At 42.1% G+C, this 115,355-nt stretch overlaps 3 protein-coding genes and 2 long non-coding RNA genes across 5 annotated transcripts in view; 4 read left to right on the top strand and 1 right to left on the bottom strand.

The window, feature by feature from the left end:
• The first annotated feature begins 2,373 nt into the window (after positions 1-2,373).
• On the top strand, positions 2,374-4,373 carry LOC137837468 (peroxidase 12-like). The gene is made up of 3 exons (XM_068646454.1): positions 2,374-2,656; positions 3,245-3,436; positions 3,660-4,373. Exons 1-3 carry the CDS (start codon positions 2,399-2,401, stop codon positions 4,284-4,286), a joined length of 1,077 nt encoding a protein of 358 aa, XP_068502555.1. The 5' UTR covers positions 2,374-2,398; the 3' UTR covers positions 4,287-4,373.
• A 24,132-nt stretch (positions 4,374-28,505) lies between these two features.
• On the top strand, positions 28,506-28,868 carry LOC137838514 (uncharacterized). The gene has a single exon (XM_068647759.1). It carries the CDS (start codon positions 28,506-28,508, stop codon positions 28,866-28,868), a length of 363 nt encoding a protein of 120 aa, XP_068503860.1.
• A 7,416-nt stretch (positions 28,869-36,284) lies between these two features.
• LOC137837469 (uncharacterized) lies at positions 36,285-59,359 on the bottom strand. Its single transcript, XR_011085464.1, has 10 exons — positions 59,257-59,359; positions 58,870-59,076; positions 58,682-58,752; positions 47,571-56,209; positions 47,234-47,318; positions 46,578-46,830; positions 46,365-46,456; positions 44,205-44,360; positions 40,738-40,850; positions 36,285-36,690 (listed from the first exon to the last, which is right to left on the bottom strand). It is a non-coding gene; the product is annotated as an uncharacterized lncRNA (long non-coding RNA).
• Positions 45,514-46,087, top strand: LOC137837470 (uncharacterized). Its single transcript, XR_011085465.1, has 2 exons — positions 45,514-45,642; positions 45,725-46,087. It is a non-coding gene; the product is annotated as an uncharacterized lncRNA (long non-coding RNA).
• A 46,539-nt stretch (positions 59,360-105,898) lies between the features above and the next one.
• LOC137838515 (uncharacterized) overlaps positions 105,899-115,355 on the top strand; it is a 31,335-nt gene continuing 21,878 nt past the window's right edge. The window contains exons 1-3 of the mRNA XM_068647760.1: positions 105,899-106,007; positions 106,124-106,728; positions 106,846-107,218. Coding sequence (XP_068503861.1) covers positions 105,899-106,007; positions 106,124-106,728; positions 106,846-107,218 — 1,087 coding nt within the window. The remainder of the gene's footprint in view (positions 106,008-106,123; positions 106,729-106,845; positions 107,219-115,355) is intronic.

The raw sequence follows: 115,355 nt of genomic DNA on the forward strand, positions 1-115,355 counted from the left end.
ATTACCTATGGATATACCCACGGACTAGAGTTGGTGGGTAACTGTTGTTTTCGTTACCTACGGACACACTGTTTGAAGGAAAATTAACTACGCCCAAATTACAAACGGATTTTGTTCCGTGGGTAATTCGTAGGTAATGCTGACTTACATATAGATTTTGGATGTTACCTACGAAAATATACCGCAGATAAATTAAGTTTTTCTTGTAGTGATAAAACTTTAATCACATAATCATATATAGGTTTCTCTCTTTCTACCAAATAATAAAACTTTCCAAAATCACATAAGGTCAAATAATTATCCTACCATGAACAGGTTTATATGAATTAAACTCTTCTTAATAACATTGACCAACGTCTCCCACCTTCCCTCTCACAGTCACACCTCAACCAACAAGCATGCTACGTATATATTAATTAAAAGAAGATTTAAATAATAATTGAGAATTTAAAAATAAAGTATGATAAATTGAGTTTTACTTGTAGTGATAAGACTTTAATGACATAATCACATATCGGCTTCTGTCTTTCTGCAGAATAATAAAACTTTCCAAAATCACATAAGGCCAAATAATTATCCCACCATGAACAAGTTTATATGAATTAAACTTTTATTAATAACATTGACTAACGTCTCCCACCTTCCCTCTCATGGTCACACCCCAACCAACAAGCATGCTACGCATATATTAATTAAAAGAAGATTTAAATAATAATTGAGAATTTAAAAATAAAGTATGTTAAATTACCTATGGATTTACCCAAACACATTAACTAGTTGGGTAATCGTCGTTTTTTATGGTTTTTCCGCTTCTCACAGCTGCTCTTTCCACACAAAATTTTAAAAATAAAGAATGTTGAAATACTAATGGATTTACCTACGGGCACATTACTTACGAATTGGAGTTGGTGGATAACTGATGTTTTCGTTATCCATGGAGACACTTTCTATAGGTAAATTACCTTCAGCCAGATTACATACGGATTTTGTTGTTTGGATAATCCGTAGGTAATACTGATTTACCGACGAATTTTTACTGTTATCTACAAAATTCTTCCGTAGATAAATTGAGTTTTAATTGTAGTGATAAGACTTTAATGGTATAATCACATATAGGCTTCTGTCTTTATGCAGAATAATAAAACTTTCCAAAATCACATAAGCCCAAATAATTATCCCATCATGGACAGATTTATATGAATTAAACTTTTACTAATAATATTGACCAACGTTTCCCACCTTCACTCTCACGGTCACACCACAACCAACAAGCATGCTAGGCATACATTAATTAAAAAATATATTTAAATAATAATTGAAATTTTAAAATTAAAGTATGTTGAATTACTTATGCATGAGGTACTGTAAATAAAGAAATGTTTCTATAGTGATTTTGAGTTTATAGATAAATATTCTTCATCATTGTATCACATGGCTAACGATTTCTAAAGATATTGTTACTTAAGTATTTAATATTAGATCAGATGAACGAAGATTAAATCCAAAATCGTTGTAAATGAAGTAGAGTTTTAATGTACATACTACAAAATAATTTATTCGAAGGGAATTCACAGCTTTACATATTTTTTTTATTATAAGAAATCAAAACTATAAATTTAAGCCGTATATAAATTATTAAAATTATAAATTAGTTTGTGGTCGTCAATTAAGAACTTAAATTAATTATATGTATATTTATCTTTTAATTTAAATTATTATATCATATAATTAACTTTTTTATATATAGTTCGTTTCTCACAACAACATAAGTTTTAATTTGATATATACTTCTTGTATATATATAGAATTATTGATTATTACTGTAAGAAGCAATATTATAATAACTTATTTGGTATAATTATATATGTCAGTGTCTCTTTGATTATTGGGTTTGCAAGCGTGTTACAAACACAAATTATCACGTTTGATCATATTAGCATTGCTGTTTTTTTAAAGATTGCAAAGTTGCACTTTTATGTTTTAATTTTCTTTTATATATACGGACCATCATATTAATACGTATTTAGTATATAGCTTGAGTCATGATACTTTAACACTCTTTCTCTTCTCTATATTTAAATTACAACTTCATAAATTATTATATTTTATTTTTATTTTTATTATTGTAATATAATATTTTATTATACATAGTTATTTGTGAAGTGGATGTAGATAAAAAAAGATGGCGTGAAAGATTTTTTTTTTCTTATTATTATTCTCGCGCTGTCTTTTTTTGAAATTTTGACATGGTTTCAAATCTCAAAAAAGAAAAAGTTGCACCACGTTTTAAATACTACTAGTGGGTGGGAAACAAGTCGAAGTAAGTTACTTTGATCACTCTATAAATAACTCCAGCATTGCCTATCTCAACTCACCATAGTTATCAAATCAAACAAACATGGCTAGGGTTAGTTCTTTGTTTCACTCATTGTTCTTAATTTCTTCCCTTCTATTGGCTTCTCAAACCCTTGTCTCATCTAGGACATTAGAAAAAAGACCTCCCCTTGTCCCTGGACTATCATGGAATTACTATTTTCCTTTAGAATGTCCCAATCTTGAATGGATTATAAGGACTAATTTGCAGAAAGCCTTCAAGAAGAATACAGGATTAGCTCCTGGCATACTTCGACTCTTCTTCCATGACTGTTTTGCTAATGTAAGACTTCAGACAATCTCTCTATTTCTTCTTTTCATAAAGTTTCATCAAATTTTATAAAGAAAAGTTTCATCACAAATCACAATCTCTTCACCTTCTAGAAAACATTATTACATGCTTTATTTCCAATCTACTTATATAGTTTCAATCAATCTTTAGTTTTTTAGTTTAAGATATATCAGTCTAGATCATAAAAACACTCTCATGATTGCCCAACTGTCTTCGAACTTTTGACTCTAAAAGTCACATTTTTTAATACATTAAAAATTGCTTGATGTATTGGAATTCCTGAACCAAACTATTTGTTTTCTTTGATCAATAAGTAAAAAAAATAAACTGTCAGAGTTGTTGAGACTTAATTAAGTCACAACTTTATTATTTTCCTTTTTCATTTTCAACATATAAGGGACCCATAGAATGGTTTATAGAAAAAAGCTCGCTAGTATAATCTAACCAGAAATCGATATATATATATATATATATATATATATATATAATAAATTTATTACAATAACTATATAAAAGTTATACACTGTGTTGACGAAGAAACTTGTTATTCAAATTGATGGTTGATTTGGAGTGAACCAGGGTTGTGACGCGTCTATACTGTTGAATGCACCAGATGGAAAGGATGAAAAGAGTCATCCTGCTAACATTGGTATAAGGCCAGAGGCCCTTCAAGCCATTGAAGAACTTCGAAGTCTCATTTACAAGCTGTGTCTGCCAGTTGTTTCTTGTTCAGACATCCTTGTTGTTGCAGCACGTGAAGCTGTTCGCCAAGTAATTTTTTCATTCACTAATTTTTCACCTTTTTTCCATTTACTTTTATTTTATCACAATTTACATTTTCAATTATAAAAAAAAATATTTTTCTTCCTAATTTTAATAGTTATTTCCGCAGATGTGTTTTCATTTTCTTTCTGTTCTTTCCCAATGAAGAAGAACATCCATAGAAGATCTTCTTCTCTTTTCTTCATTTTGGCTTACTTTTGATGTCCTACAGTTGGGAGGCCCAGATTTCGATGTGCCCCTGGGAAGGAAAGACAGCCTCACGTTCGACCTAAACGGACCCAACAACCTCCCGCCGCCATTCTTCCGAACCGACCAGCTCCTGGAAGTCTTCGGCAAGCGAAACTTCGACGCCACCGACGTGGTCGCCCTCTCCGGCGCCCACACCTACGGAAGGGCTCACTGCTCCTCTCTGGCGAACAGAACCATCGAATCTGACCCACCCATCGACCCGGACTTCAAGAACAAGCTAGTGGCAACGTGTCCCACGCCCGCTTCATCGAACACCGTGGACCTGGACGCGCGCACCCCGACCAAGTTCGACAACATGTACTACATCAACCTGCTGAACCGGCAGGGTGTGTTCACCTCGGACCAGGACCTGGCAAGCCACCCCCAGACGAAGGAGATCGTGAACCAGTTTGCCTCAAACCAGATGGAGTTCTTCGATAGATTCGAGGACGCGTTTGTGAAGGTGAGCCAGATCGACGTCATCACGAGTCGTCAGGGGAAGGGGGAGATTCGCGACAGGTGCTTCGTCCCCAATGAGAAGGTTTCGGTGGAGGCTGTGGTGGTGGAGAAAGTGGTGGAGTTCGCAGAGGCAGGTTCTTTTGTGTTTTGAGTTGTCCAAAGGTTATATATATTTGTGCTTACCCGATGAAGTTGGATTGTGTAATAAAATGTTGATGATGCTTTGATTTTCTTGCTATCTAATTCGAAAAATTCGTAGACAACCAGTTTTCTCCTAAGTCAAATTACAATCAATGATGTGCGGAAAGACAATTACGTGACAGGAACGGAACAGTTTTCACGTTTAAAAAAAAAAATCATTTCAATAATTAATTTTTAATAATATAATAGAATATTTAACCAAAATGGTGCACTTTATTTTCATATTTACCTAAATCGACAAAAGTAAAAAATATTACAAAAATAACAATTTTTGATCAAAATTGGCATGCAGACAACATCAATTAAATTTATTAATCTTTCACTTTTTAGTTTTTAATTAATGTTTTCAATTGGATTGACAATTTCAGTTTAAATACAATTGAACAAATTAATTGACAATTTATCTTAATTAAAATTTTCAATTCGATTTGCAAGTTCAGTTGATTTTTTTTAAAAAAATAATTAATATTTTCTAAATTAAAAAATTTATATAATAATAATTTTAAATTAAAACTAAAGAAATTAAAACTAAATTTTTGTTTCACAGAAAAACAAAGTTACCCAAAATTAAGTTAGATTAAAAGTAGTTTGTGTAATAAATGTAAAATATTTAGTATTTTTAAATAATGTCAAAATTAAAAATACTTTTGTTGTTTTTAAAAAATTAAAATTATGTTCAGAAGCTCGTTCCTTACCGATTTTCACTTTGGTTAAGGCAACTTTCGAAAAAATAAAAACATGGTTTGTTGAGCGAACCTTCAAAATAGACACCATGTTACGTGTAGGTCATTATTATCCAGAAGATATCACAACCTTATTTAGAAAAAAATCAACAAGATTCGACTATGTGTTTTGTGGAAAGGATTAATGTAGAAAATTCTGAATTTAATGTCCAAGAATTAGCCACCCCCAAACATGGTCGACCACCTCAATCATACACAGTTAGATTAAATTATTGGTGGTGTGATTGTGGCCACTTCCAAGCTCTTCGACTTTCCTATCGTCACGTTATTGTCGTTTGTTCCTCTTGTTATTTACAAATGATGACATTCATTGATCCGGTTTACAACCTCCACACGATTAGAAAGACATATCAAGTTGAATTTCATCCCGTTCGAAACGATGATTATTGGTCTACTTATACCAGGCCAAATTTCATACCTGACCCCCACATGCAACGTAAAAACTTGGGATGACCAATTACAACTAGTTTGCATAATGAAATGAATCAACCAATTCAAAACAAGCCAAACAAAATGTTCTTACTGTCGCAATGAAGGTCATAACAGAGAAAATTGTTCATTTAGACGGTAGAATCATCCTTTGTAATGTTGTTCTTGTTCCGTCCGGTTGACTGGGACGTCTTCGTGCGCGACCTCAATCGTCAGCTAGGGACTCCTTCCCACTGGTTACCTGTGGATTCCTGCAAAAAGAGGACAAAAGGGCGCCCTAACGGCCGTTTGCACTCCGACGCTCAAGTCAGCCAGCAAGAAACACCAAAGTTGTGCACCTCCGTCTCTGAGCACCGCGTATGGCACTCTGAAAGTCTTAAAAATGGACTGTGTATTGTGTGTATATTCTCGTTCTGGCAAACAATCTTTCCCTAGTCCCTTGTGCGTAACCTCAAGGCTCGAGCAAGCAACTAGAACGTCTCTGGAAAATTTGCCAAAAGTTCGAACCCCGTTCCCAACATTCTCAGCGCTATTTAAACTACCCAAGCATTTAAAGCGCCTTAAAGCGCTTTTAATCACAAATGTAACGCACTCAATCAGCGTGTCTAATTAGAAAACGTAGCGCATTTAAGACGTTGAAACGCTTGGGAGCCTTTATAGTACTTTAAACGCTCGAAACAGAAACTGTACTAAATGACTTTAATTACCTGGTACCTGACTAAAGGGTGTTTCTATTCTGACCTGGCTGTTGTACACGTGGAGGGCCTCACGACGCCATGATCCCATCTGGGGGCGTTTCTGCCCATCTGGGGACGTTTCTACGTGTGAGTCCTCCCGCCTGGGAGTGCTACTGCGCAAGGGGTGACTTTTTGGGTGCCAACTCACGCCCCCAGTCATCTAGTCACTTACTTTGAGAGCGTATCTGCCTTCCACTCGTACCCTGCACCCGGTTACCTTGGGCGTGACCTTCCTCTTGAGTCGTATCTGTCCCAAAGGCGTCTCTGGGGCGGCAGGGGTACTTCACGAGTCAGGCTGCCCTACACTGGTGTTGTTACTATGGCCTTGAAGCCACCTTTCTCTTCTCTTTACCACTCTCCCGGATCATCGGGACCTGAGGCCTTCCCACGGCGTCGATCCCTCCATGGTCTTTCCTACCCATGGGTATCGGGGAACCACACTGTGATTGCCTTGCTTTAGTAATGTTTGGTCTGGCGACGCCCTGGTTGGGCGGTGCCTACACCTAGGCGACGCTTCCTCTTGACGACGCTGGCACTTGGCGTCTCTTCATCTAGGCAACGCCTTGTGTTGACTTTGACTCCTGGCGTTGACTTTGACCTTGACTTAGTCAACGCCCGGATGAGGGACGGTACATAAGCCCCCAGTCTTAAGCCGAAGACTTGTCTTCAGCGCAAAGACTAAGGCCTCGCCCACGCCGTCCACGTGCCACCCTGATGACGTGTTACTCCCTGCTGACTCAACAATTCTCGAATTATTGACGTGACACCCTCTGAACCATAGGAGCGCTCTTAATGACTGATTGGACATCCTCTGAAATGGGGAAAATAACACCTTTTGGGGCTACCCTTGATCGCGCGCCACGTGGCCCATCGCATGGCCAGCCTCTTGAGACCCTTGCATTTCCCCTGGGCGATTGATCCTTTGACACGTGGCACGATCCACGGCTCCTAGTTAGCACCTCTTGGGTTGCAAAGGTAACGTTCAAGTCACCCCAAACCCCGCGCTCACCCCACTGTTACATTCATTCCCTCTGCGTCCCTGCACTGTTCATCGCCTTCAACCCCCTTTCTCTGCACTTTCTGCTCACCCTCTGCCGTGCTCTCCTTCCTCCTTCACTTCGACAGCAAAGGTATGATTTTCGCGTATCCACGACTCTTCCCTTTCGTCACATTGCATGATTTATTGAAATGCCTGGGACTGTTGACATTTATGCGTTACTGCGTTCTTCCGCTTCTCCTTCCTTCTCTGTTCCCTTCTCCTTCTTTCTGGGTTTTCTCGCGTGGGTGGTGTTTCCTGGGGTTCACTCCCCTTCCTGTCATGGCTACACTTGTTAAAACCTTTTTCCTCTCTTCTTTCTTCAGCTATTTATTCACACCATGACGCGCACGAACGTGGAGTCTGATTCCTCCCCCAAGACCCCCAAGTCCAACTACAAAGCCTACTACCCATGGGCCCCCGACGAGCTCTTGAACGAGTGTACCAGCCTGACCACCTTCCAGGACCTGGAAGCTCATCGTGGGGATCCCCACTTGTATAACTTTAACGCTTTCTGTCGTACTCACGACGCTCACATATCCGTCCACCCCGGCAGGCCTGGGGAACCTGTCTGCGTGGACGACAGACCTAGAAAGGGGAACCCTTTTTTCTTTATGTACCAGACGGTGTTTAAACGCGTAGGGGTGCGTCTCCCATTCACCCCCTTTGAAAGGGAACTCCTCACCGAAATCAATACCGCCCCCGCCCAGCTCCACCCCAACAGCTGGGCATTCGTAAGGGGTTTTCAAATTCTCTGCGGGCACCTGGGCATCATTCTCTCCATAGACGTTTTCCTGCATTTCTTCGAAGTGAAGAAGCAGGGGAAAAGCTTTTGGGTAAGCTTTTCCGGGATCGCGGGTAGGATCCTCCTCTCCCTCTTCCAAAACTCTTACAAAAACTGGAAAGGGAAATTCTTTAGAGTGTGCAGCGCCAAGCACGACCCCACAGCCTTGGACGGCTTCCCCCTCTATTGGACGGAGCGCCCTAAGCTGCTTAGGGCTAGAGCCCTGGAAGAGCTATCTCCTGCTGACAGGGAGGTAAGCAAGGCCTTGGCTGGGCTGGGGATCGTTTTTGATACCTTGAAGCTTGTTGCTAGCGAATACAATGCTCACGCCCTAACAACATACTTTGGTAAGGAGACTCTCCCCTTCTCCCCTTTGCTGTGAACACCCTGCTACCGGATGTTTGCTCCCACGGCTTCCTCCCCCTGTTTTCCATGGTGCCATGTTACTTGCATCTCACGCATCTATGCGCTTTGTAATTTTGTGTGGTTGCTTTGGCCTTGATTTCTGCTGCTTGGTCTATTTTGATGTAGGATCGGTGATGGACGCCTCCAAAAGGATGATGCTGGCGAAAGCGATGAAGGAGGCTCGTGCCGCCAAGGCGGGCACCTCCTCCGCCCCTGCTGCTAATCCGATCCCCCCACCAACTCTGTCACCGCCACCACCGATCACCACCGAAGCCCCCCTAGGCTCATCTCCGTCGTCTCCACATAGCCCCGAGGCGCTTCAGACTCCCGGCTCTCCTCTGCCCATCGCCGCCGTTCCCCTAGCCGCGACCTCGTCGCCGGCTCCAACCCCCCTTGACAAAGGGAAACGGGTCTTGGAGATTTTATCGGATGATGAGGACTCGGAAGGTGTGGCACCCTTCAAGAGGAGGAAATCTGCGCGGGTTCCTCTTCTGCTAGAGGCGTCGCCCCAGGGAGGGAATTCCTTCATGGACGACCCTTCAAGCGCGACCTCACTTCCCCCCAACAGTCCAAGAGGAAGGGGGCGAAGGCGCCGAGTCTGCCCCGCCCCCGCCACCGGTAGAAGTCTCTGCTTCCCCTGCTCCCGTCGTTGCCGCCCCCGATCTCATCGCCATCCCTCCTCCGATCATGCATTTGATGAGGGGCTTCAGTGGCGGAACTATGCCAGAGGGCACCGATAGGAAGGAGGGCATGCCTTTCTACTTGGGGGCCTTCTTGGCGGTGGCCCTTGAATGGCGCGCCCAGGCCAGAAATGCTGTCCTACAAGCTCAAATCCTCCAGGCCTTGGAAACAAGGGTAACTGCCCTGGAGGAGGAAAAGAAAACTCTGGGACGCCAGAACGAAGCTTACCAGACCTCCCTGAAGCAGGTGCAAGAGTCCAAAGCAGAGGCTGAGGGACAACTGGCAGAGGCGTTGGAGCTCCAGACCGACTTCTATGCTCGAGAAGTCGCCCTCAAAGATCAGGTGACGAGCCTTCAAAACATAGTCGAAGCTTACGAAAAAGTTCAAAAGGACTTGAAGGCTCGCTGCTGTGAACAAACTGGCACAATGGAGCGGATGGAAGGGGAAATGGCGTCCCAGACCCAAGCTATGGGCCTTCTCCGGGCAGATTACGACAAACTGCAAGTCGAGGTCAACCGACTCCGCGTGGAGAAGGAGGCTTTGGAGAAGCAGGTGGCCTCCGGGGACGCCGTCATTGTAGAGAAGGACAAAAAGACCCTCATCCAGGAGATGGCGGGCACTTTCGAGGAGGGATTCCAGGAAGCTCTGGCTCAAGCAGTTTGCATGAACCCGGGGATCGACATTTCCAGCTGCGATTCCACTCACCACATTGTTGATGGAAAGGTCGTGCCTCTGGAGATAGACGATTGAGCCACCACCCTCGACCATCAACCCATTCCTTTATACCTGTTTTAACCTTCTTTGATAAACTTGTAATTCTTTGAATCGTCTGCACTCTTGCTACAACTCTGGGCTTTTGTATGATTACTTTCGTGTCCTCGCGACATAGAATTCTGCCTGTGTGATTTTATTCTCATTCTTTGCCTTCGCGTGCTTTGGTTCGATTGTTTTGCTTGTAATATACCCGATTCTTTCACTTCGTTGGGCGGCCTTGTATGCCCGGGAAAGGTCACGCGCCAATGCCCACGCCCATGGAGAGGCTCACCTAGTGGAGCCGTATCGTCCACGGGGTGTCTCTAACACCCAAATAGTCCTTTCCTTGATCCTTAATGCCCGACGCCCACGCCTAAGGAGAGGCCTGCTACAGCAGCGCCGTATCGTCCTCGGGTGTCTAAAACGCCGAGTGCTTCGGGGGGGGGGGGGGGGGGGGGGTCGTTCCCTCCATGGTCTTTCCTTCCCATAGGTATCGGGGAACGCCCTGTCAATGATTCGCTGGCGTTTTGGCGGTCTCGTCTCCCTCCACAGTCTTTCCTACCTGTGGGTATCGGGGAGGCGACGCCAGTAACTAACTTTGCCCTCTTCGACTTTGTCTCCCTCCACAGTCTTTCCTACCTGTGGGTATCGGGGAGGCAACGCCAGTAACTAACTTTGCCCTCTTCGACTTCGTCTCCCTCCACAGTCTTTCCTACATGTGGGTATCGGGGAGGCAACCCCGCTGATATTTTGGTTGGCGACGCCCGCGACGTCTCTCGCTGGCGTCGCCCTTTGCGTCCTTCCAGGCGACGCCTCGGGCGTCTAATGCTGGCGTCGTCTTTACCTTGACATTGACTTTGACCTTGGCCTTGGTCGACGCCTGGGGACAGCGAAGAGCTCAAGGTTCTGCCCGTGCCATCCACGCGACGCTTCTTGTATGGCTGATGGGACGTTTAGTCATTCGACTTGATCCACGTGGCGCTCCTTGTATGGCTGATGGGACGTTCAGTCATTCGACTTGATCCTGACTCCTACTGTGCCCCTGACCCACTTTTGACGACGCATCGTACCACCGGGCATTCTGTCGATACGACGTGTTCTGAGTTTAACCAGGGATGCCAAGGCCACCCTTCCATCTTCTGCCACGTGGCTCGATCGTGCAGTGCATCCATTCGCGTCGTTCAATGCTCTAACTGCAATACTTCTACTTGCATCGTTTGGTGCTCTAACCGCTTTATTTAACTCTTCAAACTCTGAAACTGTTCTCATCATTTCTGCACTCTTCATAACCTACTTGCACTCTCTCTTCTTGCACCCTTTCTCCTCTCGCGAAGGGCTCTTCCAGCGTTCGCTCCCACCATCGCTCGACTCTTGCGTTATCGGCGGGCCATACGCCTTCGACAATCCCTAATCTTGTTAAAGAATGTTCTCTCATGCTACCTCCCCCAAGGTCAATCCCAAGGACCTGTACCCTTGGGCTTCGAGTGAGCTTCTTCACGAATGCTCATGCTTACTCGCCACCAGGGCCATAAGGGAACACAAAGGAGATTCATGCTCATATGATCACCGCGCCTTCGCGAGGAGGCATGATGACGACATTGCTGTGCTCCCTTGCACTCTAGGGGAGCCAGTATGTGGAGACGATCGGGCCAACGAAGGGGTCCCCTTCTTCTACTTTTACCAGGTGGTTTTCAAGACCATCGGCGTGCGCCTGCCCTTCTCCCGGTTCGAGAAGGAACTGCTGACGGAGATCAATGCCGCTCCGGCCCAGTTATACCCCAACAGCTGGGCCTTTGTCAAAGCCTTTGACATCCTCTTCGGGTTTCTGGGTTGTGCGCCCTCGGTTGACCTCTTTCTTCACTTCTTTGAGGTGAAGAGGCAAAGGCACAACCTCTGGGTAACTCTCAGCAACGTTCCTGGGAGAGTTCTCCTAACACCCTTCCAAAACTCATTCACCGGGTGGAAAGGCCGGTTTTTCAAGATCTGCTGCACTGACCTCGTTCCCAACGCCCTGGATGGTTTTCCACTGTATTGGGTGAGGGAGGCGAGGGTTCTCAAAACCAAACCCTTCAAGAAGCTGGCTCCGAATGACCAGGTGGCTTGCCGGATTCTTGCTGAGGCGGGAAGTTTTGACTCCGCCACCTTGATCAGCTTGGAGTTCAACGCTGGAACTCTCGAAAAGTACATATGTATGAGTCACTGCCCTAGAAACTTCGGCCTTTATTACTTTCTATTTGTGCATGTCTTGCTTCATGGTGTCTCTGACACATTTATCTCCCTTGGTGCAGGTTCGAAAATAAACCAAGAGAGGAGGACACGACTTACCCGAGCTCTGCGGGCTGGGATCAGGGCTTCGTCTTCCTCCAGTGCTGACTCCGATGGCCACTGAGAAGTGGCTCGTTTGTGTTTTGCATGAGTTGTAATATTTGCCCTAACCACATTACGCCCATTTCTATCGAGCATTGCTTGTAACATCAACTTTTCTATACCATACTTGATTTTTTGCAACGCCGCTTTACTTTGCATACGTTTCGTATATTGTGCGCTTTTCCTTCTTGATGTTCCTCAACGGCGCCTGTACTCAGGCGACACCTGTCTTCTTGGCGACGCCTTCTCTCTTGGCGGCACCTTCTCTCTTGGCGACGCCTTCTCTCTTGGCGACGCCTTCTCTCTTGGCGACGCCTTCTCTCTTGGCGACGCCTTCACCTAGGCGACGCCTTGACTTGGCGACGCCTCACACTACTTCAAACGGAGAAAAGTAAAGGCTGAAAACCAAGGCACGACTTTTTCTCAAACTTGTTTTTTCTTTTATTCGGGTGACCTCATTAAAAAACCCCCGAGAGGGAAAAAAAGTATCCCCTTCAACTAAATTGTTACATGGCTGCTTACATAAGTCAACTAAAATAAAATTTTAATTTGGCTGCATTCCAGCTGCGCGGGATAGGACCTCCATCCAAGGTCTCTAGGCTGTACGAACCGTTGCCCTTAGCCTCAGTAACTCTAAAGGGTCCGGTCCACTTGGGAGACAGCTTATTCTCCAGCTCGTATGGGTGGGCTTTCCTCATCACTAGGTCGCCGATCTGAAACTGTCGCGGCTTTACCTTAGAGCTATATTGCCGCTCTACTCTTCTCTTCATCGCTTCAGCTTTTATTCTGGCTTCTTCCCTGGCCTCGTCTAGTAGATCCAGGTTTACCCGCCTTTCTTCATTGGATTCCTCCACCACAAAGTTTTGAAAACGTGGTGAGCTTTCATGTATTTCTACCGGAATCATCGCGTCCGACCCGTACACCAAACTGAAAGGCGTCTCCATGGTAGAGGATTGGGGCGTGGTGTGGTATGCCCATACGATCCTTGGTACCTCTTCCGCCCACGCCCCTTTGGCTTTCTCTAACCTTCTCTTTAACCCCCTCAGCAGAACTCTGTTTGCTGACTCCACTTGCCCATTGGTCTGGGGGTGTTCAACCGATGCGAACACTTGTTTGATTCCTACCTCAGCGCACAGATTTCTCAACTGCTGACTGGAAAACTGGGTCCCATTATCGGATATCAAGCGCCTAGGTACGCCAAAGCGGCACACAATGTTCTTCCACACAAAATGTTGTACCTTGTGCGCGGTGATCTGTGCTACGGGCTCTGCCTCTATCCATTTGGTGAAGTATTCGATGGCGACGATCAAATACTTCATCTGCCTGATTGCCAGTGGGAACGGGCCCAGGATGTCGATTCCCCATGTATGGAAAGGCCACGGGCTGTATATGGATCGCAATTCTTCTGGCGGCGCCTTGTGCCAGTCGGCGTGCTTTTGGCATTGCCTGCAACGCTGGGCGTGTCACGCGCAGTCCTCTTTTACTGTTGGCCAGAAGAAACCTGCGCGTATTACCTTGGAGGCTAGGGACCTTCCCCCTACGTGGCTCCCGCAGATGCCTTCGTGTAGCTTCGCCATTATCCTGGTGCACTCGTCGCCACTTACGCACGTTAGGATAGGGTGAGTGAAACCGTGCCTGAACAACACCCCATCCACCAGAGTATATCTTGCGGCATTTCTTTTGACCTTCTTACCCTCTTCATGCTCCACTGGGAGAGCCCCATCCGCCAGGTATCGCTTGTAGGGCGTCATCCAGGTGTCTCCCTCGGTTAAAACACATACCTGCATTTGCTCTCCCTTGGGCACATCCGCGTACGTGCTGATGCGGGGCACCCTCTGCGTATCTTGGGTCAAAGAGCAATGACTCCTCGGCCTTCCCCTTGTTGTATAAATCTGGAGGACATCCACCCTGTTGTCCTCCACGAATCTACGCGGAGCTTTGAGAGTCTCTTGGATCACTGTCCTCTGTCTACCCCCTTGCCTGAGCTAGCCAGCTTTGCAAGCAGGTCAGCTCTGGCATTCTGCTCCCTTGGGACGTGTATCAACTCAAGAGCGTTGAATGCTCCCTTCAACAACTGGACGTATTTCAGATATGCCGCCATCTGTGGGTCCTTCGCCTGGAACTCACCCGACACCTGCCCCGTAATCAGCTGGGAGTCGCTTTTCACCAGGAGGTTCTGCGCGCCCATTTCCTTGGCCAGGAGCATTCCTGCTATCAGGGCTTCATACTCCGCCTGATTGTTACTTGCCTTAAAGGCGAAACGCAGAGCTTGCTCTATCAGTATGTCGTTGGGTCCCTCTAAGACTATTCCCGCACCGCTCCCTTGTTGGTTGGAAGAGCCATCAACCGAGAGCAGCCACTGCGAGCCCACTTCCACCTCTTGCTCATCTCCGGGCGAAAGTTCCGCTATAAAATCTGCGTACACCTGCCCTTTGATGGATCCTCTAGGCTCATACTGGATGTCGAACTCTGACAGTTCCACCGCCCAGCGCACCATTCTTCCCGCCACGTCAGGCTTCTGCAGCACCTTCTGTATAGGGAGGTTTGTCATCACCACCACCGTGAAGCTGTGGAAGTAATGACGGAGCCTCCTAGCAGAAAACACCACCGCTAGCGCTGCCTTCTCCAGCGCTTGGTATCTCGTCTCAGCTCCTTGTAATGCCTTGCTTACAAAATAGATGGGCTTTTGACTCTGGTCCTGCTCCTGGACTAACACAGAGCTGATAGCCCGCTCCGTTACAGTAAAATATAACCGGAGGGGCACGCCTGTTACCGGTTTGCAGAGGACCGGTGGCGTCGCCAGGTACTCCTTTAACTTAATGTAAGCCGCTTCGCATTCGTCAATCCATGCAAAGCGACTGTTTCTCTTGAGGCACTGGAAATATGGATGCCCCTTCTCTCCCCCGGCGGAAACAAACCTTGAGAGCGCCGCCATCCGCCCTGTCAGCTGTTGCACTTCCTTTACCGACGTCGGGCTTCGCATGGCGATAATCGCTGCGCATTTGTCGGGGTTCGCCTCTATCCCCCTCTCTGTGAGCATAAAACCCAAGAACTTACCGACCTCTACCCCGAAAACACACTTCTCAGGGTTTAACTTGAGGCGGTACTTGGATATTGTGACGAACAACTCCTCCAGATCCGCCATGTGTTGCGCCCTATCCTGCGACGCCACCACCATGTCGTCTACATAGGCGTACACATTCCTCCCGAGCATTGGCGCCAGGACCTTGTCCATTAACCTTTGGTACGTGGCGCCCACGTTTTTCAGCCCAAAAGGCATCACCTTATAGCAGTAACTGCAGGTCTCAGTCATGAATGCAGTTTTGTTCTCATCTCTCGGGTGCATCTTGATCTGGTTGTATCCTGAGAAGGCGTCCAGGAAACTCAGCACCTTGCTGCCGGACGCATTGTCCACCAAGGCGTCGATGCTGGGCAGCGGGTACGAGTCCTTTGGGCACGCCTTATTCAAGTCTGTGAAGTCCACGCACATCCTCCACTTTCCATTCGCCTTTTTCACCAAGACGACATAGGCAAGCCACTCAGGGTATTGAATCTCCCTGATGTGGCCAGCCCTCAACAGCTTCTGTGTTTCGTCCTTCACCACCTGTTGTCGCTCCTCATTGAACTTTCTCCTTCTCTGGCGCACGGGGCGGACCGTGGCGTCCATGCTGAGGTGGTGACACAGGAAATCAGGGTCGATACCGGGCATATCCGAGGCGGACCATGCGAAGGCATCTAGGTGGCGCAAAATCACTTCTGCCACCCCTTCCTGTTCTTCTGGGCTCAGCAAACTTCCTAACTTAAACGTCTTGCTGCCAATCTCCCTTTCTACGGAGTTAGCCGTTGGCTGTTCCCTGCTATCACCCTCGACGGGCGCCGCCTCTTCCACGGGCGCCACGTCGTCAGGGCCTTCCTCCATGGGTGCATCTGCTTCGGGCGTCGCCCTCGCGGGTACGACCTCGTTAGGCGTCGACCCAGCGGGCGTCGGCTCAATCATCGTCGTGTCCGCGCTCGGCGGACGCTCATATACCATGAACACGCCTCTCTTCGTTTTCAGGCTATTCTCATAGCATTTCCTTGCCTCCTCCTGGTCTGACCTGATGACTATCACCTTGCCACTGAGGTCCGGCAGCTTCATCTTCATGTGGCGTGTGGAGGACACCGCGTTCAAACGGTTCAACGCCGGCCTGCCCAGCAAAATATTGTAGGCGGAGTTGGCGTTCACGACCAGGTACCGGATGCTTTCTGTACGCGAGGCCTCTCCATCCGTGAACGTAGTCCTCAACTCCAGGTAACCTCGGACTTCCACCTGGTTATCCGCAAACCCATACAGACACCCCGTGTAGGGCCTCAACAGGTCGGGGGACAACCGTAACTTATTAAATGTCGACAAGAACATGACGTCTGCCGAACTTCCCTGGTCGACAAGAACTCTGTGCACCTTTCTTCCGGCTGTGACTACCGAAATGAAGACGGGGTCATTGTCGTGCGGCACCACGTCTCGGAGGTCCCCTCTTGTGAATACGAGGTCCGACTCCCACGGCTCACCCGAAATCCTTTCTTCAATCGAGTTGACCCCCCTCGCGTATTTCTTTCGCTGGGAGGCGGTGGGTCCCCCGCCGGAAAAACCTCCAGCTATGGTATGAACCTCGCCGAGAAACGGCGTCTCGTGTGCTGGTTCTTCCGCCGGCGGCAAGGTGGCGGTCGTTGTGGGCTCCGCGACATAATCCTTCAAAAACCCAGTTCTCACCAGCTCATCCAGCTGGTAACCCAACGACAGGCAGTTATCAATGTGGTTCCCGAAAGCCTCATGGAACTCGCACCAAGAGTCTTTGCGAGGGCCTAACACCTTGTCAGTTTTCGCCGGTCGCCTCAGCCTCTCAGCTATATTAGGCACGACGATCAGGTCCTTCAGCTCCACCACAAAGTTGTACCTTGCCGGTCTCGCTCTTTCTCTGGCCGGGCGATCGCCTCCCGCTGGACCCCGGGGCTGAGGCTTTCTGGCCTCGTAGGGGCGTCTCCCATATGGTTTCTTTCTTCCTGTCGTGGTCTCATTGACCCTGGCGGGTTGAGCTTGTGCCGGTCCCCTCGGGCGTGAGGGTACGACGCTGGTGCGCTTCACGCACACCTCCCCTTCAGAAGCAATATGTTCTACCGCCCGACGCCGTAGCTCAGCGAAATTCCTAGGGCGGTTGCAAATGATGGATTCTCCAAAAGGACCGGGGCATACGCCTTTCACGAACGCGTACACGATCATAGGCTCCTCTGTCGTACCAACCTTCACGACCTGGGCCCCGAAGCGATTGATGTATTCCTTCAGGGTCTCCCCTTGATACTGCTTCACATCAAACAAATCATAGGAGACCGGCGGCGGGGCCTTGTTTGCTAAGTATTGTTCCCTGAACAATCGTGACAATTGGCGGAAAGATGTGATATGACCGTCCGGGAGGCTGATGAACCAGTCCATAGCCATCCCAGTCAGGGTGCTCATAAAGAGCTTGCACTTGGCAGCGTCAGAACCGCCTACCAGGACCATCTGTGTGTGAAATGCAGCAAGGTGCGTCTCAGGGTCCTCCATCCCGGTGAAGATCACCTTGGGCCCCGCGAACGTGTTCGGGATCACTGCATCTAGAATCTCCTGCGAGAAGGGAGTGGAAAACTCCCTTGGTGGGGAATGGTTCTCCATCTCGTCATGTCCACGTTGCCCCCGATCATTTCTCAGGCCCCGGCGCAACTCCTCATTTACGCGGCGGAGCTCTTCATTCCTCTCATGCGAGGCTTCGAGATCTGCCTGCATGCGCTCCTGTTCCAGCTTCGACTCCGCCATATCCTGCTGCAGCCCCCTCATTATCTCCAGGACCTGTTGCATGGATAGTTCTGCTGGGGCTACGCATGCTGTACCTCGTCTGGTGGGGGCCATTGTCACTCCAACCTCCTCCAACATTACTGTAACTTGGTAGATCTTCTCGAACTTGTGATGGGACTGATGTTTTATATCGGCCCCACGGTGGGCGCCAAATGTTCCGTCCGGTTGACTGGGACGTCTTCGTGCGCGACCTCAATCGTCAGCTAGGGACTCCTTCCCACTGGTTACCTGTGGATTCCTACAAAAAGAGGACAAAAGGGCGCCCTAACGGCTGTTTGCACTCCGACGCTCAAGTCAGCCAGCAAGAAACACCAAAACTGTGCACCTCCGTCTCTGAGCACCGCGTATGGCACTCTGAAAGTCTTAAAAATGGACTGTGTATTGTGTGTATATTCTCGTTCTGGCAAACAATCTTTCCCTAGTCCCTTGTGCGTAACCTCAAGGCTCGAGCAAGCAACTAGAGCGTCTCTGGAAAATTTGCCAAAAGTTCGAACCCCGTTCCCAACATTCTCAACGCTATTTAAACTACCCAAGCATTTAAAGCGCCTTAAAGCGCTTTTAATCACAAATGTAACGCACTCAATCAGCGTGTCTAATTAGAAAACGTAGCGCATTTAAGACGTTGAAACGCTTGGGAGCCTTTATAGTACTTTAAACGCTCGAAACAGAAACTGTACTAAATGACTTTAGTTACCTGGTACCTGACTAAAGGGTGTTTCTATTCTGACCTGGCTGTTGTACACGTGGAGGGCCTCACGACGCCATGATCCCATCTGGGGGCGTTTCTGCCCATCTGGGACGTTTCTACGTGTGAGTCCTCCCGCCTGGGAGTGCTACTGCGCAAGGGGTGACTTTTTGGGTGCCAACTCACGCCCCCAGTCATCTAGTCACTTACTTTGAGAGCGTATCTGCCTTCCACTCGTACCCTGCACCCGGCTACCCTGGGCGTGACCTTCCTCTTGAGTCGTATCTGTCCCAAAGGCGTCTCTGGGGCGGCAGGGGTACTTCACGAGTCAGGCTGCCCTACACTGGTGTTGTTACTATGGCCTTGAAGCCACCTTTCTCTTCTCTTTACCACTCTCCCGGATCATCGGGACCTGAGGCCTTCCCACGGCGTCGCTCCCTCCATGGTTTTTCCTACCCATGGGTATCAGGGAACCACACTGTGATTGCCTTGCTTTAGTAATGTTTGGTCTGGCGACGCCCTGGTTGGGCGGCGCCTACACCTAGGCGACGCTTCCTCTTGACGATGCTGACACTTGGCGTCTCTTCATCTAGGCAACGCCTTGTGTTGACTTTGACTCCTGGCGTTGACTTTGACCTTGACTTAGTCAACGCCCGGATGAGGGACGGTACAGTTCTCATCAAATATTTAATATCATCTTCTTTTAATGACTTTTATTCAATATTTTCATTTAATTTTTAATACATTTATTTTAGATAAATACATGTATATTATTATTTTTTACATATTATATAATTTATACTTTCATATATTATATAATCTAAAAATTTATACATAAATCATATCACATACTTATAAGTATATTTTTTAACTTTAACAATATTTAGAAAATAGTAAAATTTTTAATTTATCAAACAACTCATTTTTAACCCAATTTATTTAAAATTATTATAAAAAAAAGTAATTTTAATTCTTCAACTTTACATATCATTTTCTTAAATAAAAAAATTAAATTTTAATGTTATAATTAAAATAAAAATATTAACTATATATTTTTATTTTCAAAAATATTAATTGTCATATCTTTTGAAAGAAAAAAAAAATCAACTGAACTTGTCAGCCGAATTGGAAACTTTAATTGAGAAAAATTGCTAATCCCATGTCCAATTTTATTTAAAGTGAAGTTGTCAATCCAATTAGAAACTTTAATTAAAAAACAAAAAGTAGACTGATTAATAAATTTAATTGATGTTGCCTACACCATTGACAACTTTGACCAAGAATTGCCCATTCTTGTAATTTTTTTCTGCTTTTGCCCATTTAGGTAAATATGAAAAAAGTGCACCATTTTGGTGAAATATCCAATATAATAATATAATAAAATAATTTGTACCGGTCAGGTCGTTATGACTGAACATGAGACTTAGCACCCGGTTCAGGTCAACTGACACAACTAATGACGAAGTTAATCAATGACCAGTACAGATTAATCTGCTTTTATTAGGTCGAATAACAACATAGGGCCCACAATAGTTATATAAATAAGCATAGATCCCAAAGGATCAGGTACGCAATCATTTAATACTAAATACTGAGTGTCGAGTGTGGAAGTTTGACCCTCGGTTTGCCTTTTGCAGGTACCATCCGAGGCCGAAGTTTACGGAGACGAGGAAGGAGAGAGCGAGAGTTGTTGGAGTTCATTAGAGAGGGAGTAAGGTGCAGACCGACCGACCCATGAGCGGTTCAATAGTTTTATTGGTTCCAATCTCGTTCAAGAAAAATTGACGCCCACCGTTGGGCCAAAAGAATCAATGCGAAGAAGGAATTAAATGGTGTCAACTAGAAGCATGGTGAACGAGAGAATGTTTGATGTTAAGCAGATGACGCTTTTGATGTCTCTACAGAGAGATATGACCGAGATGAAGAAAAAGAATGAGGAGATGAAGTAGAAGAATGAAGATAAGATTCTTGCTCTCCGAAAGGAGAATAAAGAGATGAAGAAGAAGTTGGTAGAGGGGGGTCCATCTAGCATCACAACCCGCATCGACCCTACAACTGTTGAGAAGCTGAAGGCAACCCACACTCAAGAGACGTGCGAAAAGTCACGTAAGATGTGCAAAAAGACACTTACGTGACAGGAACAGTTTTTTCAAGTGATAAAACAGAAAAAAAAAGTTAAAAATTGTAATGTGACAGAAAATTAATGTGGTAAAACATAAAATGGTAAATTTAAAATTTAATTCTTTCACGTTTTAAAAAAAATCATTTCAATAATTAATTTTTAATAATATAATAATATAATAAAATATATTTGTCCTGACCAGTCCTCGGTCATCGACTCCAGCGACTGACCTCAAACATCGCACACCGGTGCATGATGGTAAAGGTGGGCCACGTGAGGTGGGCCCTAGGTACGCCTATCAGGGTAATTCATGGAAGAGGCCCCAGCACCCAAAAGAGCGTCTAGGACCAACCTTGCATGAAAGGCAACCAAGAGAGCATCTAGGACCAACCTTGCATAGAGGGTACCCACAAGAAGCGTCTAGGCCACAAAAGAAGCGTCTAGGCCACACAAGGAGCGTCTAAGAGAGTTGACATCCAAGAAGGGTGACGTCCAAGAAGCCCTAACAAAGTGTAGCTTAGTCTTAATTGTGGTGTAAATAGCATAACCTTGTGAACCTTTGTTTAAATTCTACAAATTAGGATTAAGGAGGAGTTAACCTAGATTAGCTACGGTTTCTAGAAGCTCTCCACTAATCTAGGACGTCCATGTGCAAGTTAGGAGGCCATGTGCACCCATGTGCCATGTGCTCCATGTGCTACTCTTTTACATTTCATTTGGCTTGCATTTGCTCATCATTTAGGTCATCATTTCAGGTCCTCCTTAGCCTATAAAAGGAGGAGCCAACCTCATGTATTTCAAGATTGAATAGAGTATTGTAATGCTGCCAAACTTGAGCCATACATTACTCCTTGCCTAGAATCTAGGTTTTAGTCTTCAATCCTTACACCTTCAAAGGAGCTGACCGAACCTCACTAATCTCACACTCTTCATGCACCTTCAAGGCACGCACACCTCTTAGGAGGGCCTGGTTCCATCAACAAACCACAAAGCTTCCGCAAACCACCCAAAAACCACAAAAGAGAAGAGCTCAATGCCATCATTTGGTATCATGAGCTATGGTTCTTCAAAGATGAGTATCTCTTTGCAATTTTCTTTTTGAGTTCTTCTTTCTCCAAGTTGTTCATCTTTATTCCAAGTTGTCTTGCTGTTTTTGTGTTTTAATATGATTTGAATGCTTGTTTATTCATTTCAATCGGTGGGTTTTGTTCAAAATTGTGCTTGAACATCTATTTTCAATTTTGTGTAGGATTCTTGGTACATTGTGTTGCTGTTTTTTTATTTTTATTTTTTAGGTATTTGAGTCTTGCTTGAAATTTCATTTGGGTCATATGATGTTCTTGAGTCTTTTCATTTTATGAATCCATTTGTTTTGTGTAAGTCATGTGTTTCCATATTTGTCAACAAATCCTAGTAGTACTTTTCTTGGTTTATTTGTTTCTTGTTTTTGTTTGAATGCTTGATCTGAAATCTGTTTTGTTTTGATCCTTTGGTGCTTTTTAATTTTTAGTTTGAGTTCATATTTGTGTGCTAGATCCACACAAATTCCATTACATTAATTCCATTGTGTTTATGTTGGTATATCTTTCTGTTTTTTATTCCAGATTTTCAGAATCCTCTGTTTTCCACCATTCTGTTTTGGCTAATTTTTCTTATGAAAATTAAATACAACATAAGAAAATTCTGAGCCTCTGGATTTCACTAGATTGAGGTGTTAGCAAAAGAACAAAAAAAAATCAGTTGAAAAAAAGAAATAGAAAAAAAAGATAAATATTACAAAAAAAGTGTGCAATCTTAACGCTACATCTGGCGGTTCTGAGCACTGTTTTTTAAAAAATTATTAAAATTAATTGGTGCATGCATTTGGAGTGAAACCAATGCCAAAAATCTGTTAAGATTTTGATTTATTTGAGTATCAATTTTCAGAAGCAAATATTAAAAATCCAGCTCAGCATAAATCTGTGAAAGTCACGCTTTCTGGACCACAACATATTGTTTCAGTGGTGCTGTTTTTGGATTTTAAATCAAATCTAGTGCTATTCCATAGGTTCCTTTTTGTGTGCCATCCATTTCTTTGAGTGCCTTTTTATTTGCTTGTCTAATTTCATTTGAACTCTTTCTAAGTTGTGTCACATTTAATTCCATTTGTGTGGTACTGTTTTTTTTTTCAAATTAATTTGTTTCTTGCTTTCTTTCTTTGACCTCTAAGCTTTGTGGTGGATTAAATCTCAATTGGTACTTGTTGAGTGGAAATTGACTTGAGGGGAGTCTAGCTTTGCTTAATAGGTGCTGGATTGAAGAATTTAATTACCTAATCCCAAGAGGATCAAAGGCAAGGGGCAGCAACAAACACATACTAAATACACCACACACCTTGGAAGGCCCAACAAAGAAGAAACAACAAAGGGAGTGCAATTAGAAAAACAACAAAGGGAGTGCCATTTAATTTCTTTGCAATTTAACTCTTGTTAATTACTTGTTAATCACGCAATTAGACGGTGAGTGTGTCTTCAAGGGCTCCAAGTGTCCAAGAAGCCTCACCTAGGGCCGACTAGCTTAAACTTTCAAGCTTAGCTTGTTAATTGCTTTAATTACGCCAATTGCTTTTGTTTAACTTCGCTTAATTGCTTTTGTTTAGTTTTGTTTTAATCTTTGATGATTTTTCTTGGGTTGTTAGATAGCTTGCATTGTTTCTTGCATTAAAAATTTGAATTCTACATCCTCATTTTGTTTTAAGTGATTTACCAAGAGAAAGATTTGTGTGAAGATCTTGAGGGATAGTTTTTGGCTAAGGCAAAAACTTGGTATTTAAGTAGTCCATTGTGACTCACCTCTCTTACCTGGAAAACTACCTTCATTAACTTTCCTCATCTTTCTTAAAGTAAAACGTTTCTATACACAAAGCTTTAGTCATGTCTTCCCACTCCTCTAAATCTATTGCAAGTGATATGAAGTCCTTAAAATCTCTTTTAAAACAAATTTCCAAGGACGTTCAATTAATTTCAAATAGACAATTGGATAATGAGGCCAAAATTAACGAATTGACTAAAGCAAAGGAAGAGAAATCTAAAAAAAAAAAAAAATACATTCTCATGCATCTATCTCTAAAGATCATGATTCTTTTGGGGAGGGAAGCCTTAGAATAAATTATTATTATCAAGTACCACCTAGAAGACATAGAAGAGATAGAAGAGAACAAGAAAGCCTAAGAGAGGTTAGGGTAGACCTACCCCATTTCCATGGAAAAGAAAATGTAGAAGCTTGCTTAGATTGGGAAATGAGGGTAGAAAATTTGTTTGCTTCCCATAAAGTAAAGAAGGAAAGAAAGATACAAAAGAAAAGAGAGGAAGACAAAAGGGAAGCTAAAGAAAAAGAAAAAGAAAAGTCAAGTGAGGGGTGGTGTGAATCTAGAAAGAATAAGGAATATCTTATAACACCCCTTACAAGCATATTAAAAATAGAAAAGCAAGAGAAAACCCTTGGAAAGCAAAAGGCGTGGGAGAAGAGTGTTCCTTCCCACAAGGTCATTCAACAAGAAGGAAAAGTTGAAAATACCTTTGAAAATATGCTTCTTGTTGAACAACCTAGCCTTACCTTTTGTAAAGGAACACTTGCAAGCCTAGTGAAAAAGAAAGAATCCTTAAAAGAGGCTTGCATAGATAAAAATGTAGTGGATTATTTCTCATATGTGCTAAGATATCACCAAGTGAAGGTCAAGTTATCTATAGGCATCTACAAAGACAAATTTTTATGTGAGGTAGTACCTAAAGAAACTTGTCATGTCTTGTTGAGACAACCATTGCAAAGTGTACAAATTCTCATAAACAATGGTTGTAACAACGAGACTACCTTTACACATAAGAGAAAAATTCTTCATGAAGGAGGACTCATGGGCCAAATTAGAGTTGATAAAACTCTAGAGCTTTTAAAAGGAAAACTTTTGTCACCCATGAGAAAAGATGTTCAAAGACATTACCCTAGATACATCTCTTGTTTTAAAACTACACCTAAGGCAATGTCTCATGAACTCTATACTCCTTCACCTTTTGCAAATGATCCATGGGAAGACATAAGCCTAAATTTCACATTAGAGCTTCCTAGGACAATAAAAGGTTTTGATTCCATTTTCATGAATATGGATAAACTCTTCTCTAGAGAAGTGATACATCTTCATGGTTTATCCTTAAGCATAGTGTTGGATAGAGCTCCAAATTTCGCAACCCATGATTTGAGGATTCTCTTGGGAAAACTTGCAACTAAGTTGTACACTTTAAATTCTTATCATCCTCAAAAGAATGGTCAAAATACAATTGAAAACCTAGCTCTTTCTACTATGCCTAGAGTAATCATAAGAGACAACCACAACTCTTGGGATGAGTATCCTTTTTCTATTGAGCATGCATACAATAGAGTAGTCCACAAGACTACTAATATTTCTACATTTGAAGTTGTATGTGAACATAGTCCTCTTTCTCTTTTTAAGTTGTTATCACCTCCTAAAGGAACTATGCCTAAGGAAAAAGTAACTACTATTGGAAATTTTACAAAACATAAGAGGATTAGAGGACACATACAACCATAAAAAAGGGAAATATTGTGAAAAGTTGCCAAAAACAAAAGAAAAACAAAAATGGCAACTTCATACAAATACGTTTTCTCCAATTGCTCACACTAACTCCTTTGCTTTGTTTCAAGATTCCCATAGATGGACATTTGATCCGGGAGGACAAACATTGACGAAGCAAGAGGCTTCTATTCAAGATCAAGTCTGTAGATCTGAGGATAGATCTTCTCAAGAAGGAGGAGATGATGGACACCATCCAGCCACATTCATCCCCCTAGTGAAGAAAAAACATTGGATTTGAGGACAAATCCTTTTCAAGAGGGAGGGGATGATGGAAGAGGCCCCAACACCCAAAAGAGCGTCTAGGACCAACCTTGCATGAAAGGCAACCAAGAGAGCATCTAGGACCAACCTTGCATAGAGGGTACCCACAAGAAGCGTCTAGGCCACACAAAAAGCGTCTAGGCCACACAAGGAGCGTCTAAGAGAGTTGACATCCAAGAAGGGTGACGTCCAAGAAGGTCCAACAAAGTGTAGCTTAGTCTTAATTGTGGTGTAAATAGCATAACCTAGTGAACCTTTGTTTAAATTCTGCAAATTAGGATTAAGGAGGAGTTAACCTAGATTAGCTACGGTTTCTAGAAGCTCTCCACTAATCTAGGACGTCCATGTGCAAGTTAGGAGGTCATGTGCACCCATGTGCCATGTGCTCCATGTGCCTCCATGTGCTACTCTTTTACATTTCATTTGGTTTGCATTTGCTCATCATTTAGGTCATCATATCAGGTCCTCCTTAGCTTATAAAAGGAGGAGCCAACCTCATGTATTTCAAGATTGAATAGAGTATTGTTATGCTGCCAAACTTGAGCCATACATTACTCCTTGCCTAGAATCTAGGTTTTAGTCTTCAATCCTTACACCTTCAAAGGGGCTGACCGAACCTCACTAATCTCACACTCTTCATGCACCTTCAAGGCACCCACACCTCTTAGGAGGGCCTTGTTCCATCAACAAACCACAAAGCTTCCGCAAACCACCCAAAAACCACAAAAGAGAAGAGCTCAATGCCATCAGTAATGGTCAGTCTTCGGGTATCGGTACCACAAACCCCGATGTTGGAGATCGACATCGAACCTCGCCAACAGAGGGAGAGATCGGACATCGGCGGTCTGAACGTTGTGTTGGGCCACATAAGGTGGGCCCTAGAATTATACTAAGTTATCAGTTAAAAGCATCAGATATGAGGAAAGCCTAAGTCACGAGGGATTCATGCAAGTGGTATGTATAGCGCGTTAAGGCGCGACACGAGTGAATAGCTCCTGGAAGCACTAAGGCTCATTAGGGTTAGGGTTTCGAAAGGAAGTTGCATGCATGGCACGTGAATACTTAGCGAACCTGTGAAACAGATGGCCCCAGAGATTTGGTGCACATGTTGGTACCCAAACGACCATTTTGTTAGTCATTTCACTCCAGTTAAGGGAAGTTCCATGGGCCAGATTATGCTTAGATTATGTAATAGCGGCGCATGGACATTCTCTAAGGAACCCTAGACAAGGGCAATAGCCCAAAGGTAAACCCTAGTTTCAATCTATATAAAGGGTGTTAACAACCCTAGCAAGGTACACAGTTTCTAAGATTGAAATTACTTTATACACTTGGTGTTTCTTTGCCCTTATACTGACTTGAGCGTCTGAGTGCAAACGACCATCAAGGCGCCCTTTGTATTTGCAGGTGAGAGATTCTTTGATCAAGGAAGAACGATTCTCAGGCGTAGATAGGAGGGTCAAAGGCTATCGTTTGAGTCAACCAGCAAAGCGAGTCAAACGATAGGAACATTTGGGACCCACCGTGGGGCCCATTAAAATAATGTCCCACTCACAATCGTGAGAGTTTTTTTACCAACGTATGAGGAGTACGAGGCAAGGATCTGTTGTAGCCACAAAGGAAAGTAATTCAAGAGACCCTGAGGACACCTCGAACTACCGCAGACAATATGGTCGAAGTCCAGCAGATCAGCACATCGCAAGGGGTGAGGAGGAGTCATCGGTTGTTAACGCAGGAGACGTTGAAAATGCCCAAAATAAAGCGTGTACCCGGTTGCTGGGAAAATGTCATCGCAGGTTTACCAAATCGAAACAGGAGAAACTTGGATGACACCCTACCAACACTATTTGGCCAATGGAATACTCCCGCTAGAGCCCTCAGAGGGCAAAAAAATCAAGAAAAATTCGAGCAAGTACACCTTGATCGATGGAAATTTGTTCAGGCATGGGTTCACCCACCCTAACCTGGTGTGTGTAAGTGGTGAGCAATGCACGTGCATTATGGCAAAACTGCATGAGGGGATATGCGGTAGCCACGTCGGCGGCCGATCCCTCTCGTCAAAGGCTATTCGCGCAGGATATTATTGGCCAACCATGAGGGAAGATTGCACGAGGTATGCACAACGGTGCAAGCAATGCCAGCAACACGCCGACTTGCAGAAGGCACCCCCAGAAGAGTTGAGGTCGATCTACAACCCATGGCCATTTCATACTTGGGGGATCGACATTCTGGGGCCCTTTCCTTTGACACTGCGGCAGATGAAGTACCTCGTGGTTTCCATAGAATACTTCACAAAGTGGATAGAGGCCGAGCAAGTAGCGTAGATTACAACCCACAAAAATCCAACACTTTGTGTGAAAAAACATAGTATGCCGCTTTGGAATCCCAAAGAGATTGGTATCTGACAATGGTACCCAGTTTGCAAGCCAGCAATTGGGCAAGTTATGTACAGAGCTGGGAGTGAAACAGGTGTTCGCGTCAGTCAAACACCCCCAGACGAACGGGCAGGTCGAGTCTGCCAATCGAGTTCTGCTCAGAGGTCTGAAGAGAAGGCTAGACAAAGGCAAAGGAATCTGGGTAGAAGAAGTTCCTAGAATTGTGTGGGCTTACCACACTACTCCCCAGTCCACAACCAGAGAAAAACCATTTAGCTTGGTGTACGATTCAGACGCGATGATTCCAGTAGAAATTCAGGAGAACTCGCCACGTTTCCAGAACTTTATTTTCGAAGAGTCCAATGAAGAGAGGAAGGTGAACCTCGGCCTACTGGACGAGGTAAGGGAGGAAGCAAGGATCAAGGCTGAAGCCTTTAAGAGAAGGGTGGAGTACAAGTACAACTCCAAGATGAGACCTCGACAGTTCCAGGTCGCCGACCTGGTGATGCGAAAGGCCCACCCGTACCAGCTAGAGAACAAGTTGTCCCCCAAGTGGACTAGTCCTTTCAGAGTGACGGAGGCCCTTGGGAACGGAGCATACAGGCTCAAGAAATTAAAAGGTGGGGCGATTCCTCCTACTTGGAACGTGACCAACCTTTAGTTTTATTTCAGTTAAGTTGTTTGCATTGTACACATTATTAGGGGACACTCTTTTTCCCTTACAAGGGTTTTTTAACGAGGTCACCCAATAAAATTTCAGTTATTCAGTTAAGAAATTTGTTGTGCAGTGCAGTTAATGAACCTCTCCTTTGAAGTGATACACCAAAAGCGGAAGTAGTATGGTTCTTTAGTGAGCCTCCCTTTTGCGTGAGTTCACCAAGGCCAAGAATAGTATGGTTCGACGATTAATGAACCTCTCCCTTGAAGTGATACATCAAGATCAGAAGTAGTATGGTTCCTCAGTGAGCCTCTCTCTTGCGTGAGTTCACCAAGGCTGAGAATAGTATGGTTCAACAGTTAAGACCTATCCCTTGACTTTTTACAACAAGGTTGCGGTCACTTGTTCAGACCTGTCCCTTGACTTCGTTCAGCAAGGTTGCGGTAAGTAAAAACGTCCCTCACCCCATGGGCGAGGACGAGGCCAGTTAAGAACCGTTCACTTGGTTAGAAACACCAAGGTTGTGAATAGTATGGTTCCTTAGTGAGCCTCCCTCTTGCGTGGGAACACTGAGGTTGAACAACATGGTTCAACAGTTGCATCCTCCCTTGCCCCATGGGCGAGGACGAGGTCAGGTGCGAGCCGTTCTCTTTGGTTAGAAACGCCAAGGTTGGGAATAGTATGGTTCCTCTATGAGCCTCCCTCTTGCGTGGGAACGCCAAGGTCGAACAGTATGGTTCAACAGTCAGATTCTCTATTTCCCTCACGAAGCAAGGTCAAGGACAGTGTGGTTCGCCAACATTACTAACAAGACATGCCCGATGACCCAAAGAGGGTAGAGGAGAGATCAGCAAGGAGACCTTTCCCTTACCCTACACAAAAAAGATCAAAAACAGCAAAAGGAGTTTCCTTATCCTCGAACGACAAAGGCTAGGCTAGTTAAAAGGTTTGTGCACGTATCATCAGTGCTTTGAAGACAATAAAGGTCAAGAGTAAGGCAAATGTGATCAAACGCGCTACCTAAGAAGTAAACCTATGTCAAAGACGCTATTAGTCAAAGTTAATGCAAGTAAAAGAAGCTAAAAGGCAAAGAGGTTAAAGGAATAGCAAATGCTCATAAATATGTTCATAAGTGCAAAGCACGAAACCCAAGAAGACTGAATTACGAGATGGTTACTCTCTAAGCATGAGTTCCCCCATCAACGACACACTTAGACTCTGCGAAGGAGGTAAGATCCACCTCAGGATGCACGCAAGCAAACTGAGCCATGACATCTTGGAACCCCTCGCCATAAGCATCGACAACATCGTTGTTGAGTTCCTCCTCTGTCTTCTTGAAGAGCTCGATCTTCTCAGCGAGCCTCCCCTTCCACCTACCCCAACTGGACTCCCCGTTGGGTGGCCCTCTCCTCCAGTTTGGTCATTTGGGCCTGCATCCCCTCGACCTTCTCCTCCAGATCAACCACCTTGTTGCGGAGAGGCAAGATCTTCGCTTCCAATTGGACGACCTCCTAGGACTTCTCAAAGAGAAGTATTTTGACCTCCCTCTCGGATTGACAAAGACTCCCCAACTCCGCATACCTGGCGGTTTCGCAGTTAGAGAAGGCTTTGGTTTTGAGGGTGATCTTCCTTCAGCTTCGCATTCTCAGCCCACAAGTTTTGTGCATCTTGCGCCTGGCTCAGAGCAAGGCTGGACGCGACAAGGAAGTCTCCAAGGACCTGAGCCACGCGGTCTTGGAGGAGGTTGCCACCCAAGCTTTCCACCATCTCCTTATCCTGGAAGCGCTTGAGGGCCTGTTGGAGGATGGCAGGGAGCTCGACAGCAAAGGGTGGTTCCTGGGGGTCTTCGGGAGCGCTCTCCTCCTCGCCTTCAATCACGACAAGGTCGCGAGGGGAAGAGGTGCTTGGAGGATTGTCCATGAAGGTTGGAGTGAGGCCGCCAGACGCAAAATGCGAGGGTGCCACGACATCATCCGCCCTATGCCTTTTGAAGACAAGGTCAGATCCAGTCTCCTCACCCTCCGAGACAGTCTCCACCACCACCCCCTTTCGTTTGAAGTTCTCGCGCTAGCAGCAACGACCATTTGCTTGGTGAGCAGCTCGGTCAGCTTCTTTTTCTTATCTGCATTGATGGTCATGTCTGCACAAAAATAGCAACAAGGCATAAGGAGATGACTCCACACAACATGCAGTTAACAAACAATGAACAGATAAAAGACAAGGGTGAGACAAAAATGGTAAAGGTACCAATATAGCTCTTAAGAGCTTTGGCGCAAAATTCAAGCTTGATCAACTTGGCGGTGTCAAACACCACTCCCAAGCCTGAGAGTAGTTGACACATCTCACAATCTAGCGGAGTTAGGTCCTCCAGACTCCTTGGCTTTTTTAGTCCAGGCTTCTTCACCAATAAAAGGGAAACCCGTCTAGAAGGGTGGGGTCGTGGATACTACAACAAATCTTCAAGAACTTCTTCTTGAAGCCTTTGTATGACTACTGAAAAAGAGTCAAGAGGACCCTCCCCACCACCCCGTTGAAGCTCAGCCACAACTTCTTTCCTGGGTTCTTGGAATTGAAGAAGTAAAGGAAAACATCTACGGAGGGAGGGTGCCCAAGGTAGTTGTAGAGGATCGCGAAGGCTCTATTTAACCAATTCTTTAACCGGTTGAATTGGTTAGGCAGTTATTTAACCAATTCAAAAACAGTTTTAAAACCTTCAAACAAGCTAAGTGACAAACAACCGATTATATCGAGGTTTCAATCGGTTGTTTTTCTCTTTGCTTAGAAAAACACTTTTCTCTTTTAAAACAGATTGAGCAAGCTTGTGCAAGGGACTAAGAATGATCTTTACAAGGATTCTAAACAACCTAGACTAAGACCAAACCAAAAGCAGCACAACTTCAACCTTCATCATAGATTTGAAACATCAAAGCTCCCATGCTCTACACTATGGAGACAATAACAAAGGAAAGATCCTTGGAAAAGGCACCATAGGTAATGAAAACCACTTGAGCTACTACTTACGGATCTTTTTGGTTCTTCAAGAACTATGAGCCTTAGAGGGGATTATTATGCTCTTATTGTAGTAGATATTTTTCCAGGTTTACATGGACCATATTCTTAAATTCAAAAAGGGAGGCTTATTCTGAATTCAAGAAGCTAGCCAAGAGGCTACAAAACACCTGTTGCAACAACATTGGTGCAATTAGGAGTGACCATGGTGGAGAATTTCAGAATGAGAAATTCAACACCTTTTGTGACAAGCTAGGCATCTTCCACAACTTCTCTACACCAAGGACACCTCAGCAAAATGGAGTGCTGGAAAGGAAGAACAGATCACTTGAAGAACTAGCAAGAACAATTTTGAATGAATCATCCTTACCTAAGTGCTTTTGGGCTGATGCGATAAGTACAACATGCTATGTGATGAATCGTGTTCTTATCAGGCCAATTCTGAAAAAGACTCCATATGAACTGCTAAATGGAAGGAAGCTTCACATAGGACACCTAAAGTTATTTGGATGTAAATGCTACATCCTAAACAATGGTAAAGAAAATTTTGGTAAGTTTGATGCAAAAGTTGACAATGGTATTTTCCTTGGTTACTCTCTATCTAGTCATGCATATAAAGTTTACAATAAGAAACTTATGACTGTAGAAGAATTTGTGCTTATTTTTTTTATGAAACTACCAATTTTGAGCAAGGTCCAACAAAGATCAATACAAAAGAAGATGAGTGGAATAACCTTTTGATGAATCTGGAAAACTGTACAGAAAATCAACTGGTTGATTATGCGAAACAACCAATTGAAAATCTGCAACAATGTGATCTTCCAAAAGAGTGGAGGATCCCCAGAGATCTCTCTGTTGAAAACATCATTGGGAAGATCAATAAGGGTGTGTCTACAAGAAGGACTGTAGCAAACTTCTGCAATCATACAACGTGTGTCTCCAAGATTGAACCAAAGACAATCAATGATGCACTCAAAGATGAACATTAGACTGTTGCTATGCATGAGGAGCTCAACCAATTTGTAAGGAATAATGTATGGTTTTGGTTCCTATAACAACTTAAATGAATGTCATAGGAACAAAATGGGTTTTCAAAAGAAAAAAAATAAGATGATTTAGGGGTCATCACAGGGAACAAGGCAAGACTTGTTGCTAAGGGATAAAACCAAGAAGAAGGGATAGATTATGATGAGACTTTCGCACCAGTAGCAAGGTTAGAAGTTGTGAGACTCTTACTGGCCTTTTCATGCATGAATGGATTCAAGCTACTTCAAATGGACGGGAAGAGCGCTTTCCTAAATGGAATAGTGAATGAAGAAATCTTTGTATCACAACCACCCGGGTTTGAAGACCACCTATGATGGAAACCGTCCAGCCACACACACCCGGGCTTTTGTTTATTTTTTGTAGGCCCAATCAAGAGGATAACTCTAGGGTGAAGGAATGTACAAACATATCCAAGAAGCTCTCTACGTCATCAAAACATAAACTAGAGCTTTGGTCAGAAGAACACAAGAAGACTGAGTTTCTGCTAACTAGTCAACATTATTTGTGGGCCAAGTTTTAGCTTAAATAAATTGTCTAAAGTTGTTTAGGATTTCATGGGCCATGTATTGGGCCTAGTAGCATAAAATAATTGAACCACATATTTGGGCCAAGTAGCATAGGTTTTTGGGCTTTTATTTGGGCCAATAACAAAATATGACTAGTTAGGATTAAAAGTGACTATTTAGGATAACAATCATTACAAAAAAATTATTTTTAACGGGGGTTATTTTTTGCGTTTTTGACGGTTTTAACCCCCATTAAATACGTTACCCGCGATTTGCTTTTCCCTTAGTTACCGGCGGTTTTTATGAACCCCTGGAAAATAATTACTTACCGGCGGTTTTCAAACCCCTGTTATTATCCGACGATTTTCAAACCCCCGTTATTTCCAACGATTTGAAAACCTCTGTTATTTCCGACGGTTTTGAAAAACCCCGTTACTTTTAGAAGGTGCACATATAAAAAAGTAGGTGACAAATAATAAAAATATCAAACCAAAATAACCCAACGATTTTATCAAACTCCGTGTTCTTCTTCTACCACCTTACACTAATATACTACTGCCCTTCAACTTTTTTTTATTTACCTTCCGGGTTTTGTAATACAATATATCATTTTTTCATAATAAAAATATAAATATGTATAGTATGTGATTAAAATGATTTTGTATTAATATCAAATATTAAGATTCATTTAGTGACCGGTATTATAATAATAAACATAAGTTTAATTTGATTCTTATTATAAAAGATAAATTCATTATATATGTTCCTGCCGGTTAACTTGGGTCGTCTTTATGCGTGGCTTGTCTTAACGAGTTAGGGCACCTTCGCTTTGCTTCGTCTGTCAGTACCTGAAAAAAGAAGAACAAAGGGGCGCCCTCGCGGCCGTTTGCACTCCGACGATCAAGTCAGCTAGCGAGAAACACCGAATACTAGAAACTGTTTGATTATCTCAATGACTGAAACTATATGGCTAAAACTGTGCTACCCTAATTGTCTCGTGCTCTTAGCGAATGTGCCGTCAAGAACAATTAGGGTTTTTGCTCTGTATGTCTATCTGGGAAAACTAGGTTAAAACTCGTGTAACTGTGAACTGAAAAACGTACCTCTCTAGGGCTTATTTGCGCCCTATATATATAACTGAAAACTAGGGTTTACCTCTGCGTTGCCTGCTATTATCTAGGGTTCCTTGGAGAAGGTCCTTGCGCCGCTATCTTTAGGATCTTAGCGTATCTGGCCCATGGACTTCCCTTATCTTGTAGTGCAATGTATAACCTTCTGGGCCCTTGGGCTCTAACTTGAGCATTGTATTTATCACGCCATCATACTGTTCGAATCCCCTAATTGGACACACGTCATGCATGCAGCCTTCCCTGGGTACCTTCAATGAGCACGTGGGCATTACCATGTGCCCTTTTGACTTGATCATTTGTTCTGTGCATAGGGACCCGCAGTGCCGCCACCCAACTTAGGGTTATCCCATCGTGTGGGCCCCCTCTCTGTGAAATGCTTACGTCATGCGGGTTGACTCTTCGGGCGATGTCTTACTCAGGGATGTCTTACTTAGGCGACGTCTCTTCTCGGCGACGTCTTACTTCTGCGCGATGCTTCTCTTGGGGGATGGGCGATGATCCGTCTTGGTGGTGACACATCTCGGCGATAACCGATTATTCATACTGCAGACTGCCGCTTTTACATACGGCGACTACGTTGACTTCTTGACTTCCTACCTTTCTCTTGTACACGTCATCATACCCGATGACCTGGTCGGTACAATATATAAATGTATAAATGTGTAACAGTAGCCAACATTAAAAGTTAATTGTTTTGAAACAAAATCCTGAAAATATTTAACGTTACTTTCGTTTTCTTGGTGAGGGAAACGGTCCACTACCCCTAGATGGTTGTTATATATTCTTTACAACGTTTACAGATTTAATTTCCTCTATTGAACAAAAAAAAATGTCTAACGTAGTCTACATCTAACTAGCTATCTCTTCCTTATACATGATGCATACATCTGTGGCATAAGTAACTGAGATGCACAGTACAATTATATACCTTGACTCATCTGCTCGTGCTTCTTGCTCCTGTACATCTGTCATCAATACACTAGGATTTTCTAACTTTAAGACTAACAATTAATTACGAAGGAGTTCATTCTTTATCAGGATTTTTTTTATCTTTTAAAAATAGATAAATTAAATAAAGAAAGAGAAAACAGGAAGTAGATTACGCCTTTTCCCCCATCACATCATTTGTGGTTTGTGGAGAAAAGAGTAATCTGAAGGTGGCTTTTGACATGAGATATGGTAAGCCCCTTTACATTCATGAGTTGTAAAACCAACTTTGGTGTGGCCCTGTAAATCCAAATCAATACCACTCAAAATTCAAGCTTTTTTGAAGTTAGCTTATAGTTTTACGTGAAATGGTATAATACAGCATGTCAATGATATATATGATTATCATTCCAAGTGTTACTGATGACAACGTGGTTATTCTTATTTTTCTTTCTGAAACACTTTTGTACATATTTTTAAACTAACTTATTAGTCAATTATAAAAAGAGAAATGTTCTAAAAAGATCATTGGGAATAATATTTAAAAATTAATACCCATTTATGATTTCTTAATTTCACAGGTAATATTTAAAGGATAATGATACCTGCACAACTTCCAAAACTATTATTTTAATATTTTAATTACAAATTTATCCTTTATTATATATATTTATTTTTAAATTCATCGCATCAAGAAGTGTATACAATTTTAAGAGTTGTGAAACTATCATTTTTCATATTTAAATACAAACTTAGAAGAAATTAAATTCTAAATTAATATAAAACAATAATAGCATATGTTTGTAAAATAAAATAAAAAATTGATAGTAAGATGTTAAATAACAATAACCTATAAACAAATAGATTAAAGAAAAGCAAATAGTTCTAATCTAGAGTATGAAAGACCATCAAAATATAAGTTTGATATAGTGTAAGATGCAACTAAGCACATTGAATTCAAGATAATTTCAGGAGATTTATATGTTTAACAGGAACCTTTTCTTTCCCTTCAGCCATGATAACTTTGAATGGATACCAATCTGGGTTCTTTAGATGCTCTTCTCACAATGAGCACAGTTCTAGAGCTCTCTCTTCAACTTCCTCCTCCTTATATCTTCTCTGAATTGCTTTAAGGAACGGTCTAGTGTCAAGTTCTCTCATTCTCTTCAAACGGATGTTTCCTCGAGATGCTAGTTCTTTAATACCCTGCCAGTGAGAGAAAAAATTATTAAATCTTGAAAACCAATACCAAGAAAGCTTTTAAGAATTGCAAAATATTTTCAGAAAAAACACCCATGATAAAGGTAATGATGACATATAAGCAAAGAATGTCCACACAATGACAGTTATTGTTGATTTTGGCTTAATCCCAAGTCCCACATCGGTGGGTTCATTGTTTGGGAGGAGGTTTGAGGGTTATACATTAAACTCTCCTCCTTCACTGTTATATATCCCAATTTGTAATATCTTCTCTCATAGTAATAAAAGTGAGCTGTTTTTGCTGTGCTCGGAGATTAGGCTAAACAGGCCGAACTCCGTTAACAATTTTCGGGTGTGTTCTTTCCTCTTTATCTCTTTTATTATTCCGCTTTATTTATTCAATATTATTTGTCGGGTAGCTCTGTTAGGGTTTTGTTTTAGTGGAAAAATTGCCCGTTTTTCCCAACAAGTGGTATCAAGAGCCGAAGGTTCGCCTTGGGTTGTTTGAAATTATTTGTAATATTGAATATTATATTTTGAGTTTGTAATGGCAAATCAAGAAGAAGTGAAGAATGTATCCAGAGTGTTGGGCTCCTCGTCATCATGGTCGAGGTTCCCGGTGTCCACCTTGAAATTGGCGGTGGAAATATTTGATGGCACTGGACATTTTGGCATGTGGCAAGGAGAGGTCTTGGACTCTCTTTTTCAGCAGGGTCTTGATATTGCTATTGAAGGAGAGAAACCAAAAGAGGTAGAAGAGAAAGATTGGAGCATCATCAACCGGTTGGCATGCGGAACTATTCGATCCTGCCTGTCCAGAGAGCAGAAGTACGCTGTAAAAAACGAGACTTCTGCACACAAACTGTGGAAGGCATTGGAGGACAAGTTTCTGAAGAAGAGTGGTCAGAACAAGCTCCTGATGAAGAAAAGGTTGTTCCGATTTGACTACCAACAAGGTACTACTATGAATGCACACATCACTATGTTTAATCAATTAGTAGCAGACCTGTTGAATTTAGATGTGAAGTTTGAGGATGAGGATTTGGCTTTGATGTTGTTATCATCTCTTCCTGATGAATTTGAACATTTGGAGACTACGCTCCTTCACGGGAAGGAGAATGTGTCGTTAGATGTTGTTTGTTCTGCTTTATATAGTCATGAATTGAGAAAGCAGGATAAGATGAAAACCAAATCAACGACATCAGAAGAAGCATTGGTGGCAAGAGGTCGTCAGCAAAGCCAAACAAAGGAGAGAAGAGGGATGTCTAAGTCTAAAGGTCGAGCCGTTGCCAAAGATGAGTGTGCTTTCTGTCATGAGAAAGGACACTGGAAAAAAGACTGTCCAAAACTGCAGAAGAAAGAGAAGGTTCCGCAAGATGCAAATGTTGCAGAATGCAAAAGTGATGTGGAATCAGATATCTCTTTAATTGTCTCGCTTTCAGCATCATCGTATCCAGATGAGTGGATATTGGATTCAGGTTGTACCTATCATATGTGTCTCATTCGGGATTGGTTCTTTGAATTTCAAGAACTTGATGGCGGGGTTGTTTACATGGGTAATGATAATCCATGTAAGACAGCTGGGATAGGTTGAATCAAGCTGCGGAATCATGATGGATCCACCAGAATTTTGCGGGATGTACGGTACGTGCCAAAGTTGAAGAAGAATCTCATCTCATTGGGGGCTTTAGAATCTAAAGGCCTAGTTGTGACGATGCGAGATGGAATTCTTAAAGCAACTTCGGGAGCACTGGTGATGTTGAAAGGCGTGATGAAGAACAATTTGTATTACTATCAAGGTAGTACAGTGGTGGGGACAGTAGCGGCAGCAACTTCTAGCTCTAAGAAGGATGCTGAGGCAACGAAGTTGTGGCATATGAGGTTGGGACATGCTGGAGAGAAATCCTTGCAAATTCTTACCAAGCAGGGATTGTTGAAAGGTACGAAGGCTTGCAAACTTGAATTTTGTGAGCATTGTGTTCTGGGAAAGTAACGAAGAGTGAAGTTTGGCACTACAATTCACAATACCAAGGGTATTTTGGATTATGTGCATTCAGATGTGTGGGGACCTGCCAAGACTCCGTCAATCGGAGGTAGGCATTATTTTGTCACTTTTGTGGATGATTTTTCCAGGAGAGTTTGGGTGTTTACTATGAAGAACAAAAATGATGTGCTTGAAATTTTCCTTAAGTGGAAAGCTGAAGTTGAAAACCAGACAGGAAGGAAGATTAAGGTTCTCCGAACAGACAATGGAGGAGAATACAAGAGTGATCCGTTCCTGAAGGTATGTCAAGATTGTGGCATAGTTCGGCACTTCACTATTAGAAAAACACCACAGCTGAATGGGGTGTCGAAGCGTATGAACAAGATACTTGTGGAGAAAGTTCGTTGTATGTTGTCTAATGCTGAGTTAGGCAGAGAGTTTTGGGCTGAGGCTGTGACATACGCTCAACATCTCGTCAATCGTTTGCCATCATCTGCTATAGATGGCAAAACCCCGTTAGAGGTATGGTCTGGAAAACCTGCAACTGATTATGATTCTTTGCATGTTTTTGGTTCTATTGCATATTATCATGTGATTGAATCAAAGTTGGATCCACGGGCAAAGAAGGCTCTTTTCATGGGCTGTAGTCCTGGAGTGAAGGGATACCGTTTGTGGTGTCTAGAGGCAAAGAAGACGATTATCAGCAGGGATGTTACCTTTGATGAATCTGCCATGTTAAAGAAGGTAAATCCAGAAGGAGCTGATAGTACTCCGCAACAGGTGGAGTGTGCCCGGAAGCAGGTGGAGTTTGAGCCGACAGTGGTGATCCCAACACGAAATACCACAAGTGACTCTCCTATGGCAGAAGAAGAGTCAGATGAGGAAGAGGTTCCTACCCAAGAATCTCAACAACAATCAGCGCCAATTGCAGTTAGAAGACAGAGACGAGATATTCAGAAGCATGCTCGTTTCATGGATATGGTTGCCTATGCACTTCCAATTGTTGATGACATTCCATCCACTTACCTAGAAGCCATTCTGAGTTCAGAGAATGGTAATTGGGCGGGTGCGATGGAAGAGGAGATGCAGTCTTTAAAGAAGAACAAGACGTGGAAGTTGGCACAATTACCAAAAGGTAAGAAGGCAATTGGGTGCAAATGGGTATTTGCAAAGAAAGAAGAATTTTCTAATAAAGAAGATGTTCGCTACAAGGCAAGGTGGTTACAAGGGCCAAGTTTGAATATTGTTTAGACTTGGTTAATATTTTGCACATTTGAAGTTGGCGCCCGGAGGCGCAAATTTGAAGCACTGTAAAGTTTGTTTTTGTTATGTTGTGAGAAGATTTGTTTTAGGTGGGACTTGAAATTAAGCCAAGGTGGAGATTTGTTGATTTTGGCTTAATCCCAAGTCCCACATCGGTGGGTTCATTGTTTGGGAGGAGGTTTGAGGGTTATAAATTAAACTCTCCTCCTTCACTGTTATATATCCCAATTTGTAATATCTTCTCTCATAGTAATAAAAGTGAGTTGTTTTTGCTGTGCTCGGAGATTAGGCTAAACAGGCCGAACTCCGTTAACAATTTTCGGGTGTGTTCTTTCCTCTTTATCTCTTTTATTATTCCGCTTTATTTATTCAATATTATTTGTCGGGTAGCTCTGTTAGGGTTTTGTTTTAGTGGGAAAATTACCCGTTTTTCCCAACAGTTATGTCTCGTCTGCATAATTAAATGAAGTAATGAATGGTGAAAAGCATTTCGAGTATTATGAGTCTATTTGATGAATAAATTGATAAGATTTTAATATTACTCAAATCACTCAGCTACCTTGGTATGAATCATAAAAGTTAACAGCATGGTTAACCAGATAGAAAAAAGTGGAATGTATAAGAGCACATGTTTTCCAATTCAAACGACACTTTAGACAGACATCTAAAATCACCAATAAAAACACCCCCAGTCGTGAGCCAACTGATTAAATAATGATCCTGCAATGGACCACATTGAGATGCTATTGCAAATTAGTTTGAAGAATCGGTAGGATAGGAAGATATATTTGAAAAAACATACTTACATTAACCAGTGCTTGTCGAGCTTCCTGCAGCTCATCATTACTCACACGCTCTTTACTTTAATAACTAGTGTTCGGTTCAACTCATGTAAAGAATCTTCCTTGTCTCTTCAATCCTTTTGTAAAGAATCTACCTTCTTCAGAACTTCTGTACCATCATCATCATCATCTTCCATGTGCTTCAACTCATTTAATGAGCCCTTTAATCGCCGAATCTCCTACTCCAGCTCTTGTGTTCATATCAAGTTGTTTTTTAAGGCAAAAGATTTTAGCATGGAGCTGTTCTTTTTGTCTTTGTATAAATAGGTATTAAATAGCACTAATACTATCACATTCTGGTGTTGGCACACCACTAAAAAATTTTTGTTAATTATCATGGGTCAAAAACGGACTCTAACTATGAAAAATCTATGCAAAAAGGTAATCATAGACATAACGTTAATAGGAATTTCAAAGCTAATGTACTTGACGTAAAGATATTGGCAGGTACAGATGACACATGGCGGGTGTTTTTTGCGTAGGTCAAGCGTGGACTTAACCTACAAGGAGTTGACAAATTTATAAAAAAAATGTGAGTTTGACCGATGGCTAGCCCACACAAAATTATATTAGTGTGGGTTTGGCCTTCAAGATGTCCACACATTTATAAAGTAGCATGACTTTAGCCCACGGAAGTGTCACACAATCTTTAAATAAGCGTGGGTTAAGCCTTCTGTTGGCCACAAATAAGCGTAGACTAAACCTTCATGTTTGTTGACCATAAATTGGTGTGGGCTAAGTCTTCAAAATATATTTTATATTATTTATTTGAAGAAGTGTAGGCTTAGCCTACAAGTTTGGCACACAAAGAATTTCAAATAATGGTACAGTTTGTAGATCTGATTATAATTAAAAAGAAAAATATTTTTTTATTGAAATAAATCAATTCTAAAATTACATTAATTAATGTAAAATCAATTTTAAAATTACTCTATTTCTCTCTTTCTTATTGTATTTATCCTATTTTTTACTTGTCTCATTTTTTCAATATAATTATTAAAGATACAATTATTTTAGGGAGCAATCTCATGAAGAAATGTTTTTCTTACTAAAAAAGTTTTATTTATAACTTTTTCCTTATACTTTATACTTGTCTTGAAAATTCAATGTTGTTTTTTTATTTGCAAGAAAAAATATTTTTTTAATAAGAACAAGGAAAAGTATATATTAATTAAGATAAGTAAATTGTCCCAACCAATGGATAGTAATTTTCTAATACAAGGCCCACGATAATAAACATCTTTTATTTTCTAATTAACTTTGCCCAGGACATTTTGCTTTGTTTGCACTTTGAACTTAGTAGTTAAACCAATTGTACCAAAATACAAAGGTAAAAAGGTTATAACGGTGGTTTTTTATTGAAGATATTTTGATTGAAATTGAACTACTTTAATTAACTAAGGTTGAACTATAAATATTTTAAGAAAAATAAAGAACAATAAAATGGTGTTGATAGATACCAAGACCTTCACACTCTTCAAAATATCAAGAAAAACAGAAAACACGCTTCAAAAAGCAGAGCTATATAAGGTTCCAACTCAGAAACTTCTACTTTGTATTAAATACTACTTTGTATACTAAATAGTTCGAAAATTGTATCTTATGTATTACTATTGGTAGAAGTGTTTTGGTCATGCGTATCCACATTTTTCATTTTAATAACTAAAATAATATATTAACAAATAGTAAAAACTAGTAACTTTATAAAAATTGTTCAATATGCACTCTAGTATAAAAATAACTACTGCATGAATATTCACTCTCACTTTTATACTTAATAATCTGCTATTCTTTCCAATATTATTCTAATTAAACTGCACAAAAAAAGAAAATAATCATTTAAAATATTAGTCTTCCCTCTGGTTTTATTCCAAATTCAAAGTTTGAAACATCAATATTAGTTTTATTCCAAATTCAAAGTTTGAAACATCAATATTAGTTTTATTCCAAATTCAAAGTTTGAAACATCAATTTTTTTTTATCTCTCTGAGTTTCATGTTTTTATCTTTGGAGTTTCATGTTTCACATCAGCATTTCAAAGAGGTTTTGGGCAGTTTTGTGTAGTCTGCTGAAAGACTTATTTTTGCATGATATGAACACCTCAACAATTACACATACACATCCAGATTTTAAGTTAAGCATGTGGAAGATATGTTTTCTTCAATCATGATCACCATCACCTAACATATCTTCAATCATGATCACCATCACCTAATTTTGAATCAACAGTACAACACATGACACCCTAAACTAACTAATTTTATACTAATTTTATACTGTACAATAATAATTGAGGACTAGGCATTAAACTAACAAATCTAATATTTTACTTCATCTTATCTGAGTGTTCAAGACAGAGATGTTTAAGAAAGAAAATTGCGAGGAATTTATTATGTTACTTGCTCAACTCTTTTGTTGACAGGTCGATGTGGGACTCTTATGCTGAAAACTACATTCCCTGTAATATAATATTTTGTTCATCATTTCAGCTAGAATATAGGACAAAAAAATTTGAATCCAACACAAATATCAACCAATTCATATGTTATTGATTCTTGCATCACTTAGAGTAAAATGAATTTGAAGAATGTCATGTAGTAGCACAGTCTTCATAAATATTATTGTTTGTCTATTTAATATAATTTATGTAAAGTCTCTGACTGGAGATGATGTAAACTGATTCAAATATATTATTATATTAGTAATAGAATTCAATTTTGATTCGGTTTCACTTATTTCATATTTTAATAGTGTTGGATTAAGTTAAATAATTGACTCTTATTTTGACTTGAATAAGAACATAGCTATCAATTAAATGAGGTGGCCCAAGTGTTCAACTCACTTGATAAACCATAATGAAAAACTGTTTTTAGTCTAATTTAACAGACTCATGAGTTTCTATTTTAATAATTTATTTTTTAAGTGTGAGCTTAAAAAATATCTCATACACTGTTATTTGTTACTCATAAGGATAAGAAGATATATATCAAAGAGAGAGAGAGTCAAATCAAGTAGAGTTAATCATCTGCCTGCTAGTCATAGAAGTCGACAAACAGAAAAGATTTCATTACAATCACATATCTACTACAAATACAGAAAAATAAAGGTTCATGAGAAAGCATCAAATTTGCACATTATTATAATATCATCTGTCTGATAATCAAAATTACGAAGCGCAAAAGACATGTTCAATCTTGAACCAATAAAATTCTTATGTACATCCAATTGCAGATACATTACAAAAAAGAGTGAGGATTCATGGTGAAAAAATGAACAGGTTGAAAGTAAGCAGCAAAAATTTAGTAAAGGGATAACAATGGACCGATTTATGTTTTTAATTAGTCAATTATCCTCACAACAATAAGCTGTAAAACTAATAGTTCATTTAGAAAAAATAAAACAATTATAAAATGCAGTTTTGAAAGTAAAACCTTGATGGGAGATGAATAGCTGCCACAACCACTAACCGGTGACCTTGGATTCTCTGTCAAGTTAGCTGCATATACATGGGCTGTATTTGCAGAGGTTACTGGAGTTGGGACAACATAATGCTCAAGATCAAGTTCCAAACCCACAGAAGAACAATTCTGGACCAAAAAATAAAGTAAGCCTAAATCACTTGAAGCTTGACAATAAACATTGCACGTAGAATTTCCCTCAGATTAGAAAAATACCACAAACAAAGTTGCAATTGAAGATAATGCCTGATTACACATCACATATTGAACAACCAAAGGAAAAATTAACTTGAATATCAAACTGACCAATATTTTGGAACTATTTGAAACATATTGTTTTGTTTAGAAAAAGGTGAGGTTTTAAGTGCAAGACATCCCAAATGTGCATACTATCTCAAACCTCAGAACAAGATTAACATTATGTGAAACAGTGGATTACAAAGAAAAATGAAGGTGCCAAGAACGATTTTTTTTTTGTTTCATCCTACCTCACCACCTGTCTGAGGTGCTGAATTTATGCTGACATCAGGAATCCATCTCACAGATGATGGACGGAAATTATCCTGATAAGCCCTCCAATTAGCAGCAAGGTCAAATGGAGAAACCCTGTCTGCTTTGACAAACACTTGATATATTTATAATGTGGTTAATAGGCATTTTATAATTTTTATGATATATTTATCTACATTTATTTGTGTAAGTATCTTTATTTAAATTGAACAAAGATACTAATTAAATGTCTTAATGGACTTTAATTATGTCAAATATGGATCCGTAGTGTGCAAAGCCAAGCTTTATGCCCCACCTAAGGACTCTCCATTCAACATACCTACCAAGTTGAACGAGGGAACAGACTTGAAGGTCAAATCCAAAGACAAATATGAAGTTGTGTTGAAGGATAAGCCATTTGCTTATGCTTCAAAGAAGCATTCAAAGAATGTGAAAAGCCCAAGCCTTCACCAACTCCATACTACTACAAATCACCTCCTCCTCCATCTCCAGTTTACATATACAGGTCACCACCTCCTCCATCACCTACCTATGTTTACAAGTCACCATCACCACCAGTTAAGTCACCTCCCTATTACTATCAATCTCCACCTCCACCATCACCAAAACCTAAACCTCCTCCATACTATTACCAATCTCCACCTCCACCGTCACCAAAACCTCAGCCTCCTTATTATTATTACTCTCCACCTCCTCCGACACCAGTTGTTAAACCACCATACTACTACCAATCTCCACCTCCTCCATCACCAAAACCTAAGCCTCCATACTACTACCATACTACTACCAATCCACTTCCTCCATCACCAAAACCTCAGCCTCCTTACTATTACCAATCTCCACCTCCTCCATCACCAAAACCCAAGCCTCCATACTATTACCAAATTTGAATACTAACAAGGTACACACTCTCAACTCACCCCTCCTCTTTATTTCATACATATTCACACTCAACTCTAACTAAAACATTTTTCCAATTTAAGATAAAATCTGCAAGAAAGCAAGAATATAAAGAGCTTGCAGAATGGTATCTTAACAGTGAAAAAGCAAAGGGAGATTGCATGGAGAATTTTGATCCAACTTTACCACAGGATCATAAGAAATCACTTCTTGGTAGTATGTCTGAACCTGAGTGAGAGTTTCTCTAACTCTAACACCAGTATGATTAAATTGTTTAGATACACACGTAGCCCAATGCTACTACTTTGGATTCACTCATTAGTCTTTGTGGAGATTTAAGATGTTGAAATAATTTAAGTTCATAAAATGTTTTATGCTATCAAACCTTTTTCTTTTTGCTGCTCACAGAAAAGAGAAAAGGGGAAACTGTAATTAGGCCATTCAAATGAGAACCTTAATGTGTACCTGCTTCTGAACTTACTATTATTTCTCAATGCTAATTAACTTTTACGTTTGACTGGCCAAGAGAATGAACCCATAGAATGAACCCATTTTCCATATACAGTTATTATTCTTAATTTGAGTGAAAGGAGTTTAGAATATATTTTGCAGAGATGAATTAATGGGAGGTAGTGTACAGAACCATGGTCCGACTTAAATTCCCTTGTTAAGCATTTCATCAACTAGATTATCCATTACAGAAGCTAATTTATATTATTTTACCTGAGGATTGTGGGATGGTCCTTATATGAATTAGCTTTTTGAATATAATCGTCTCTTTGTGCCTGACAGAAGCAATAACCTTCAAAGAGTTCCTGAAATTAGTCACACATTATTAATATGATCCAAACACACAACCAATCAGGATTTTCCATCAAATTAATGAGTCCATGAAAATTTCACGAAACAACAGAAAAAAGCTGAGAAATGGTATACCACTGAGAACCGAGATGGGGCAAAACTTAGGTTCTTCAACTCGTGGAAGGAAATGCGAAACTCCCGTTCGCGTTCTCACGGTGGCACGACTACTTCATCACGGTGGCACGCACTACTGCTCAAGCGCTCGCACTCCATCGAAAATGCTCAATCGCACAACATCGAAAAAGCTAAGCTTGTAATCTGAAATGCTAAGCTTGTAATCTGAAATGCTAAGCTTGTAATTTCACTATGTCTCCAGTTGAAAGGGACTCTGAAAAGTGTTTAGTATTTTATAAAAATTTGACACCTTAATAATTAAAGATTTTTTAAATAAATAAAAAATAATTTTTGGTGGGCTTCACTTTCACAGTTTCATTATTTATTTAAATTTAGTTTTAAATTATGTAGCGTGGACTAAACTTTCAAAACTTAGAATTTTTATTTCTTTTAATAGGACCGTTTCATCAACGCAACCTTTTTCTTTAATTTTTTTTTTAAAGTTTGCGTAAGTATAACCCACACTTTTTCACATTTTATTTGAATTTTTTAATAGTGAGGATTTAGTAGGTTTAATTGACACTTTTTAGTGTCTCGTCAATTTTTTTTTTAACTAAATCTGATTTTTCTTGTAGTAGTGCACTTGGTTATTAACAAAGCTAACAAGTAACACATACCCTTTGATGTTCTGCCAATTTCATAACGTTTTCATCAGCTTTCTTGTGCTACAGAGTAGCCATATGAAGAGAGCCATTTTTCATTCTGCAAATCCAATAAATGTCGGCAGTGTTCAACAAAGTCTTCCACAAGCTTCTTGAGCGCAATATTATTTTAGATGATTTCAAAAGCACAGAAAAAACACAGGTTATGTAAAAAAAAATTATTTACACAGACGGTGGTGTTTTAGAACAAAGATAGTGCGATGGTGTTTCAGAACAAAGAAAAAGGGAGAAAATGGTTATGAAATTTGGAGCCTGAAGTCTTTGTTTGGCAAGAATGTAAATCAAAACTCACCGAAAGTTTCGGGATATAAACCATGTTGGCAAGACTATAATCTCAAACATTGCACATCTTATTAGCACTATAACTCAGAGTACTTCATCTTAAATCTTGAGACTATTCAGTGTTCCAATAATGGTAGTTGATCCGGATGACTTGAAAGATCAATAAGAAGCCAGCTAATCCCAAAAGAAAACAAAAAATGAGATTAAACCTAACCTAACCTAACCACTGCAATTATATCGATAGGTGGATTGTATCCTCCATTTTGCCACCATAATTACATATTGTACGCTGATAAAACCTAACCCAAATATTTGAAATGCAGTCAAAACGTGAACATTAATTGACTTCTCTGTGGACATTATTACACTTGCAAGGCTGACTCACCACATAAACTGTAGTTGTTTAAATTGAAGATACAATGTTGAGAAAAACGCATTGAATTCAAAGTTATAAAAGCAAATAAATGAAAATTGACTTCTTTTCTAGAGGTATTCAAGAATTATGCCAATCCAGTTACAACACCAAGGTTGAAGCAAAAGGGAAGTGGACACTGTATATACCTCATTGAACCTTTTCCTTCTCCTATCAGCTTGCATATAGCAATACCCAATATTTCATAAACTCTAAACCAAAAGAACATAAATATCCATAAAGAATCAACCAGGAAAGGCCAGATTTTCACACAAGACGCGACCCCAAAAAAATGACTTTTCCTTACCAACAACTACTGGAGTTAATTTTAAAGTTTACACTTGAATTATAGAAAACGCAGAAAAGAAACTTGAAGTGAATTTGGACAATGTAAATAAATTTAAACATATTCGCTTGGGTTACCAAAAAGTAACAAGGGAGATGATCCGGTCGGTCATCGGTAGTCGGTGACGTCAGCAACGGATAGCCACATGGATCGTTCTTAGTGGGACACGTGGGCCAGGGAAGCTTATGCGTCTTAGAGAGGGTCGCCCGGGAGGGTGATCGGTGATCAGGGTCGGTCGTGTTACGCGCAGTCAAGCCGTGAGCGAGAGGCGATTCCCGGCGGGAGCGTTGCATACGAGCCTTGTGTGACGAAGTGTCAGAGGAAGGAGAAGTTATGTGCCTTGTAATACCGCGCATGAGAGTGGCCTAAGAGAGTGGCCTTGTAATACATCACAGAGCGCACACGAGTCTCGCTGAGATTCCTAGTTCTTAGTTCTTGGTGGTCTTGCTTGACTGACTTGAGCGTCGGAGTGCAATCGGCCGCTAGAGGCGCCGTTTGTTGTGTTTCGTAGGTTCGCTTGGAGTTCTTTGAGAGGTGCTTGGAACGTATTTGCGGAAGACGGAGTTTGACGTGGCGAGTCCTTCGACGATCGAATCACTTGCAAGATCATTTGGCGCCCACCGTGGGGCCCGTGTGAATTTGTGATCCCATCCACTTTGCGGCTAATTTTCGTTTGTTCTTGAGATTCTTTGCTGAGAAAATGAGGAAGACAAGGCAAACTTCACCTGCGCCATCAGCTGAAGAAGAAGCTGTGACAATGGCGCAAGTATTGGAAATGATGCGAGCGTTGCAAGATGATGTGGCGGCATCAAGAATGAGGCAAGAAAGAATGCAAGAGGACTTGACTGCATCGCAGGGCAGGAACGAGGAGCTGAATCGAGTTAACGAAGAATTGCGCAAGACTTTGCAGGCGCAGAAGGAGCGAGTGGCAGAGGAAAGAGTGGCGCCGCCACCGTCTCCCCCCAGGACTTTCCCCATGCCATTCTCGTTTGAGATCATGGGTGCAGTGGTGCCACCAAACTTGGTGAGGGTGAAAGCCTCGTTTATGGGGGTGGAGGACCCAGAAACGCATCTGACAGCGTTTCACACCCAGATGATGCTTTCTGGGGGCTCAGATGCAGTGTATTGCAAACTGTTCATGAGCACCTTGGGCGGGATTGCTTTGGAGTGGTTCGTGAGCCTACCAGATGGCCACATCACTTCGTTTCAACAGTTCTCGAAGCTGTTCAGGGAGCAGTATATCGTGAACAGGGCACCCTCGGTAGTGTCGTACGACCTGTTTGACGTGCGCTAGAACCAAGGTGAGTCCCTCCGGGATTACCTTAGCCGTTTTGGGGCTCAGGTGGTGAGGCTGCCCAACAAAGATGAAGATATGCTGGTGCATGCGTTCAAGAAAGGGGTTCTGGCGGGCCCTTTCAGTGAATCTTTGATCAGGGATTCCCCCAGCACCTTCGCAGAGATTAGGCGTCGTGCTGTGGCACACATCGTGGCAGAAACAGCGGTTTCTGAGAAGAGGAAAAGCGCGATGCCGACCAAGTCGCACGCAGGTCCGAGTAGGTCTCAGCAGCCGATGAAGGTGCATGAGGCCAAAGAAGGAAAGAAGGCCCAGGGGAAGCCTCTCCCTTACGAGCCTAGGAGGGACCAGGGCAGGGGGCGCGCGAGGGAGAGCAACGCGCCCTCCAGATTCGACTTTGTGGTGGAATTGGCGGAGCTGATCGCCATTCCAGCCATAGCGGCACGTTTGCGAGCACCGGAGAAGACCGACAAGGTGCTGGGGCGGAAGAAGAACGGGTGGTGTGAGTTTCACCAGGCTTATGGCCACTCACTCCACACGTGTTTGGCGTTGGGACACCAACTCGCGGAGTTGGTGAAAAGTGGCTTTTTTAGCGATTACTTGCGGGAGACGCAAGGTGATCGGGCGTCGGGGCCACCAGCGGAAGACCCGCAGCACGAGGTGCCGGTGCTCGGGGAGGTGCACATGATCGCGGGAGGCTTCTCTGGAGGAGGATGTACGGCCTCTCAGAGGAAGAAGTACGCGCGCTCGGTGATGGCTGTCGACTCGGTGGAGGAAGATCATTCCCCCAACGTTGACATTACCTTCACCAAGGCAGATCTCCAGGACGTTGTGCCTCATGACAACGATCCTATAGTTATCTCCCTTGTCACGGCAGGGAGAAAGGTTCAAAGGTCCTTGTGGACCAGGGAAGCTCAGCGGACGTGATGTTCTGGCCAACGTTCAACAAGTTGCAGCTGCCCCTTGATCACTTGAGGCCCTACCCGGGGTGCTTATATGGCTTCGCAGGGGACCAGGTGGAGGTGCGAGGCTACATCGAGCTAAGAACCACGTTCACGGATGGGGTCGTGGCTCGCACCAAGAAGATCAAGTACCTGGTGGTCAACGCCCCATCCGCCTACAACAAACTGTTGGGAAGGCCGACGCTCAACAGGTTGGGTGTCGTACCATCGACGAGGCACATGAAGTTGAAGTTGCCATCGATGGAGGGGGTGGTGATCACCATCAAGTCGAACCAGAAGGAAGCTAAGCGCTGCTATGAGAACAACCTCAAGCAGCAGAGGAGCATGTGCCATGTCACCTCGACGCCACCGCGGGTGCGGGCGAGAGGCGATCAAAGGTGGAGGTAGTAAGAGGTACACAAGGTGATCTGGAGATGGAGGAAGAAGTGCTGAGGGGCTCGGGGATCGCGAGGGCGGTCATCGCCAGTGAGAGAAAGTCCCATCCTACTGAGGGGTGGGTGGAGATGGAGATTAAGGGAAAGAAGTTTAAGCTGGGGGGATCGCTTAGCGATGACACGCGACAACAGATCGTCGGGGTGGTTGAGAGGCATCTGGACGCGTTTGCGTGGTCAGCCTCAGACATGCCAGGCATTGACCTAGACTTCCTCTGCCATCGTCTCGCAATGGACCCCCAGGTCCGACCGGTGCGCCAGAGGAGGAGGAAGTTTAATGAGGAAAGGAGGTAGGTAATCCACGAAGAAACCCGCAAACTCTTGACCGCGGGGCACATCAGAGAAATCCAGTACCCAGAGTGGCTGGCCAATGTGGTACCGGTGAAGAAGTCAAATGGCAAGTGGAGGATGTGCGTGGATTTCACCGACCTCAACAAGGCATGCCCCAAGGACTCCTATCCCCTGCCCAGCATAGACGCCTTGGTGGACAGCGCGTCGAGATGCCAGCTTATGAGTTTCTTGGACGCATTCTCAGGTTATAACCAAATCAGGATGCATCCGATGGACGAGTGCAAGACTGCGTTCATGACCGAGTGGTCTTGTTACTGCTATAAGGTAATGCCATTCGGCTTGAAGAACGCGGGGGCCACCTATCAGAGGTTGATGGATAGAGTGCTCTCGCCGATGTTAGGAAGGAACGTGCAGGCTTATGTCGATGACATGGTGGTAACCTCACGAGAGAAGGAGCAACATGTCACTGATCTAGAGGAATTATTTGCAACAATCGCCAAATACAGGTTGAAGCTCAACCCGGAGAAATGTATTTTTGGCGTGGAAACGGGGAAGTTTTTAGGCTTCCTCTTAACAGAGCGGGGAATCGAGGCGAATCCCGAGAAGTGTGCGGCGATCACGGCATGAGGAACCCAGTGTCGGTGAAGGAGGTGCAGCAACTCACCGGTCGGTTGGCGGCATTGTCGCGATTCATGTCCGCCGGAGGAGAGAAGGGTCATCCTTACTTCCAATGTCTCAAGCGGAATAGTAGGTTCGTTTGGACTAAGGATGTGAGGAGGCTTTCGTTAAGCTAAAGAAGTATCTGGCAAGCCCACCAGTGTTGTGCAAGCCACAGGTGGGCACCCCTCTCCGTTTGTACTTTATTTCGTAAGTAAGGTGTTGCAGGGTCTTGAAGTAAGGTATCATGCCCTGGAGAAGGCAGCTCTGACAGTGGTGTTCTCGGCGAGGAGGCTCTGCCACTACTTTCACAGCTTCACGGTTGTGGTGATGACCGATCTTCCAATCCAGAAGGTGCTGAAAAAGCCAGATGTAGCCGGGAGAATGGTGAAGTGGGTTGTGGAGCTATCTGAGTTTGATATCAGATACGAGCCCCGAGGACCGATCAAGGGGCAAGTGTTTGCGGACTTCGTCGTCGAGTTGTCATCAGGCGCTGCACCTTCGGAGGGCTCGGATTTTCGCTGGGTCTTATCACTGGATGGTTCCTCCAATCAATAGGGGAGTGGCGCTAGAGTCATCCTGGAGGGCCCAAACGGAGTGCTGATCGAGCAGTCTCTGCGTTTCGCCTTCAAGGCCAGCAACAACCAGGCGGAATACGAGGCCTTGATCGCCCGTATGTTGCCGGCAAGAGAGATGGGAGCGAGGAGTTTGATGGCCAAAACCGACTCCCTGTTGGTCACTGGGCAGGTAACGGGAGAGTTCTAGGCCAAAGACCCACAGATGGCTGCATACCTCGAGTATGTGCATACCTTGAAGACGTCCTTTGCAGAATTCGAGTTGGTCCATGTGCCGAGAGAGCAGAATGCCAGAGCCGGCTTGCTCGCAAAGCTAGCCAGCTCAGGCAAGGGGGGCAGGCAGAGGACCGTCATCCAAGAGACCTTGAAGGTTCCTCGCACGTTCGCAACGGACAACCAAGTACTTCAAGTGTACAAGTCAAGGGAGCGTGTAGCGATCGGTCATCGGTCCAAGAGACATTGAGAGCACCCAAGGTGAGAGCGCGAACGGTGAGGACCGATGATGTGATGGAGTTTTGTGCCGTTTGAAGAACTGATACGTGGATAACGCCGTACTAGTGATATTTGGCAAATGGGGTGCTCCCGTTGGACCCGTCGGAGGCAAAAAGGGTAAAGAAAAGTTCAAGTAAGTTTACCCTTATCGACGAGGACCTCTTTAGGTTTGGATTCACCCATCCGGTGTTGGTGTGCGTGCACGGAGAGCAGTGTGTGGAAGCCACGTCGGTGGTCGCGCCTTGGCAAGTAGAGTTCTCCGTGCGGGGTACTACTGGCCAACGCTGAGAAAAGACTGTGTGGGGTATGCTCAACGTTGCAAGCAGTGTCAGCAACACGCAGATTGGCACAAGGCGCCCCCTGAAGAGCTGAGGTCGATTCACAGCCCATGGCCGTTCCACACCTGGGGGATCGACATCCTGGGACCTTTCCCCTTAGCAGTGCGGCAGATGAAGTTTCTGATCATCGCCATCGAGTATTTCACAAAGTGGGTGGAGGCAGAGCCGGTCGCGCAGATCACCGCTCACAAGGTTCAACAGTTCGTATGGAAGAACATTGTGTGCCGTTTCGGAGTGCCCAAGCGTTTGGTTTCCGACAATGGCACCCAGTTTACGAGTCACCAACTGAAGAACCTGTGTGAAGAAATAGGAATACAGCAGGTGTTTGCCTCGGTGGAGCACCCTCAAACGAATGAGCAGGTAGAGTCGGTCAACCGAGTACTGCTCAGAGGGCTGAAGGAGGCCAAGGGAACGTGGGCAGAGGAGGTTCCCAGGATCGTGTGGGCCTATCACACTACTCCACAATCTATCACCCATGAGACACCGTTCAGCCTGGTCTATGGGTCAGACGCTATGATCCCTGTGGAGATACAAGAAAGTTCACCAAGGTTTCTAAATTTCGTAGCCGAGGAGTCCAATGAGGAGAGGAAGGTGAACCTAGACCTTTTGGATGAGGTGCGAGAAGAGGCTAGGGTCAGTGCTGAAACTGTGAAAAGGAGGGTGGAACGTAGGCACAACACCAAGGTGAAACCGAGGCAGTTTCAGGAAGGGAACCTGGTGATGAGGAAAGCACATCAACACGAGATGGATAATAAGTTGTCCCCCAAGTGGACTGGCCCGTTCAGAGTGGCGGAGACGTTGAAGAATGGCGCTTATCGGCTGGAGACTTTGGACGGAGGGGCGATCCCCAGAACGTGGAACGCCACACATTTAAAATTCTACTTCAGTTGAAAATGTAAAGTAGTCGCGCTTTTGCGCTAGTATAAACAGCTTGAACAATTTAGGGGGCACTCTTTTTCCCAGAAGAGGGTTTTAATGAGGCCACCCAATAAAAAAGAAGTTATCAATATGAAAGGTTTGCAAGTTTTTAAGTAAAATCCTCCTCGCCCCAGGCGCAAGCGCAGGTAATCGGTTAAGCCTTCCTCGCCCCAGGCGCGAGCAGGGTGATTGGTTTAAAGTCCTCCTCACCCCAGGTGCGAGCGTAGGCAACTAGGGTTCGAAAAGCCAGGGCTGCTAGTGAGTCCAATAAGGGGAAGGAAGGATTTCGAGAAACACCTTTACCCAAGTGGCATAGCATCAATATTGGCGCAGTAGAACTCTTAGTAAAAAACCCTTCTCACCCCAGGAGTGAGAAGGCCGATGTACGATCCGACGAGATAGGGGCTGATGACCTTGGGGCAAGCAAGAGGGGTTATCGAGAAACACTAGTTTCCCCAAAACAAGGCATCATCCTTGACCGATCGGCGTCGAAGTCCTCTATGCACTAAGCGCTGGAGCGACAAGCAATATAGGGAGATATAAGGTGGAAGCAGAGGCGCGATGACTAATGGGTGAGTGGCTGTAGCATTATGATCGGTTATCGGGGGTGCGGCAAGAGATAAAAACTAAAGAAATGCACAAACAGAAGAAGCAGTAAGAGAAATGAGACATTGTATATATGCAGTAAGAGTTTTTCACATTCAGAGATTATGTACATAGAGATATGAACTGAATGAGAAACGATTAAGGGCGGACGATCTTGCCATCCACCACCTCGAAGTCCATTGCGAATTGGGAATAGTCAGCCTCCAGGAAGACACACTTCACCTGCTCAAGGGCCAAGTCAAACCCATCAGCGAAGGTATCAGCAACCTCTTCCCAGAGCTTGGCCTTCTCATTCTCGAGCTCAACTTTGTCGTTCTCAAGCACGACCTTCTCGGCGATCAGGGTGGCGTTGGCAGATTCGGCGTCCTTGAGCTTCTGATCTTTTGCTGAGAGAACCTCTGCCATATTCGCAAGCTGTTGGCGCAGAAAGGTGTTCTCAGTTTCAAGCTGGAGGGTCCTCCCCGTTGTCTCCAGCAGATCAGCATCAAGAGCGGCGATGGCATCCCCCATCAGCATCTCCGTCTTGATGGTCTCTTGAACTTGTAGGGCGCGCCCTTTCTTGGCCTCCTCCAGCATGTCCTTCAGCATGCCATTGGTAGCTGAAGAGCCTCATAGTCGCTCTGAAGCAACTCCTTCTGGTTGAGCAGCTCATTCATCTTACCTTCTAGCTTTTCGAGACGACGATGCTGCGTGGAGAACTCGAGGGAGAGCACCATCTGACAGGCCAGATGAAGGTCCACCTCGCTGGCCCTCCACTTGACTAGCTCGCGATTACGGATACGGAGCAGTTGCTTAGTCAATTGGAGGACCCTGGTGAGCCCTTCAGCGCTGGAGCCCGATACTTGCAGGGAGCTCCTGCCACCACCCTCGGTTGTGGTAGTAGAATCTTGAGGGCACGGCGAGGTTGGGGGGCGAGAGGTTCTCTCCGATCGAGCAGCCCCGCTCCCAGTTGTTTGGGTTTGTAGGAGTGGCCTGGCTGGGGGCGGGGAGGGAAGAGGGGCTGGGGAAGGAGAGCGTGCAGGGGAGGCCTGTGCTTGAGGGATCGGGGTAGCGTCTCCCTCAAGGCCCTCGGCTCCCCTCTTCCTTCGTTGAACCAAGGGGGACCCCGAGCTCTCCTCTTCAATGGACACAACGGTGGTGGGAGCCTTCACCAACCGTTTCCTCTTCTTGTCACCCGTGGTCTCGGGGCTTTCAGCTGGCACGACCGAGATGGGGGAGGCGGGAATAGGCTCGGCAGTCGCCTCCGTTCCGGAAGACGACCCGACGGCTCGTCGGCTTTTGGCTAGTTCAATGAGTTTCTGTCGTCGTTCCCTAGTGGAAGTCATATCTGCACCAGTTAAACATGGCAAGAGGTTAGTACGCAAAAAGCCAAGGAAACAAACAAACAAAGTGCAGAAAGGCAATTAACACATGCAAATACACGAGCATGGCAAACAAGCGCGAGGTTGCATGCCCAGGAAAATAGCAAGTTAAAGGGAAGAGAAGAAGGCGAACCAATGTATTTTTTGAGCATTTCTGCATCAAACTCATGCTTGATGAGAGTGGATGAGCCGAACTTGGCACCCAAGCTTGAGAGAAGGCCGCACAACTCGCGCTCGTATGGCGCCATGGCCTCCAAACCTCGGGGTTTCCTGAACTCCACCCTGGGGACCCAGTAGAGTGGGAATCCCTCAAGTAGAGTCGGGTTGTGCTCGTTGGAGGTGATCATGTAGAACCTACCTTTCCAATCCTTGAAGGACTGTTGGTATAGACCCAAGATCACCCTCCCTGAGACACCATTCAAGCTTACCCACGACCTATCACCCGGGTTCTTGGCCTCAAAGAAGTGGAGGAAGACATCGGTTGATGGAGGGTGCCCGAAAGCAACGTTCAGCTCAGTAAGGAGATCCTTCTCGAAGAAGGTCTGGGAAGTCGGAGGCGCAACCTTTTGAAAATGGCTGAGTAGATAAAGGTGAAGGGCACCCCATTGGTGACCCTATCATCCACACATATCGGCATGCCTCGGGGGGGGGGGGGGGATGCACACACCCAAGTGTCAGTCATCCTCCCTGTCAAGAGCGCATGAGGGCTCGTCCGCATCGCTTTTCAGCAGGGTAGCAAGATGGTCAGCGGGGAGTTGGCTGGACGTTTCGGCGAGCAGGTGGAGGGGAGCCCACTGGTACACCCGCGCGTAGTCTTGGGGAGGGAGAGTCGCCTCGGGGTGCGCACTCGCCGAAGGGGTCGCACTCGTCAAAGGCGATGACGGTGCACTAGCGGAAGGCTGTGCACCGGAAGATGAAACAAGACGCGCGATGGTTTTGGTGCGAGCCATTTGCTACAATGGAGAAAGAAAGAAGAAATGAAGGGTCAATAAAAAAAAAAAAAAACAACAAGAGGAAGACAAAGGGAACGAAAGTGCTACGGATTGAAGGGAGTGGAGAAACGAAAGCGACGAAGGAGAAGAAGAAGTGAAAACACAGAAAAAGCCAGGAGAAACACTGGTACAGTGCAGACAAAGAAGAAACAACCCACAGCGTATGCACAGTGCAGTTATTGGATGATGCAATCGGTAGAAAATATTCAAATATGCCATAGATAAAGAAAAGAGGTACCTTTTTGTTGATCAAAAACGGTTTCTGGAAGCCTGAGATTGGGGAAGACGAATCGCAAGGAGGGGGTTCGAGAGATTTCAGAGAAGGAGTGTTGGGGAAGGTGATGGAATAGTGGAGGCGCGTAAGTTTGAAATATGAGAAGCGCAAACAACGCTTCATGCTAGCTGTTGATGCGTACACGTGTCGCAAGATTAAAGGAGGAAAGCGTAACGTCACTTAAAGCGCAACACGTGATGTGGCGCGTGATGTGGCACGTGACGTGGCGTCACTGGCCACGTGGCCACAGAGGACGATCACTTAGTCTCTTTGCTGAAAACAAGTATACAGCTCGAGACTGGGGGGTTTGTGATCTGGTCGGTCATCGGTAGTTTGTGACGTCAGCACCGGATAGCCACGTGGACCGTTCTTAGTGGGACACGTGGGCCAGGGAAGCTGATGCGTCTTAGAGAGGGTCGCCCGGGAGGGTGATCGGTGATCAGGGTCGGTCGTGTTACGCGCAGTCAAGCCGTGAGCGAGAGGCGATTCCTGGCGGGAGCGTTGCATACGAGCCTTGTGTGACGAAGTGTCAGAGGAAGGAGATGTTATGTGCCTTGTAATACCGCGCATGAGAGTGGCCTAAGAGAGTTAGCATCCAGTCGGTGATTGGTGCTCTCTTAACCCATAACGTGCATGGTGCAAAGCAGAGGTGATCGTTCGCGTAGTAGGTGACGCCAGGTACTTGCGCTTAGCCAAGCCCACCTGGTACTCACGCCGAGGTTGCACAGGACACCTAGTAAAAGGAACACGCTAAGTTACCTCGTACACGAATAACTTAGGCGCGCCGTGGAGTATATAAAGGGATTCCACGCTCATGCAGAGGGGTAAGATTCATTCGTGCAAGTTACTAGCTTTCACACAGAGAGAAAGAGAGAATCACAGAGCGCACACGAGTCTCGCTGAGATTCCTAGTTCTTAGTTCTTGGTGGTCTTGCTTGACTGACTTGAGCGTTGGAGTGCAATCGGTCGCTAGAGGCGCCGTTTGTTGTGTTTCGCAGGTTCGCTTGGAGTTCTTTGAGAGGTGCTTGGAACGTATTTGCGGAAGACAGAGTTTGACGTGGCGAGTCCTTTGACGATCGAATCACTTGCAAGATCAGGAGAGATGGGACAATTCCTCATAATATTAATAATAATAAATTAATTAAAAAAGAAGATGAGTATGAGGAATAAACCTCTTCCTTTCACAAACGATCATTCTCTTCCTCGATAATTGTAATCAAAGACTCTAACTCAACTTATAAGCCTGGAAACAACATAATCATCATCACCACAGACTGTCACTCGTCGAACAAGTTTCAAATTAAAAAATAAAATAAAATTGAAAACAAAAAAGAAGTTACTAATTTTTCAGTTACTTTACCCAATCTTTGAGACTATTCAGTATTCCAAAACATCCTCTACAAAATACAGACTCTCAGGAACAAATCATAAAAAAATAAAGCAAAACATAAATATAAAGTTTCTCACAATGACAAAATAAAAAAAATAAAGGAACAAATCCAATAAGATCCGAGTCACCGAACCCGTAAAACGCATTGTAGTTCTTGGAACGAGAACGTACTGCAATCTAGAACGAAAATGCAGAGAATAATTTGTTCATAAAAACAAACAACACGTCACAAAAATATCTAGGTTGTGTGCAATGGGGGAAAATAAAAATCAATTTCGAAAAACAAATTAGGGCAGAAGATGAGAGAACATCGATTGATAAATGAAGAAATCAGAAGAGTTGGAGATTTTGATATACACTGAAAAGTCGCTCAGTCGCTCAGCTCCCACGATGATAGCCCTGCACGGTCTCCGACTCAGTAAGTGTGTTGTTTCGTAAAAAAAATACAGGTAGTAAAAGCTCTCTTCTACTTTGTAAATAAAAAACTTTGCATGCGGTTTATTAAAAAACCGCGAGGTGTTAAAAAAATCGCCAGTATGTAGTTTTACTAGAGGTTATTGTAAACCCTCCTGATAAATCCCTAGTAAAATTAAGAGTTTTGGTAGTGAATTGGTTTTTTTTACTCAATGTAATCCTAAACGTTTAGGGTATATTTTCAAAATTGTTTTTAATTTAAGATTAGGCTTCTTCTGTTTTATTGAATTTGTGCTGGCAGTTTTTGTTTACAGTATTTAATTTCGTTTATGAAAAATTGTGAAATTATGGATTTGAACAGATTGAAGTGTTACAAAAAAGTGAAGCAAAATTCAAAATAGAAAAAAAATGATAAATCAAATACAATCAGTGTGCAATTCTAGCACGGAGGTGAAAAAAAAGTGAAGCAAAATTCAAAATAGAAAAAATATGATAAATCAAATACAATCAGTGTGCAATTCTAGCACGAAAAAAATAGTGAAATGGCATCAGATTTGAAAAATTTATCAAAATTAATTGGTACATTATTTTGGTGTGGTTCCATCGCCAAAATTGAGTTAAGATCTTTAACTGTCTGTGGTTTAAATTTCAAATTCAAATTTGAATTGTCCAACTTAGCATAAATTGTTTAAGTCACGCATTTTGACACCTCAAAGTTCTAGTAGTACTGTTATGGTTTTATTAATCCAATACTAGTGTCATTCTTTAGGTTCAATTTGTGTGCCACCTTTTATTGAGTGCCTTATTTTGTTTGTTTGTCATATTCATTCAATTACTATTTCAATTTATGCCATATACCTACTCTCTTTGTTGTAGCCCAATTACAATTTGAATTTTTTGTTGCTTTAAATTTTGTTGACCTCTTTCTTGGTGGGAGAATTTTGAAGGTGCCTTGATAAGTTTGGACCTAACATCTTTGGTAAGAAACTTATCACTTAAATAGGTGAAAATTTGAATACTCCAAGTTGAATATCCTTAAGAGGTATAGCAAGAGGACAACAACAAATTTTGTATCAAGTCTACACAAAGAGGGAGTGCAAATAGAAAGAGTACCAAAAAGAAAGAAGTGCATAGAATAGGATTTACTCAAATTTGTTGATCCAATTTTTCATTGTCTTTTCTTTGAGTTGTAATTGTGTTAAATCTTGAACAATTAGTGGATTAATTGAGCATTAGACGGTTAGTGTCTCTTCAATGGTTCTATGTGCCTAGAAGCCTTACCTTAGGATACGTCTAGTTTAAAGCTTTCTAGATAACAATTTTTCAATTGTGTGTTTTCTTGCATAAAATTGTGTTATCATTCTTGATTGTGCTCTAAGTGAATTACTTAGATAAAGGTTTGTAAAAGTTTTTAGAGAATATGGCTAGGAAAGGCTTGGTACTTAAGTGATCCAAGTGATCCCACCTCCCTTTCCTAGGAATCTACCTACATTACTCCACCTATCTTTCTTATAGTAATTACTTTTAACACATAACTTTAACATGTATTCTCATTCTTCTAGTCCAAATGAAAGTGATCGAAAGTCTACCAAAACTCTTTTAAAACAATTTGCTAGAGACTTTCAAGCACTATCATATAGACAATTGCAACATGAGACCCTACTAAAAGAAAGGGATGCTCATTTTGCTAAAATAGAAGAAGAGTTACAACTTGTTAAAGAAAAAGGTGAATACACCACAAAATCAAAAAGATCTTCAAAAACATCTAGCTCTAGGTTGAGTGATTCATATGATGAAAAAAGTCTTAGAATGCATGAGTATTATTGTTCCGGCCGGTTGACCTGGGTCGTCTTTATGCGTGGCTTGTTCTAACGAGCTAGGGCACCTTCGTTCTGCCTCGTCTATGAGTACCTGAAAAAGAAGAACAAAGGGGCGCCCTCGCGGCCGCTCAAGTCAGCTAGCGAGAAACACCAAAGTAACAAGAAACTGTGCAATAATCTCAATGACTGAAACTGTGTGGCTAAAACTGTGTTGCCCTAATTGCCTTGTGTTCTCAGCGGATGCGCCGTCAAGAACAATTAGGGTTTGTGCTCTGTGCGTCTATTTGAGAACTAGGTGAAAACCCGTGTAACTGTGAAAGCGTACCTTACTAGGGTTCTTCATGCCCTTTATATAGGTGAAAACTAGGGTTTACCTTTGTGTTGCTGCTATTATCTAGGGTTCCTTGGAGAAGGTCCTTGCGCCGCTATCCTTAGGATTTTAGCGTATCTGGCTCATGGACTTCCCTTATCTGGAGTGCAATGAATAACCTTGCGGCCACTTGGGCTCTAACTTAGGCACTGTATTTCTCGTGCCATCATACTATTTAGGTGCCCTAATTAATCACGTGTCATGCATGCAACCTTCCTTGGAGATCTTTAATGAGCACGTGGGCATTGTCACGTGCCCCTTTGACTTGATCGTTTATTCTGTGCGGAGGGTCCCATAGCGCCGCCACCCAACTTAGGGTTATTCTATCGTGTGGGCCCTCTTCTCTGCGAAATGCTTCTGTCACGCGAGTTGACTCTTCGGGCGATGTCTTACTTGGGCGACGTCTCGCTTGGGCGACGTCTTGCTTAGGCGATGTCCTTCTCTTGGGCGATGACTCATCTTGGCGGTGACACATCTCGGTGATAACCGATTATGTATACTGCAGAACGCTGCTTCTACACACGGCGACTATGTTGACTTCTTGACCACCTACCTTTCTCTTGTCCACGTCATCACACCCGATGACCTGGTCAGTACAATTATCAACCTCAACCTGGGAGAGTTAGAAAGGAAAGAAAAGAAAGTCCAAGGGAGGTTAGGGTAGAGCTACCTCTTTTCTATGGAAAAGAAAATGTATAAACATATCTAGATTGGGAGATGAAGGTAGAACAACTTTTTGTCTGCCTCCATGAGAGTGAGGAAAGAAAAGTACCCTTAGCCACCCTCAGTTTTCAAGAATATGCTAGGTCTTGGTGGATACAAAGGGAAACTAATGTTAGAATTGGCAGAAAATCAGAAATACGTAATTGGGATGAATTGAAGATGAGTATGAGAAGAAAGTTTGTTCCGCTTTCATATGTGAAAAAGAATAAGCTTAGAGAAGAAATGAAAGAGCTTGTAGAAAAAGGAAGAAACTTTATATACGGAGAAAAAGAATATGCTAGAAGAGAAAAAGGGTTTAAAGAAACATTTCAAGCTCTTGTTAGAAAGAAAGAAGAGAAGGAGAAAATAGAAAGAGAGGAGAACGAAAGGAAAGATAGAGAAGAGAAAGAAAAGAGAGAAAAAGTGATGATAGAAAAGGAAAATACAAAAAACTCTTTTTCTGGAGTTGAATCAGATATCGATAACATTTTATCTTCTCTAGAAAACCCTTGTGAGGATGTGCTTGCAGAAAAGTCTATGTTTGGAGTTGAACCAAAAATAGATATTAATGTTTCCTCCACAAAAAATACAGAAGAATGTTTGATTGAAAAGGAAGAAGAGGAAACCAACAAAGAAGAAGAGTCTTTTATGACACCCCCTGCAAGCATAGCTGGGAAGGAATCCTTAACGAGGGATTGCAATACTTTGAACTCTTATTTTCAATTATATAATGCTTATTCTTCTTTACAAAAATATCAAAAACCAAACTTTGTGATGTTGTTGCCAAGCTTGGGCAATAAACAACACAAAGTGAACAAAAATATTTTTGAAAGGGGTCTTATGTTTTTCTTTAAAAAGAATTTTAAAGATAAATGGCCTTATTTTTGTTTAGTTTTATTTTGTTTTAATTTTCTTTTAAAAAAGAAATTTATATCATGTTTTTTTGATGTTTACTATAGATTGACATTTGATCTTGGAGGACGAGCATAGTTTTCGAAGCAGGAATAAGGCTACTGTTCAAGATCAACTGTAGATCTGAGGACAGATCCTCTCAAGAAGGAGGGGATGATGGAAACCGTCTAGCCACACACAACCCCATAATAAGGAGGATGAAGACCTAGAGGTTGCTTATTGATTTAATTGCAAATATGGGTCTAATTGGGCTTTTGTTTATTTTGGTAGGCCCAATCAAGAGGACAAATCTAGGGCGAAGGAATGTACAAACATATCCAAGAAGCCCTCCAAGTCATCAAAACATAAACTAGAGCTTTGGTAAGAAGAACACAAGAAGATTGAGTTTTTGCTGACTAGTCAACATTATTTGTGGGCCAAGCTTTAGCTTAAGTAAATTGTATAAAGTTGTTTAGGATTTCATGGGCCATGTATTGGGCCTAGTAGCATAAAATAATTGGGCCAATTAGCATAGGTTTTTGGGCTTGTATTTGGGCCAATAGTAAAATATGACTAGTTAGGTTAAAAGTGACTATTTAGGATAACAATTGGGCTTCTTTGAGCCCAATGTAACCCTAAAACATATTATGTATATTGGAGAACGAAAATACCTTGGCATGGAGCACATGGACGTCCACATGGCAACATAGAAGTGGAAAGGATTTAGCATGAAGGTGTTAGCTAAACATGGAAAGCATGACTCCACATGACACCTTCTTATTGGAGAGTTTTATTTTGAATTTTAAATTTTTGGCTCCAAAATGTTAAGCCCTCTCTCCTATAAATTGAGGTGCTTGGCTCTCATTTGGTAAGATTAATGAAGAGTGAATTGCTGCCAAAATTGTGCCGATTTCACTCCTTGTCTCCTACCTCCCTAGGATATACACTTAGTCTTCATTTTTCACCTATTCCAAGTGAGATGACCTCACCACTCACTCTCCACACCAAACATGCACCTCCAAGGAAACCAAAACTCTACGTGAGCTCCTTGTTTATCTTCCTTCATTGATGCTTCCACCACTCCTTCAAAGAAAACACAAATCAGATGAAGGCACACTTAACTTTGATACCACTTGATGGAGTTGTGCCTTCATTCGTTTGCAATTTCTTTGGTGGAGTGGCGGAAGCATCAATGATGGAAGATGAACAAGGAGCTCACGTAGAGCTTGTGGATTCCTTGAAGGTGCATGCTAGGTGTGGAGAGTGAGTGGTGAGGCCATCTCACTTGGAATAGGTGAAAATAGAAGACTAAATGTCTATCCTAGAGAGGTAGGAGACAAGGAGTGAAATTGGCACAATATTGGCAGCAATTCACTCTATATTAATCTTGAGAAATTCATGACCCAGGCACATCCTTTTATAGCAAAGGAAGGTCAGAATTTACAAGCCAAATTCAAATGAAAAGAAGTTTGAAATTGGTGCCTACTTTTGGACATAGCACATGGAGCACATGGAACATGTGATGGAAAACGTTTAGCACATGTAGCATATGGAACATGTGGAAAATGTGTACTTTTCTCCATGGCTTAAGCATAACTGGCCTTGGTTAAATTAGGTGTTTTAGAAACCCTAATTTAACCTAGGTTGGTTTTTAGGTGCCAAATTTCATCTAAGGAAAAATTACAAATAGAATCTCCTATTCTACTTTGACAAAAATTAAATCCTAATCTACACTAGAGTTATGGCATTTTAAACATATACAAGAAGCTTTCCCTGCCATCAGTAGCAATGTTCCAATCTTCCTGAATCTTCTTGGCCATGGCTCTAGTGGTAGGCCCAAATCTTCTCTTTGTTGGGCTTACATTTGGGCTTGTCCTTGGGCCTTTTCCATCATCCCCTCCCTCTTGAAAAGGATTTGTCCTCAAATCCAATGCTTTTTCTTCTTCATTATTACCTACAAAATGAGTTAAATCAATGACATTAAAAGTATCATGTACTCCGTACTCCGCATGCAAATCAAGCTTATATGCATTATTATTTATTCTCTTGAGGACTTTTAAAGGTCCATCACCCCGGGGACTAAGTTTGGACTTTCTCGTAGTTGGAAATCTATCTTTCCTAAGATGAAGCCAAACCAAATCTCCTTCTTCAAAGATTATCTCTCTCTTCCCCTTATTGCTATGTTTTATATATTTCTCTATTTGTTGTTGTATTTGTTCTTTAATGCTCTCATGCATTTTCTTAACAAATTCAACTTTTGTAGCTCCTTCCTTATGCACAAACTCTTGTGGATTAGGAAGTGGCAACAAATCTAGAGTAAGAGGATTAAACCCATATACAACTTCTGTACCGTTCCGTACCCGGGCGTTGACGAAGTCAAGGTCAAAGTCAGCGTCGAGGTCAAAGTCAACGTAAGGCGTCGCCCAGGTGGGGTGACGCCAAGCGCAGGCGTCGCCAAGAGGAAGCATCGCCAAGATAAGGCGTCGCCTAGCAGGGCATCGCCAAGATAAGGCGTCGCCTAGCAGGGTGTCGCCAAGGTGGAATGACACAAAAGCAAGGTGACCACAGCGCCACTCCCCGACACCCATGGGTAGGAAAGACTATGGAGGGGGCGACGCCGTGGGAAGGCCTCAGACCCCTGATAACCAGGGAATAGTGATAAAGAGAAGGAAAAGGTGGCTTCAAGGCCATAGTGACAGCACCAGTGTAGGGCAGTCCGACTCGTGAAGTACCCCTGCCGCCCCAGAGACGCCTTTGGCACAGATACGACTCAAGGGGAGGGTCACGCCCAGGGTAGCTAGGCGCAGGGTACGAGAGGAAGGCTGATATGCTCTCAAAGTGAGTGACTAGATGATTGGGGCATGAGTTGGCACCCCAAAAAGTCACCCCTCGCGCAGTAGCACTCCCAAGCAGGAGGACTCACACGTAGAAACGTCCCCGATGGGCAGAAACGTCCCCAGATGGGGTCATGGCGTTGTGAGGCCCTCCACGTGTACGACAGCCAGGTCAGAATAGAAACACCCTTTAATCAGGTACCAGGTAATTAAAGTCATTCAATACAGTTTCTGTTTCGAGCGTTCCAGGTACTATAAAGGCTCCCAAGCGTTTCAATGTCTTAAATGCGCTACGTTTTCTAATTAGACGTGTTAATTAAGTGCGTTACGTTTTATGATTAAAAGCGCTTTAAATGCTTGGGCAGTTTAAATAGCGCTGAGAATGATGGAAACGGGGTTCGAACTTTTGGCAAATTTCCCAGAAACTCTCTAGTTGCTTGCTCGAGCCTTGAGGTTACACACAAGGGACTAGGGAAAGATTTTTACTAGAAGGAGAAATATACACTAGACACAGTTTCCTTTTCACCACCTTCAGAGTGCCATACGCGGTGCTCCGATACGGAGGTGCATAGTTTTTGGTGTTTCTTGCTGGCTGACTTGAGCGTCAGAGTGCAAACGGCCGCTAGGGCGCCCTTTTTGTCCTTCTTTGCAGGAATCCACAGGTGACCAGTGGGAAGGAGTCCCTAGCTGACGGTTGAGGTCGCGTACGAAGACGTCCCAGGTCAACCGGACGGAACAACTTCAAATGGAGAAATATTAGTAGTTTTATGAACTACTCTATTGTATGCTAACTCAATATGGGGAAGATACTCATCCCAAGATCTATGGTTACCCTTCATGACCTCCCTAAGCATGGTAGAAAGAGATCGATTTACAACTTTCGTTTGACCATCCGTTTGAGGATGACAAGAAGTTGAAAATTTCAGTTTAGTTGCAAGCCTTTCCCAAAGGGTTCTCCAAAAGTGACTTATAAATTTTGGATCTCTCTCCGAAACCATGCTTCTAGGTAACCCATGAAGTCTTACCACTTCTCTAAAGAATAGTTTAAAGATATTATTAGCATCATCCACCTTGTGGCAGGGAATAAAATGTGCCATTTTACTAAACCTATCCACAACCACAAAAATATAGTCAAAACCTCTTGCTGTCCTAGGAAGGCCTAAAATAAAATCCATGCTAATGTCCTCCCACAGAGCACTTGCAATAGGTAAAGGAGTATAGAGTCCATGAGGCATTTTTTTAGACTTAGCTTTCAAACATGATATGCATCTAAACCAATGTCTTTGAACATCTCTTCTCATATGTGGCCAAAAGAATTTTCCTTTTAAAAGCTCTAGAGTTTTATCAACTCCAAAATGGCCCATGAGACCTCCTTCATGAGATTCTTTTACAAGAAGTTTTCTATGTGTTCCTTGAGGTATACAATGTTTTCCTTCTTTAAAAAGATACCCCTCAGACACATAAAATCCTCCTTGTGCTCTATGTTCACATTTAGCAAAGATGGATGCAAAATCATGATCTTCTTTGTAAAGTTCAGTTATGTTTTCAAATCCAAGAATTTGGGCTCCAAGTTTTGAAAATAGGGCATGTCTCCTTGAGAGAGCATCAACCACAATGTTTGTACTACCCTTCTTGTATTTGATAATATAAGGAAATTGTTCAAGAAATTCCATCCATTTTGCATGAAGTTTGTTCAACTTATGTTGACCTTTCAAATATTTTAAAGACTCATGATCACTATGAATGAAAAATTCTTTAGAAACTAGATAGTGTTCCCAATTCTTTAAGGCACTCACAAGTGCATAAAGCTCCTTATCATAGGTGGGGTAGTTGAGGGTGGCACCATGAAGTTTTTCACTGAAATAAGCAATTGGGTGTCCCCCTTGCAACAACACGACATCTATGCCTACCCCCGATGCATCACACTCTAGCTCAAAGTTTTTGCAAAATTTGGTAAAGCTATAATGGGTGCATTAGTGAGTTGAGATTTTAGCCTCTTGAAGGCTTGATCTTGCTTCTCGGTCCAACAAAATGGAACTTCTTTCTTCACTAACTCATTGAGTGGTGAAGCTAGACTTGAGAAGTTAGGCACAAATCTTCTCTAAAAGCTAGCTAGACCATGAAAAATCCTAACCTCTCCTACATTTTGTGGAATTGGCCATTCTTGAATGACTTTGATTTTTTCGAGGTTAACATGTACCCCATTTTTGTTAACTATAAAACCTAAAAAGACTATAGTATAAACACAAAAAGTACATTTATCACTATTAACAAACAAGCTATTGTTTCTAAGCACTAGGAGAACTTCCCTAAGGTGACTTAGGTGAGATTCTAGGCTTTGGCTATACACTAATATATCATCAAAATAAACTATTACATATTTACCTATACAATCCCTTAAGACATGATTCATTAGCCTCATAAAGGTGCTATGTGCATTAGTGAGTCCAAAAGGCATCACTAACCACTCATATAGTCCAAATTTGGTTTTGAAAACAGTTTTCCACTTATCACCTTCTTTAATTGTGATTTGGTGATATCCACTTTTCAGATCAATTTTAGAAAATATGGTTGACCCATGCAACTCATCAAGCATGTCATCTAGTCTTGGAATTGGATGCCTATACTTGATGGTGATGTTATTGATGGCTCTACAGTCACAACACATTCTCCACTTGCCATCTTTTTTTGGCACCAACAAGATAGGTACAATACAAGGACTTAGGCTTTTTTGAACCCAACCCTTCTCCAATCAATCATGTACTTGTGATTCTCTCTCCTTAGTTTCTTCAGGATTAGTTCTATAAGCTGGTCTATTGGGTAGACTGGCTCCCGTAACTAAATCTATTTGATGTTCTATTCCTCTAAAAGGGGGAAGTCCTATAGGGCCTTCCTTAGAAAATATATCATCAAATTATTTTACTTGAGGATGTAGAATACAAGTCTTAGTAAGTGTGGCAGTGCATGTAAGTGTTCCTTTACAAAGCAGGAGGTCGGAAGGTCGTTCAGAAAGAAGTATCTTTTCAATTTTGTTTTCAAATTTTTCTTCCTTCTGAATAACCTTGTGGGAAGGAACACTCTTCTCCCACACCTCTTTTTCCCTAAGGGATTTTTCTTGGTTTTCTATTATTTTTATTTTTTTTCTCTTCATCCCTCTTTTGTTTCATTTGTACTTGATCTTTTACCACTTGTGAATGTGATATGGGATAAAGTACAAACTTTTTTTATTCGTGGGTGAAAGTAATCTCATTGGTAAGACTATTGTACATAGTTTTTTTTTTATCAAATTGCCAAGGTCTACCCAACAAAATATGACAAGCTTCCATGGGAACTACATCACATAAAACTTTATCTTTATAGTTTCCCACAGAGAACTCGACTTTCACTTGCTTATCTACAGTTAATTCCCCATCTTCATTTATCCATTGAAGTTTATAAGGTTTAGGATGAGGTATTAATTGTAGATCTAGCTTCTCAACCATTCTAGCGCTACAACAATTGTAGCAGGAGCCACTGTCCACAATGAGAGAACAAACATTTTCTAAAACTTTACATCTTGTAAGAAAAATGTTCTCTCTTTGTGTCTCTAGGTTCACGCTAGATTGATTGTTAAGGGTTCTTCGGATCATCATTAACTCCCCCTCACATGGATATGCTCCCTCACTATTTTCTTCTTCTATCTCGCTAGGTTCATCGTCATTGCTACTGTATTCATCTACCCCTCTTAGGAACATAGTTCTTTGATTTGGGCATTGGGCTTTTACATGACCTCTACCATAACATTTGAAACATTTGACATCTCTACTGCGGGTTGGTGGGGTTAGTACATCTTTTTCTATACTCTTGGGAGTTTCTTTTGGTTTTTCCTTTGGTAAGCTTTCCTCCCTTTTATACACCCTTTTAAGATAAGAGTTAGAGTATGAGCTTTCCCTATGACTTGAAGTTTTTCTCAAATTTTGTTGTTCAACTTCGATACAAAGTTGAATTAAATCATTCAAGTCTTGGTAGCGCAAAAGTTCAACTCTATCTCTAATCTCAAGGTTAAGCCCACTTAAAAATCTTGCTATGGTGGTGGGTTCAGACTCCCTAATTGAGGCTCTCAGCATGTATAATTCCATTTTCTACCTATATTCCTTTACACTCATAGTCTTTTGTTGGAGTCTTTGGAGCTTGTCCTTTAACACCCTATTATAATAGGAGGGAATATGTCGGCGTCTTAAGGCTCCCCTAAGATCATTCCAATACTCTATGGGAGGGTCCTTATGAAGACGTCTATCTCGATCAAGGGTAGTCCACCAATACATAGCATTACCTTGAAAACTTAGGGTGGCTAAGGGTACCTTTATCTCTTTACTCACATGGTTGCAAGCAAACAATTGTTCTACCTTCATTTCCCAATCTAGATATGTTTCTACATTTTCTTTTCCATAGAAATAAGGTAACTCTACCCTAACCTCCCTTGGACTTTCTTTCCTTTCCTTTCTAACTCTCCTAGGTTGAGGTTGATAATAATCATGCATTCTAAGACTTTTTTCATCATATGAATCACTCAACCTAGAGTTAGATGCTTTTGAAGATCTTTTTGATTTTGTGGTGTATTCACCATTTTCTTTCACAAGTTGTAACTCTTCTTCTATTGAAGAAAGCCTTGTATGGTCTTAAGCAAGCACCAAGGCAGTGGTATGAAAGGTTAAGTAGTTTTCTTCTATCTCACCACTATGAAAGAGGGAAGATTGACAAAACCCTTTTCATTAAAAAATCTGATTCTGCTGTAATCTTAGTCCAAATATATGTAGATGACATTATCCTTGGCTCTTCTAATCATAAATTGTGTGAAGAATTCGTAACAGCTATGCAGGGAGAGTTTGAGATGTTAATGATGGGGGAACTCTCTTTCTTTCTTGGGTTGCAGATCAATCAATCCAAAGAAGGCATCTTCCTGTGTCAATCTAAGCACTGTAAAGACATTCTCAAAATTGCGTTGGCTGATTGTCACATTTCAAAACCTGTTAAATATGTTTTCTGTCGAATTAAAACTGATTTGGCTCTTGATTAACTGCCTAAAATGACTAGATTTAAGAGCTATAGATCTGGTTTCTCTTTGTATTAAAAAACACACAAAAAGTGAGATTGAAAATATTTTTTAGAAGAGATTTGATTCAAAGTTTTGCAAGATTGCCTTCTTAGGAGGTTGTGCATTGGTTTAAGAACTGATCTTAGGAGCTCTGTGATTGCTATAATACTAGGAGTAATTTGTTCCTTTTTTATTCTTGTAATTGTTTCTTTTCTATACTTGTAAAGTTTGTTAACCTGTAAGGTCAGAGGGTGTTTCGGCTGTGGTTGTGTGAAAAGCAAAGAGGGTGAGTGTTCTTGTGTGATTAAGATCACCTTTTTGTGGTGTTGAGTGTTTGTAATCTGTGATTGATTGCTAGTGAAATTGAAGGGAAGTCATCTCAATTATTCCACTTATGATAAAGAATTATATGCACTTGTTAGGGCTTTGTTTACTTGGCAACACTATCTTTTTCCTAAAGAGTTTGTGATACATAGTGATCATGAATCTCTTAAGTTTTTGAAAAGCCAAAACAAGCTTAACAAGAGGCATGCTAAGTGGGTGGAATTCATTGAGCAATTTCCTTATGTGATCAAACATAAGCAAGGCAAAGTAAACATTGTGGCGGATGCACTTTCTAGAAGATATACTTTGCTAAATCTTTTAAGTTCTCAATATCTTGGCTTTGATCACATTAAGAAACTTTATCATGATGACGTTGATTTTTCTTTCATCTATCAAGAGTGTCTTAAGGGAGGACACAAAGATTTTTTTATACAAGATGGCTTTCTTTTTAAAGGAAAACGTCTTTGGGTTTAATGGGTCACTTTGGGGTTGCTAAAACTTTGAATGTGTTGCATGAACATTTCTTTTGGCCTCATTTGCATAAACATGTTCATAGTTTGTATGATAAATGCATAGCTTGTCGCAAAGCTAAATCTAAGATGCATCCCCATGGTTTATATACTCCTCTTCCTATCCCTTCAATGCCTTGGGTTGACATATCTATGGATTTCATATTAGGATTACCCAAGACATCAAAGGGAAAGGACTCCATTTTTGTGGTAGTGGATCGTTTTTCAAAGATGGCTCACTTTATTCCTTGCAACAAAGTGGATCATGCATGTCATATTGCAAACCTCTTCTTTCAAGAAGTGGTTCGCTTGCATGGGATCCCTAGATCTATTGTGTCCAATAGAGATCCCAAGTTCTTAAGTCACTTTTGGAAGACCTTGTGGGGCATGCTTGGAACTAAACTTTTATTTTCTACCACTTGCCACCCACAAACTGATGGTCAAACCGAGGTGGTGAATAGAACTTTGGGACAACTATTGAGATGTTTCATTTTGGGGAATCCTAGAGTGTGAGAGAATTTACTACCCCATGTTGAGTTTGCATATAACCGTGTAGTAAATTCTACCACCTCACATTCTCCTTTTGAGGTTGTCTATGGGTTTAACCGCTTAACACCTCTTGATCTTCTTCCTATTCCCATTCTTGGAGATGTTTGGTGCAAAGATGGGGATGAAAAGGCTTCTTTTGTGAAAACTTTGCATAAAGACATCAAGAAGAGAATTGAGAAGAAGGTTGGCAAGTATGCTGAACTTGCCAATAAAAGGAGAAAAGCATTGTTGTTTGAGGAAGGTGATTGGGTTTGGCTTCATTTGAGGAAGGATCGTTTTCCTACTCAAAGGAAGTCAAAACTAATGCCTCGAGGGGATGGACCTTTCCAAGTCCTCAAGAGGATTAATGACAATGCTTATGAGTTAGATATGCCTGATACATTCTTAGGTAGTCATACTTTTAATATCAGTGATCTAACTCCTTTTTCTGTAGGTCTCCAGAATTCGTGGTCGAATTCTCTCCAACTCGGGGAGTATGATGGAGATCAAGCTCAAGTGGACATGGAGGCCAATCATCAAGAGCAAGAAGAGGTTGAGGCTCAAATGGAGGACGCTCATGGAGTTCAAAGCCCACCTCAAAGGCTTACAAGGAGCATGTTCAAGGCTTTAGGAGCTAATGGACGTTTGTTTTCTCTTTTTGTAATTTCTTTGTTTGAAAGTGCTTAGAGGGAAACATAAGAAACCTCTTTTGTCAAAGCATCTTTAGGTCTTTAGTTTAGGAGTCTTAAGGGGTTGTGCGTTTAGTAGAGAGGTGTAGGAGTAATAGGGAGGTGCCAAAGTGAGAGAGGAAGTCACACCTTCCTCATGCTTGGCGCCACTTTCATGTAATTTGGGGGGAATTGTGAATTTAATTAGCTTTGCATTTCAGCACCTCTAGGCTATAAATTAAGGTGCTGCCTTTGTATTTTTCAGATTTGAATTTTGAATTAGAGAAACTCTACTCAATTTGAGAGAGAATTGGAGAGCTTTGTGCCTTCCTCACTTAGTCTTATCTTGAGAGTTCATGGTTACCTCAAGTGGCGGCATAACACACTCATCTTGGAGTCTCCATCCTCTAAGTGGCGTGTTCATCCAACCATTCCTCCATCTTCATGAGTTTTCTCTTCTCTTTCCTTCCTTCTCTTTTTATGTTCATGTCTTAGTTTGAGTTCTTGCATTTTTCAGTTCGGCATTTTTAGTTTCCTTTGTGTTTTGCTTCGGTTCCTTTTTATTTCTACCGATCATCTTTGCTTCTTCTTCATTCATAATTGTTGTTTTGATTCAATTGACAATACATGGATCTTCCATGTGAGTTTGGGTTTGGTACTAGTCTTGGTGAGTTCTTGAACATAGAACCTTGATCTAATTTTATGAAAAAGTGCCTACCTCATATCCAACTCAAGTTGATTCCTAAGAATTTCAAGAATCATTCATATTGTGTTATTGGAATCATATCAGGAGTGGTTCGGCCAACTCCCTCTGTAGGTGAAGGTTTGAAGATTAAAAGCCTATTCCTAAGAGAGTTTAGGCAAGGAGTGAGAATGACACAATTTTGGCAGCATTTCACTATTCAATTAATCTTCCAATTTCAGCAGCCCAAGGTCTCCTTATATAGGACTAGAAGGCCGGAAATGAACAGCCAAATGAAAAGGAAATGTAAACAAAATGAAATGAAGTTGGCGCCTAAATGAGAGCACACATGGCAAGCGTGACATGGTGTGTCTCATGGGTTGCCTAAAGGCCTAAAGTGACCGGCCTAAGTTAGTTTAGGAGTTTCTAGAAACCCTAATCTAACTTAGGTTGGTTTTTAGGAGCCAAAATTCATCCTAATTACAAATTAAACAATTTTACAAAAGAAAATTCCTATGCTACTTTGACAAGAATTTAAAAAGCTATTCTACACTAGAGTTTATGACATGTAAAATGTGTCCTCTTGACCCATCTTTGACCATAACTCTAGTGGTTGCCTCAATGTAGCATTTTGGTGGCCTATTAAAGGGTTGGTGTTGGGGCCTCTTACATCATCCCCTCCCTCTTGAAAAGGATTTGTCTTCAAATCCAAGGCTTCATCCTTGTCAAAAGTAGGTGGATGTATATGGCTGGATGGTGTCCATCATCTCCTCCTTCTTGAGAAAATCTATCCTCAGATCCACAGTGTCGATCTCGGATAGCAACCTCTTGCTTTGACAACTAAGCTTGTCCTCTCGGATCAAACGTCCATCTATGGGAATCTTCAAACAAAGCAAATGAGTTAGTTGAAGCAAATGTATAAAAATCAATTTTATGAAGTTGCCATTCTTTTTGTTTTTCTATTGTTTTGGGCAACTTTTTACAATATTTATCTTTTGATTGTTGTATTTGTTCTTTTATCCTCTTATGTATTTTAACATATTCGGTTTTTGTTACTTTTTCCTTAGGCACAAATCTTTGTTGATTAGGAAATGGTAACAAATGAAAAGGAAAAAGAGGATTAAATCCACATACAACTTCAAATGTAGAAATATTAGTAGTCTTGTGGACTACTCTATTGTATGCATGTTCATCTCTAGAGTTGTGTTTGCCTTTTATGATTACTCTAGGCATAATAGAAAGAGCTATGTTTTCAATGTTATTTTGACCATTCGTTTGAGGGAGATAAGAATTTGAAGAGTACAACTTAGTTCCAAGTTTTTCTAAAAGTATCCTCAAAAAATGGTTTTCAAATTTTGGAGCTCTTTTCAATACTATGCTTGGAGATAAACTATGAAGTCTTATTACTTCTCTAGAGAAGAGCTTATCCATAAAAATGGAATCAAAACCTTTTGTTGTCCAAGGAAGCTCTAATATAAAATCTAGGTTTATATCTTCCCATGGAACATTTGCAAAAGGTGAAGGATTATAGAGTTCATGAGACATTGCCTTAGTTTCAGTTTTAAAGCAAGAAATGCATCTAGGGTAATGTCTTTGAACATCGTTTCTCATGGGTGACCAAAAGAATTTTCCTTTTAAAAGCTCTAGAGTTTTATCAACTCTAATTTGGCCCATGAGTTCTCCTTCATGAAGAATTTCTCTTTTATGTGTGAAGGTAGTCTTGTTGATACAACCATTGTTCATGAAAATTTTAATACTTTGCAATGGTTGTCTCAATAAGACATGACAAGTTTCTTTAGGCACTACCTCACATAAAATTTTATCTTTGTAGATGCCTGTAGATAACTTGACCTTCACTTGGTGATATCTTAGCACATATGTAAAATAATCTACTACATTTTTATCTATGCAAGCCTCTTTTAAGGATTCTTCTTTTTTTACTATGCTTGCAAGTGTTCCTTTACAAAAGGTAAGGCTAAGTTGTTCAATAAGAAGCATATTTTCAAAGGTATTTTTAATTCTTTTGTCTTGTTGAATGACCTTGTGGGAAGGAACACTCTTCTCCCACGCCTTTTGTTCCCTAAGAGTCCTCTCTTTTTCTATTTTGATTTTTCTTTTCTCTTCATCCCTCTTTTGTTTCATTTTGTATTTGATCTCTTACCACTTGGGAATGTGGTAAAGGATTAAGTACAAACTTCTCTTTCTTGTGGGTGAAGGTAATCTCATTGGTTAGACCATTGTGCAAGGTTTTCTTATCAAATTGCCATGGTCTACCCAATAAAATGTAGCAAGCTTCCATAGGTACTACATCACATAAAACACTGTCTTGGTAGTTACCTATAGAAAACTCGACTTTCACTTGTTTATCTACAATTAGTTCCCCATCTTCATTTATCCATTGAAGCTTGTAAGGTTTAGGATGAGGGACTACTTGTAGATTTAAGTTTTCAACCAACCTAGTGCTACAACAATTGCAGCATGAACCACTATCCACAATGAGAGAACATATGTTTTCTAAAACTTTACATCTTGTGTGAAATATGTTTTCTCTTTGTGTTTCCATGGTTGCACTAGGTTGATTGTTGAGGGTTCTTCTAATTATCAATAATTCCCCCTCTAAAGGATACACTCTTTCTTCATCTCCCCCTTTTTCTTTCTCACTAGGTTCGTCATCACCACTAGTATATTCATCTATTCCTTTTAAAAACAAGGTTCTTTGATTTGGACATGTCTTCTTCCAAAGTATTTAAAACATTTAACATCCCTAGTGCGAATGGGTGGAGTGAGCATATCTTTACCTAAGGGTTTAGGAGTCTCTTTTGGTGTTTCCTTAGATGTACTCTCCTCCCTTTTAAAATCTCTCTTGGGATAGGAGTTAGGATATGAACCTACCCTTTGACTAGAAGTTTTCCTTAAATTTTGTTGTTCAACTTTGATACAAAGTTGAACCAAGTCATTCAAGTCTTGATAAGGTAAAAGTTCAATCCTATCTCTTATCTCAAGATTTAGCCCACTTAAGAATCTAGCTATGGTGGTGGACTCATTCTCCCTAATGGAGGCTCTCATCATGTATAGATCCATCTTTTGCCTATACTCCTCTACACTCATTGTTTTTTGTTGGAGTCTTTGGAGCTTGTCCATCAACTCCCTATTATAGTAGGAGGGTATATGGCGGCACCTTAGGGCTCCCCTAAGGTCATTCCAATACTCTATGGGAGGCTCCCTATGAAGACGCTTATCTCTTTCTAAAGATGTCCACCAATACATAGCGTTCCCTTGGAAACTAAGAGTGTCTAGGGGTACTTTTCTTTCTTCACTCACTCTATGGCAAGCAAATAGTTGTTCTACCTTCATTTCCCAATCTAAATAGACTTCTACGTTTTCTTTTCCATGGAAATGGGGTAGGTCTACCCTAAGCTCTCTTGGGCTCTCTTGTTCTCTTCTATCTCTTCTAGTTCTCCTTGGGGGTGGTTGATAATACTCATTTATCCTAAGACTTTCCTCCCCAAAAGAATCAAGATTTTGAGAACTAGATGCATGAGAATGTATTTTTTTTTTTTTGAGAAATCTCATCCTTTTCTTTAGTCATTCTCAACTCCTTGATTTGGGCTTCATGCTCCAATTGTCTATATGAGAGTGATTGAAAGTCCTTGGCTAGTTGTTTTATAAGAGATGTGATGGACTTTATACCACTTTCACTAGATTTAGAAGAGTGAGTTGACATGACTAGGGATTTGTGTTTAAAAGTATTTTACTTCAAGAAAGAAGAGGAATGTAGTGAAGGTAGCTTTCCAGGAAAGAGAGGTGAGTCACTAGGACTTCTTAAGTACCAAGTCTTTCCTTGCCGAAACCTATCCCTAAAAAAACTTCACACAATTCTTTTTCTAAGTAAATTACTTAGACCACAATGAGGAATGAAAAATCAAATTTTATGCAAAAGAAAACAATGCAAAGCAATTAACAAACAAAGCAATTAATCAAAACTAAGCAAGTAATTGACGTACACAATTAAGCATAACTACAGAAGTAATTAACGTAAAACAAACTAGCTAAGCACAATTAAAGATTGCTAATCTACAAAGCCTTAAACTAGACGTTTCCTAGTTGAGGCTTCTAGACACTTTGAGCCTTTGAAGACACACTCACCGTCTATACGTGATTAATCCACTAATTAAACAAAGGTTAAATGTAATTACAACTCAAGGAAATACAAAAAAATTGAATTGCACAAATTAAATTTCAGCTTTCTATACTATGCACTCCTTTGACTTGTAATTGCTCTTCTTTGTTGTGTCCTTCAAAGTGTATGTGTTTGGTATTTGTATTTGTGTTTGCTGTTTCTCCTTGCCTTAACCTCTTATGAATAGGCAATTAAATTCTCCAAAACAGTACCTACTAAGTAGAGGTAGTCTTACCACAAAAACAATTCTACTTAACAAACACCAATTGAATTTATCCACCAACAATTTAGAGGTCAAGAAAAGAAAGCAAGAAACAAATTAAATTTAAAAAAACAGTACCACAGCAAATGGATTTGAATTATGTGACACAACTTAGAAAGAGTTCAGAATGATATTGGACAAGCAAATAAAAATAGGCACTCAATAACGGATGGCACACAAAAGGAACCTAAAGAAAGGCACTAGAATTGATTTGAAAAACCAAAACAGCACTACTGGAAAACTAAGGTTCAGAAAGCGTGACTTAAAATATTTATGCTGAGCAGGCTATTTTAAATTTGCTTCTGAAAACTTAACCACAAACAATTCAATGTCTTAGAAAACTTTTGGCACTAGAATCACACCAAAAGCATGCACCAAATAATTGTGATAAATTTTTCAAAATCACTGTCCAAGTACCGTATATTTTGGCACCAGAATGCACTCTTTTTTTTCTATTTTGTCTTTTCATCTGATTCTTTTTTTCTTGATTTTCTAACACATCAAACTGTATTAATCCAGATTTTCAGAATTTTTCTTCAACGTATTAAAATTTCATAACAAAAAACAGCCAATGCAGAAATTGAAAAACAGAGGAGTCCTAATTCTGGAATTTAAAAACAGAATAAGAAACTTCAAAAACACAATGGAGTAGATGTATATGAATTTGTATGGAACAAGCATACAAATATGAACTACAAATAAAAGAAAAATACACCAAAGGATCAACAAACACAGAAATATAAATCTGGACTCAAATTAAATCAAGAAACCAAAATTATCAACAAATTCAGCACAACAAAGATTTGATGACAAATTTAGGAAATACACGACTAGACAAAACATCAAAGGATTCAGAAAATAAAATGACTCAAAAGAAATCATATGAACCGAACAAAATTTCAAAAAAGACTCAAACAACCTAAAATCAAAATAGCAACACAATTTCATATAGATTCCTACACAAAATATGAAAATAAGAAGCTCAAGAACAATTTGAACATTTTGCACCTATTGAATTGCTTAAAACAACAACTAAATCAAATTAAAAAGCAAAAAACAGCAAGACAACATGAACAAGTGATGAACAACACGAAAATAAGAAGAACACAAACACAAAAATGAGAGAAGACACTTAGCTCTTGTAGAACCTATGCTCATGATACCAAATGATGGATTTGTGTCTCTTTTCTTGCAGATTTTGTTGATGAATGCGGAAGCTCCATTGATTGATGGTGGAACAAGGCTCTTGTACCGTCCCATACCCGGGCGTTGACGAAGTCAAGGTCAAAGTCAGCGTCAAGGTCAAAGTGAGCGTCGAGGTCAAAGTCAACGTAAGGCGTCGCCCAGGTGGGGGTGACGCCAAGCGCAGGCGTCGCCAAGAGGAAGCGTCGCCAAGAGGAAGCATCGCCAATATAAGGTGTCTCCTAGCAGGGCGTCGCCAGGATAAGGCGTCGCCTAGCAAGGTGTCGCCAAGGTGGAATGACACAAAAGCAAGGTGACCACAACGCCACTCCCCGACACCCATGGGTAGGAAAGACCATGGAGGGGGCGACGCCGTGGGAAGGCCTCAGACCCCTGATAACTAGGGAATAGTGATAAAGAGAAGGAAAAGGTGGCTTCAAGGCCATAGTGACAACACCAGTGTAGAGCAGCCTGACTCGTGAAGTACCCCTGCCGCCCCAGAGACGCCTTTGGGACAGATACGACTCAAGAGGAGGGTCACGCCCAGGGTAGCCGGGTGCAGGGTACGAGAGGAAGGCAGATACACTCTCAAAGTGAGTGACTAGATGATTGGGGGCATGAGTTGGCACGCAAAAAGTCACCCCTTGCACAGTAGCACTCCCAAGCAGGAGGACTCACACGAAGAAACGCCCCCAGATGGGGCCATGGCGCTGTGAGGCCCTCCACGTGTACAGCAGCCAGGTCAGAATAGAAACGCCATTTAGCCAGGTACCAGGTAATTAAAGTCATTTAATATAGTTTCCGTTTCGAGCGTTTAAGGTACTATAAAGGCTCCCGAGCGTTTTTAACGTCTTAAATGCGCTACATTTTATAATTAAATGCGCTAATTAAATGCGCTACGTTTTATGATTAAAGGCGCTTTAAATGCTGGGGTAGTATAAATAGCGCCTGAGATGGGGTTCGAACTTTTGGCAAATTTCCCAGAAACTCTCTAGTTGCTTGCTCGAGCCTTGAGGTTACGCACAAGGGACTAGGGAAAGATTTTTGCTAGAAGGAGAAATATACACTAGACACAGTTTCCTTTTACCACCTTCAGAGTGCCATACGCGGTGCTCCGATACGGAGGTGCACAGTTTTTGGTGTTTCTTGCTGGCTGACTTGAGCATCGGAGTGCAAACGGCCGCTAGGGCGCCCCTTTTTTCCTTCCTTGTAGGAATTCACAGGTAACCAGTGGGAAGGAGTCCCTAGCTGACGGTTGAGGTCGCGCACGAAGACGTCCCAGGTCAACCGGACGGAACAGCTCTCCTAGGAGTTGTGATAGCCTTGGAGGTGCATGAGAAGTAGGAATAGTAGGAGTGGTTCGGTCAACTCCCTTTGTAGGTGAAGGTTTGAAGATTAAAAGCCTATTCCTAAGAGAGTTTAGGCAAAGAGTGAGAATGACACAATTTTGGCAGCATTTCACTATTCAATTAACCTTACAATTTCAGCAGCCAAAGGTCTCCTTATATAGGACTAGGAGGCCGGAAATGAATAGCCAAATGAAAGGGAAATGTAAACAAAATGAAATGAAGTTGGCGCCTAAATGAGAGCACACATGGCAAGCGTGACATGGTGTGTCTCATGGGTTGCCTAAAGGCCTAAAGTGACCGGCCTAAGTTAGTTTAGGAGTTTCTAGAAACCCTAATCTAACTTAGGTTGGTTTTTAGGAGCCAAAATTCATCCTAATTACAAATTAAACAATTTTACAAAAGAAAATTCCTATGCTACTTTGACAAGAATTTAAAAAACTATTCTACACTAGAGTTTATGACATGTAAAATGTGTCCTCTTGACCCCTCTTTGACCATAATTCTAGTGGTTGCCTCAATGTAGCATTTTGGTGGCCTCTTAAAGGGTTGGTGCTGGGGCATCTTCCATCACCCCCCCCCCCCCCGCTCCCTCTTGTTTAGGCCATTAATTCTAACAAATCTCGCTTAAGCGAGCAAAATTTCCAATAAAATAAAATAAAATTTATCAAAGGCAACCCAATCCTTATATGCTTCCCAATCAATTTACAACTTATGAACTTTGGCTTGGGGACATGTTCTATTATTCAGGGGGCAGATATAACAAATGAAGTTGAACCATCTACAGTTGTAGATGATGATTTCAACACAAAGTTGGATGACTTCTTAGGAAGGGAGGAATAAGCAAAAATATGGTTTATTTTTTCTAGTTTTATTTCTTTTCAGTTTTTATTATTTTATTTGTTATTTATATTTATTTTCTTATTTTCTTAGTTTGTTTTATTTGCTTATTTTGGTATTCTTGAATAAATTTTATGTTATTTGTTTTTTGTTAGTTTTATGTCTTGCATTATTTTCTTAAATTATTATCACTTTTAATTTAATTTGTTTTCTAATTTATTTTTCTTAAATAAAAAAGAACTGCAATATTAAGTTTGAAGTGTGAAAAAAAGGAATTTGTGTTTAAATATTAAATAGTGAGATGAATTAGACACATGTTAGCAAAGAAAATATGATTGAATCCCTATTCAAATGTAGTTAAAATTGTGATACATTAAAATTTAACAGGATTATTAATTAGGATAGAGAATGACAAAACAAAAAGGAATGAGGCTATTTAAACCAAGTGAGTGTGTGAACCTTAAACCATTGAGAGTTTTACTAATGAATTGACAGTTGTGGTTGCTTAATTTTTATTTTTTATTATATCATAAAAGAGCATGAAGATGATTGAGACATTTGTGTTAATTAGGAACTCGAAGCCAAATAGCAAACTTTTATCTTATTAGAATTCATTTTTTTTATATCCCTTTTGAGCTAAATTTTTTTTTTGTTATTGCACCCTAAACCTTTAATGATATGTTTCTAATATGTTTGTGATAGGAAGATGAAATGAAAAGCAACTGTGATTTGTTATGATTCAACGGAAATATAGAGAAACACTTACTTGTGAGCACATGGGAATGAATTCCTTAATGAATTGTCATTTATTTGTTTTGATTTGATCCTGGAAGTTGATTGTATCTATATTTTTTATATTTGAATTTAGAGGCATCATAAGTTTCAAATTTAATTTGTTGCTTAGTGAATTAAACTCTTTTGATATTTAAATTCAAATATATTCATTTACTTTGCTTGACGACAAACAAGATTCTAAATTGGGGAGAGTTGATAAATGAAAAATTTGAGTAATATTTCATATCAAAATATAGGCACTTATAAGTATTAATTCCTAAAAGAAGTATAAAATAACCCTTATTTACAATTTTTTTTTTTATCTTTTTACATATTTTATGATTTATAATTGAATAGGAATGACTTATTCCCAAATTTTGTGTTAATTTTAGGATTCTAGGGGAGAATGGAAATAATTGGGCAAAAGGAAAATATACAAAGCTAAAAAGAGAAAGTTGGATTGCACTAATACTCAACAAAGTGGCCCAAACGCACAAAAAAGCATCAACTGCCACAAGTGGATCTTGCTCGAGCGAGATAGTGCCAACAAAGTTGGGCCCTTTTACGTTTTACTCGCACAAACGAGTTTGGTGGAGGACCATTTGAAATGACACATATTTGGCATTTAACTAGGGCCATGGCTAGAAGAATGGGAGAAGAAGAAGGAGTTCAAAAAAATCTATTTTTATGGAGAATTAAGTTTTAACTTTTCTTCCAAATTTCCTAGCCTTATAAATTTATACAAAGTAGTATAGGCTTTATTTTGGGCTTGTATTTCAGCTATTATCTTGGGCCATGTTTTAGGAAAATTTTCATGGGCCATGTATTGGGCCAATTAGAATAGGGTGTAAATAGAAAAAGAAAGAGTTTAGCTAGAATTACAATTGGGTTTCCTTGGACTTAATGCAACTTTAGACCATTCGAAGAGTTTTTAGGGTTAAAACTTGCACCTTGGCTGCCCATAGCACTATAAATACAAGTGTTAGTCCCCTTGTAAATCAGATTTGAATTGATAATGAAATGTTGCTCAAGTTGCTAGCTCATTTTTCTTCAAATTCTCATTCTCAAGTTTGCCCTTCTATTAGTGTTTTCTTGAATCTTCTTAGAAGTTGGCCACACCTATTCTAAGCCTCTACCTCTCCTCTTCCTTTCATATTCTCCACACTTCAATTCAACCATTGATGTCTCTTCCAAGTCCATTTTTCTGCAACATACAAAACTACAACAAAGAAGAAGCCAAAACAAGTTAGGATTGCATCAGAGCCCATTAGCGCCCAAGCAAGAATTCACTTAAGCCCACGCAAATTAGGTTAAATAGGGGGCTTGAGGCATAACCTTAGTGTGCAAGATTGAGAGGAAAACACCATTGAGTAAATTGTAATCCAATTGGGAGAATAAAAGGTGTTAGAAGATGTGTGGCTGATTCTACCTTTGGGATTGAGAGTAATATTTTCAAACTCTTATGTATTGAGGTAATATCTAAAATATTTAGTTCTTGATTGATTATTGGTATTTTTGTTTTGCTTCTAATTCTTGATCTAGAATCTTAAATTTGGCTGGAAAGTATTTTTAGGGTTCTGACCTAAACAATAATACTTAACATATTTGAGTGTTAGGAATATACTTGAAATGTTAATTGCTATCAACATCTAATTGTAATGATACGTTGTTTTTATAAATATGCGAGGAATTGATATAAATGATTTTTATACCAGCAACAATATTAATCAAAGGTCATAATATTGTTAGGCTAATCAAAATATACAAGAGTGAGAAAGATGACCCAATCCCTATTTTCCAATTAAAGCCACAAACTATTGGACTTGTTTTCTTATTAATCATTACCATCTTAACAAAACCCAAAAAACTTTATCATTATGTTTTATATTTAGTGAATCTTTTACTTAATTATTCAACTGTTCCTTGTGGGTTCGATATCTGTCCTTAGGGACACATTATTACTTATGAAAACGCGATTCACTTGCCGTAAAAAGTCATCAATTACCCATGTAATTTACTTCAGCTTCAGATGAATTGTTTTGATAAGAACAATGACCATTAGGATGATCACCTCCACAAAAATCACACCTGATTGGTTTACTCAGGCTCTGAGATGATTGCACGACTTGTAATTGTTGAGGCAATTTAGCCATTTGTCGAGTTAATGTCTCAATATGTTGTCTCGTAATTTTATTCTAAGCAAAGAGTGCATCTGAAGTATTGAACTCTAACAATCCTTTCTCCTGAATACCTTGTCGATCATGTTGGGCTTGATAATTAGTTGATGTCAATGCATCAATAATCCTTGTCGCTTATTATACATCAACAATCATCATTGTTCCGCCAGCTGCAGTATCTAAAAGCATCTTAGTATCAAATCCGAGACCATTAAGAAATATACTCAATTGAGCAATATCTTCAAACCCATGATTTGGGCATTTTCTCAACATCATTTGGAATCTCTCCCATGTCTCGCAAAAAGCATCATTTGGTCCTTGTCTGAACATAGAGATTTCAGACTTTGCTTTGATGTAGCGAGAGATTGGAAAAAATCTTTGTAGAAAACTTTCCTCTACATCCTTTCAACTAATGAAGCTCTTATTTGGATGTGATTTGAGCCATTCTTTAGCTTTTCCTACCAATGAAAAAGGAAATAAGCACATATAAACAATTTCAATATCAGCTGATTGAAAACCCATTGTTCCCACCAATTCATAGAATGTAGCCAAATGTGTTTATGGATTCTCATGATCCATTGTTGTAAATTGCAATACTAGAAAAATGCCTTGGCCCCTACTGCATGGCATAATCTCCAAGTGTTTCTCCTAGGGGGTGGTGCTTGCTCTTCCGCCATGTTGCTTTCCTCCTGAAAAATAATAGTGGAAAAAGAAAAAGTGGTTGAGGATTCCTCTATAGTGTCTCCTTGCCTCTTCTTTGTCTTTGTCTTTCTGTTTCTTTTGGTTGTCCTTTCAATCTCTACTTCAAATAATAATTGGTCTTTCCTAATTTGACCTCTCAATATCAAATAAGACAGCTAAATCAAAGGTTAGCACAAGGATTCACTAGCAGTAACAAAATATTTTTCTTAAATTTAAAAAATAAACAGAATAAAATGAATTCCAATTAAATAAAAAAATAAATAAAAACAAATAAATTCAAAAAATATGAAAATAAATTAAAATAAATAACAACTTATCTACAAATTAAAATAAAAAAATCTATAATAAAATAAAATAAACAAAAAATAAAAACAATTAACAAATATAAACAAAAATTAAAAACAGTTAGAATATTCACAATATTTAGGAATTTGTACTAAAAAATTAAACTGTTTTCCGACAACAGCTCCAAAAACTTGATGACTTTTTACGTCAAGTGCACCGTGTTGTTAGAAGTAATAATTTATCCCTAAGGATGAATATCGAACACATAAGGAACAATTGAATAATCAAGTAAAAGATTCACTAAATAAAAACAGAATAATAAAAGTTGTTGAGATTTGTTATGATGGCAATGATTAATATGAAATCAAGTCAAAGAGTTTGTTGCTTCAATTGGAAAAATAGGGATTGGGGTGTTAGAAAAGATGGCTTTAAACTAGAGGGGGGGTGAATTGTTTAAAGGGGTTTTCATAAACTTTTCAAAGCTAGAATGAACTTATTTCAGAAACCAATTGATTAAGCAATTCAGTTAGCCAAAACAGCAAGCAAAACTGTAATACCAGGAAAAAAAATCGGTTGTTTCTTCGAAACAATCGGTTGTTTATACCAGCAAACAACAAACAAAATAAAATTAAAGAGTTAAGGATAGAGAGATTGTACACAGTTGTTTATACTGGTTCACTCAAAACTAGAGCTACATCCAGTCTTCTCAGAAACCCTGAGGATATCCACTAAGCAACCACACCTTGATCACTTACACCACAACCAAGAGAATGACCTTGAACACCTCAAGAAACACACTCTCCTTGGTCAACACTAAGATTGCTGATCTTGAACACCTCAAGAACACAGCCAATCTCAGCAACACACACAAACGAATTGTTCAGCAGTTTACAAAGATTACACTTGTTACAGATGGAAATCTGAAATCAATACAAGTAGAATCCCTATTCAGCACCTTGATCAATCTCTCAACTCTTTTGCAATCTCAGAATACTTTGAAAAACTCTTCTTGGATCAAAACTATGTTTCAAGATTCTTAATATATCAAAACTGTTTTTCAGAATATATCTAAGAATATAGTTTGTTATCAAATCTTAACAAACTCTTAATTGCATTTAAAATAGATTGGTCAAAGCATTTAATGACTGGAGCGTATTCAGTTAAAGCATTTAAAGCTCAGTCAAAGAAAATAGTTTTTCTGTTATGGTTTTAAAACAAACAATTGATTGTTTCCTCGAATCAATCGGTTGTTTTGTTACTTAACAAAAACACCATTCAAAAACAGTTTTCAAACTTTCTCAAAACAGCTAAGTGTAAACAATCGGTTGTTTCGACAAAACAATCGGTTGTTTCAACTTAGTTTGAAAATCATTTTGCTTTGATAAAATTGAGATGCTAATTGCTTTGAGATTTAATCTAAGTGTTGATTACAACATTGAACTACCCCAGAACAAGGCTAAAACCAGCACAACAGCAACAAGCAAAGCAGAGGCTTCATCATCCTTCAAAGGATTTGGATTCTTCAAAAATAACAACTTATCTACAAATTAAAATAAAAAAAATCTAGAATAAAATAAAATAAACAAAAAATAAAAACAATTAACAAATATAAACAAAAATTAAAAAACAGTTAGAATATTCACAATATTTAGGAATTTGTACTAAAAAATTAAACTGTTTTCCGACAACAGCTCCAAAAACTTGATGACTTTTTACGTCAAGTGCACCGTGTTGTTAGAAGTAATAATTTATCCCTAAGGACGAATATCGAACACATAAGGAACAGTTGAATAATCAAGTAAAAGATTCACTAAATAAAAACAGAATAATAAAAGTTGTTGAGATTTGTTATGATGGCAATGATTAATATGAAATCAAGTCAAAGAGTTTGTTGCTTCAATTGGAAAAATAGGGATTGGGGTTCATCTTTCTCACTCTTTTGTATTTTGGTTAGCATGACAATATTATGTCCTTTGATTTATATTGATGCCTGTATAAAAATAATTTATATCGATTCTTTGCATATAAAATTATTAAGATGCTTCCTAAATATCGAGTCCTCGTATATTTATAAAAATAACTTATCATTAAGATCATACTTTGATGGCAATTAACATTTCAAATTTATTCCTAACATTCAAATATGTTAAACATTATCGTTTAGTCAGAACCTTAAAAGTACTTTCCAGTCAAATCTAAGTTTTGGATCATGGAGAACTAAGCATTACATACAAAACAATAATACCAATCATCATCAAGAACAAAATATTATATTTAGATATCATCTTAATAGATAAGAGTTTGAATAGATTACTCCCAATCCGAAAGGGTAGAATTAGCCACACATGATGGCTATTACAAATAGGGAGAGCAAGAAAAGAAGATTCTGGATGTTTCTCTTTGACGGCTACCTCTTCTAGGATTTTCTAACACCTTCTATTCTCCTAATTGGATTACAATTCACTCAATGGTTTTTTCCTTTCAATCACTAATGTTTAAGGTTGAGCCCAAGCCCCATATTTAACCTAATTTGCTTGGTCTTAAGTGACTTCTCGTTGGGGTGTTAATGGGCTAGATTGAGTGAAAAACACATTAAAAGGCCCAACGTTATTGGAGCAATCTCGCCCAAGCAAGATTGAGCTCGCTTGAGCGAGATCCACTGGTGGCATCTTGGCTTTTTACGAGTTTGGGCATCTTTGGTGAGTGTTGATGCATTCAAACTTTCCCTTCTTAGTTTTCTTTATTCTCCTTTTGCCCAGTTATCTCCATTCTTCTGTACAATCCTGAAATTAACACAAATTAGGGAATAAATCGTTCCTATTCAAATTAAAATCATAAAATATGTAATATAAAATCATAAATTAGGGGTTAGTTTATGCTTATTTTATCAATTAATACCCATAAGTGCATATATTTTAATATGAAATATTACTGAAATTTACCACTTATCAACGTTCAGCTGACGTGGTGTTTTGGGACACTTACCCGGGACTCTAGATCCCCTTCGACCAGCTCAGGCTGTTCCATGGATGCCTTGTTGGTTTTACAGGAAATCAGGTTGAAGTCTGTGGATACGTGGAGTTGCGCACAACCTTCTCAGATGGAGAAGCAACAAACACCATAACCATCATGTACATAGTTATTAATGCACATTCGTCATACAACAACTTTTGGGACGCTCGTCGCTGAACAAGTTGGGAGCGGTGGTGTCTACATCTCACCTAAAACTAAAATTGCCCCACCTTAAGGCAAGGTCATCACAATTAAGGTGGACCAAAACATAGCTCGGAAATGTTATGAAAATAGCCTGAGAAGTTGACGCGAAACATATACAATTACAACTTGCACGGGAAAGATAAAGACGGAGACCAATTATGAAAGGCACCCCGAGCCAGTAGGAGAGGCCAGAGAAATCGTGATCAATGAAAAAAATTTCAAACTAGAGGCGATGTTACACCAGGAACTGGAGAACAAGTTGAAGGAAGTCCTACAAAGGCCTAAACCTAGAAGTCGATAAAAAGCCAATTGTACAGAGATGTTAGAGGCACATCGAAGAAAAACAACAGGCGATAAAGGAGGAGACTACAAAATCTTAAAAGCCAACCACATAAGGGAAATTGATATTCTGAATGGTTGGTGAACATGATGATAGTGAAAAAGTCAAGCGGAAAATGGAGGATGTGTGTAGACTTCACCAACCTCAACAACACCTTCCTGAAGGACTCTATAGTATTAAGTTATACCAGTTTGGTAACCGATTTATTAATATACTATAATGTGATGTGTCACTTCGGTGAACATACCGAACAACATATAGTGTATAACCGTTTTCTACGAAAATGCCTACATTTTAGGGTTTTCTAGTTACCCAAATATTATTTTATTTAGGTGTGCCAAGAAAGATAAGACTAAGTAACTATACTTCAGGGAAGTTACAAACGAATCTATAACGGCTCCACGAAAATAGGGATAGGGAAAACTCCACGAAGAGGAAAGGGGTTGGCATTATAAAAGAAAACAGACCCCCAAGGTGAAAGGTGGGATTTTTTAATGTAGAGAAGAGATACAAGAAAATTAAACACTTTAATGCTTTCGTCGACTTGATTATCGTAACGTATAGAGAGAATTTGTCTAAGCATTTGACTGTAGGTTCGACGAGAACAAACTCCTATCCATTATTGAACATCGACTCTTTAGTGGGCAGCACGTCAGAATGTGCACTGCTCAGTTTCATGGACGCCTTCTCAAGATACAATCAGATAAGAATGCATCCCCAAGATGAGGAGAGAACAACATTTATGGCAGAGACTGCCAATTATTGTTACAAAGTCATGCCTTTTGGGCTGAAGAACGTGGGAACAACGTACCAACTACTCATGGATAGAATCTTGCAATCCATGCTGGGATGAAATATACAAGCATATGTTGATGACATGGTGGTAATGTCCAAGCAGCCTGAAACCCACCTCACCGACCTGGAAGAGTTATTCATCACTGTACCGTCCTGTCCCCGGGTGTTGACCAAAGTCAAAGTCAACGTATGTTGGGACCCCTCAAGGGGGCTCAAGAGAAGAAAGTCAACAGGTTGACCGCTTAAGGCGTCGCCAAGATGAGGTGTTGCCAGGATGAGGCGTCGCCAGGTGTAGGCGTCGCCAGGATGAGGCGTCGCCAGGTGTAGGCGTCGCCAGGATGAGGCGTCGCCAGGTGTAGGCGTTGCCACGATGAGGCGTCGCCAGGTTAGGGCATCAATAGTGTCACCTCCCGATATCCATGGGTAAGAAAGGCTGTGGAGGGGGCGACACCGCGAGAGGCCTTAGTACCTCAAAACAGTAATGAAGAGAAGAAAAAGGTGGCTTCAAGGCCATAGTTCTAGTACCAGTAGGGGGTAACCTAACTCGTTAAGTACCCACGCCACCGCTGGGAAACCCTGGGACAGATACGACCCATGAGAGGGCCACGCCAAGGGGAGAACCACGTGCATGGTACAAGAGAAAGGTAGATACGCTCCCAGGGCGAGTGACTAGAGATTGGGGCGCATGAGTTGTGATGAGAATCAACTAAAGGAGGCTTTTTATAATGAAGAACAAGATCATTCGCCTTCATATTTAAAGTTTTACTTGTTAATCTTTGCAAAAGATAAAGCCCAAGCCCAAGCCCAAGAAGGCCAAAGCCCACAAAAGCCCAAAGTCCATCCCATGAAGGGCAAGGCCAAGTATTAAATAAATATTGTTTAGAAAGGTGCTTAGAGGGAAACATTAGAAACCTCTATTGTTAAAGCAAGCACCTTCCTCTATTAGAAACCTCTATTGTCTTAGGGGGTGTGTGTTAGTAGACAGGTGTAGGAGTAGAAAAGGAGGTGCCAAAGTGAAGGAAGAGGTCACACCTTCCTCATGTTTTGTTTTAGGCGCAAATTCTAGAAGCTTTTTGGGAGGGAGTTTTTTGAATCTGTGTAGCTTATATTTCAGCACCTTAGGTTATAAATAGAGGTGCTCTCTTTGTATTTTTCAGATTGGAATTAATGTAAGAAAACTCTACTCAAATTTTGAGTGAACTTTGGAGAGCTTTTGGAGCCTTCTTCTCTAGTCTTATCTTGATGGATCAATGGAGTCCTCAAGTGGCGGCATCACTCTTATCTAGGAGCATTCCACACTTCTAGTGGCGAGATCATCCAACATTCTTCCATCTTCATGAGCACTCTCTTCTCCTTCCTTTCTTCTCTTTCAATTGTTCATGTTGTCTTGTGTTCTTGAGTTTTTTTGGTTCGGTTTTTCTGTTTTTCCAGCACCTATGTTCTGTTCTTGCCTTTTAATTTCAATTTTGTTCGGTTCCTTTTAGTTTCTCCTCTTTTTTGGTTCAATTTGACTAAAATTGGTTCATCCAAATGAGTTTGGGATTTGGTACTAGTTTTTGGTGAGTTCTTGTCTTAGAACAAATGATCCAACTCTAAGAAAAGTGCCTCTATAATGTCCAACTCAAGGTGATTCCTAAGAAGGTCAAGAACCTTTCTCTATATGGCTAGTGGAATCACATCATGTGGTATCATGAGTCTTAGGTTCTTCTTGTTTAATTGTTGAGTTGTGTGCACTTTTATTTCAAGAGCTCTTTTAATTTCTTGCAATTTAAGTTTCTGTTTTAGAATTTTACTTGAGTATTCTTGCTGTTTTTCTTTTACACCAAGTGCTTGTGAAAAGGTTTATGGCACTCATTCTTCTTATGAGTATGGTTGCTCTTTTGGAATGGCATTATCCTTCCTAGAGTTTACCTTAAGCTTCCTTTCACTTGTTGTTAAAATTTGTGATGTGTCTTTTAATTTTGTAATCATGTCAAGTTTTGTCTTAGTCATGTTATTCCATAATTGTCATTACTTCTAGTAGTCCTTTTCTTGTTTTGATTGTTTCTTGCTTTAGTGTCATATATTTTCTGAATTGATATTGATTTAGAATTGAGTTCATACTTGTATTATAGACCTATACAAGTTCCAATACATCATTTTCTATTATGTCTTTGCTAGTTCATCATCCTGTTTTTTTGTTCCTATTAGGATTCCTCTGTTTCTGAAAAAAAAAAGTGCTTACTGTTTTTCTTATTGCAATTGATTTACTCACTGGAAATTTCTGAAATTCTGGATTTGTGATATTCAAAGTGTTAGAAAAGAGTAGAAAAAAGAATCATTCAAAAATTCAAAGTACACAAAAAATGATAAATAAAATAAAAAAAGTGTACATTTCTGCCGAAAAAAATACGGTAATCTGGCAGCGATTTTGAAAAATTTATTTCTCTCAATTGGCTTACTGTTTTTAATTGATTCCAGTGCCATTATTGATTTAAGATCTTGAAGTTTCTGTGGTTTAAATTTCATAATCCAGTTCGCTCTACATCATTCCAGTTAAATCGGTGAATACCAAGCACAGTTTGCATTTAAAAAAAAAAAAAAAATTTCCAGTAGCTAATTTTTTTTTGTTTTCTTCATCTACTCTAGTGCTTTTCCTTAAGTATTCTTTTGTGTGCCTACTTTCTCATTGAGTTCTTTATTTTCTTTCTTGTCTTTCATTCTTACTCTTTGAGTTTGTCTTACACATAGTTTTCCTTTTGCAATTACCTTTCCTTGCTTATACCTTTTCTTGATTGTCTTTATTGATTCTTTGGTTTTGTGGTGGTTGCTCTTGAGATTGGTGTGCTTGCTTTGACATCTTTCATTTGAGGATTCCAAGGCCTCAAGATCAGATTGGTGCAAGAACATTATTTCTTTGAGAGTGATCTCTTTTTCTGCCTCAATTCACTTCGGCATTTTGCTTAAAACACTTACTGTTTTTGCTAATTTTGTTTCTTAACTTGTTTGCTGTTTTTGTGTGTTTGCTGTTTTTAATTACAAATGGCTGGATTTTCAAGTGATGCATCATACAAGCAGAATTCTCCTTCCAAAGCTTCAATCCTTGGTGAATTACATGAAGCACAAAGAACTATTAGACGCTTGGAAGAGAAAATGCAAAAGATGGAGGTCCAACAAGCTAGACCATCTCCTTCTATCCATGATGGGCATCATTCACATAGAATTTCAACAAGAGGTTCTTCCAATGACATAGGCCGTGAAGAGGACCATAGGAGAAGGAGAACTCCACCCCAATTCCTTGGACATAGACATCACAACCAAGGGGAGAGACCTCACTACGGCAATGGTTACTACCAAGATGCAAAGGCTAGGCTACCTTCGGTCAAGCTTCCTTGTTTTAATGGCTCTAGTGATCCTAATGTATATTTAGATTGGGAGGCTAAGTGTGAACAAATATTTGAGATCCATGAGATCCAAGATGAGCATAAGCTTAAGCTAGCCACCCTAGAGTTTAGTGATTATGCCATGAAATGGTGGCATGGAATTGTAAAGGACATTATCTATCACAAGGGTCCTCCCGTGGACTCTTGGAACTCTTTAAAGGATCAAATGCGTGCTAGATTTGTGCCCCCACATTTTAGGAAAGACCTCATGTTGAGACTCCAACGGTTTCAACAAGGCACGCTAAATGTGGATGAATATTATAAAGAGCTAGAGACGCTTGTGCTTAAAATTGAATTAGAAGAAAGTGAGGAAGCTATGATTGCTAGGTTTGTGAGTGGTCTTAGGAAGGATATTCAAAACATTGTTGAGTTACAAGAGTATTCATCATTGGGCTCTTTAGTTCATCTTGCAATGAAGGTGGAAGCCCAACTTGCTAAGAAAAACTCTTTCAAAAATGCTTCCAATGATGGATACTACTCCAAGTCTTGGAGAAACAAAAATTCTTTTTCTAAACATCCTTCCAAAGATTCTTCTTTCAAACCCAAGGATCCTACGCCATCTACTTCTAGGCCTAAATCCCCAATTAAATCGTCTAGTCAAAAGTGTTTTAAATGTTTGGGATATGGTCACATTGCTGCTAATTGCCCTTCTAAACGAAGTATGTACATGCATGAAGGCATTGTAGTTAGTGAGCATGATTCCAATTCACCTAGGCATTCTTCACCTTCTAGACCATCAAGTGAAAATGAGAGTGAAAGTCCTTGTGAAGGTGACTTATTGATGGTAAGACGTATGTTGGGCACAATTCCAAAATCTTTGAATGATACTCAAAGAGAAAATATTTTTCACACCCGATGTCTTATCAACAAGTTATGTTCCTTGATTATTGATGGGGGAAGTTGCACTAATGTGGCTAGTACAAGAGTTGTGGAGAAGTTAGCCTTACCCACTATCTCTCATACCAAGCCCTACAAATTACAATGGCTTAGTGAAGTAGGTGAAATCATGGTGAATAAACAAGTCCTCATTAACTTTGCTGTAGGAAAGTATAAAGATGAGGTTTTATGTGATGTTGTGCCCATGGAAGCTTCTCATCTTCTTTTAGGAAGGCCTTGGCAATATGATAGACATGTTTTACATGATGGCCTATCCAATACAATGTCTTTTTCCTTCCTAGGGCGCAAGGTTATATTAAAACCCCTCTCTCCCAAAGAGGTTCATGAGGACCAAATAAAAATGAAAACTAAAAGAGAAAATGAGAAAGAAAAAGAAGTAAGTACTACACCGAGTCACACCATTTTCTCCTCTAAATCCATCATGTTGACTCGTGCTATACCTCAAATGGACCCTCCAAGGTCTTCTTCTTCTTTATCTTTTTTATTACCCAAGGTTCCTATTTCAACACCACCTTGGTTAAAATATGTTAGGGATGATTTTTTCATACCTCCTAATGGGTTTCACCAATTAAGAGGTCTTTTTCCCAAAAATATCATCATTCCCAAACACATTTTTCCAACTTGGTCGATTTGTAGGACCTCCTCTTCTGCAATCCCTTTGGTTCCATCTGCTAAGTCATGTATTCCTTTTTCTTACACTTTTGATTGTAAAAGTAAACTGACTTTGTTGTATGCAGGGATTCAGAATTCGTGGGCGAATTCTCTCCAACTCGGGGAGTATGATGAGAATCAACTAAAGGTGGCTTTTTATAATGAAGAACAAGATCATTCGCCTTCATATTTAAAGTTTTACTTGTTAATCTTTGCAAAAGATAAAGCCCAAGCCCAAGCCCAAGAAGGCCAAAGCCCACAAAAGCCCAAAGTCCATCCCATGAAGGGCAAGGCCAAGTATTAAATAAATATTGTTTAGAAAGGTGCTTAGAGGGAAACATTAGAAACCTCTATTGTTAAAGCATCTTTTAGTCTTTAGTTAGGAGTCTTAGGGGGTGTGTGTTAGTAGATAGGTGTAGGAGTAGAAAAGGAGGTGCCAAAGTGAAGGAAGAGGTCACACCTTCCTCATGTTTTGTTTTAGGCGCGCAAATTCTAGAAGCTTTTTGGGAGGGAGTTTTTTGAATCTGTGTAGCTTATATTTCAGCACCTTAGGCTATAAATAGAGGTGCTCTCTTTGTATTTTTCAGATTGGAATTAATGTAAGAAAACTCTACTCAAATTTTGAGTGAACTTTGGAGAGCTTTTGGAGCCTTCTTCTCTAGTCTTATCTTGATGGATCAATGGAGTCCTCAAGTGGCGGCATCACTCTTATCTAGGAGCATTCCACACTTCTAGTGGCGAGATCATCCAACATTCTTCCATCTTCATGAGCACTCTCTTCTCCTTCCTTTCTTCTCTTTCAATTGTTCATGTTGTCTTGTGTTCTTGAGTTTTTTTGGTTCGGTTTTTCTGTTTTTCCAGCACCTATGTTCTGTTCTTGCCTTTTAATTTCAATTTTGTTCGGTTCCTTTTAGTTTCTCCTCTTTTTTGGTTCAATTTGACTAAAATTGGTTCATCCAAATGAGTTTGGGATTTGGTACTAGTTTTTGGTGAGTTCTTGTCTTAGAACAAATGATCCAACTCTAAGAAAAGTGCCTCTATAATGTCCAACTCAAGGTGATTCCTAAGAAGGTCAAGAACCTTTCTCTATATGGCTAGTCGAATCACATCAAGTTGGCACCCAGGAAGTCACCCCCTTGCGCCAGATGCACTTCGAGAAAGGACGACTTACACGATGGATTATCCCTAAGTTGGGTTACGACGCTGTAAGACTCTCCACAGAGAATAGCGATCAAGTCAGAAGAACACGTGGCAGTAATCATTGGAACATCTATGTTTTCCTGAAAATTCGCTAAGGTACGCATTGATTTAGTTTACGTTTCGAACGCTTAAAAGCACTTTAAATGCTTTAAACATTTTAAACGCGTTGAACGTTTTTATACGCTTTAAATGCGCTTTAAGACGCCTTAAATGCTTTAGACGTTTAAAAGGGGCTTTAGACGTTTGAGACGAGGATCACAAGTTTAAGCTTTTACACACACGAACTGATGGAAACCAAGTAGAGGATGCTCTAGGCCATGAAGCCAAAGCCCAACAAGGGGCCCAAGCCCATCAAGGGGTCCAAGCCCAACAAGGGGCCCAAGCCCATCAAGGGGTCCAAGCCCAACAAGGGGCCCAAGCCTAACGAATTACTAGGAGCATGGCAAGAGCTTTGGGACAAGAGTATAATAAAATGGCTCTTCTTATTTCTTTTGTAGAATAGGGGTGTGAATGTAATAAAAAGGTGTAAGTAGTAAGGGAGTCTAGGGGGAGTGTAGATAGGAGCCTAGGGGGTGCCAAACCGAATTTCATTGCATTTGTGTGCCATTTAGCTTGCATTTTCAGCACCTCTAGGCTATAAATAAAGGTGCTTAGCTTGTACAATTCAGATTGGAATTTTATAGTAGAGAGACTATACTCAATTTTGGAGAGAATTTGTGAGTTTTGAGTCTTCCTCTTCTTTGCCTTATCTTGTGAGCTATGGTGAGCTTCAAGTGGTGGCACTCCATCACTTATCTTGGTTCAAGGTTCCAAGTGGCGTGAATGGCTTCTTCCAATTCTCAAAATCCAGCAAGCATCTTATTCTATAAGTGTTCTTCTTCCCTTTTCTTCAATTTTCCATTCGGTAGTTTTGATTCCTAGAGTTTACTTCTTTTTCTACCGTTTATTTTTGTGTTTCCAGCATTGTGTTCTTAATTCTGTTTTGGTTCAGTAGCTATCATTTAAATTCTGTCCAGTTTTAATTCTTGTTCTTCTTTCCTTTTGTTTTGATTCAATTTGACAATACATGGACTTCAATGTAAGTCTTGGTTGGTGCTTAGTTTTGGTGAGTTCTTGAATTTAGAACATTGATCCAATTCTAAAGTAAAGTGCCTTTCAAATCCAGCTCAAGTTGTTCCTAAGAATGTCAAGAATCATGTGTTCTTGTAGTTACATTCACATCATGTGGTATCTAGAGTCTAGGCTTGTTTTTGCTTAATTCTTGAGTTGTATTGCACTTTACTTTCAAGAGCTCTTTAATTCAAGTTGTTTACCATTCTGTTTTAGGATTTATTTTGAGTTTTCTTGCTGTTTTCTTTTGTTACACCATGTGTTTGTGAAAAGGACTCTAGCACTCATTGTTCATATGAGTATGGCTGCTCTTTTGGAATGGCATTCTCCTTCCTAGAGCTGACCTTAAGCTTCCTTTCACTTGTGGTTATATCTTGTTATATGTCTTTTAATTTTGTAATCATGTTAAATTTTGTCTTAGTCATGTTATTCCTTAATTGTCATTACTTCTAGTAGTACTTTTATTGCTTTAATTGTTTCTTGCTTTGGTTTACTTTCTGTTTTTTGAGTTTATTGCTTGATCCTTTGGATTTTCATTTTTAGATTTGAGTTCATGCTTGTATTCTCATTCTATACAAGTTCCTTTACATACTTTCCATTATGTCTTTGCTAGTTCATCATACTGTTTTTCATTCCTAAATAGGCTCCTCTGTTTTCTTACAAACGTGCTACTGTTTTCAATTTACTGCAATTAATTGGCTCATAGGAAATTTGTGAAAATTTGGATTTACATACTTGAAAGTGTTACAAAAGCATAGAAAAAAGAATCACTCAAAAATTCCAAGTACACAAAAAATGATAAATAAAATACGAAAAGTGTACAATTCTGCCGAAAAAAATACGGTAATCTGGCAGCGATTTTGAAAAATTTATTTCTCTCAATTGGCTTACTGTTTTTACCTCATTCCAGTGCCATTTTTGAGTTAAGACATTGAAGTTTCTGTGGTTAATTTTTCACATTCCAGTTCGCTTTCAATCGTTACAGTTAAATCTGTAAACATAGCACAGTTTGCTTTAAAAAAAAAAAAACAAAAATTCCAGTAGCTGTTTTCTGTTTTCTTTAATCTACTCTAGCACTTTTCTTTAGGACTCTTTTTGTGTGCCTTCTTTATTCATTGAGTTCCTTATTTTTCTTGATTGTCTTTCATTCATATTCTTTCTAGTTTGTCATACATTACTCTCTATTTTTGGTTTAGCTTTTATTGTTTACACCTTTTTCTTGCTTGTCTTTTTGTTCTTCTTAAAAGTTGTGTGGAGACTTGTTCTTAAGTAAGTTGGTTTGCTGTAACATATTTCACATGAAGCTACTCCATTTCACAAGCAAGGCTTGGTTGAGGACAGAATATTTTCTTGGAGTGGTTTGAGTGCTTTCTTGGGCATTTTCCAGCAACCTATATCTCACTGTTTTTAATTGTTTAACAAGTTTCTTTCACTGTTTTGATTGCTGTTTTGTGTATTTTCTGCTCATGGCTCATTTCTCTAGTGGAGAGTCCTCCAAACTGTGCTCACCACAAAAGGCAGCCCTTTATGAAGACTTAAAGAATGCCAAGCAGTCCAATGCTCACTATCTTGAGGTGATAAGGAAGATGGAAGCACGGCTCCAAAGTTTGGAGTTAAACCGAGAAGAAATGCATCAAAACCGTGAGCAAAGAACTCCTCCTCCTAGTCGGCATTCTTCAAGGCACTCCCATGGTTATTATGAAGATAATCCAAGGCCAAGACATCATCACCATGAAGAGAGGCGCCAACATGTGGCTGGCCCTTGTTCTCCAAATGTAAAACTTCCTAGTTTTAGTGGTGATAGTGATCCCAATGTATACTTAGGATGGGAGGCTAAGGTGGACCAAATTTTTGATGTAAATGGGGTTAGGGATGAGCATAGGGTTAAGTTAGCTTCTTTAGAATTTTTGGACTATGCCATGCAATGGTGGCATCAATACCTCATGGACATTGACCTACACAAGAGGCCGCCCGTGGTCTCTTGGAACGATTTGAAAGCATGTTTACGCGCTAGATTCGTACCCCCACACTTTAGGAAAGACCTTATGTTGAAACTCCAACGGTTTCATCAAGGCGCGCTAAGTGTGGATGATTACTTTAAACAACTAGACACGCTTTTAATTCGAGTTAATATGGATGAGAGTGAGGAGGCTAAGATAGCTAGGTTTGTGAGTGGACTTCGAAGGGATATTCAAGACGTGGTAGAGTTACAAGAATATTCTTCTTTGGAAAATGTGGTGCACCTTGCTAGCAAAATTGAAAATCAACTTGCAAGGAAAAATGCTTTCAAAAATTCTTCTAAAGATAACTACTACCACTCTTCTTGGAAAAATAAAAACTCTTTTTCAAACATCCCTTCTAAGGACTCTACTTTCAAACCTAGAGAGTCTAAGCCTTCCACTTCCAATGCTAGGCCTAAATCACCACAAAAATCGTCTAGTAAGAAGTGTTTTAAATGTTTAAGCTATGGACATATTGCTTCTAATTGCCCTACTAAACGAACTATGTATATGCATGATGGGGTAGATAGTAGTGAGCATGGGTCCGAATCTTCTAGACATTCCTCACCTTCTAGATCCCCAAGTGAGAGTGAAAGTGAAAGCCCACATGAGGGTGACCTATTAGTAATAAGACGCATGCTTGGACAAGTGTTAAAACCTTTTGATGAAACTCAAAGAGAAAATATTTTTCATTCAAGGTGTCTTATTAATGATAGAGTTTGCTCTTTGATTGTGGATGGGGGGAGTTGTGCAAATGTGGCAAGCACAAGAGTGGTAGACAAACTTGGATTGCCTACCATCTCTCATGCCAAGCCCTACAAGTTACAATGGTTGAGTGAGGTGGGTGAGATAGTGGTGAACAAACAAGTCCTCATTACATTTTCCATTGGCAAATATAAAGATGAGGTCTTGTGTGATGTTGTTCCAATGGAAGCTACTCATATCCTTTTAGGTAGGCCATGGCAATTTGATAGAAAAATTTTTCATGATGGCTTTACCAACAAAATTTCTTTTAACTTCCATGGACACAAAGTCATTCTCAAGTCTCTCTCTCCAAAGGAGGTACATGAGGACCAAGTCAAAATGAGAGAAAAGAGAGAGAAAGAAAAAGAAATTAAAAATTCCAAGAGAAGCCTTCTCATATCTTCCAAACAAGTTCAAAAGGTAATAGTTACTCACAAGCCTATTTTTTTAGCTATTCCTAGACCTATTGAATATGAGTCGGCTAAGGATAGTCCCACATGTTTGGACCATTTGGTAAAGGAATATGAAGATGTGTTTCAAGATCCTCCTAAAGGCTTACCACCTCTAAGAGGGATTGAACACCAAATAGACTTCATGCCCGGGGTTTCTTTACCAAATCGCCCTGCATATAGGACCAATCCCCAAGAGACCAAAGAAATTCAAAGACAAGTTGAGGATTTATTAGCAAAGGGGTGGGTACAAGATAGCATGAGCCCATGTGCTATGCCTGTCATACTTGTCCCTAAAAAGGATGGGACATGGAGGATGTGTACGGATTGTCGCGCTATAAATAACATCACCATCAAATATAGGCATCCCATTCCTAGGTTAGATGACTTGTTGGATGAATTACATGGGTCTAAAATATTTTCCAAAATTGATCTTAAGAGTGGTTACAATCAAATTCGAATTAAACACGGTGATGAATGGAAAACCGCTTTTAAGACCAAATTTGGTTTATATGAGTGGTTGGTCATGCCTTTTGGCTTGACTAATGCTCCTAGTACCTTCATGCGACTCATGCATCATGTTTTAAGAGCATTCATTGGCAAGTTTGTTGTGGTTTACATTGATGATATTCTTATATATAGCTTGTCCTTAGAAGATCATGAGTCACATGTTAGACAAGTTCTAGAAACCCTTAGGAAGGAGAAGTTGTATGCTAACCATGCTAAATGTTTCTTTGCATTAGATCATATAGACTTCCTAGGGTTTGTGGTTAGTCATAAAGGGGTGCATGTAGATCAAACAAAAGTTGCAGCAATTCAACATTGGCCTACACCCACCAATGTCAATGAAGTACGAAGCTTTCATGGCCTTGCTAGTTTTTATAGGCGGTTTGTGAAAGACTTTAGTACAATTGCCGCACCTTTAAATGGCATAGTAAAGAAGGATGTGGTTTTTAAGTGGGGACAAGAGCAAGAAAACGCTTTTCAAACTTTGAAGGATAAATTAACTAAAGCCCCCATTCTAGCCCTTCCTAACTTTGCTAAGACATTTGAAATAGAGTGTGATGCCTCTAATATAGGCATTGGGGCCGTCCTCCTTCAAGAAGGACACCCCATCGCTTATTTTAGTGAGAAACTCAAAGGGAGTCATCTCAATTACTCCACTTATGATAAAGAACTTTATGCTCTTGTTAGAGTTTTGCAAAATTGGCAACATTATCTTTTTCCAAAGGAATTTGTGATTCATAGAGATCATGAGTCCCTTAAATATTTGAAAAGCCAATAAGAGACATGCTAAGTGGGTGGAGTTTATTGAGCAATTTCCTTATGTGATCAAACATAAACAAGGTAAAATTAATGTAGTGGCCGATGCTCTTTCACGAAGATATACCTTGTTAAATGTTTTAAATGTTCAATATTTAGGTTTTGATCACATAAAGGAACTTTATCATGATGACTTAGATTTCTCTCTAATCTATTAAGAGTGTTCCAAGGGAGGTCACAAAGACTTTTTCTTACATAATGGTTTTCTTTTCAAAGGAAAAAGACTTTGTGTTCCCCAAGGATCCATTAGACAATCTCTTGTTAGAGAGGCTCATGAGGGTGGGCTTATGGGACATTTTGGGGTAGCTAAGACCTTAGAAACATTGCATGAACATTTCTTTTGGCCTCACATGCGCAAATCCGTACATACCTTCTGTGATAGATGTATAGCATGTAGGAAGGCTAAATCTAAGGTCCAACCCCATGGTTTATATACCCCTCTTCCTATCCCTACAATGCCTTGGGTTGATATTTCTATGGATTTTATCTTAGGACTACCCAAGACATCGAAGGGTAAGGATTCCATCTTTGTGGTAGTGGACCGTTTTTCTAAAATGGCTCATTTTATTCCATGCCACAAAGTGGATGATGCATGCCATATTGCAAATCTCTTCTTCAAGGAAGTTGTTCGTTTGCATGGACTTCCTAGAAGTATAGTATCTGATAGGGATTCTAAGTTCTTAAGTCACTTTTGGCGGACCTTATGGGGGAAACTTGGCACCAAACTTCTGTTTTCTACTACCTGCCACCCCCAAACTGATGGTCAAACCGAAGTGGTTAATAGAACTTTGGGTCAATTATTAAGATGCTTTATTTCCGGGAATCCAAGGGCTTGGGAGTATTTACTACCTCATGTTGAATTTGCCTATAATAGAGTAGTGAATTCCACCACTAACCATTCTCCTTTTGAGGTTGTTTATGGGTTTAATCCCCTCACACCTCTAGATCTTCTTCCCATTCCTGTCCTTGATGAGGTTCTATGCAAAGACGGTTTTGAAAAGGCATCTTTTGTTAAAGATTTGCATAACCGCATCAAGTTACAAATTGAGAAGAAAGTTGGTAAGTATGCTGACACTGCCAACCAAAGGAGAAAGGCATTAATCTTTGAGCCCGGTGATTGGGTTTGGCTTCATTTGAGAAAGGATAGATTTCCTTCTCTAAGGAAGTCCAAACTTATGCCTCGTGGTGATGGCCCTTTCCAAGTCATCAAGAGGATTAATGATAATGCCTTTGAGTTAGATATGCCCTCTACTTATCTTGGTAGTAATTCTTTCAATGTTACTGATCTCACTCCTTTTGCTGCAGGTTTCCCAAATTCGTGGACGAATTCTCTCCAACCCGGGGAGTATGATGGAAACCAAGTAGAGGATGCTCTAGGCCATGAAGCCCAAGCCCAACAAGGGGCCCAAGCCCATCAAGGGGTCCAAGCCCAACAAGGGGCCCAAGCCCAACGAATTACTAGGAGCATGGCAAGAGCTTTGGGACAAGAGTATAATAAAATGGCTCTTCTTATTTCTTTTGTAGAATAGGGGTGTGAATGTAATAAAAAGGTGTAAGTAGTAAGGGAGTCTAGAGGGGAGTGTAGATAGGAGCCTAGGGGGTGCCAAAACGAATTTCATTGCATTTGTGTGCCATTTAGCTTGCATTTTCAGCACCTCTAGGCTATAAATAAAGGTGCTTAGCTTGTACAATTCAGATTGGAATTTTATAGTAGAGAGACTATACTCAATTTTGGAGAGAATTTGTGAGTGATCCTGCCGGCAACTCGAACGTGGGTGAATCGCTTCGTAACACTCTCTGCCCTGTCTTCGCGACTGCGTCTCCTGAAGAATCACCCTCTGAACTTTCTCTCAGATGTCTTCAAAATGTGACCTACAAAATACACAGACGGCGCCTTTAGCGGCCGTTTGCACTCCGACGATCAAGTTAGTCCAACAGAACCACCAGAAACTGGAAACTAGTAATGTGTGTGTGAGAAAAAACTTGCACTCTGTTTTTCGTCTATCTTTTTTTTTCTCCCTACTCTCACTCTGATTCTCCCTTTTATCTCTCTTTCCCTGCTTCTGGGCATAACAGAATTCTGTTATGCTTTTCTGGCATGTGTCAGAACCCTGTTATGCTTTTCAGAGAAAGCGTACCTTCAGAATCAGCAATGGGGAGCGTGAGAGTCTGCGCATGTCTGTGCTCGGCTGCGCCTGTCTGTACCTTTAGCGGTACGGAGTGCTCTTTTGTCTGGACCGCACCCCTCTCAGATGATGACATGTGGAGGCCTGCAACTCACATCTAACCACACACGTGTCACTTACTGGAAGGGCTCTAGCGCCTCTCTTTGTCTGCCTAAGTTACGCCTTTGCGGAATAACTTAGGATGCTTCTCTTATCTGGGTAAATTGCATACTCTTAGGAGAACGTCGGGTGTGGCTGGTCTAGGCACACTCACCAAACGTTACCCTCCGCGTAGGCGACTTACCCTTCACGATGCCACGCACGTAATGGGTTGAGGGAATCACCAATCACCGACTGGCTTACTAGTTCCCTCAGGCCACCCTCGTGCACGATTCCTTGAGGTGTGCTCATGCGAGGTCCATGCGTAACGCTCTCGCTGGGAACCTTAGTCCCCGTTTAACTGCGTGTAACACGAGACCCCGACGACAGTACACCCGATGACTGATCAGTGTTTATTCGCTTATCGCGCTCTGCCTCCAGGCGCGAGCCTAGGAACTGATCTGCTGGTGGTCACTTGGCTACTGACCACCGATCACCATTCTGGGTGATCTATCCACCGACCTCTCTGCCACCTGATCTGTCGGTGGTAACTTGGTTACTGACCACCGATCACCTCTCTTGGCGATCGTCCCCCTGACCTGTCTGCCACCTGGTCCACGTGTCACCCTGCGAGTGGTCCACGTGGTTCTCTGATGCTGACGTCATCGACTACCGATGACCGATCGGATCACAAGCCCCCCAGTCTCGAGTCGAGAACTCGTTCTCAGCGAAGAGACTAAGTGGTCGTGCCTTCAGTCCACGTGGCAAGTGGGGCCGCCTCACGTGCCACCTCACGTGTTGCTTCTTTAACGTTTGGACTCCCTCTCTTAATCTCGCGACACGTGGCGCCATCAACGGCCAGCGTTGTGCGTCGCTAGCGCTTCTTTTATTCAAATTGGCGCGCCCTTCCACTGTTCCTTCATCTTCTTCATTCGACTCCCAGACTCTCTGCGAACTTCTTCTTCTGCGCACCCATCTTTCTTCAAATTCTCTGCTTCCCAATCTCTTGCGATCATTCAAAGGTATGGTTTTTCTTTTCCCTGGCCCTTTTTGGTCATCTTTACCGATTGCATTTATCATTCTAGTTATCATGCATCCATCTTCCCTGTTTTTCTTCTTCTCAACCCGCGCTAGGGTTTTTCTCGTGTTTCCGCCTTGACTTCTGCCTCCCCTTCTTTCTCCTTTACCTGGGCATTTCTTTCTCATTTCCTCTCTCTGTTTTTCACCGAACCATCCATCACTCTCTCCCTTTCTATTTCTGACCCTTCGTTTTCCTCCATTGCAGCTATCTCTCGATGGCTCGCTTGAAGCAGACCGCTCGTGTCATTGCCTCTTCTTCTGGTGCACAGCCCTCCGCGAGTGCACCAGCTTCGCCACCGCCTGTTGTCACCTCATTCCATGACAACGCCAAGGTCTATGACTGGGCCCCTCTGGCATTGCTATCTGAAACATCCATCTTGCTACCTCAGGACCATCTTAACTCACTCCTGAGCCACGACCCGAATGAACCCTCGTGTTCCATAGACAGGGAAAACGACTTCCACATCCGAGTCCGCATCCCTCCCCGAGGGATGCCCATTTGCGCTGACGACAGGGCCACCAATGGGGTGCCCTTCGTTTTTGTCTACTCCGCGATCTTCAAAAGGTTGAAGCTGCGACTCCCCTTCACCTTCTTCGAGAAAGAACTGATGATGGAGTTGAACGTCGCACCCTGCCAACTCCACCCCAACGCCTGGGCCTTCATCCGGGCGTTTCAGATCCTGTGTAACCACTTTGGGCACAACGCCTCAGTGGAGGTGTTCCTTTACTTCTTTGAGGCGAAGAAACCAGGGGATAGGTTTTGGGTCAGCCTGAACGGGGTTGCTGGACGGGTGCTTCTGGGCCTGTACCAGCAGTCCTTCAAAGACTGGAAGGGCAGATTTTACATGATATCCGCCACCCCACAAAGCCCTCATCTGCTCGAGGGGTACCCCCTCTACTGGGTTCCCCAGGTTGAATTTAAAAAACCCAAGGACCTCGAGACCATGGCCCCCTACGAGCGCGAGCTGTGTGGGCTGCTCCTGGGGGCTAAGTTTGACTCCGCTTGCCTCATCAAGGATGAGTTTGATGTGGTTTCTCTGAAAAAATATATAGGTAGTTCTTTCTCTGCCGCCCCTTAGGACACTTATACCTCCTCATGCATGCTCTTATACGTTTCACCTTGCTTGCGTCTCTTAGCTGTCTAATTTTCCCCTTTCTTGCCTATGCAGATTCAATGTCAGGGAAAGATAGGAGGTTGGCGGTGTTAGAGCTTGCTAAACATCGAGCGACCAAAGGGATTGGCTCCTCCTCTTCCACCACTGAGCCAATTGAAGCCCCTCCACTCTCGGTCGCGCCAGCTGAAGGCCCCGAGCAAGGGAAGAAAAGGAAAAGACTGGTGAAGGCCTCTTCGCTTGTATCTGTTGCTGCTGCTGCCTCAGTGGAAGAGGAAAGCTCTGGCTCCCCCCTCATTCACCGCCAGAGGAAGAGGCCAGTGGTCGAGGGGGCCTCGTCCCTTCAGCCTGAAGAGATCGAGGTGGTGGAGGTAGAGGAAGGTTCACCACCTCCCCCTCCCTCTATTCGACCTGCCCCAGAGCCCGCATGTCCACCTTCTCCTTGCCAACAATTGCCCCCAATCTCTCCACCGCCAACTTCCCCCCCAGCAGGCCAATCACCTGGTCCATCCGCTCACCCTGCTGGGGGTGCTTCTGCTCAAAACGAGGGTGCCCCGCCTCCGCTACCAATCTCCACCGCAAATGCTGAACATGGTGGGTCCGGCTCGCGCCCAAGCAACTCTGGGGCCAACCATGAGAACTTCAGCAGAGTTATCTCCATGGTGCGACAGCACATCAGCAACGGGGAGCTCGTCGACTGGAGCGGGGAGGAGATGGATGCACACCTTGCCAAGCAGGTGGTGCTCTCGCTGGAGTTCTCCACCCAGCATCGCAAGCAGAAAGCCCTGGAGAAAAGGGTGAAGGAACTTGAGCACGACAAGGAGTCGCTGCAAAGTGACCTTGAAGCCGGTCAGGGGGCTGTTGAGCTGATGCGAGGCATGGTGGAGAAGGCCAGGAAGGAGTATTTGGTGCAGGTCCAGGAGACCATCAAGATGGAGATCTTGATGGGGCAGACTGTTGGTCTTCTGGACTGCAAGGTGGTAGAGCTACAGGCTGAGAACTCTTCCTTGCGCGAACGGAATACTCAGATGGTGGAGGAGTTACAGGCTGAGAACGCCTCCCTACGTCAACAGGATTCTCAGCGGGTGGAGATGCTTAAGTCCGCCAAAGAGGCAACTGCTGCTGCTGAAAGGAAGCTTGAGGAGGCAGTGGGCAAGCTGTCTGAAGCTGCCTCCTCCCTTGCTGCCCTCACCACGCAGAGGGATGCTGCAGAGGCTTCGAGGCGAAGTCTGGAGGCGGAGAAAGAGGACTTGATGAACGTGGGCGCTGATTCCCTCATTGATGGATTCGAGCTGGCGCTCGAGCAAGTCCGCTGCGTCCTCCCAGAACTGGACCTTTCACAATTCAGCATTCATCACTCGGTGGTAGATGGAAAACTTAGGCCTCCTACTCCCTGAATCTCTTCCCTTTTGTAAATTTGACTTCTCTGTACAAAGCTTCATTCTGTAACCTTACGTTTCTGCACCATTCAACTCATTGTAACTGACAATTGTATGAACATCTCTGGTGATATACCTTGATTTTAACTGCTCCATTTCTCTTTGTATTTTCTTTGAACTTCACTTATCTTTATGTGCGCGACTAATTGTTAGCTAGTTTAGGTTCAGCGCGATCTTGAGCTTCGTCTTTTACTTTGCGCACAACTAAGTGTTAACCAGCTTAGGCTTAGCGCGATCTGCTTCTCTTACTCTTTGCGCGACTAAGTGTTAACCAGCTTAGGCTTAGCGCGATCTGCTTCTCTTACTCTTTGCGCGCGACTAAGTGTTAACCAGCTTAGGCTTAGCGCGATCTGCTTCTCTTACTCTTTGCGCACGACTAAGTGTTAACCAGCTTAGGCTTAGCGCGATCTGCTTGATCACGACTGGCTATTCCCTTAGCTTGGTGTTTAACAGTCCTCGTGCGCTGCTTTGCACTACTAGCCAATTACCGACAACTCATCAGTGATCGCTCTTTAGTCTTTACTTAGCTTTCTCTGTCGCTCTAGCGCTAAGTGCATAAAGGACTTTGACATCGATCGCTCAAAGTGATGCCTCGTCTTGGGGAAAGAAAGTGTTTCTCGCTAACCCCTTTTCCTTTCCCCAAGGTCATCACCCTTTGGCGGGTTGAGTCGCTCATTCCCTGTCTCACTCCTGGGGTGAGAAAGGTTTCTGACTAAGAGTCTTACTGGGCCAATATTGGTGTATGCCAAGTGGGTAAGGACGTTTTGTCAAAACCTTTCCTTTCCCTCCCTTGGTCTTACTAGCACCCCTGGCTTTTCAAACCTTTAACTGCTTGCGCTCACACCTGGGGTGAGGAAGACTTAGATCGGTGCCAGTACTTGCGCCTTGGGCAAGTAGGGCCTAACCAATCACCTGCACTTGCACTTGGGGCAAGGAGGATTTTAACTTTAATACTTGAGCACACTTGATATGCTGGAAATTTTTCTTTAATTGGGTGGCCTCGTTAAAAACCCTCTTTAGGGAAAAGAGTGCCCCCTTGTCTGTTCAACTGTTTCCACCACATATAAAGCATGTGTCTTTTAGCGCGAGAACGCCATTACTGTACAACTTTAACTGAAATAAAATTTTAAATGGGTGGCGTTCCACGTTCTGGGGATTGCTCCTCCTTCCAAAGTCTCTAGGCGATAGGCTCCGTTCTCTAACGTCTCCACCACTCTGTACGGGCCTGTCCACTTTGGGGATAACTTGTTCTGCATGTCATTCTGATGCGCCTTTCTCATCACCAGATCACCTTCCTGGAAGCGCCTGGGCCTCACTTTAGAGTTGTGCCTCCGCTCTACTCTTCTCTTCACAGCTTCAGCACTGACTCTGGCCTCTTCTCGCACTTCGTCTAGCAGATCCAGATTCACCTTACGCTCTTCATTGGACTCTTCAGCAACGAAGTTCAAGAATCTTGGGGAGCTCTCCTGTATCTCTACAGGAATCATGGCGTCTGTCCCATAGACAAGGCTGAAGGGTGTCTCATGGGTGTTGGACTGTGGGGTGGTGTGATAAGACCATACAATTCTGGGGACCTCCTCTGCCCAGCCTCCTTTGGCCTTGTCTAGTCTTCGCTTCAGCCCCCTGAGCAGCACTCGATTTGCTGACTCCACCTGCCCATTTGTTTGTGGGTGCTCCACTGAAGCGAAAACCTGTTGTATCTTTAACTCTTCACACATCTTCCTCAGCTGATGACTTGTGAACTGGGTGCCATTGTCGGAAACCAGCCTCTTGGGTATTCCGAAGCGGCAGACAATGTTCTTCCAGACGAAGTGTTCGACTTTCTGTGCGGTGATGTGTGCAACTGGCTCTGCCTCCACCCACTTAGTGAAATATTCGATGGCCACAATGAGGAACTTCATCTGCCTTGTCGCCAGGGGAAAAGGTCCTAGGATGTCAATCCCCCATGTATGGAATGGCCACGGGCTATGGATGGACCTCAACTCCTCAGGGGGTGCCTTGTGCCAATCTGCATGCAGCTGACATTGTTTGCATCGCTGAGCAAACCTTATGCAATCTTCCTTCAGCTTTGGCCAGTAGTACCCCGCGCGGAGTACTCTACTTGCCAAAGCGCGACCACCTACATGGCTTCCGCACACCCCCTCGTGCAGCTCAGACATGAGTCTGGTGCATTGCTCGCCGTGTACACAGATCTGCACAGGGTGAGAAAATCCAAATCTAAATAGGCTTCCATCTATGAGAGTAAACTTACTTGAACCCCTCTTTATTCTTTTTGCCTCTGCCAGATCGAGCGGGAGTACGCCATCTTCTAAGTATAGCTGGTATGGCGTCATCCAGGTGTCGGGTTCCTTCTTCGCATGAACCTCCATCGACTCATCGGTCTTTGAGGGTCGCGATCTCACCCTCGGTGCTCTCAGCGTTTCTTGGGTCAACGACCGATGACCGATCGTTAGACGCTCCATTGACTTGCATACGTGAAGCACCTGGTTGTCTGATACGAACGCGCGCGGCACCTTCAGGGTCTCCTGAATGACGGTTCTCTGCTTCCCCCCCTTGCCTGAGCTGGCCAGCTTGGCAAGCAGGTCTGCTCGGGCATTCTGCTCTCTTGGCACGTGCACTAACTCAAACTCGGCGAAGGACGTCTTCAGGAGCTGCACATACTCCAGGTAGGCTGCCATCTGGGGGTCCTTTGCTTGGAACTCCCCGGTAACCTGCCCGGTGACCAGTAACGAATCGCTCTTGGCCAGCAGATTTCTTGCTCCCATTTCTCTTGCTAACAACATTCCTGTGATCAGGGCCTCATACTCCGCCTGATTGTTGCTAGCTTTGAAGGCGAAGCGGAGGGACTGCTCGATCAGTACCCCATTTGGTCCTTCCAGGATGACTCCCGCGCCGCTTCCCTGCTGATTAGAGGAGCCATCCACCGATAACACCCATCGGAAATTTAGCCCTTCTGCAGGTGTCGCGATGGATGATAGCTCGACTACGAAGTCCGCGAACACCTGCCCCTTGATCGGTCCTCGGGGCTCGTACTGGATATCAAATTCCGACAATTCTACTGCCCATTTGACCATCCTGCCTGCTACATCAGGTTTCTTCAATACGTTTTGGATAGGCAGGTCAGTCATCACGACCACTGTGAAGCTGTGGAAGTAATGCCTGAGTCTTCTGGCTGAAAACACCACCGCCAGGGCAGCCTTCTCGAGGGCCTGGTACCTTGTTTCAGGGCCTTGCAGCACCTTACTCACGAAGTAAACAGGCCTTTGGGCCTGGTCCTGCTCTTGCACCAGGACTGAACTGACTGCCCTCTCCGTAACAACAAAGTATAGACGAAGAGGGATGCCTACCTGGGGCTTTCGCAGGACTGGTGGGCTCGCCAGGTACCCCTTTAGCTTGACAAAAGCCTCCTCGCACTCCTGTGTCCAGAGAAATCTGCTGTTGCGTTTGAGACACTGGAAGTATGGGTGACCTTTCTCCCCACCAGCAGACATAAATCGGGACAGTGCTGCCAAGCGACCGGTGAGCTGCTGCACCTCCTTCACCGTCGTTGGCCTCCTCATTGCCACGATCGCCGCACACTTCTCCGGGTTGGCTTCGATTCCTCGCTCTGTCAAGAGGAAACCCAAGAACTTCCCAGCCTCCACACCGAATATGCATTTCTCAGGGTTGAGCTTCAGCCTATACTTGGCAATGGTGGTGAATAGCTCTTCCAGATCAGCTGCATGATGCTTCTTCTCTTGGGACGTAACCACCATGTCATCTACATAGGCGTGTACGTTCCTTCCCAGCATGGGCGAGAGCACCCTATCCATGAGCCGCTGGTAGATAGCCCCCGCATTCTTCAACCCAAATGGCATGACCTTGTAGCAATAGCAAGACCGTTCCGTCATAAACGCGGTCTTGCATTCGTCCATTGGGTGCATCCTGATCTGGTTATACCCTGAGAAAGCGTCCAAGAAGCTGAGTAGCTTTCCCCCCGAGGCGCTATCAACTAGAGCATCTATACTGGGTAGGGGGTAAGAATCCTTGGGGCACGCCTTGTTGAGGTCAGTGAAGTCCACGCACATTCTCCACTTGCCGTTTGCCTTCTGCACTAGTACCACATTCGCTAGCCACTCGGGGTACTGGATTTCTCTGATATGCCCTGCGACAAGGAGCTTCTGCGCTTCGTTGTGGATCACCTTCCTCTTCTCCTCGTTGAATTTCCTTCTTCTCTGTCGCACCGGTCGAACCATGGGGTCCATCGATAGACGATGGCAGAGGAAATCGGGGTCGATTCCTGGCATGTCGGATGCTGACCATGCAAAGGCATTCTTGTGCTTCTCAATCACACCCATGATCAGCCTTCGCTCTTCTTCAATGAGGGATCCCCCCAACTTGAATTTTCTTCCCCTGATGTCCACCTCGACCCATCCTTCAGCTGGGTGGGGCCTTCTCTCACTGGCAATGACCGCTCTCGCGATCCCTGACCCGCGAGGAGTGATCGTGCCTTCCTCTTCTTCTTCAACTTGGGCTACCTGGGAGCCCCCCACCGCAGCGTTCTCCATCCTCTGAGCGCCTTGTGTCTCCCTGACCGCCAATCGCTCTTCGCGCACGCCTGGTGGTGGTTTTGTGGTGACATGGCACACACTTCTTTTTTGCTTCAAGCTGTTCTCATAACAGCGTCTTGCCTCAGCCTGATCCGACTTGATGGTTATCACGGCCCCTTCCATCGACGGTAGCTTCAACTTCATATGCCTTGTCGATGGTATTGCGCCCAGTCTATTGAGCGTTGGCCTCCCCAACAGGACATTGTACGCAGAAGGGGCGTTCACCACCAGGTACTTTATCTTTTCAGTGCAGGCTGTCATTCCGTCAGTGAACGTCGTCCTCAGCTCGATGTATCCCCGCACTTCTACCTGATCCCCTGCAAACCCGTAGAGACAACCAGTATACGGTCTTAACTGATCAGGGGACAACTGTAGCTTGTTGAATGTTGGCCAGAACATGACATCCGCCGAGCTTCCTTGATCTACGAGTACTCTATGCACCCGTCTTCCTGCTGTGATGAGAGAAATGACCACAGGGTCGTTGTCGTGCGGGACAACGTCTCGTAGGTCAGCTTTCCTGAAGATAATGTCCACCTCAGGGTAATGACTCTCATTCACTGCATCTACCGCCATCACCGATCGAGTGTATCTCCTTCTTTGTGAAGCTGTGCATCCCCCACCAGAGAAGCCTCCAGCGATCGTCTGCACTTCCCCATGCACAGGGACTTCATGCTGTTGTTCTCCAGTTTGGGATCCTGACGCGCGATCACCCTACGGCTCACGCAGGTAATCTGCTAGAAAACCAGACTTCACCAACTCTGCCAGTTGGTGTCCCAGCGCCAAACAGGAATGAAGTGTATGGCCAAAGGCCTGATGGAACTCACACCATTCATTCTTCTTCCTTCCGAGTACCTTATCTGTCTTCTCTGGTACTCGTAGTCTTGCTGCTACGGCAGGAAGGGCGATGAGATCCGCCAATCCCACCATGAAGTTGTATCTCGGGGGTGCATTATTCTCCCTTGCACGCCCCTTGCTCTGGTCTTTGCCTGGTGCATAGGGACGAGGTTTTTCCCGCACCTTCTTCCCCTCTTTGGCCTCATGCACCCTTGCTTGCTGTGGTTTTCCTTGCCCTCCACGCGGTCTGGGTGGTGCAGCACTTCCCCTCTTCTCAGAAACCTCTGTTTCTGCCACTATGTGCGCCACCGCACGTCGTCGGATCTCTGCAAAGGTGCTGGGATGGCTCCTGATGAGAGACTCGCTGAAAGGGCCAGGCAGCACTCCCTTCTTAAACGCGTGCACAAGCATATCTTCATCTTTGCTGGGTAGTCTAACCACTTGTGCCCCAAAGCGGTTGAGGTAGTCCTTCAGCGACTCCCCCTGGTATTGACGCACGTCGAACAGGTCGTAGGACACCACTGCAGGTGCCTTGTTGACGATGTATTGTTCAGTGAAGAGCTTCGAGAACTGAGAGAAAGACGTGATATGCCCTTCTGGTAAACTCACGAACCACTCCATGGCGATTCCGCTCAACGTGCTCATGAACATCTTGCAGTACACAGCGTCTGAGCCCCCAGACAACATCATCTGGGTGTGGAATGCCGTCAGATGCGCCTCCGGGTCTTCTACCCCCTTGAACGACGCTTTTACCCCCACCAGGTTGGGAGGCACCATGGTTCCCATGATCTCAGGGGAGAATGGCATGGGGAATGCCCTTGGAGGTGAGGGCTGCCTAGACACCCTTTCGTCAACAATGTGCTCCCTCTACGCTTGTAGCGTCCTCCTCAACTCTTCGTTGACACGATTCAGCTCGTCGTTCCTGCTTTGCGACGCAGCCAACTCCGTCTGCATCCTTTCTTGTTCAACTTTCGACGCTGCAGCGTTATCCTGCAGCGTGCGCACCATTTCCAGGACCTGCGCCATTGTCACAGCTCCTTCGTCAGCGGATGGCGCAGGTGATGGTTGTCTGTTTCTAGGCATCTTCTCTATCAAAGAAACTGATAAAACTCTGGTGAGCTTTAAAACTGTGGTATATATGGGACAACGATTCACTCGGGCCCCACGGTGGGCGCCAAATGATCCTGCCGGCAACTCGAACGTGGGTGAATCGCTTCGTAACACTCTCTGCCCTGTCTTCGCGACTGCGTCTCCTGAAGAATCACCCTCTGAACTTTCTCTCAGATGTCTTCAAAATGTGACCTGCAAAATACACAGACGGCGCCTCTAGCGGCCGTTTGCACTCCGACGATCAAGTTAGTCCAACAGAACCACCAGAAACTGGAAACTAGTAATGTGTGTGTGAGAAAAAACTTGCACTCTGTTTTTCGTCTATCTTTTTTTTTCTCCCTACTCTCACTCTAATTCTCCCTTTTATCTCTCTTTCCCTGCTTCTGGGCATAACAGAATTCTGTTATGCTTTTCTGGCATGTGTCAGAACCCTGTTATGCTTTTCAGAGAAAGCGTACCTTCAAAATCAGCAATGGGGAGCGTGAGAGTCTGCGCATGTCTGTGCTCGGCTGCGCCTGTCTGTACCTTTAGCGGTACGGAGTGCTCTTTTGTCTGGACCGCACCCCTCTCAGATGATGACACGTGGAGGCCTGCAACTCACATCTAACCACACACGTGTCACTTACTGGAAGGGCTCTAGCGCCTCTCTTTGTCTGCCTAAGTTACGCCTTTGCGGAATAACTTAGGATGCTTCTCTTATCTGGGTAAATTGCATACTCTTAGGAGAACGTCAGGTGTGGCTGGTCTAGGCACACTCACCAAACGTTACCCTCCGCGTAGGCGACTTACCCTTCACGATGCCACGCACGTAATGGGTTGAGGGAATCACCAATCACCGACTGGCTTACTAGTTCCCTCAGGCCACCCTCGTGCACGATTCCTTGAGGTGTGCTCATGCGAGGTCCATGCGTAACGCTCTCGCTGGGAACCTTAGTCCCCGTTTAACTGCGTGTAACACGAGACCCCGACGACAGTACACCCGATGACTGATCAGTGTTTATTCGCTTATCGCGCTCTGCCTCCAGGCGCGAGCCTAGGAACTGATCTGCTGGTGGTCACTTGGCTACTGACCACCGATCACCATTCTGGGTGATCTATCCACCGACCTCTCTGCCACCTGATCTGTCGGTGGTAACTTGGTTACTGACCACCGATCACCTCTCTTGGCGATCGTCCCCCTGACCTGTCTGCCACCTGGTCCACGTGTCACCCTGCGAGTGGTCCACGTGGTTCTCTGATGCTGACGTCATCGACTACCGATGACCGATCTTGTGAGCTATGGTGAGTTTCAAGTGGTGGCACTCCATCACTTATCTT

The sequence above is a fragment of the Phaseolus vulgaris genome, chromosome 4, assembly GCF_000499845.2.
Source record: "Phaseolus vulgaris cultivar G19833 chromosome 4, P. vulgaris v2.0, whole genome shotgun sequence".
In the NCBI taxonomy this organism is placed as follows: Eukaryota; Viridiplantae; Streptophyta; class Magnoliopsida; order Fabales; family Fabaceae; genus Phaseolus; species Phaseolus vulgaris.

Coding starts and splice junctions, on each gene's coding strand:
- LOC137837468 (XM_068646454.1), top strand. CDS start 2,399: ATGGCTAGGGTTAGTTCTTTGTTTCACTCATTGTTCTTAATTTCTTCC. Junction 2,657..3,244: donor TCCATGACTGTTTTGCTAAT/GTAAGACTTCAG, acceptor GGAGTGAACCAG/GGTTGTGACGCGTCTATACT. Junction 3,437..3,659: donor CACGTGAAGCTGTTCGCCAA/GTAATTTTTTCA, acceptor GATGTCCTACAG/TTGGGAGGCCCAGATTTCGA.
- LOC137838514 (XM_068647759.1), top strand. CDS start 28,506: ATGATTCCAGTAGAAATTCAGGAGAACTCGCCACGTTTCCAGAACTTT.